Consider the following 144179-nt stretch of genomic DNA (forward strand, 5'->3'; position numbering starts at 1 on the left):
CTAGAGAAGCTGAGAGGAGATCGAGTGGAGGCATCCATTCATCCAGAGATCTCCAGTAGGGGGAAATTTCGAGCCAAGTGGACAAAGGGATCACATGCAGCCATACCTCAAGGTGGGAGGTGGGGCGATGTAGAGTGATCGTCCCACGAAGGCTGAAATAGGGGCTGGATCCTTGAGGTACCCAACCTTTTGGATTCGACTTTGCTACAGGAGCCCCAATGAGGAGTAGCAGGACTAGCTGAGTGGGTAGAGACAGATGCGGATGGAGCGGAAAAGAGAGCTACAGTGTAGGAGTCCCAAGACTGTGTAGAGCTAGCAAGCTGCAGCAATGCGAGAGGCACAGGAGTGTTGCACCAGTGGAGGATGGCATAGAGAGGTGTGAAACGGTGCCAGATGCATGGAGTGTTGCAGCAGCTCAGAGGTCAAAGAGGGAGCACTTGTCAGCGGCAGAGAGAGCTTCAGCATCAGAGTATGTTTCTAGCCCAACAGAGAGGTCAGTTGGGAGTTTTTGGTTTCTAGAGTTGCTGGAGCAACCACACTTGGGAGAAGTGTTGCATGCAAAACATTCCAAAGGTTTATGATCGGGTTCGAGTTGAATGCCTTTCTTGTTGAGAGGGAGTGTTGAAAATGGCAACAAGAAATGCTATAAATAGAATTTCAGGTACCAGTGTTAGAAATAGCAACAAGGAATGAAAAATGGAAATGCTAAAAATAGCATTGCTATAAATAGTATTTCGGGATAGATTCCTATTTTAGTTAGTCCCTGAACTAAAATAGTGAAGAAAAATTCGAATTTTATCTTAGCAGTTGTTTGTAAAATAATTAATTAATTCACCATGAGTTAATTATTTGTAGAAAATCAAACATGAAGTCTATGTGGGGACATGCAACAGTTTCTCCATTGATTGAGGAATTTATCCATCAGTTAAAGAGATAAGGATGAGTTGTAATATTGAGTTGTAATTAGTTGGCTCAGTTAACTGATTCAAGTCCAATTAGATTAATTCAAATAGTTTGTTGAATTAATTGTGAGTTCAGCTAGTTAATGCTTGCATGCATGTAACTGCTACTCTCTAGATAATTGAATATTCTCTCATAAATAACTCATGCATGTCAGTTCAGACAGAGACCCAGTTGAGATCAGAGGAAGGGACAACGTACTATCAATTGGAGGATTTTTCCTATAAAGGAAACGCATCCATGCAAAAGGAATTATCTCCTTTAGGTTTGTGTAGTTATTTCTGAGCCAAGCGAGCAGTGTCAGGTGGGAATTCACACAAGTGGAAGCACTGGACCCCAAGAAAACCAGCGCAAGGAAATAGGAGGCTTGGAGGGTAGAGGAGAAGGTTTGTGAGAAGCCTTTGACTGTCTACGAGCAGCAGTTTGATTGCAGAGAGAGCAGGATAGCTTGTGAGCTAATTCTTTTTGTAATCTGAACATATTTTCACTTGTATGATAATATAGAGATTTGGGTTTTAGGTTGAGGCTTTCCCCGGGTTATTTCTTCTATGTTATGTGTGATTGATTTCTCATTCTCAGTTATATGTGTTCTCATTGATCTTGCTCATATTCGATTAAGCTTCCTCTGAACAAAGGAAGAGGATCTATCCCGAAATACTACTTATAGCAATGTTATTTTTAGTATTTCCATTTTTCATTCCTTGTTGCTATATCCAACACTGGTACCTGAGATGCTATTTATAGAAATGTTATTTATAGAATTTCTATTTTTAGTATTTCTTCTTGCCATTTTCAACATTTCTTAGCAAATTATTTAATCTACTTCTACAATCAAACTTGCGGAAGCTTAATTGATTTTAAGCAAGATCAAATAGAACACATATAAAGAGAATGAGAAATCAATCACACATGAACACAGAAGAATACTCTAGGGAAAGCCTCAGCTAAAAACCCTGATCTTTCTATTATCATACAAGTGGAAATATGTCTAGATTACACAAAGTTTTAGCTCACAAGCTATCCAGCTCTCAGTATGATAATACAGAGATCGGGGTTTTTAGCTGAGGCTTTCCCCAAAGTATTCTTATGTGTTCATGTGTGATTGATTTCTCATTCTCTGTTATATGTGTTCTATTTGATCTTGCTCAAAATCAATTAAGCTTCCACAAGTTTGATTGTAGAAGTAGATTAAGTAATTTGCTAATAAATGTTGAAAATGGCAATAAGAAATGCTATAAATAGCATCTCAGGTACCAGTGTTGGATATAGCAACAAGGAATGAAAAAATGGAAATGCTAAAAATAGCATTGCTATAAATAGTATTTCGGGATAGATTCCAATTTTAGTTAGTCCCTGAACTAAAATTGAGAAGTAAAATTTGAATTTGATCTTAGCAGTTGTTTGTAAAATAATTAATTAATTCACCATGAGTTAATAAGTTGTAGAAAATCAAACATGAAGTCTATGTAGGGACATGCAACAGTTTCTCCATTAATTAGGGAATTTATCCATCAATTAAAGAGATAAGGATGAGTTGTAATTAGTTAGCTCAATTAACTGAATTAAGTCCAGTTAGATTAGTTCAAATAGTTTGTTGGGCTAGTTGTGAATTCAGTTAGTTAATGCATGCATGCATGTAACTGCTGCACTTCAGATAACTGAATATTCTCTCATAAATAACTCATGCATGTCAGTTCAATCAACATCCAAAAGACCAAGAAGATTTTACTAAGAAATCTCCCAGAAAGATATAAAGACTCTGATGAAAGTCTGAAAAAGATGAAGATCCTTGGAAATGGATATCTTTGGGAGATATGTCAATCAAATTGCAAGATGTTGATACCTACAAGATTTCATAATGAAGAGCCAGCTCACAAAAAGATAGAAAAGATAGATCAGCGACTTCAAAATCATCCTCTTCAAGGGGGAAACCTCTTTTACATTACACAAATGAACAATTCTTGCATCATACAAATAACTAAACCTCATTTCTATATATAGGAGTCTAAGGGGTCACAATATAATCAAAGTCGACATAACAATAATAATATAAGGGCACAACAGTAACAATAGTGGGCTTCTATGGGGCACACAAATAACAATATGGGTACAATAGGAGCACAATAATAACAATAAGGGTTACAATAACAATAGTAATGGGGGAATCACTGGTTTTATAAGGACCTAACATGCCCCTCTCCTACAAAAAATTGTTTTCCTCAACACTTGAGTAGTTCTGGATGCTTTTGTATAAAATTCTCATCCTACCATGTGGAATCTTCAGCGAGTAAGTTCTTCTACTTGATGAGATACTCTGAAATTGATCGATTTTGTAGTTATCGAGTTCTTGTTTCTATGACTGCTTCAGGTTCCAATATGATTTTTTCTTCCTCGTTAAGTTCTGACAATATTGTTTGAACTAGGAGCTTGTCACCTATAACCTTCTTTAAACATGAAACATGGAAAATTGGGTGCACTCGGGAAGCTGCAGGAATCTCCAATTTGTATCCCATAGTACCAATCTTTTGCAACACCTTGTATGGACCATAATACTTTGGTGATAATTTATTATCCCTCTTAGCTTTCTTGAGGGACATTTGTTTATATGGTTGTAGTCGTAGGAATATCCAATCACCAACATTAGAACTTATTTCGCTTCAATGTTGATATGCATGTTGTTTCATTCTATTCTGCGCCAAAGTGAGGTTATCCTTTAAGAGTTGGAGAACTTGTCATCGATGCTCGATGTGATCTTCCACTACTTGAACCTTAGAATTTTCTCTTAAATATGATGTGATGGATGGTGGATGATATCCATAAAGTGCCATAAATGGGGTCATTTTTGTTGCAGTATGGAAGGAAGTGTTATACCACCATTCAGTGAGAGGTAACCATCTGACCCATTGTGTTTGTTTATCAAAGACAAATCAACAAACATATCCTTCCAAACATTTGTTTACTATCTCAGTTTGCTCATTGGATTGAGTATGATAAGATGAGCTATGAGCTAACTAAGTACTGAGACAAGAAAATAATTTTGTCCAAAAATTTCCAGTGAAAATGGGATCTTTGTCGCTTACAATAATCTTTGGGTTTCCATGTAGCTTTTGAATTGTTTCCATAAATGTAGTAGAAACTGTACTAGATTTAAATGGATGAGATAATGCACAAAAGTGTGCATACTTGGTAAGTCTGTCAACTACCACCATCATGACAGTCTTTCCTTCAGACTTGGGTAAACATGTGATAAAATACATTGAAACCTCCTCCCAATGTTGGCTTGGAATGGATAATGGTTGTAATAGACCTGGGGTCTTTAATTGTTTCAACTTTATTTTGTTGGAAAACCAAACATTCTGCCACAAACTTTTGAATATCCGATGTAAGGCCATCCCAAAAAAAATTCTTCTTAACCCTGTGGTAAGTTTTTAAAAATCTTGAGTTCCCTCCTAAGGGAGAAGTGTGCAATTACATAAGAATCTTTTGTTTTAGTTGGGAACTCTTACATATATATAAGCGATCTTTGTACCATAACGAATCATTTTTCCAACTAAATGTATCAGATGTACTAGGATCTTGTTGTATCTTTTGAAGGAGTGCCCACACTTCTTCTTCATTCTTCCATTCATCCCTTGCTTCGTTTATCCGATCTGGTTGGATAATATAAATGGCGCAAAGAAATGCTTCCACATCCTCATCCTTTCTTGAGATTGCATCTACCACAACATTTTGCTTCCCTTTTTTGTATATGATTTCAAAGTCATAACCCAACATCTTTGTGACCCATTTTTGCTACTCTTTTGAAGATAATCTTTGTTCTAAAAAGTATTTAAAACTATCATGATCCATTTTTACCTTGAAATGTCTTCCCATTAGGTAGGGTCGTCATTTCTTAAGTGCATGTAGTATTGCCAACATTTCCTTCTCATAAATAGCTTTGTGTAAATACTTTCCTTTGATTGGTGACTTCGAAAGAAATGGGTCTTTCTTCTTGCATTAAAACAACACCAATTCCATTTCCTGAGGCATCAAATTCCACAATAAAGGTTTTCGTGAAGTCCAGCATAGTTAAGACCGGTGTTTGGCATATTGCCTCTTTAAGATGTTCAAAGGTCTTTGTTGCTTCTGGAGTCCATGAAAATATATCTTTTCTTCAATAATGTTGTTAGAGGTGTTGATATTCTCCAATAATTCTTAACAAACTTGCGATAATACCCTGTCAACCAGAGAAATCATCGCAGATACTTTATGGATGTGGGGATTTTCCATTCCTTAATGGCTTTAATTTTGTTAGAGTCTACCTTAACACCTTCATGAAATAAAATATGACCCAGATATTCCACCTCTTGTACTCCAAAGAAACATTTGGAACTTTTTGCATATAATTGTTTCTCCTCCAATAGTTTGAGCACCCTGTCAACATGTTGAACATGATCTTTCCAAGACTTGTTGTAGATTAGTATATCATCAAAAGACACTAACACAAATTTTCTAAGGGTTTGAAAATGAAATTCATCAAACCTTGAAATTTAGAAGGTGCATTGGTAAGGCCAAAAGGCATGACCAAAAATTCATAATGATCCTCATGAGTTCTAAATGTCATTTTCGAAATGTCTTCAGGCTTCATTATGATTTGATGATATCTTGAACGAAGATCTAACTTGGTGAAGTAAATTGATACATGCAATTCATCCAATAATTCATCAATGACAAGAATGGGAAATTTATCTTTCATAGTAAGCTTGTTGAGCTCCCTATAATCCGGACACATGTGCCATGATTCATCCTTCTTGTGCACCAATACTACTGGAGTAGAGAAAGAACTTTGACTAGGTTGAATTATATCAACCTCTAACATTTTTGCAACCATACGTTCAATTTCACTCTTTTGGGCATAGGGACATCTGTAAGGTCTGATGTTTGGAGAAACACTTCCTGGAATCAAATGAATAGCATGATTATGTTCACGAATAGGTGGGAGGCCTTTGGGAGTCTCAAATACTTTGGAATGATTGTCCAAGGCTATTTGGAGATCTAGAGAAATAGATGATTTTGATGTGGGAACCTCTAGTGAACATAATTGTGCAATTGCGCCTCATTGTTCTTTTTTTAGAAGCTTTGTCATTCAGTTAAAGTTGATTATCTTTCCCGGTTTCCCTAAGATACCCCTTAATTCAACTTCCTTTCTTTCCGAACAAAATTTCATGAAAATTCTTGAAAATTAAAAGCTATTGTACCCAAGGATTGTAGCCATTGGACTCCTAGTACAACATCAGCACCACCCATTGAAATGGAAGGCATGGAGCTATTCAATACATATTATCCCAATGATAGCTTGATATTATGGCACTTTCCAGAGCAATTTATGGTTCCTCCACTTGCAACCATCACTTGACACTATGGTGCTAGATATAAGAATCAATTCAATTCCTTGGTTATCTTGTAATGAATAGTTTTATGGGTACTGCCCGAATCAATCAACACTATTACATTTTTCTTCTTGATATGTCATTTTATCTTGATAGTTTGAGGAGTCATAATTCCATCCAATGCATTACAAGATATGATCGGATTCATTTCTTCTTTCTCTAGGGTTTGTTCCTGGTGGATATCCTCTTCTTTTGACGGTTCTTGTTCCTTTTCTTCCTTCTCTTCACAATCTGTGTTATGAAACTAGCTCACAAAAAGATAGAAAAGACAGATAAACGCCTTAAAAATAAGCCTCTTCGAGGGGGCAACATCATTTACATTACACAAATGAACAATTATTGGATGATACAAATGACAAGATCTCCTTTCTATAGATAGGAGTCTAAGGGGTCATAATATAATCAGAGTCGACATAACAATAATAATGCAAGGGCACAATAATAACAATAGTGGGCTTCTATGGGGCACAATAATAACAATATGGAGACTACATGGTCACAACAATATAATAAGGGGGTTGTACTAATAACAATAAGGGGTTACACAAGTAGTGTAAGGACCTAACATGCCCCTCTTTCAAAAATTGTTGTCCTCAACGCTTGAGTAGTTCTTGATGCTTCTGTATAAATTCTTTTCCTCCCGTGTGGAATCTTCAGCGGGTAAGTTCTTCCACTTGATGAGATACTTTGAAACTGATCTATTTCTTAGTTGTCGATTTCTCGGTTTTGTGACTGCTTCAGGTTCCAATATGATTTTTCCTTCCTTGTCAAGTTTTCGCAATATTGTTTGAACTGGGATCTTCTGCAACTTTTGAATGAGTTCCCACTCCTTTGGGCATATGGATATCTATAAGGCTTGTTGTTTGGAGGAACACTTCCTGGAATCAAATGAATAGCATGATCATGATCACGAATAAGTGGGAGGCCTTTGGGAGTCTCAAATACCTTGGAATGATTGTCCAAAATGTTTTGGAGATCTGGAGAAATACATGATTTCAATGTGGGATCCTCTAGTGAACACAATTGTGAAATTGCGCCCCGTTGTTCTTTATTTAGAAGCTTTGTCATGCTGTTAGAGTTGATTATCTTTCATGGTTTCCCTTCGATACCCCTCAATTCAACTTCATTTCCTTCCCAAAAAAATTCAAGAAAAGTTCTTGAAAATTAAAAGCTATTGTACCCAAAGATTGTAGCCATTAGACTCCTAGTAAAATATCAGCACCACCCATTGGAATGGAAAGCATTGGGCTATTCATACATATTCTCCCATGGATAGCTTGATATTATGACACTTTCCAGAGCAACTTTTATGGTTCCTCCACTTGCAACCATCACTTGATACTCTGGTGTTGGATATAGGAAGCAATTCAATTCCTTGGCTATCTTACAATGAATAAAACTATGGGTACTGCCTGAATCAATCAACACTATTACATTTTTCCTCTTGATATGTCCTTCTATTGTGACAGTATATGTGGTAGTTTCTTCCAATGCATTACAAGATATGGTCGCATTAGCTCGAAGTGATCTTTCACTTCTTGAACATTTTTCTTCTTGATATGTCCTTCTATATTGATAGTTTGAGCACTGGTAATTCCGGCGAATGCATTACAAGATATGGTCGGATTCATTTCTTCTTTCTCGATGTGATCTTTCACTTCTTGAACATTTTTCTTCTTGATATGTCCATCTATCTTGAAAGTTTGAGGACTGGTAATTCTTTCCAATGCTTTATAAGATATGGTCGGATTCATTTCTTATTTCTCTGTGGTGGATTCTTGGTGTATATCCTCTTCTTTTGATGTTTCTTGATCCTTTTCTTCCTCCTCTTCATAATCTATGTAAAATAATTTCTTTTCAACACACTTATGGCCTTTAGTGTATTAGCTATCACAATTGTAACAAAGCCCTTTTTCTTTTTTTTCTTCCAATTGTTGTGGTGTAAACATGATAGGTTATGGAAGGCTAGGATAAAAAACAATTCCATAATTATAGTCGTGAGTGGTGGGATTTCTTGTTTCCATAATTTTGCTTTTCATTTTTCTTGTCAACTTGAATGTCTTTTCCAATGAATCAAGTTCCCAAAGACGAACCTCGTGTTGAATGTTATCCTTTAAAGTCCCTATGAAGACATCAACCATTTTCTTCTCTGGAATATCATTTACTCTTATCTTCAATTTTTGGAAGTCCTCAATGTGCTCTGCCATTGAACCCTTTTGTTTGAGATTTATCAATTGGCTAAAGAAGGTGTTTCTCTTTATATCCTCATAATGTGCTATCATTTCCTCCGTGAAAATTGACCATGTGACAAGTGGTTTACGAGAACAAATCCCTTTATACCATAAAAATTGATTCGGTTCTAAATAATTAGATGCAATACGTACTTTTTGTAACAGTGGTACACCATGTAGATCAAAATATTTCTCTATCTGTAGTATCCAATTTATCGAATCCTTGCCATCGAACTTCCTCATTTCGCTTTTTCTTGATTTTAGGAGCTCGATCTTGAAATGACTGTAACTCTGTAATTTCAGATCTTTAAGTTCTGAAATTTTGGTCTGTAATAGCCCTCTGAGTCCTCTTTCTAACTTCGAAAGTCTGATCGCAATTGGATTCCTGAAGAAAGATTTATTCCCAATCTCCCGCGATGACCTAATTATAGACTAGTTTAGTAGAATGAACTTCTACGATGTGCCACGTGTCACTGTTTCAACCTTAGGTTCCAAAAATTATACCCAAACAAAATACAAGTCGTCCTCTTTCTGTAACTTCTTACAAAATTTCAATCTAATGCTCAGAGAAAACGTTATGACAATTTTCCCAAGGTCACCTATTTAGGATGTAATTCGGGAGTCTGCAAAACCCTAAATTCCTCAGATCGTATATCCGAAAATATAGCGAGATAAGATTTGAAATTTGGACCCGAGGTTCAAACAGATTTCTTCTCAAATGGTTTTTTTTTAGGTTCTGAAACTTCATAGCGAAAACGTTATAGCAAAAATTCCACGATGACCTATTTTAGATGAAATTTTGGAGCTTGCAAAAACCCTAACTTCCTCAGATCATATATCCTAAAGTATAGAGATACAAGATCTGAAATTCAGAGCCAAGGTTCAGCAAGCTTTCGTCTCAAATGGGGTTTTTTTTATCTTTTGAAACGGCGCAAAACAAAAGTTATAGCGAAAATTCCACAATGACCTATTTAGAGCAACGAAACCTTAAAATCCAAAGTTCTGATACCAAATGTTATGAAACCAGTTTACAAAAAGATAGATAAACACCTTAAAAACAAGCCTCTTCGAGGGAGAAACCTCTTTTACATTACACAAATAAACAATTCTTGGATTATACAAATGACAAGACCTCATTTCTATATATAGGAGTCTAAGGGGTCAAAATATAATCAAAGCCAACATAACAATAATAATGTAAGGGCACAATAATAACAATAGTGGGTTTCTATGGGGCACAATAATAACAATATGGAGACTACATGGACACAACAATATAATAAAGCGGTTGTACTAATAACAATAAGGGGTTACCCTAGTAGTATAGGGACCTAACACTATGTAAAATAATTTCTTCTCAGCACACTTACAACCTTTACTGTATTTGCTATCACAATTGTAACAAAGCCCTTCTGCCTTTTTTTCTTCCAATTGTTGTGGTGTCAATCTTGTAGGTTGTGGAGGGCTAGTGGCAACAACACTTCCATCTTTATAGTTGTGAGTGGTAGGCTTCCTCGTTGCCATAATTTTTCTTTCCATTTTTCTTGCCAACCTGAATGGCTTCTCCAATGAATCAGGGTCTCAAAGGCGAACCTCATGTTGGATGTTATCATTTAAAGTTCCTATGAACACATCAATCATATGCTCCCTTCAAATATCTTTTACCCTTATATTCAATTTTTGGAATTCCTCAATGTACTCCATCATTGAACCCTTTTGTTTGAGATTTATCAATTCGCTAAAAAAAGTGTTGTTTTTTGTAACCTCATAATATATTATCATTTCTTCTATAAATATTGCCCAAGTGACAGTTTGTTTACGAGAGCAAAACCATTGATACCATACACACTGATTTGGTTCCAAATATAAAGTTGCAATGCATACCTTTTATGTGTTTTGCACATTATGGAGATCGAAATATTGCTCCATCTGTAGTATCCATGTTACGGGATCCTTGCCATCAAACTTCCTCATATCAATCTTTGGAACATGGCAGGTCTTAAATCCAACATTAGAGTCTATGAAATCATGATTAACATTTCTTTTGTTCTCATCATGAGTTTCATTTACTACCCTTTCACCATTAGTAAACATTTTTTATAGCAACTTTGTCAAATATGTCTTCAAATCTTCCATTTTCCTTCCATTTTAGCTTCTACATCATTCATCTTAGCTTCCATGTCTTTCTTTAAACCATCCATCTTAGCTTCCACGTCATTTATCTTAGTTTCCATGTCTTTCTTTAAACCATCCATCTTAGCTTCTGTTACTTTTTGTGAGTGAATTTTGTTGCACTTAGTCTCGTAATTTTCATATATCATGTTGCATTTCATCTTCTTCATGAGTCGTGTTAGAGCTCTTAGGTTGCTTACGAAGTGTTTCCATTTTCTTTCTTTGAGGCCTCAATTAATGATAATTATGCTTCACTACCCTTTGAATTCTTTCAAACTAATTTTCCAAACAAAACTTATGCAAAATTTAAAAAAAACTATGCACCTTTTTTCACTTTGGAGGAGCTCGATATTGAATCTGATGTATCTTTGAAATTTCGGATTTCCAAGGTCTGAAATTGTGAACTATGGTAGCCCTCTCAGTCATCTTTCCAACGCCACCAGTCTGATCGAAATTGGATTCTCCAATAAAGACTTAAGTCCAATCTCCCAAGATGACCTGATTATACACTTTTTCAGTAGAGCGAACTTGTACGAAGTTCCACGTGTCACTGTTTCAATTTCGGACCTGAAAACGATGCACAAAAAACTACGGTCTGTCATCTTTTTGTAACTTCTGACGAAATTTCAATCTGATACTTAGAGAGAGTTATGACGATTTTCCCAAGGGCACCCGTTTGGGATGTGATTCGGGACCCTACAAAAACCCTAACTTTCTTAAATCATATCTCTGAAAATATAGCGAAACAAAATCTGAAATTCGGACCCGAGGATAATCAAGATTTCCGCTGAAAGGGGTTTTTGTTTTAGGTTCTGAAACGTCGCAGAAAAAAATTTATAGCGAAAATGCCACAATTCCCTGTTTGGAGCGGCGAAACACTAGAATCCAAAGCTTTGATACCAAATGTTATGAACCAGCTCACAAAAAGATAGAAAAGATAAATCAACGACTTCAAAATGAGCCTCTTCAAGGGGAAACCTCCTTTACATTACACAAATGAACAATTCTTGGATGATACAAATGACTAAACCTCCTTTCTATATATAGGAGTCTAAGGGGTCACAATATAATCAAACTCAACATAACAATAATAATATAAGGGCACAACAATAGCAATAGTGGGCTTCTATGGAGTGCACTAATAACAATATGGTGACAATAGGAGCACAATAGTAATAATAAGGGCTATAATGACAATAGTAATGGGGGAATCACTAGTATTATAGGGACTTAACAAACTCTGATTAAAAGCTCTGGGAAATGGAATGTCTGAGGAAGGAAGAGATCATGAGATATGAAACCATGATAAAGGCAATCAACATCCAAAAGACCAAAAAGATTTGACTAGGAAATCTCCCAGAAAGATATAAAGACTGATGAAAGTATGAAAAGATGAAGACCCTTGACAATGGATATCTTTGGGAGATATGTCAGTAAGTGTGCAGGACGCTGATACCTACAAGAAGATGTCATAATGAAGAGCCATCGAATAAGGTATGACTTAATTTGATATTATGCTTTGATTTCTTGAATAACATCTGGATGAGTTCATGTAAGGCTACTAGAACAAGACTTGTAAGTACAAGTACAACCAGCATTCATGCAATGGCTGGAAACTCCTGAAAGAAGCATGAAGAGAAAAAAAGTAGCCATATGAAGAAAGTTCCAAATGTATGCCAAGAAGGCCACTTTCCATGAAGAAAGGAATGACATGATGGAATAATAAGGAATGTGATCGATGGTTGTTTCCCTACAAGGAAGAAGTTCAACTAAATTTCACGACATCAAACAGAGAAGTTGATCAAGCAACGAAAGAACCCATGAAGAAGAAGTTGTTGATGTATAAAAGTGTCCCTAACTAAGAGGGAGCTCTGACAAGTCCGTGATCAAGAAGGAGTTTGAATTAGATGATCCCTGATTACAAAGGAGTGACACTTGTGTTTTTCCATTTCATGTGTCATGCACTAAACCAAGACTAACAACCGTAAGCCTAGATGACTGCCATAAATGGAAATGTAGACACGTGATAGACACAACATTCTTGTCTTCACTTGGAAAGAAAGAATGGGAGGATCAGGAAATCATCTAGCATCCGATACTCTTTGAGGATGTGTAGGGCATCCAAGATAAGAGTAGGCAAGAGGACCGATATTCTTTGAGGGCTAGGAACCGAAGATAAGAATATTCCTAGAAGGTCATACTCATTGAACACCTGGGTGGGTATGTACCTTGAGAGAGAATGATGGTGTCTATAAATCACTAGTCTCACCAGCATTGTAACTCATGGTCTCATGGAGAGATGGATTTGTTAGTCAAAGCCTTGCACTATGACAATGTTGATTGATATGATGCCATCCATATGGGATTACCAATCCAATTCTTACGAGAAATTCTTTAGATTGAGAATAACGAAGTACCATTGTAAATATCTCCCTTTTAAGAGGGAATGTTGAAGAAAAGGGTAACTAGGTTCGATATTTGTCAATGTAATTTTGCTTTGTACTTATCAAGAAAAATAATTATTATTTTTATAAATTATATGAGTTTCTTGCTCGTTTTATAGGTCTAGGAAAATCAAAGAGTCAAAATTATATTGAAGAGCTCTTCTTGAGCATTTACGTAATGAACATGAGTCAACCTAGTGTCAAGCAGCCATCCAAGACAAGCACCATCCTTCAAAGAAGTAGGCTACAAACAAAGCGATGAAAACACATCATGTTGACCTGCAAAAATATATTAAATAACTAAAGGATGACATGTCGGTTCACCTAGATAAGTCGGCTCAAACTGGAGACATAACCACTATATATACTCAGATGGGGAATCCACAAAAGACACAAGAAAAATCTTGGATAATTCGGAGGTATAGTTCAAGACTTCAAATGGATCTCAATGAAGACTTAGTCATAAAAACTATAATCTTAGTTAAGGGTGCAACCATGAGACAATCATGATCTCGGTGAAGTTAAGGACAGACATCAGTCATATATGTGGAAACCTCGTTGAAGATTTCGATAAAGGAGCAGTCCTGAAGTAGCTATGATGATGATCTCAGTAGTAACAAAGGAAGAGGATTGGTGTCTTGGTCTTGGAGTGGCATAGAGGGTCAAGTATAATGGTCTTGGTGTTCGTCAATTAGAATCTCTATAAGAAGAATTATGTGCGGGTTTTCCTCTCCAAGAGGGAGAGGTTTTGGCCCTAGCAGAATGCCAACTTCTTGTGTTCTTGTCTCTTTGTTTTGGTAGCAATTTGATGAAGTAAACACACACACTCAATAAAAAGAAGATCAAGATAAGCTAAATAGTAAAAGCTTTCACAAATTGTTATCAAGTATAGAAGAATCTATCTAATGCTAACTGCCCTAGATTCTTCAACATCTTGTACTTCGATGATAACCTTTTATGGGTCATTGTTACTCTTATCATGAGCTTGTATTTCAATATCTATAAGTTTATTAAGTATATAAATCTTATATCAATGGGCTTATGCGTACTCTCACTGCTGAGGACATTAGCTACCAATATATATATATATATATATATATATATAATAGCCCATTCAAATTATGGGTGATTCCAAGTTGATTGGGCAAACAAAAAACTATATGCAAACATTACTTTTAGTCCCAATCATGGAAAGAATTAGAGTTACAAATATCAGTAGGAAAATAATTATTTTCAGCACATTTATAGAAAATTAAAACATTAAGGCAGATAAATTATCAAAGCAACTATTCCATTGGACAAACAAAAAAAACTATGTGGAACTTAATTTTAGTCCCAATCATGTAAAGAATTAGAGAGTAACAAATATCTTTCGGAAAATAATTATTTTCAGCACATTAATAGAGAATATAAACATTAAGGCAGATGAATGATCAGAAAAAGTTTCAACTATAAAATCTGGGATTTTCAAAACAGAGAATGCAGAGGACCACAATAGATAATATCTCTACTTTATTTTATACTGTTGATGCTTGCAGATCCAGAAGAGCACTTCCTTTGTCTATGTCTGAAAATGCCTAAATGGTGAGATAGTAGAGGACTATAATTATCGATCTGTGAAAACATATATCCCCATTTTTGTTTTTTGGAATCCCTCAGTGGAAAAGAGGCTTAGTCCCTCAGAGTGCTAAGTAGGCACATATCAATGTATATTTTTATTTCTGGTTGAAATGATAAATATATGATTTTTTTCATGGAAAATGAAAGTGCAAACTCAGAATGGTTCCTTGGAACCTAGATTTATGTTCAGTAAGTGACTAGCCTTACCAAATTCAAGAAACATGCTATCTAGAAAGATGCAGTTGTATGGGAAGTTCATCTTAATTAACTGATACTAGATAGGACTGCATCGTAGGAAGATGCAGTTGTATGGGAAGTTCATCTTAATTAACTGATACTAGATAGGACTGCCTCGTAGGAAGATGCAGTTGTATGGGAAGTTCATCTTAATTAACTGATACTAGATAGGATATAGCAGTTATTGATCGCCTTGGTTTCCATTATTTCCCACAAGCATAAAACTCGTAGAAAATGTGAAGATCTGCAAGCAACAGTGTACACTGGGACATGCCAAATGCCAGTAACTACAAATCCATATATGAAAGTTTTAATACAACGCTTCTAGTTCTCCCTCTGACCAAAACCATGATATTATGATTTCATCTGTCAGTCCATATAAGTTTCATAAAATAATTTGTATAATTATAAGTATCATGATGTTTGTCCATAATGGATCAGATCTTTCATCCATATTGACAATGATTCTCCATTGTTCAGATAGGCTACAAAGTTACACCATTAGCATTCTTCATTCAGGACCACCCCCAGGGACAAGCTGCATACAGAACATAACATGATTAGTACATTATCCCCCTACACAATATTGCAATAAAAAATTATTCTATGGTAAAAGCTTTAACACAACAAGAAAATGTAGCATCTATTAAATCTGACTTACAATAGCAATATTGTTCCCGTTGAGCAATATCTGATCAAGCTTTGTTATCCTCCGTCCTTCAGATGTTATCTCACTACAAAACTGAAACATCGAAGTTAGGTAATCTTGCAAGCAATGGAAGAATCAAATCAAATGGTTTTAAAAAATTTACTCAACAAAATTTCCTTAAGACCAGAAACTCATCACTTAGTACCAAAGACTAAGAAAGTACAGGGCATGAAAATGGCAAAAATAAGTTTCTATAGCTAACTTCAGAAACTTGCTGGTAGGTGTTGAATAAAACTATAAAAGAGGACCCATGCATTTCTGATCCTATTAAGCCTCCATTAAGCCATTCTTCAGATCCCTTTGAAACTATCATTGACCTGATCTTCCTAGTGAAATTTCATCTCAATGGGCTCATTAGGCCACTACTGCATTCACTGATCGTTGTATGGATGCTTGCAGCAAACGCTTTACATGAAGTCAATAGTATAACATCAAAGACAACCACACAAACATGCTTACATGAATGGCATGCTTTTTCTCATATAAATTCAAAGAAAAGTGAGAGAATATAGGAATGTTGCTTATTATTTAAAAGGCAGTTGTCAGTGTTGCTCAAATTGGGGCATCTGTCTCCCCTTCACATCCTTTGGTCCTTGTATCATTGTTCCATTTTTGTTTTTTAGAATAAAGGTGCTCTGCAAAGGTATTTAACTAAATGTAGTTGAAGTCAAAGAGTTGTAGCAGTGGCAATTTCCAAGTTGTAATGTCAACAAGGGGAAGTCAATGGACGTATCTGAATCGATGTTTCAATAAGCAGCAATGTCAACATAAACATGTGATGAGGATGTCGACAAAGTTGGAAGCTCAAAAAAAAGCCGATGCTAAATGGAAGGAACGCTACGCTTCCATTACTTATGTTAGTGTTTGATGATAAATCACCATCCGGAGTCTTATGCTATTGTAAGCAGCAATCCTGCCATTGAACTTGTTGCACAAGCAGCATGCAGCTATAGAGCTTACATAAGTACATGATAGAATAATTCAAGAAAGAGGTAGTCTTGAGTATCATACAGTGTGGTTTAATAGAGACTATATTGAGTCGTCTAATAACTGTTGACTGTAGTGTACATGGGCACAAAAATCCTTTGTTCCCCTGATGCATCGTAATCCATTGTAGTAATATAAAGAATATTAAATGGATGTACTCCTATACCTGGAAATATCCATGTCCCATCGCTGAATGTCATGTGCACTTAACGATGAACTAACATTTTGTATCTGTTGTGATGCCTAAAGGGAAAAAGAACTAAAATCCAGCTAAGAAGATACTTCCATTAATACATGCTCGAGCATGAACTTTAGCTTTGATAAGCCTTATCAGCTCTAACTCATGATTCTTAAAAACCATCTCTTATCTTCACTTAAGATAGTATTCCTAAGGTACAGAAAAGCCAAAACGAGCTTGAAATGCATTTCAAAAGGGGTGAAACGCATTTCACATTTGTGAAATGCGTTTCACCCCTCTCAAAACACATTTTAGGCATCGTAGAGCATGTTTCACTAGTCGTACAACGCATATAAGTGGCGCATTTGGGCTGAATGCAAATTATTTTAAAAAAACAATAATCTATGAGTGGGGCAACCTAATAATCAACCTTGGGGCTGTTGAAAAATGTAACTAGTGTCGGTCTTCATAATTGTATTTGAGTCATTGATGTAATGTACTTGTCAAAAGAAAGAAAAAGAAATTTTATTATAAAAGAAAAAATCTTATTAAAGCATGGGTTTCATGCTTGGGTCAATGTTTAATAGGTCAAAGCCTCCATTGTAGGCTTCTAGGGTTTATGTCAAGTGTCCTTGTCCATGTCATAATGTAAAGGCCCTTCTTGGGCTTCATCTATCAAGAAAGAAATTTACTTTAATGTAAAATAGGTCATTTAAGCCTCCTTCACCAAGTCGGCCTCAAAAAGGACAAGTCCGCCTCATCAAGGAAATTCGACCTCACAGATTCAGATTCACTATATAAAGGCAGCAACTCAACTCATTTGGGCACGCTCACTCATCAAGTTCGATCTACTAGAAAGACAAGCACAAAAAGATTGTGAAGTTGTTGGAGAAGGATTAAAGACGTTGGAAGACCTAAATCGAATTCTTGGGCAATCTATCTCTCACACATGCGAGTTGTTGGGTTGTTGGAAGGGCCGAAATTCTGAAGTTGCTGGGAGTCGAAATTCTGGATTGTAGCTGGGCCGAAATTCTGAAGTTGTTGGGGGTCGAAATTCTAGATTGTCGCTGGGTTGTAGGTGTTAGACAAGAAGAGACTACTGAAGTTTAATGAATCATCTTGGAACGCTGACTTGGTGGAGGAGGAAGGTCTTTTGGGTCTAAGGTCTTGGACAATCTCAATTTGATTTACTAGTGGAAGAATTTGACTAGGTTTTCCCCTATAGAGGGGTTTTAGCCTTGGTTGAGTGCCTACATCTGGTGTCGTTGATCTTCATGTTTTGATTTGATGATTTCTTGATGAAAAGAAGATAATAAGAATACAAGAATAACACAAGTAATTATCAACATAAGAAAGTTTTTATGTCTTTCTGATTTTCTAAGATGGTATCAAAGCTAAGGTGAAAAAGGAAGAAAAAGGCAGCTTGAAGATCTACTGAAAAAGTCAAAAGAAAGGATCATATAAGAGGAAGGTCTACTATAGAAGACATGACAATGAAGTCTGAAAACAAGCTAGAAGGTGCCACCAACTACAAGGCATAGAAGAAGAGGATATATCTTATTCTTGCCGAGCATAAAGTTTTGGATCTTGTTCAAGGAAAAGTCAAGAAACCTACAGATGATGCAAGACAGGACAAATTCAGAGAAACAAAAATCTTGGCCATGAATCTGATAGTAGATGGAGTAAAAGACAATCTAATCTCATACATTCAAACATAGGCATTGCTCAAGAAATGTATGAAGCCCTCTCCAAGCTATTCACCATCAAGAACATTGGTCAAATAGCTAGCCTCAAGAATGAACTAAGGGCAATTAAAATGACAAAAGACGATATTGTTTCATCATAATTTGTAAGGATCTCTAGAATAAGAGATGAATTCCAAGCTATAGATGAAGTTGTACCAGAAAAGGAACTCGTGATTGTTGCACTTCTAAGTCTATCGAAATCATGGAGCTCATTTGCATCAGGAATTAACAGTTGGAAAGACACATCTACCTTTGAACAAATGTGGAATGCATGCAATCAAGAAGAAGCCTGCATATCATTAATAAACAACGAGAAGGATGATGAAGAAGTGTTAAAATTGGCAACTAGGGCCAAATTCCACCTTAGGACAGCTCATATGATGGAGATGATTATTGCATTGGATTCCTCTTTTCGAGAGGTCAAATTTTGATATAAAGATCTCATTCTAACAAGCAGAAGTGGAATTTTGAATTTATTCTCTCTCGTGCACAAATTGTCAAGGTTTGCCTCAGTCAATTGAAGGCTCAAGAAGCCCAATCGATGTGTTTCCTCACCCTCAACGAATTGTATAAATAGGAGTGACCTCTCTCCTCATTTGGACATCACTCATCTCTCTCTCCTCTCTTGATTGGTTCATACAGCTTGGGCAGCCTCTCTCTCTTCTTCGCACATGTGGCAGGAGGCCAAAAATTTCAGGGTTATGTGCAGGCTGAAATTTCAAAGAATCAAACAAGCAATGACCAGAACTCATTTGACCATCTTTGACTTCGGTTTTCACGACAGATTTTTGAATTTCCTAGGCCGAGTTTTTGGGCACAGAAACTGAGGTATTTTGGGTAGTTTGACCAACATTGACCTCTGCATTGACTTCATATTTGACTGCAAAAATTACAATAGTATTTCTCTCTCCTTTGACCGCGTTTGACCAAACTATTTTGGGTTAACATTGACTCTCCTTGAAGGCTGAATTGGACTGTTGTTGACCAAGCTGCTTGGAGGATGTTTTGGTGTTGATTTGACCAGCGTTGACTTTCTAGTTAGGGTCGCAGTTGACTATTGTTGATTGCTGATTTTGACAAGGTTGTTTTGACTATGTATTGAGCAAGTAAATTTGATCTATGTACTCTCTCTATTGAACTATTGAATAATAATAAGAAGATTTGATCAAAGGGTTTTCCCCACATTAGGGTTTTTCCCTAGCATTCGCCAAATCTTGTGTCCTCTTGTCTTGGCTTGTTTTCTGCACATGACTTTATGTTCTGTATGCATTTATTGTCAATGTGATTAAGTTAATGTGATTGCTACTGGATATAATTGGAAATTGTCATTGGGTTGTTAATGGAACATTGAAGTAAATTGTGCTAAAGCAAGGAACATACCATTGTTATCTAAAATTAACATGGTATCGGAGCTCACGTGAAGACAAAGCCCAAACAAGAGTGAGGAAAAGCAATCACTAAGGGAAATTGTTGGACAAGAACTTGGAACTAGTCCCAATGACAACTACATCTTACTTCAAATCTGAGGAAAAGAGGATTATGTCAAAGGAAGAGTAGTGGATCCTCCTTCAAATGCATCCGCAACTGCACAAACAAAGTAAAAAGGTGAGGTTAAAGCAAAAAAAAAAAAAAATTATCTTCTTTCTGCCCTCACCACCGCCTCTCCTCCAGATATATTAGATCATTGGTTGATTGATAGTGGTGCCTCAAGGCAATTCACTTGGTACAAAGAAGCTCTCTCAAACTTGATTGAAAAGAAGACAAATATGGAGATTATACTTGGGGATAATGCCACTTATCCTGTGACAAGAAGTGTTGTATGTACCTGATCTGAAAAAGAACCTGGTCTCTATCTCTGCGATGGAAGATAAAAGTTTCAAGGTGACATTCATTGTTGGGAAGGTTCGTGTTTGGCAAAGGAACCCGAAAGATGCATTCACTCTTGGATGTCGGGTTGAAGTTCTTTATCAGGTTGGAGGAAGTCCATTGGGAGCAATGACTTGCGATACTTCTCTTCAATTCGAATTATGGCACCGAAGATTTGCTCACCTTCATTACAAAGCCTTACCTGATGTAAGGAAGAAGGTCATAGGTATGCGCGAATTCAACTTAGATCATGAAGGAGTTTGTCAGGGTTGTGCAACTGGAAAACATACAAGGGGACCATTCCCTCAAGTCAAAGCCAAACTATCGATATCCTTCAATTGGTCCATTCTGATTTATCAAGTATGTTGCCAGTGACATCTTTCGGTGGATATTTGTACTTATGCAATTTTTGTGGATAACTTCTCTCACAGAATATGGATCTATTTCTTAAAGAAGAAGGACGAAATGTTCAAATGGTTCTGCTCTTTGAAAGTCTTGGTCGAGAATCAAACAGGGAAGAAGATCAAAATATTGAGGACCGATAATGGGACCGAATATGAGTCAAATGAATTCATTAACTATTGTAGAGAAGTTGGGATTAAGAGGGAGAACACTACTACATATACTCCTGAGCAAAATGGAGTTGTCGAAATGAAGAATCTAACTATCATAGAAGCCACCCGTGCCATGCTTCATGACCAAGGTCTACCAAAGTTCTTATGAGAAGAAGTTGCCAACACCGTTGTGTATGTTCAAAATAGATGCCCACATCAAGCATTAGACTTCAAGACACCCGAAGAAGTTTTCACCGGTAAGAAACCTGATGTTTCTCATTTTAGAATTTTTGGTTGTCCCGTATATTTTCATGTGCCGAAAGAGAAAAAAAAACAAGCTAGATGCATTTGGGAAGAAAGGAACGTTTGTGGGCTACAATGAAACTTCGAAAGCATATAGAATCTATGTGCCTGGTCAAAGGGAAGTGGAAATAAGTCATGATGTCACTTTCGATGAAGATTCTACCCTTAGAAATGTCTGAGATCTTCCTATCCCTAGGAAGGACAGTAATGATGATCATGCAGGAAAGCAAAATGAACCTCCTTCTGATGACCCAATGTTGGATGTGGAAGGTTTGATGGATCCCATTGATCCACCTCCAAGTGAGCCCTCTACTTCAAGAAAAAGACCTTTGTGGCTCAAAGATACTCCTGAAGATGTTAAGAAACACATTGCACCAAGGGGGACATTTTGTGAAAGCAAGAAGCCGAACAAGTACCAAGGATACTTAGTTGCCATGAGTACCATTGTACAATCTAAGCCTTGTATATTCAAAGAAGTCGTGAAACAACCAGTTTGGAAGGATGTGCTGAACAAGGAGTATGAGTCGATCATGAAGAATGATGTCTGGGATGTGGTTCCTAGACACAAGGACAAGTCAGTGGTCACTTCAAAATGGCTCTACAAGATCAAAAATGGAGCTAATGGGAGTGTTGAAAAGTTCAAGGCTAGATTCGTTGCTCGAGGCTTCTCTCAAAAGGAAGAAGTAGACTACGATGAGGTATTTGCACTAGTTGCCTGAAATATCACCATCTGTTTGATCATAGCCCTTGCAGCCTCACAAGGATGGAGCCTACACCAAATGGATGTCAAATTGCCTTCTTGCATGGCTCACCTAAAAAGGAATTCTATGTAGAACAACCTGAGGGGTTCGATGTTCAAAATCGTAAGACACATGTATGCAGGTTGAAGAAAGCCCTCTATGGATTGAAGCAAGCCCCTAGGGCTTGGTATGAGAGGATTGATAGTTATCTTATGAAGCTGGGATTTACAAGGAGCGAAGTTGACCGAACCTATACTTCAAGATTGAAAAGGACAAGCCTCTCATTCCGGTCCTTTATGTGGATGATCTTTTTCTGACAGGTGATGACTCTCTCATTCATCAATGCAAGAGGGATTTGGCTTCCGAGTTTGAGCTGAAGGACCTAGGACTAATGCACTACTTCCTAGGACTGGAGATCTGGCAAAACCCAGGTGAGATTTTCCTTTCTCAAGGAAAATACATTGTGAAGCTACTTGAGAGATATGGGATGGTGGACTGCAAGTCCGTATCTACTCCGATGGAACTCAACTTCAAGAAGCTTTGTAGAAGTGTTGTTAGGCCCGGATTAGCTAACCCTTTTGAGTATTGTCAACTTGTGGGGGGCCTGATGTTCTTGGTCAACTCCCGTCCTGCCATATGATTCGTTGTGAACACATTGAGTCAATTTATGGTCGAGCCTCATCACATTCAATGGATTGTTGCTAAGAATCTCTTGAGATATCTCTGGGGCACAATCCACTATGGACTGAGATACATTGTCAGGAACTTGGGGCTACATGGATATTCAAATGCTGATTGGGTTGGCAGTGCGGTGGATCGTAAGAGCATGTCTAGGTGTTGCTTCTCTTTGGGGTCTGCTTCAATATCTTGGATGAGCAGGAAGCAGAAATCGGTTGCTTTAAGCGTCGCCGAGGACGAATACACTACTGTGAGTATGGTCTGTTGTGAAGTTGTTTGGTTGAGGAAGCTCTTCAGTGGGCTATTTGAGCACGTGCTAGATACCACTACGATCTTCTGTGACAACTAGAGTGGGATTCGCCTATCAGAGAATCTCGTGTTCCATGATCACTCCAAGCACATTGAGATCAAGTACCACTTTATCCGAGATATGGTACAACAGGAAGCAATAAGGCTCCAACACATCAAGACAGATGGGCAGGTCGCAGACATTCTCACGAAGCCTTTGGGGAAGGTCAAATCCTTAACCTTCCGAGAGAGAATTGGAGTCGTGGAAAGACCCTCCTATGAGGGTCCCGTATGAGTTGGACACTGAGCTCTTGGGGGCTTGGGGTACTTCTTGGAGCTATGAGCGACCATAGGGTGAGTGGTTCACCTTCCACTAGTGGTGCGCTATGTACAAGTTGAGTGGTTCACCTTCCCCTGTGATACCCCATGATGGTTGACATGTGTGTAGGGTGAGTGGTTCACCTTCCCCTATGATTGACATATGCATAGGATGAGTGGTTCACCTTCTCCTATGGCATATGAGCAGGATGAGTGGTTCACCGTCTCCTGCCAATGCCCTAGCACACATCCTACCCATGAAATTCGGGACTCATGGGAAGTACCTCTCATTTGGCCAATGAGATCGGAAAAGATGGTTAGAGACCATAGCACTATAGATGGACGCATCGTGTACTGCCATACTCCCTATGACTAGGATGCATGGTGTTCAACAACTTGATCTGGGATCAAGGACTGACTTTTGTCAGTGTAGAGTGGTACGGTCTTGTGACTCACTCTCAATCACTTCTTCTTCATTATTACTTCATGCTTCAGCAGTGCAAAGCAGAGCAGAGAAGACAGAGATGGTACATGATGACAGGATGGCATAATGATGACAGGTGGAGTTCTCCCTAGTTGAGAGGGAGTGTTAAAATTGGCAACTAGGGCCAAATTCCACCTTAAGACAACTCATATGATGAAGATGATTATTGCATTGGGTTCCTCTTTTTGAGAGTTCCAATTTTGGTATAAAGATCATCTCATTCTGACAAGCAGAAGTGGAATTTTGAATTTATTCTCGTGCACAAATTGTCAAGGTCGGCCTCAGTCAAATGTAGGCTCAAGAGGCCCAATGGATGTCTCCTCACCTTCAACGAATTATATAAATAGGAGTGACCTCTCTCCCCATTTGGACATCACTCATCTCTCTCTCCTCTCTTGATTGGTTCGTACAACTTGGGCAACCTCTCTCTCTTCTTCACACATGTGGCAAGAGGCTGAAAATTTCAGGGTTAAGTGCAGGCCAAAATTTCAGAGAATTAGACCAGCATTGACCAAGGCTCATTTGACCATCTTTGACTTTGGTTTTCAGGGCAGATTTTCGATTTTCCTAGGCTGAGTTGTTGGGCATAGAAACTAAGGTGTTTTGGGCAGTTTAACCATCATTGACCTCTGCATTTACTTCATATTTGACCACAGAAATTACAATAGTATTTCTCTCTCCTTTGACCGAGTTTGACCGAAATGTTTTGGGTTGACTTTGACTCTCCTTGAAGGCTGAATTGGACTGTTGTTGACCGAGCTACTTGGAGGATGTTTTGGTGTTGATTTGACCAGCGTTGACTTTCTGGTTAGGGCTACAGTTGACTTTTGTTGACTACTAATTTTGACAGGGTTGTTTTGACTGTATTTGGAAAGTGAATTTGATCTATGTACTCTCTCTCTGTTGAACTATTGAATAATAAGAATAAGATTTGATCAAAGGGTTTTCCCCACATTGGGGTTTTTCCCTGGCATCTGCCAAATCTTGTGTCCTCTTGTCTTCGGTTGTTTTCTGCACATGATTTTATGTTCTATCTGCATTTACTGTCAATGTGATTAAGTTGATGTGATTGCTACTAGATATAACTGGAAATTGTCATTGGGTTGTTAATGGAACATTGAAGTAAATCGTGCTAAAGCAGGGAATATACCAGTGTTATCTAAAATTAGCATGGTATTAGAGCTCAGGTGAAGACAAAACCCAAGCAAGAGTGAGGAAAAGCAATCACTAAGGGAAGTTGTTGGAAAGGAACTTGGAACTAGTCCCAATGACGACTACATCTTACTTCAAATCCAACTATCATGCATGGAAGATGTCTCTAGATTTGACTTTGGAAGAAAATGATGCCATGGATTATGTCAAAGGAAGAGTAGTGGATCCTCCTTCAAATGCATTCGCAGCTGCACAAATAAAGTACAAGAAAGGTGAGGCTAAAGCAAAAAAAAAATTATCTTATTTCTGCCCTCACCACCGCCTCTCCTCCAAATACATTGGATCATTGGTTGATTGATAGTGGTGCCTCAAGGCACTTCACTTGGTACAAAGAAGCTCTCTCAAACTTGATTGAAAAAAAGACAAATATGGAGATTATACTTAAGGATAATACCACTTATCCCGTGAAAGGAATTGGGGTTGTTACTCTTCACTTAAATCAAGGTCAAACCCTTCATTTACAAGAAGTGTTGTATGTACCTGATCTGAAAAAGAACCTGGTCTTTATCTCTACGATGGAAGATAAAGGTTTCAAGGTGACATTCATTGTTGGGAAGGTTCATGTTTGGCAAAGGAACCCAAAAGATGCATTCACTCTTGGATTCAGGGTTGAAAGTCTTTATCAGGTTAGAGGAAGTTCGTTGGGAGCAATGACTTGCGATACTTCTCTTCACTCCGAATTATGGCACCGATGATATGCTCATCTTCATTACAAAGCCTTACCTAATGTAAGAAAGATGGTCACAGGTATGCCTGAATTCAAACTTAAATCATGAAGGGGTGTATCAGGGTTGTGCAGCTGGAAAACATACAAGGGGACCATTCCCTCAAGTCAAAGTCAAACTACCGATATTCTTCAATTGGTCCATTATGATCTATCAAGTATGTTGTCTGTGACATCCTTCGGTGGATATTTGTACTATGCAATTTTTTTGGATGACTTCTCTTGCAGAACATGGATCTATTTCTTAAAGAAGAAGGATGAAGTGTTCAAATGGTTCCACTCTTTCCAAGCCTTGGTCAAGAATCAAACAGGGAAGATCAAAATATTGAGGATCGATAATGGGACCGAATATGAGTCAAATGAATTCATTAGCTATTGTAGAGAAGTTGGGATTAAGATGGAGACCACTACTACATATACCCCTGAGCAAAATGGAGTTGTCGAAAGGAAGAATTGAACTATCATATAAGCCACCCGTGCCATGCTTCATAAGATGGGTCATTACAAAAGTCAATGTCCTGAGAATCCAAGGAATAAAAAGAGATATAGAGAAAAAGCAAATGTTACCCATTACCGCTCAAACTCGCAGGGGACCTAAAGGGCAAATACTAGGCCAAGGGCAACAAATGGAAACTTAGCCCATTGTCACTTCAGCTAAGGCTCCCTTCTATTTACGGACTTTCACCGATGGGAGGAGACCAAGTATATTATGCAGTCACTGATGAAGGATAAATCAACGAATGGATGTGAAGTGACCCAAATACTCCCCTTCCTAGAAGAGTTTGAAAGATAGAGCTTGCTTGCTTTCTAAGCAAGGGACAATGTCTTCTAGTAAGAGGAAGGGAGGATTTGAGGGTTAGGTTTATGGGATATGACTTGTGAAAAAGTTTCCCAATCCCTAAAATCTTTGTTGAAATTGGTATCCTCCCTGGTTCTTGAAGAATTCTCTAAAAGAAATGAGACCACACGGGACCAAGTGGACCCAATCTAGGTCGGGAGGAAAGAGTTTAGCAACCAATGATGTCCTTAGCCTAGACAAGCTAGGGGAAGGATCAAAGAAAGAATATTCACTTAAAGGTGTTGAATTGATCCAATAAGGTACTAGCCTTTGGGGATGCTAGGGCAAAGTTTGATCTCGGAGCTAGGGCTTGGCTTTTCTCACAACTCAACTGTCGGAATGGCCTCAAATTTGGAAGAGGTCTTGAGGAAACACTATCGCAGAAGGCGCTAAGAGATCAAACTTTTTGGAGGGCCAGTTCACCGAGAAAATGATGCCCTAGGTGACCCAATTTGGCTAGACCCAGGAAAAGGTGAAATAAGTTGGTTTAAAGTGACCACCTTTTGGTAGATCAGTGCCTTAGTCTTGGGAGAATGGAATCTATGATGAATATGAGTAAGAACCTTTGGCTCTTGGTCAACGAGGCCTCAAGACTACTTCGCTAGCCTTCAAGGTTAAAGAGAAGCAATCTTGCAGCTTTTATACTTCGATGTGCAAGGGAGATGGCTTATCAAGTTCAATCCGTTGATAGAATTACCCCTAGGAGATTTCGTTCACATTACATGGCCCATACATTGAGAGACGCTATAATAGCGACAAAATTCCACAATGTAAGCAGTAAATGCATGCAGCAGTTAGCCCTAAGAATAGCAAAAATCCTAGTGCAATGTATATGACAAATTAAAACAAGAATAACATTAAAAAGCGTGTACTTACATGTAATAGAATATATCCAACCATCCACAATTGACAAAAGAGAAGCTCCAAAATAAGATAGACCAATATCCATACATCAAAATTCATCCATAAAGCTCCAACCCATCCTCCAGGAAAAATGTGAAATTCTCAAGAGAGAGAAAAGATCCAATCCAAAGTGACGATGAGAAAATGAACTCATCTCACTTGTATTTATACACTAATGAGGAGTTCGAATTAGCCTCCTTTGCCTACATAAGCCCCAAAAATAAAATAATGTGCTAATATAGTAAACATGTCTTCCGAATTAATCACATTAGTATTATTTGGTCCACGTTTCGAACCAGCTAATGTGGTTCATCCTCGGGACAAAGGTGAAAAAATCTATAGATCCTAAAGAATAAATAGCAAGGATGCATCAGAGTCCAGAATTAGCCATTAGAAACTAGCCTTTAGGAAATTAGTTTTTAATTAACGATTTTTTTTTAAACTAACTGTTATAAAGTATCTATTTTAATTATTAATATTATTAAATTTATTATATATAAATTAATTATTAAATAAGAAATTATTAATAATACTAAATTATTATATATAACCAATTTAGAAAAATTAAAATATAAAATATAAATAGCCCTACTTCTATTTCATAAATAGATTAATAGAAATGGGATTATTTATTATAATAATCATATAAGAAATTATTTAGTATTTATTAACAATATTAAATTATTTATTAATAATTTTATATGAAATATTGATTTTAATAACCATTTTTATTTATAAATTGACCAAAGTCAAATAAAATTAAGTTAATAATATTGACTAACCCTATTTCCATTCCATACATAACCAATAATTAGAATAAAAAATGTAATATAATATTAACACATGAAAAAAAAAGGATTAATCAAGATAAAAGAGTTGGAATCCAACTCTTACTCAATTTCCACCCATCATCCCTATTGAGATTGATAGCATGTTTCTCAATCTCAATAGCCTCTCTAAGCTTCCTTTGGTGGAAATGATCAACCCTAGCAATGACCTTCGCATCCTCAATGCAAACATGGTGCTTATATTTCTCTGCATGCTCTGCAAGAGTTGAAAAGCGAGATCGATTGTGCCTTATGTCTGCAGCATGTTCTTGGATTCTCTGTTTAATAGAGTGACCGGTCTCCCCAATGTAGGGAACCCCGCAGGAACATGGGATCGAGTAGACAAGCCCAACAAACTAGCTCACAAATGAAAGAATATGCCTCTTACGAGGTCAAATGATGAATAATGCATGTTGTAGAGCCCTCTAAGAGGCCTAATGAGGTCCATGGGTGCCATAATGAAGAATAGGACCCTCAAAAGTGATGGACAAGGGGTTGCCCCTTGTTCTCCAAACAATAAACCAGTGGTGCTCCCAGTAGGTGTGGGGGCACAATAATAACCTCATGGGTCTCCAAATGAGTCAAAGATGCATGTAGATCGTCTGCAAGGGCTTTGATGATGGTGTAGGTGATGCCACATCATCCTACAAGTCCTGAGTCAACTACTAAGTGTATGTGACATCTGTGGCGCTGGCTGGGCAAAGGTGGACCACGTGCATCTTCCTCGTCCAATAGGTGAATCTTGAACAATTTCTGAACATCCTCGGGGATCCATGGAGTATTGTTTACTGTTGTGGAGTCCAATGGCTCTCAACACACACCCTACATGTGCGAATGTATCCCTCTAAAGGATTAAGACCCCATATAGGGAGACCAAACCCAAGATGGAGACCATCTGCAATCTTGCATAAGATCCATTGTGTCCCCTAGCCTTGCAATACAACAAGTCATTAAAGGAATCGAGTAAATGAGCTTACCAACCATGGACCATAGATGGGGACTTCATAAGAGCCTGCCCTTCCATAATGGGCTTCGGGATGTGCCAATGTCTCCTAAACTCCAAGTAGGGTTAACCAAGTATCCAATTAAGTGGTTTCTACTTTTAAAGGGGATGATATGTTCAAAGTACATCTTTCAAAAGGTGGTGGCATGTGACAGATACGTGAATCAAGTAGGAGATGAAGAGGAGCAGCCCTGGGCCACATGCTGGGGTACAAGAGTAGCTAATAAAAGGGGAGCCAACACTTGGGTTTATAATGTATAGGAGGGAGCAATCGTGGTACATGAGGTGTCCTGGCCTTGATTTTTCCAACCTTCTTTATATGCCTTTTGTATTTTTCTGATTTTCTTTGATTAACTGCTCAGGGCTCAAGGGGTAAGAGCATGATGCATAAGATATAGCAGTGAATACCCCCTTTTATGGTAGGGCGGTTCATTGCCCACTAGGGGTTGGGAAAATCATGTATTCCTATACGATAGAACCTGTAGGAACTAGGGTGATGGCCATGATGATGGGGTAGAGCTCATGTATTGGATTTTTCCCACGTGTTAAATGTGTTTGTCCCGACCATCTTTTACATTTTGTGGTACATTTTCCTGTTAGGTGTGGCCAAATATGCTTTTATTTTTTCTTTTTAGCTACATCATTCCAGGCCTGACCCAAGGTGTGGGCAAGAGGAATGGGCGAGCCAACCCTATGTGAACCAAGTGGAAGAATGTGGACCCAAGTGGGAGAAATGATGAATGGGGTGATAATGAGTGGAAAGGGAATAATATAAGCGGATAAGGAAGCGGGTCCACGCAACCAAAATCGGGGTTTCCGAGAAATACCATCCCTAAAGCCAAATGGTTAGTAAAGAGATCCCACAAGACTAGAATCCAAGGTTAATATCCAAAAGGGGTCTAGGGGACAAGAGCACAGACCTAACCCATTCTTTCTGTCGAATCCCCCCATTAATCTGTGCCCATAAGTGTCCATGATAAGCAAACTACAATACTCAATTACCAAATGGCAAGGCATACCTTTAGGTTCGGGAAGCCCACCTTCAAACATACGATCATGGCAAATGGGCGAGGGACCACATGGTTGGCTCAGATCGCGGAGAAATGGCACAATGAGCTAGCTGGTGACTGCAAAGAGCTGTCAACTGAGGACCATCTTGGAGAAAAAATTTCTCCTAGGGATATGACCCACAAAATGGTGGGTAGCATTAGCGATGAAGCTCCACTGAAGAAGAACAACACTGAAGAATCGAAGGTCAAAGACTTATACTATTAAGTCTTCTCCTACATATCCTTCTTAGTTTAATATTTTAAGATTTGTAATATGTTTTGACTTCTAGAGTTTGTAGATCTAATATATTTTGTTAGAACTTTTTAAATTATTTAAGTTGCAGGTATCCCTCAAAAAGATTGGATTAAGAGGGAGCCTTCACCACTCTATCAAAAGATAAGTATATTGTTTTTTGCTTCATCTTTCATGTTTAGTTTCCTCCTCTGTTAATTTTAGGTATGTTCTATGCTAGAGCAATTTATTTCAATTTTCATAGTTAGCTCAATATCTTTTCCAGATTAGCAATCACATCAGCATTAAAGTAAACTACAGATAGAACATAAATATAAATCGCAGAAGACAAGCCAAGACAAGAGGACACAAGATGTGGTGCTAGCCAGGGACAAACTCCAATGTCGAGAAACCCTTGATCAATTCTTCTTATATGTTCTTCAATACTTCAGCAGAGAGAGAGAGAGAGAGTACATTTACAACATAAGTCAACACTTTGACTTATCTAGATAAGAGCATAGATCATCTCTAGGAAGATGATACATGAGATCAGTTGAAGACATGTTGCTTCAACTGATTCTCTAAGGTGACTCCTTCACCTATCATTGTGCTACATCTCGTCATCATGCTGCACCTCACCGTGCTGCACCGTGCTGCACCATGCTGCACCCATCATCACAATGTTGGACCTCATGCTGTTGTTGTCCCAGTGTTTAGCACTATTGTACCTAGTACCACGGCTGCACCATGTTGTCACCCATGTGCTTGTTGCACCATTGCTACTTTGTGTCTTTGTTGCACCAAGTATTATATTGTTGTCCAATGTACTTGCAGCATTGTGCTTGTTGTTGTCCATGCTTTACCATGTTGCTGTTGTCCATGCTTCTTGCTGCTGTCCATGCATCACCATGCTTGCAGTTGTCTCATGTGTCACCATCCCTGCAGTCGTCCCATGTATTAGCTTGTTATCCCTTGCATCGCTTGTTGTTGTCCAACTGTTGCATCTAAACATGTTGTTCCATGCACCTTACTGCACCATGCTGCTGCAATATACCATATTGTTGCATCCATCACATCATGCTACACTCCTTTGGGGTATTCAACACTCCATGTTAACCCAACACGTGGCTCCCACAAGCTGCTCTGAATCTGATCCAAATCTGGTCAATATCCTTGACCCAACGCACCTCTAACACTGCTCCAAATCTGCTTGTCACTTTGTTGTTCCTAACTATTCTGGTTAGGGCACTTGGGCAGCCCTAAACTCCTCTCAACAGTCCTCGAACAACCCTCCAAATATGCTTGTCACTTTGTTGTTCCTAATTGTTCTGGTTAGGGCACTTGGGTAGCCCTAAACTCCTCTCAATAGTCCTCGAACAGTCCTCCAAATATGCTTGTCACTTTGTTGTTCCTAATTGTTCTGGTTAGGGCACTTGGGTAGCCCTAAACTCCTCTCAACAGTCCTCGAACAACCCTCCAAATATGCTTGTCACTTGGGCAGCTTCAACATGACTTTGTCTTAGGTAGCTTCACCATGAAAACGTCCTAGATCTAGGGCACATAGAGCTAGGGCATCATCTTCTAGGAGCTACGTAGATCCTTCTTCCCCATGGCAGCATCTAGGGCAACTCTTCTTAGGGCAGCATATCTCTTAGGATCTATCCTCCCACCAAAACCCAAAGACAAGTGGAGAGGAAGAGATCACAAGAAGAGTGTGTACAAATGACTAGCAAGCCACCTCTTTTTATACTAAAACGTTGAGCACATGTGGGTGTTATTTAGTTGTTGGCCGACCTTGACGAATTGTCTTATAACACAAATAAATTCATAACTCCATGAATACTTATCGAAATTGGATGATCTTTAGATCAATCCTACACCTCTCGATGAGAGGGATCCAAGAAAAATATCAGTTGCCATAAATAAGATGACCCACATGGAGTGTGGCCCTAGTTGCCAATTTTAACACTCCCTCTCAACCAGTGTTTTTAAAACCGGAACCGGTGACCGGACCGGTCCACCTAATGAACCGGTTTACCGACCGGAACCGGTCTAACCAGGACTGATTTGGTCTAAACGAACCGGTTTTAAAAAAATACATTAAATAATTAATTTTTAATGAAACAAAACTATTTTTAAGATGTAAAACCATGATTCCAAGCCAATAGAGACAAAATATGCAAAGTTTGCTCATTTATATACCATGCAAAGGTGATTATATCAAAATGGCACCGAGTGCAATACATATCATCGACAAAATAGCAAAATACATAAGAAATGAGGCTCTAAATGGCCTATAAAGTCCAAAAACAATGCTGCAAGCTATGAGGCCATTGGCCTACTACAAGTCTACAGTGTACACATGATCAATCATCAAGTCCATCAGCACTACTAGACACAGGATCATCATCAGGAGCTACATAGACATCATCTGGTTCAGAGTCTGAGGATGCCTCAGCGGCTCAGCCTGATCTGCAACCTCAGTATCAATGCCACCAATGACATCAAGGAGAGTACACAAGAATTTGCTCAACAATAAGCTCAGTTATGTATGATGTACATTACTACATCCAACATTTAGCAGGTAAACCTGGAAGGTAGTACAAGACTCCCCAAGTCTAAAGATATGCAGACTAAGTCTGCAGGGGTCTTCAGTTTCCTTTACAATCAATCAATTCACACATTCATTGCTGCTCTATGACTGCTGCCTACTGCTATTCTCACTGCATCTTCCTTTTGCACTTCCTGCTCCCTCTATGCAACTGTTCACTGCTCCCACTGATCCAACTGTCCACTAACACTGCTGTCACTTGCTTACTCGTAATACCAGGTTACTGCCATCAAGAGGATTACTGTGTCATTGCCACTTTCACTGTCCATACTACAGATCTGAAACACTGTAATATCATAGGCAGATAATCCTTCGAATTTGAGAGCAGAAACTAGCATTTCACAATCCAATTTTAACATTTGCTGAGGAACCAAGCTAAGGCCAAGAGGTAAAAACTAACCAGCATAACAGCTGACCAGGTATTCAAAAATGTTAACTATGGTAAAACCTGCTTTGCATGCACCTAGATCCCCAAGCATTTAGCTGTCCAACCATAGCAGCTGTTATCAACAATGCGGAGTATAAATACTCTCAAGTAACAAGAAAAGAATATTGGGAACAATATTTACCTGTGACAATGTGAAAATAATATTTATGCTTGCTGCGAAGACGACATAGTTATCAGAGTAAAACACTACTTAACATATATACTATAGGACAGGTGGCACTGAACTAATTTTATGCATTACATAATTTCAATGGATCGACGGAATTTATCTTGCTTCCCTTGAGCACACCTCATCAATCTCAGCTTCATGAAGAAAGATGGTTTCTACAGTAAGCACAGAATTCACAGAGCTGAGTTCCAATATTCATCCATCTCAACCAGGTGTCAGGTACTGACCCCTACTTTAAGAATGCCACAACACAATCCTCAAAAATGTTGCTTCACAGAACAACTTAACTACTAACAAGAAGATAAACAGAATAAGGAAAAATAGTAAGGCACAAACTAAGATCAATGTTCATTCGCCTAATAAGAAGGGCATCAATACAGCTTTCTTGTGTGGCGGTAAGTAACACCATATAAAGGTAAATAGGCAATATCGAAGTCAAGACATGCAATATATTCACTGCTGCAATTATGTGGTTTGAAGACTAGCACATAGCTAAAAGTATTCCCACCAACTAGCAATGATCCTGTTGGGCACATTTAATAGAAACATGTAATATAAGACAATAATGAATGGAACTTTATTCCAGAATCCAAATTTCATGTGGAACTGAGAGGAATTTGTGTGTAATACAATGACTGTATCTTCAGAACAACCCACCCTACACAACATTATTTCTGGGTGTCCAAACAAAAGCATGCATAAACTAAATCACATAGGTGTATGCATCAAAGTTTTAAAAACCGTTTAGATAAGTCACAGGTCACAAGTTGTGCCTAAAACCGGCCGGTTTAGGACAAAACCGGCCGGTTTGTTACAAACCGGCCGGTTTTGTCCTAAACCGGCCGGTTTTTACCGGTTAGGTCAAAAAATCGGGCAAGTGATGGGTTAAACCGGGTTTTTAGGCCGGTTCCGACCGGCCAGCTAGCTAACCGGCCGGTTTGACCGGTTACCGGTTTTTCAAAACGGTTTTTAAAACTATGCTCTCAAGTAGGGAGAACTCCATCCGTTGATCCATATGTCTGACTGTACTATCTCTCCCTTTAGTGCCCCGCACTGCTCTGCTTTGCTTTGATCTGTTGAGCTCTGCTCTGCTAAGCTCTCCTCAGTTCTGCTATGCTGAGCTCTGCTCTGCTCTGTTCTACTGAACCATGAAGAAGAAGAATTGATCGAGAATGTCTCATACCATTCTCTACTGACCCGGAGTCAGTTCCATATGAAGAGAGTGTGTCATATCACTTTTACTAACCCGAAGTCAATTCTATTGATCCCAGATCAATATCATAAGAGAGTGTCTCAAACCACTCATACTGATCCCAGATCAGTTGGAGGTCATCCTAGCATAGGGAGTACGGTAGATACAACAATGCGTCCATCGATAGTACTACTATGGTCCCTAACCCCATTTCCCTGCTCATTGATCAGATGAGAGGTACTTCCCATGAGTCCCAAACTGCATGGGTAGGATGCCTCGACAAGAGAACTAATCATCCTATCCCACAGGAGAACTAATCATCCTGGCTCACAGGAGAACGAATCATCTTGGCTCATAGGAGAACGAATCATCTTGTCTCAAAGTCGCCTCAGGGTATCACAGGGGAAGGCTGAGCTATTCACCCTTTACACAGTGCACCATTAGGGAGGGTGAGTCACCCTATGGTCGTGTGTTGCTCCAGTAAGTACCCCAAGCCCCCAGAGCTCCCAGAGCTCAATGTATGCAACATGTAGGACCCTTATACAAAGGTCTCTCAACGACTCCAAGTCGTTCAGCAAAGTCACAGATTTGACCTTTCCCCCGAGCTTTGACAAAATGTCTGCGACCTTACATCAGTCTCAATGTGATGGAGCCTCCTCGCTCATCGACTTACCATATCCCAGATAAGGTAATATTTGATGTCTATTTGTTGGAGCAATCATTGAATACGGGATTCCTCAACAATCAAATCCCCCCCTGGTTGTCACAGAGGATATGGTGGTATTCATCATGTGTACAAACAACTCATTGAAGAGCTTCCACAACTAGGCAGCTTCATACGAGATCATACTCATGGCTATGTATTCGGTCTTAGCGGTGCTTATATCAATCGACTTCTGCTTCCTGCTCATCCATGATACCGAAGCAGAACCCAAAAAGAACCAGCACTGAGAAGTGCTCTAGTGATCCTCCACACTGCTTGCCCAGTCAACATAATCATGCCGCTTCATTTTTCAGCAGTGTATCTCAATCCATGAGAGATTGTGCCCTAAAAATATCTTAGAAGATTCTTGGCACCAACCCAGTGAGGCTCAACCAAATATGAGCTCACCATGCTAACTGCAAAACATATATCCAAAGGGAAGTTCACCGAGAACATCAATGCAAATGAGTTTGTGAAACTTAGAGGCATTTCCCAAATCTGGTCCAGCATCACCACCATATAACTTCTGAAAGTTAAGATCCTCGAGGTAGTCACGGGCTTGCAATTTACCATTCCACATCCGGAATCCAACTCCCTCTTACTTCTGCAAGTGAGAGGGTCTGCATCTGTCAAAAATAGGTCGTTCTTAGAAGGTGGCGGTATGGCGGTATGAGAGGTCCATCATCCACAACCTTCAAACAATGGTTTGGATCGGCTTCATTTGACAGCTATCAATCCTCTCATATCAAACCCGGGGTGATTTGCTTCAAGCCATAGAGGGCTTTCTTCCACCTGCACACATGAGATTCCCGATCATGAATCTCAAACCTTCTCGGGTTGTTCCAAACTTGTGGACCTGCTACATGAGGGGAATGGTCCCCTTGTAAGATTTTCCTTCGGTACATCTCAGACATGTACCTTCATGCTCCTTTTGAATTCAGGCATCCCTGTCATCATCTGACTCACAGACCTCCAGTGTTATGTGTCAACTGACATGGTCCCCAATGGACTTCCTGCAACTTGATACAAATTGCCAACCCTTAACCCATGAGTAAAAGCATCTTTGAAAATTCTATTTTCAAACACGTACCTTTCCATCGATGAATTCCACCCTGCAACCTTTGACTTCCATTGCCGAAATGGACACTAGGTTCTTCTTGCGATCAGGTACATAAAAGAGATTCTGTAAATGAATCGAGTTACCCTCATTCAATTGAGGGGTAACACCCTTTCCGGGATAGGTGGCATCGGCTCCAAGTATAATCCCACGAATGTTTTGATCTCTACCAAATTAGAGAGAGAGCACCCTTCTATCCGATGGAGTGCCTTGAAGCACTAAAATCAATAAGCCATATTCCCAAAGAATTTGAAGGAGAGGGCCAATACAAGATAACACTTCTTTATCTTATCAGAAACAACATTTGATTCTTCATACCTAGGGTTCCTTGCTTTCTTGAAGAGTCATCCATTTCCTTGATGACCTGCACTGTCATTCTTCTGATCATTGAAGATGTCCCTGGAGTGATTGTTATCATCATCAAGTAATGTGTCCCTGCTATTCGGACACTCCTTCGCATAATGGCATCTACCTTTCCTTAGATCTGGACTTCCCATTGAAGTGATCTTTAGGTAGGCCATCAGTAACTGCCGCTGCACCATTCTGATAATATTCTCTGCTTCGACTTCACCCTTGGTGAATTAGAAGAGGGATAAGGAATCCATTGATCCTTTTGTCCTTTCCCAACTGTCTTCGATGATTGCTCTTTCACTCTTGCTTGGGCTTTGTCTTCACCTCAGCGTCGATACCATGTTAATTTTAGGTATGTTCTATGCTAGAGCAATTTATTTCAATTTTCACAGTGAGCTCAATATCTTTTCCAGATTGGCAATCACATCAGCAAGTAAACTGCAGATAGAACATGAATATAAATCGCAGAAGGCAAACCAAGACAAGAGGACACAAGATGTGGCGCTAGCCTGGGACAAACCCCAATGTGGGGAAACCCTTGATCAATTCTTCTTATATGTTCTTCAATAGTTCAGCAGGGAGAGAGAGAGAGATAGTACATTTACAACAGAAGTCAACACTTTGACTTATCTAGATAAGAGCATAGATCATCTCTAGGAAGATGATACGTGAGATCAGTTGAAGACATGCTGCTTCAACTGATTCTCTAAGGTGACTCCTTCACCTATCATTGTGCTACATCTCATCATCATGTTGCACCTCACCGTGCTGCACCATGCTGCACCCATCATCACAATGTTGGACCTCATGTTGCTATTGTCCCAGTGTTTAGCATTGTTGTACCTAGTGCCACGATTGCACCATGTTGTCACCCATGTGCTTGCTACACCATTGCTGCTTTGTTTCCTTGCTGCACCAAGTACTATATTGTTGTCCCAATGTACTTGCAGCATTGTGCTTGTTGTTGTCCATGCTTTACCATGTTGTTGTTGTCCATGCTTGACCATGCTTGCAGTTGTCTCATGTGTCACCATGCTTGCGATTGTCCCATGTATTAGCTTGTTGTCCCTTGCATTGCTTGTTGTTGTCCAACTGTTGCATCTAAACATGTTGTTCCATGCACCTTATTGCACCATGTTGTTGCAATATACCATACGGTTGCATCCATCACATCATGCTACACTCCTTTGGGGTATTCAACACTCCATGTTAACCCAACACGTGGGTCCCATAGGCTACTATGAATCTGATCCAAATCTAGTCAATATCCTTGACCCAACGCACCTCTAACACTGCTCCAAATCTGCTTGTCACTTTGTTGTTCCTAACTATTCTGGTTAGGGCACTTGGGCAGCCCTAAACTCCTCTCAACAGTCCTCGAACAGCCCTTCAAATCTGCTTGTCATTTTGTTGTTCCTAACTGTTCTAGTTAGGGCACTTGGGCAGCCCTAAACTCCTCTCACCAATCCTCGAACAGTCCTCCAAATATGCTTGTCACTTTGTTGTTCCTAATTGTTCTGGTTAGGACACTTGGGCAGCCCTAAACTCCTCTCAACAGTCCTCGAACAATCCTCCAAATATGCTTGTCACTTTGTTGTTCCTAATTGTTCTGGTTAGGGCACTTGGGTAGCCCTAAACTCCTCTCAACAGTCCTTGAATAGCCCTCCAAATATGCTTGTCACTTGGACAGCTTCAACATGACTTTGTCTTAGGCAGCTTCAAATATGCTTGTCACTTGGGCAGCTTCAACATGACTTTGTCTTAGGCAGCTTCACCATGAAAATGTCCTAGATCTAGGGCACATAGAGCTAGGGCATCATCTTCTAGGCGCTGCATAGATCCTTCTTCCCCATGGCAGCAACTAGGGCAGCTCTTCTTAGGGCAGCATATCTCTTAGGACCTATCCTCCCACCAAAACCCAAAGACATGTGGAGAGGAAGAGATCACAAGAAGAGTAGCCAGCCACCTCTTTTTATACTAAAACGTTGAGCACATGTGGGTGTTATTTAGTTGTTGGCCGACCTTGACGAATTGTCTTGTAGCACAAATAAATTCATAACTCCATGAATACTTATTGGAATTGGATGATCTTTAAATCAATCCTACACCTCTCGATGAGAGGGATCCAAGAAAAATATCAGCTGCCATAAATAAGATGACCCACATGGAGTTTGGCCCTAGTTGCCAATTTTAACATCCTCATATCAAAATTTGATTATATTGTATACTAATAACCTTGTCTTTGTATTTCCTTGGTAGGAAAAGCTTGCAGTGTACACAATGGTTGAGGAGAAGACTTCAAAGGATAGACTTGAAGCATGGAAGAAGTTTTGTTACAAAGGAAGCCCTTCAAGAATTGATGTCCTACAAGGTTTGTTAAAGAACAACTCAAGGTATGTCACGAATTACAAGATTTGTTAGAAGGCTTTCTTTATACAAAAGGTATGATAATTTTTCTTTATTTGTGTTATATTACGAACTCTCTTATGACTAGGTTTTGAATAATAGAGATTCTTGTTAGGGTGAGTAATCATTAGAATGAATCTACCCTTGTTATACTATATCTTGTCATTTGATCATTCTTGTGAAACCCTAACCCTTAGGGTTCACTGTAAAACCCTAGCCTCCTAATGCTAAGGGTATGTCAATGTTGATAATGAACCCCTAGTCTACTTTAGAGTTATTGATAAAGTCTAGAAATCCTACTATTTTGAAGTCTAGGATTTTGATAATGTTATGACAAAAACCCTAGTCCTTCGAAACTTGTTAATCTCTAAATGAAACCCTATATTTTTAGGGTTTGGTGAATTACGGTTCATAAACAAAACACTTGTATTAGTTATAGTAAAATCCTAGGAAAGAAACCCTAGGTGTATATTATTTTGTATAATTGAAACCCTAGTCTAGTCAAAATTGTTGCATATCCAACTTTGATATATTGATGTTTGTATCTTAGGTTTACCTAATACGTATGAATATTGATATGAGATGCTAACCCTAGATATGTATATGCAAGTATGCTATCTTGATAGTTGATGAAATCTAGGGTATATAACAAAACCCTGGTAGAGATTGATATTCTAGGGCATGATGATATTGTTTTCGATTATTGATATGATTTAGCATTGATAATAAAATCTAGGGTTTGCAACAAGCCCTAGTAGAATCTAACATGAAAATTCAAAAAGCATAGTATTGAAACCTTAGACATGTAGTACTATGATTGGATTGTTATTTGATGGAATCTAAGGCGTTGTGTCTCGAAGATGGAATCTAGGGTTTATGACAAAACCCTAGCAAGAAGTTAAAGTCTAGCATGTAAAAAGATGTGACCCTTGCTAATTATGAACCTATCTAGGTTTAGGTATTTGATGTCTAAAGAGTGTTTTGATGCTTCCATTGTAATGACATGATTTTGACATAGTTAACTTCATGCTTCTATATACTTATTACACTTTTGCAGGTACATAATCGTCAATATGTTGAAGATGTTCGAAGATGACAATAATGATGTTCATGATGAAGGAAGTTGATCAAGATAAAGAATGAAGCCTTGAAAGGATAAAGGTACTCCGATATTAAAGAAGGAAGTTGTTGATCTCCCTAAGTTGATAGGGAGCTTGGATAGAAGAAAAGGTATATCTCCCTAGTTGAGAGGAAGGGCATATTATGACAGTCATAATGAGTACCTTGAAGAAAGAATGAAACCGAAGAATAAATGAAAGATTTGAGAAGTACTAAAGTTGTATTTGGTACTACTAAAGAAATAAAAGAATAAAGCTCTTGACAAGTTGTATTTGATAACTTGATGATGATATGAGTAGCATCAGAATGACTGAGGACCCCTACAGTTTGTGTTTACATGGATATATATTTGAAGGTTTATCAATGATTAGAGTTGATTCTGTGCAGGATCTCTCCATAAAAAGGTTGAACATTTGAAGCATGCTTGGACTAGTGGATATATCTAATTTAGTTTATAAGGAGAGATGTAAGCATATGGGGTTGAGTGAATGATGCTTGGGAGGACATTTGGTCAGAGTATGTGTTGATGTCTAGATCCCGAAGTAGGGAGGGTGGCGTTGGTCATAGAGCTCTGTCATTGGATACGCACCTAGATCTCGAGGTTGGTGTTAGAGTGGAAGCCTGATGGTACCTATAGAGGCTGAAGCTTGGAAACAACTTGGTCCCACCTGATTAGAGTACCCTGGTCAAGCATCTAATTTGTAGCATTGTGTGTGGTGTGGCTCTTCATAGAGTATATCACTTTGATATCTTCCATGTACCTCTGTATATATGTAATTGTTAATACTTCCCTAATTAAGAGGGAGTGTTGAAGAATGTAACTAGTGTCGGTCTTCATAATTGTATTTGAGTCATGATGTAATGTACTTGCCAAAAGAAAGAAAAAGAATTTTTATTATAAAAGAAACTGAGTTATTAAAGCATGGGTTTCATGCTTGGGTCAATGGTTAATAGGTCAAAGCCTCCATTATAGGCTTCTAGGGTTTATGTCAAGTGTCCTTGTCCATGTCATAATGTAACAGACCCTTCTTGGGCTTCATCTATCAAGAAAAAAATTTATTTTAATGTAAATTAGGTCATTTAGGCCTCCTCCACCAAGTCGGCCTTAAAAAGGACAAGTTCAATTAAAAAGGCCCTGCTTATATACCTAGGCAGGTGTCCTTTCATGATTGGGCATGTCTTTTAGACATGCCTTTTCATTTAACTAATGACTACTAAGATAATCATTATTTTGATTATTTATTATTTATATTCATTTTATTTTATATAATTTATATTCGTAACATTGCCCCTTCCTTCAGAAGCTTTGTCCTCAAAGCTATATTTGCTATAAAAAAATCAATTGCCCACGTCATTTCGACATGTGTAAGCCATCAGTAGTACTATCTTGGAATCGTGATTTATCCATTTTCCCTTCGATTTTTTTATTATTATTATTATTATTGTTGTTATTAATTTTGTAAATAATTTATTATATTTATATTATATTTATATATATATAGATATTTAAGTGACTATAAAATTTAATTATAAGTTAACTTTATAATTAATAAAGTTGCCTTATATTTACTTTATAAAATGACTAGAATAATTAACGGTTGTTTTATTTTTATTTCATTTTTTAGATATACCCAATGGTTATCATACGAATTCGTACGGTTACGACCGACCGGAGCTTGTTTGACCGATGCAAGTTTCCTGATCAAGATATATAACTGGTATTTACCGCGACACCTTGAACGTGAACCTTTGGTTATGCCTAGTCAATCTTTAACACGATGTCTATTTGGAGCATCTCGAGCGAGTTTGTAACACTCGCATCTTCTGCAATCTAATTGTTGATTTACACAATAAGCCACTTGAATTTCATATTCTTGGGCTGCATTCTCAACAAATTCAGAGATCCTTCTCTCCTCCTCCTCTCTGGTGTGGACTCTGCAGGCTTCTTAACCCAGACAAAGCGTGGGGGAAGTTGTAGCAACAAAAACCCTAGCTGTGGTGGGAACCTTGGACTTTTAAGGAACCACAGACTTGGAAGAATGAGAAGACGTTGAAATCGAGCTTTCTCCAGAGCTGACGCTTACAACAAGATAATTTTCATCTCTTCCTAATGATGGAAAAGTCACGGTCTCGTCAATTTCAATAAATTCTTCCTCAAGCACCAACTCTACCACAACTTTTGTAGACGCTTTTATCTTGTCTCCCTCCTGATACTCTTTGTTGGTTTCGAAATCAATGATCTTGACTTGCAAAATTTCATCTTCTGCTCTCCTGGGACTTGGAGTGGATTCCCCACTGTGTTTTTCAAAAGAGAGTGAATTTGGTCCTCCATTCAAGTAATGATGACGCCCTCAAGCCCTACATTTTGGAGTAATTGCACGTGATAGGTGAACCTCTTCAAGCTTAGATATTCGTCCCAAAAAAAATGTATATTCATGAAACGGAACACCTGGAAGTTCTTGTAACTCAAAAAAGTCAATAATATCAAGTCGTCGGAGCTTGGTCAGTTGGGCCAACTCTCTATCCTCTTCGGCTTCCCACATTCAGATACATCAAACACTTCCAAAGGTTCCAATGTTTCGAGATTGGATAGCTCTTCTAATTGTCTGCACAGCTTAATGTTCAACATTTGAGGTTTGCAAGACCAGAAAGTCCCTCTATTTTCTTCAATTTATTACACCTAGTCAATTCCAGTTTTATGAATGCATTTGGGAATGTTCCAAGCTTCACCAGTTGAACACAAGACATGATGAGGAGACGTTGAAGGTTGGGGCAAAAACCAACGGCAAGTGGTACCTCTAATATTTTGGTTTTGTACGGTTCGATGTGTTGGAGCTTCACAATCTTGGACATATCAATGGAAGACCTAACATTACTTGATGTCCCTTCCCCACTCAACTGTATTGCCCCTTCATTATTTTCAAAAGGTCATTCGTGGAATTCACACTCATTGACTGTCAACTTAGCCAATTGAGGCAACACTTCAACGGGAATTGGCAAGCATTCCAATTCCTTGCAATAATTGCCATTACAAAGCTTTAATTCCTTAAAAGTTTCATATAGAGGAGACAGCACCATTTCCACGAAAGGGCAATATAGATTTTTCAGAGACCATTGATGGGCGATTTGGAGAGGCAATAACCTGAGTTTCTCGCAATCGGACAAATTTATGTATTCAAGCGTCCTGATATTTCCAAGTGTATTGCTCTCGATGATTAAATTCTTGCAACAGCTTAAATCCATATATTTAAGCCTGATTAAATCTCCGAAGGAATTTGGAAGCCCTACCATCATTTTTATGTCTTTATTCCCTGTGTGACAGGTATCTAACTCGGTATTGTCAACAATATTTGCCTGTTGTTTGGATGTCAAAAGACCTACATCAGAAGATTCATTGCAAGTTTGTGAAGCTGTGAAATCCTCATTTCTGACCACCATCTTTGTATCCTTTTTGCAATGATATCAATCCAAGTTCTGAAGCTCTGTTTTGACTTTAATAGGATTGCACATGTTTGAGACAGAATTCTCCAATGATTCTCGCATATTCCCTATGTCCCCTGATTCAAAATGAGATACAGTATTACCTTTCAGCATTGTCTCAGAAACAAATAAAGATAATGGTACAAAGGAGACATCCTTCATAGAGCTTGTCTTAAGCAAATCTACATCTTGTACCTTCTTTAACCTTCTGAATACAGTCGTGGAAAATTTTGTTCTTCCCCTACCAATTCTCTTAATCTTAGACGGTTCAGGAACATCATAATCTAAAAATGTCATATCATCATACGCACTTGTATATTCAACTGAAAATCGTGTTTATGTCTCTTGAAGTTCAGTTTTAGAAATATCTGGAACAGTTTCCAGGGGAGTTATGTCATCTGAGTCCGAAGTTACAACTGCATGCCTCTTGCGCCTCCTATTCTGACCTAGAGACAAAGTTGATGACTCAGTCATATTTGATGTTTCATTCACTTCACCAGCTAAAGCAGTGAATATTTCCATGCCATCTGAACACTCTTTCTCAAGTTTTGATTGCAACATTTCACTTTGCGAACTAGTATAGCTTGTCGAAGCAATTGCATTATTTGATGAGGAAGATAAGTCACGTTCCTTCATATTGACCTCAATTGAACTTGAAGTTGGTCCCACATCAATTGTATTTTCGGGCAATGCAACTTCTCTTTTGTCAATGATTTCTTCCTTTAGACATGTTGCTAATTATGCACATGATTTTTTTAATTGCTGAAACGTTTCTTGAATTTCACTTAACTACTCAATAATTTCAGCACGTAAACGTAATGGCATATTGTGCAGCGGATAACGTCCAAAGGCTTGCATGGCTCTGATACCACTAAAACAACAAAACTGCAGCTTGTTGAATTTTAATGTAAGATATACAAAGGTATTTATAAATAATATTTTATTAAAATATGAAGTGTACAAGAGATGTTGAATATTACAATGAGGCCATGCTTATATACCTAGGCAGGTGTCCTTTCATGAAACGACATGCCTTTTCACTTAACTAGTGACTATTTAAGATAATCATTATTTTGATTATTTATTATTTATATTCATTTTATTTTATATAATTTATATTTGTAACAACAGATTCACTATATAAAGGCAACAACTCAACTCATTTGGACACATTCACTCATCAAGTTCGATCTACTAGAAAAAGAAGTAGAAAAAGATAGTGAAGTTGCTGGAGAAGGATTGAAGAAGTTGGAAGACCTAAATCGAGTTCTTAGGAAACCTATCTCTCACACGTGCGAAGTGGTGTTGTTGGAAGGGCTGGAATTCTGAAGTCGCTGAGAGTCGAAATTCTGGATTGTAGCTGGACCAAAATTTTGAAGTTGCTGGGAGTCGAAATTCTGGATTGTAGTTGGGCCGAAATTCTGAAGTTGCTGGGAGTCGAAATTCTGGATTGTAGCTAGGCCGAAATCCTAAAGTTGTTGGGGTCGAAATATTGGATTGTTGTTGGGTTGTAGTTGCTAGACAAGAAGAGACTACTGAAGTTTGTTGAATCATCTTGGAAAGCTGACTTGGTGGAGGATGAAGGTCTTTTGGGTCTAAGGTCTTGGTGTATCTCAATTTGATTTACTAGTGGAAGAGTTTGACTAGGTTTTCCCCTATAAAGGGGATTTAGCCCTGGCTGAGTGCCTACATCTGGTGTCATTGATCTTCATGTTTTGATTTTATCATTGCTTGATGAAAAGAAGATAAAAGAACATAAAGAAAATAATAAAAACACAAGAATAACACAAGTAATTATCAACATAAGAAAATCTGTCTGTCTTTCTGATTTTCTAACAAGGGCCCTACTAATGCTATGTAGTTAACGGTAATGTTAAGAATTGTTAATTTTCTAACACCAGTAAATGACAAATTGTTTTCTATCAAATTTGCCTTGTTCTAATTTAATTTTTTGGCTTGCTAAACAAAATGTACTACTGGGATTTTAACTAGTATATAAAAAAAAAAAAAATTCAGCAGAAGCAAAAATTCAATTAGCCAATTTCATTGACAAACACAGATGAAAATTTGCCTCTCAAATGTATTGTTTAATTTATAAAAATCTTCAGCATACAAAGGCCTTCCCAACAGCGGAAATAAATGGCCACTGAATAAAAATCACACACAGCAAAACCAGGAAACTTCCAGCTGAGAAATGTGTTTTCAACCCTCAATATTACAGCTACACAGTCTGCTGCCTGAGCCTGTTTTTCACCTGCCCATGCACTACTAAAGCCTACCCACATTGTACAGCTGCCTGGAATCGATCTACATCTTACACATGTGCCTTCTCTGCTGCAAAATCACCTGCTGAATATTTCTGTCTTGATGCTCCTTATTTTCTCCCTCTGGCTGCTGCACACTTGAGTGAATGTCCTTCTCCACTCAATCACTGATATCCTCACTTGTCTCACTGTGTCTTGTGCTCAGTAATGTGTCTTCTCCCTTAGCCCAGCCTTATTTTTATAAGTTTGAGTTATGACTAAATCAGCAACCCTAATCTCCAAAGTGATTAATGGTTGAAATTAAATCTCAACTTCACTTGAGATCAATGGTTGTGATTTATCTAATTCACTAATGCAAATAACCTTTGCATTTCATTAGATTAAACTCACTTTTCTTATAAAAGAAATTACTTTAATAAATAAAGTAATTACTAAGGTTAATAGGTAAATAGGAGACCTCCACACGCCTTGACACTTAGGCCTATGCAGTAGAAACTGCCTGAGCTACAAACATCAACAAGAATATGCTATGTAATTAATGGTAATGTTAAATTCCTAAAATAAAAATTGCATTCACTTAAATTTTTAACATTATGAGTACTTGTTTCAGCATGTTTGAGAGTGGTTCCAACCTCACTGGATTTCATATGGAGAAAGTAGAATTTTAGATCTCACTCAAAATCCAGCAAACTTAGCAGTTTTTAGAATTTTATGATTGGGGGCAATGAAAAGTTTCCAGTGGATTGTATCATGTACAAGGGTGTGGAACTTGCATTTATTCAAGAGCACCATCTATATACCTTGATGTTAGTGCCATTGATTGTTGAATTCCTTTATCATAACCCTAGTAAAAATGTACCCATCACTCAAACAAACTCCGGATTTTACATGTTAAGCTTTTTCTATCTTATTTTAATGCTTAGGCAATGATCTTGATGATATGTAGATATTTGTTGTAGCGTGATTTTCTCAGGTCTTGGGCCTTCACACTTCATTTATTCATGAATCTGTATCTGTATTCTAAATTGTAATGTTAAATGCTTTCTTTCAAATTTTTAGCAAAATTTTCTGAAGCATATATATATATATATATATATATCAGAAAATTATGCTAAAACTTTTAAAGAAAGCATTTAACATATCACATTTCCCCGTTTCCTGATCTTTGTGGGGGTCACGTTTCCAGCATGTTTCCATTTACTCATACGATGCAACTTGGTAGAATTTTCATCTTCTCTAAGCTAGCATCGTTATATTTTCCAAAATAGAATATTACCCCATCTTATATAAATTATGATTCTTATCTTTTTTCTAAATTAGCAGTCTTATCTCTTGCCTCATCTCATCCCCTCTAGGGCTATTTTTAGAATTGATCTTATCTTATCCTATTGTTATCTTGCCTAATTTGGAGAGAAAAATATGTTTAAACACACTTGCACTAGAGTTTAGGTTAGTTTTTTGAAAATCTGTTCTAGACGTAGTCTATGAGAGACTAATTAACTAACCATGTGCAGTGCCCATACTGCCTTGGAGATTTAGACCTGAGTTGGCACCAGTGTTTTAAGAAACGGCCGTTTCGAAACGGAAATGGCCTGGTTGATCCGTTTCAATAGCAAAAGTAGTGACCCGGCCATGGAAATGGTCCGGTTGGCCGAGTCACCCATGACTCGGCCGAGTCATGGGTGACTCGGCCAACCCGACCATTTCCGTTATGACTCGGCCGAGTCACAAAGGAACGGCCCAGGCACACATAAACAGCAAAAAATATAATTTTTAATGGATTTTTTAATTGTTTTTTGTTTGGTTTGGACCCCAAACAGTTATATGAATATGCTAAATGATTTTTGGGGTCCATTTCCCCCTCCCAAACCCTATTTAACGCACCCAAGTGCTCTCATTCACTCACAGCAGTCTTATGCATTTGAGTGAGAGTCTTCTTTGAGAGTTAGTGAGCAGTTCTTGAGCTTGTTTTGGAGCAGCAGTGAGGAGTCTTGGAGGAGCATTGTAGCTGGAGTGAGGAGCTTCTTAGGCAGCCATTTGGAGCAGCATTGAGGAGCTGATTCTTGGAGCAAGCTTGAGGAGGCAGTTTGTGCCTGGAGGTATTTTTTTCCACCTCTATAAATCTGTTTTTGCTTAGTAAATTTTAGGTGCATATCTAGAAAGCTTAGAGAGTGTTTTTTGTCAAATAAATGAACATTGAATCAATGTTTTTTTTTTTCATTTTCAGATTGTTTGCTTTCATTTCCTAGTCAAAAAATGGCACCTAGAGCAAGAGATCATGCTTGGGCATATGTTGAAATGGTTGATAGTCAAATGCAATGCAAATTTTGCCATAGGAAAATTAAGGAAGGTCCTGGGGGCATTCATACGCTGAAACAACACTTGGCAGGGATTAGAGGCCAAATTACCCCATGTACCTCACCAGAAATTGGGGAGATTAGAAAGAATTTGTTGGCCAGCTTTGAGAAATTTAAAGAAGATAAGGCTAGGCAAAAAGACATACAGGCTGAAATTGGGAGGAAGAGGGAGATACAAAAAATGATGGCTACCAACCCCCACTATGATTTTGAGGGTTCTTCCTCTATCCCTCAAACTGAGGCATCCAACCCTTTCCGATATGTTCCTCCCTATTTTGGTTCTGTTCAAGATAAGGGAAAGGGTAGAATGTCAATGAAAAAGGGTGATGTGACTATCAAAAGTTATTTCACTCCCTCCTCTCCATCAGATGCACATGGTCCTGAAGTTAGTAAAAATCAAATGCAGCCCACTTTAGATGACCATTGGAAGAAAGAATTGAGGGAGACTGCTTGTGATTACATAGCTAGATGGTGGTATGATGCTGATATCCCCTTTAATGCTGCTCGTTCACCATATTATGAGCCTATGTTTGATGCCATACATGCTGCTGGAAAAGGCTTCAAAGGCCCTACTATGCATGAGCTAAGGGGGGTTCGTTTGCAGAAAGAAATTCAATCCATTAATGAGTATTTGCAAGAGTTCAAGGACTCATGGGCAAGAACAGGGTGTACCATCATGTCAGATGAATGGACTGATCAAAGAAACCGTACCATCATAAACGTTCTTGTCTTCTGCCCACAGGGAACCATGTTTTTAAAATCAGTTGATGCATCTAATAAGATAAAAGATGGCCACTTGTTGTTTCAGCTATTGGATCAGGTTGTTGAGGAGGTGGGGGTGGCTAATGTTGTTCAAATCATCACAGATAATGCCTCTAACTATGTTCTTGCTGGTAAACTGTTAGAGGAAAAACACAAGACCATCTTTTGGACCCCATGCGCTGCACATTGCATAGACCTCATGCTTGAGGATATTGGAAAATTAGATTGGGTCAAAAACACTATAGATCATGCCAAAAGCATAACAAAATTTATCTACAATCATACATTGGTTTTGAGCCTCATGAGGAAACACACTGGGGGCAAGGATATTATTAGGCCTGCCATCACTAGATTTGCTACACATTTTTTGACATTGCAATCTATGCTTTCCCAACATAGAAACTTGCAAAAGATGTTTTCCAGTGATGAATGGAATCAAAACAATTGGTCTAACAAACCAGAAGGCAAAGAATTGAAAAGGAAAGTCCATGAAGAAACTTTTTGGAGAAAGGCAGCAGAGATTGTGAAGCTTGTTGAGCCACTAGTTAAGGTGTTGCAGTTGGTGGATGGGGAAAGGTTGGCTATGGGCTTCATTTATGAGACTATGGATCAAGCAAAGGAGCAAATAAAGACGGTACACAAGGATAGAGTGGCAAAGTATGGGCCCATTTGGGCAATCATTGATGAAAGATGGAACAAACAACTCCATCGCCCTATACATGCAGTTGGGTATTTTTTGAACCCACGGTATCATTATAAAGCTAAGGAGCCAGGAGCTTTGAGGGGGGAGGTCAGAGATGGACTGGTTGATTGCATTGAACACATGATCCCATTGGAGTCTGATCAGCTGGAGATACACCGACAGGCCAATATCTTCAGCAATGCAGCAGGTACCTTTGGGAAGAACCTAGCAAAGATTGCAAGAGAAGCAGATGAGCCAGGTAAACAAAAATTTCAATTTTCAAATTCTTAATAGTTTTACTTTTTTTTTTAAGTTTGTTAAATCGTTTATAATTTGAAAGTTAGCTATAATTTGTAATTTTGTTGAGCTAACTCATTACACTCCTATTTTTTTTGCAGCACAATGGTGGGAGGCCTTTGGTGGCCATTGTCCTGAATTGCAAAGGTTTGCAATTCGTATTTTGAGTCAAACTTGCAGTGCATCTGGGTGTGAGCGCAATTGGGCTGTCTTTGAGAGGATTCACACAAAGAAGAGAAACCGTTTGGATCAAAAACGGTTAAATGATCTAGTTTATGTCCAATACAACCTTCGGCTCAGACGAAACCATTTGCTGAACAAAAGACCTGATTCAGATCCCATTGTGTTGGAAGACATTGATCCAACATCAGATTGGGTAGTGGAGAGTTGTCCAGTAGAGTTTGATCCTGATGAGGATCTTGATATAGATTTAGATCTGGAGACATCAGTTGAACTTGAACATGTTGTTCAACTTCAGCCTGTTCAGTTGAATGCAGATCCCAATCCACCAGCCTCAGTCTCACAGCCAGCAAGGACTCCAGTTGTAGGTGCTTCCTCTGCTCAGCCACGACAGAAGCGCAGCCGCATATCTACTCTATCTCAGCTTGCATCTGCTGCAGTTGCACAACCTGCTAGTGGTACCACTTCTACAGTTGCAGTTGGGGATGATGATGATGAGGAGGAGCCATGGGGCCCCCTGTCTGACTCTGATGATGATGATCCAGAGATTGATCGACATGATCTTGGCTCCTCTGACAGTAGCTACTAGCCAGTAGTACTGTAGTACTAGTACTGGAGTCTGGTCACCGTCACAGTTTACTTTTGTTGTAGAGGCCATTTCTAGCCTCCTTGGTTATGTGTTTTTTGTTTTGAGTCTTCGATCATGTATGACAGTTGACTATGTATTGTCATTGGGTACCATTTTGATATAATGGATTGGTTCATGAGCCTACTTCAATGTTTTAAGACTCCGACTCCGACTCCGACTAGGCCGAGGATCGACTCCGACTCCGACTCTGAAACGGTAATGACTCGGCCGGCTCGATTTCAATGACTCGGTCGTTGTAAAAAATACATTAAATATTTATTTTTTTTATAAGAAAACATACTTTTAAAGATTTTAAAAATAATTTTAAAGATTTTCATTCATGTTTCCAAACACACAGCATTATAATATAGATGGAAGACAACATATGATCAAAGTAGGCTCATGAACCAATCCATTATATCAAAATGGTACCCAATGGCAATACATAGTCAACTGTCATACATGATCAAAGACTCAAAACAAAAAACACATAACCAAGGAGGCTAGAAATGGCCTCTACAACAAAAGTAAACTGTGACGGTGACCAGACTCCAGTACTAGTACTACAGTACTACTGGCTAGTAGCTACTGTCATAGGAGCCAAGATCATGTCGATCAATCTCTGGATCATCAGAGTCAGAGTCAGACAGGGGGCCCCATGGCTCCTCCTCATCATCATCATCCCCAACTGCAACTGTAGAAGTGGTACCACTAGCAAGCTGTGCAACTGCAGCCGATGCAAGCTGAGATAGATTAGATATGCGGCTGCGCTTCTGTTGTGGCTTAGCAGAGGAAGCACCTACAACTGGAGTCCTTGCTGGCTGTGAGACTGAGGCTGGTGGATTGGGATCTGCATTCAACTGAACAGGCTGAAGTTGAACAACATGTTCAAGTTCAACTGATGTCTCCAGATCTAAATCTATATCAAGATCCTCATCAGGATCAAACTCTGCTGGACAACTCTCCACTACCCAATCTGATGTTGGATCAATGTCTTCCAACACAATGGGATCTGAATCAGGTCTTCTGTTCAGCAAATGGTTTCGTCTGAGCCGAAGGTTGTATTGGACATAAACTAGATCATTTAACCGTTTTTGATCCAAACGATTTCTCTTCTTTGTGTGAATCCTCTCAAAGACAGCCCAATTGCGCTAACACCCAGATGCACTCAAGTTTGACTCAAAATACGAATTGCAAACCTTTGCAATTCAGGACAATGGCCACCAAAGGCCTCCCACCATTGTGCTGCAAAAAACATAGGAGTGTAATGAGTTAGCTCAACAAAATTACAAATTATATCTAACTTTCAAATTATAAACGATTTAACAAACTTTAAAAAAAAAAGTAAAACTATTAACAATTTGAAAATTGAAATTTTTGTTTACCTGGCTCATCTGCTTCTCTTGCAATCTTTGCTAGGTTCTTCCCAAAGGTACCTGTTGCATTGCTGAAGATATTGGCCTGTCGGTGTATCTCCAACTGATCAGACTCCAATGGGATCATGCATTCAATGCAATCAACCAGTCCATCTCTGACCTCCCCCCTCAAAGCTCCTGACTCCTTAGCTTTATAATGATACCGTGGGTTCAAAAAATACCCAGCTGCATGTATAGGGCGATGGAGTTGTTTGTTCCATCTTTCATCAATGATTGCCCAAATGGGCCCATACTTTGCCACTCTATCCTTGTATACCGTCTTTATTTGCTCCTTTGCTTGATCCATAGCCTCATAAATGAAGCCCATAGCCAACCTTTCCCCATCCACCAACCGCAACACCTTAACTAGTGGCTCAGCAAGCTTCACAATCTCTGTTGCCTTTCTCCAAAAAGTTTCTTCATGGACTTTCCTTTTCAATTCTTTGCCTTCTGGTTTGTTAGACCAATTGCTTTGATTCCATTCATCACTGGAAAACATCTTTTGCAAGTTTCTATGTTGGGAAAGCATAGATTACAATGTCAAAAAATGTGTAGCAAATCTAGTGATGGCAGGCCTAATAATATCCTTGCCCCCAGTGTGTTTCCTCATGAGGCTCAAAACCAATGTATGATTGTAGATAAATTTTGTTATGCTTTTGGCATGATCTATAGTGTTTTTGACACAATGTAATTTTCCAATATCCTCAAGCATGAGGTCTATGCAATGTGCAGCGCATGGGGTCCAAAAGATGGTCTTGTGTTTTTCCTCTAACAGTTTACCAGCAAGAACATAGTTAGAGGCATTATCTGTGATGATTTGAACAACATTAGCCACCCCCACCTACTCAACACCCTGATCCAATAGCTGAAACAACAAGTGGCCATCTTTTATCTTATTAGATGCATCAACTGATTTTAAAAACATGGTTCCCTGTGGGCAGAAGACAAGAAAGTTTATGATGGTACGGTTTCTTTGATCAGTCCATCCATCTGACATGATGGTACACCCTGTTCTTGCCCATGAGTCCTTGAACTTTTGCAAATACTCATTAATGGATTGAATTTCTTTCTGCAAACGAACCCCCCTTAGCTCATGCATAGTAGGGCCTTTGAAGCCTTTTCCAACAGCATGTATGGCATCAAACATAGGCTCATAATATGGTGAACGAGCAGCATTAAAGGGGATATCAGCATCATACCACCATCTAGCTATGTAATCACAAGCAGTCTCCCTCAATTCTTTCTTCCAATGGTCATCTAAAGTGGGTTGCATTTGAGTTTTACTAACTTCAGGACCATGTGCATCTGATGGAGAGGAGGGAGTGAAATAACTTTTGATAGTCACATCACCCTTTTTCATTGACATTCTACCCTTTCCCTTATCTTGAACAGAACCAAAATAGGGAGGAACATATCGGAAAGGGTTGGATGCCTCAGTTTGAGGGATAGAGGAAGAACCCTCAAAATCATAGTGGGGGTTGGTAGCCATCATTTTTTGTATCTCCCTCTTCCTCCCAATTTCAGCCTGTATGTCTTTTTGCCTAGCCTTATCTTCTTTAAATTTCTCAAAGCTGGCCAACAAATTCTTTCTAATCTCCCCAATTTCTGGTGAGGTACATGGGGTAATTTGGCCTCTAATCCCTGCCAAGTGTTGTTTCAGCGTATGAATGCCCCCAGGACCTTCCTTAATTTTCCTATGGCAAAATTTGCATTGCATTTGACTATCAACCATTTCAACATATGCCCAAGCAGGATCTCTTGCTCTAGGTGCCATTTTTTGACTAGGAAATGAAAGCAAACAATCTGAAAATGAAAAAAAAAAACATTGATTCAATGTTCATTTATTTGACAAAAAACACTCTCTAAGCTTTCTAGATATGCACCTAAAATTTACTAAGCAAAAACAGATTTATAGAGGTGGAAAAAAATACCTCCAGGCACAAACTGCCTCCTCAAGCTTGCTCCAAGAATCAGCTCCTCAATGCTGCTCCAAATGGCTGCCTAAGAAGCTCCTCACTCCAGCTACAATGCTCCTCCAAGACTCCTCACTGCTGCTCCAAAACAAGCTCAAGAACTGCTCACTAACTCTCAAAGAAGACTCTCACTCAAATGCATAAGACTGCTGTGAGTGAATGAGAGCACTGGGTGCGTTAAATAGGGTTTGGGAGGGGGAAATGGACCCCAAAAATCATTTAGCATATTCATATAACTGTTTGGGGTCCAAACCAAACAAAAAACAATTAAAAAATCCATTAAAAATTATATTTTTTGCTGTTTATGTGTGCCTGGGCCATTCCTTTGTGACTCGGCCGAGTCATAACGGAAACGGTCGGGTTGGCCGAGTCACCCATGACTCGGCCGAGTCATGGGTGACTCGGCCAACCGGACCATTTCCATGGCCGGGTCACTACTTTTGCTATTGAAACGGATCAACCAGGCCATTTCCGTTTCGAAACGGCCGTTTCTTAAAACACTGGTGCCAACTCAGGTCTAAATCTCCAAGGCAGTATGGGCACTGCACATGGTTAGTTAATTAGTCTCTCATAGACTACGTCTAGAACAGATTTTCAAAAAACTAACCTAAACTCTAGTGCAAGTGTGTTTAAACATATTTTTCTCTCCAAATTAGGCAAGATAACAATAGGATAAGATAAGATCAATTCTAAAAATAGCCCTAGAGGGGATGAGATGAGGCAAGAGATAAGACTGCTAATTTAGAAAAAAGATAAGAATCATAATTTATATAAGATGGGGTAATATTCTATTTTGGAAAATATAACGATGCTAGCTTAGAGAAGATGAAAATTCTACCAAGTTGCATCGTATGAGTAAATGGAAACATGCTGGAAACGTGACCCCCACAAAGATCAGGAAACGGGGAAATGTGATATGTTAAATGCTTTCTTTAAAAGTTTTAGCATAATTTTCTGATATATATATATATATATATATATGCTTCAGAAAATTTTGCTAAAAATTTGAAAGAAAGCATTTAACATTACAATTTAGAATACAGATACAGATTCATGAATAAATGAAGTGTGAAGGCCCCAGACCTGAGAAAATCACGCTACAACAAATATCTACATATCATCAAGATCATTGCCTATATTGGGATCTTCATGGACCAATCCATTATATCAAAATGGTACCCAATGACAATACATAGTCAAAACCAAACCAAAAAACAATTAAAAAATCCATTAAAAATTATATTTTTTGCTGTTTATGTGTGCCTGGGCCGTTCCTTTGTGACTCGGCCGAGTCATAACGGAAACGGTCGGGTTGGCCGAGTCACAACCGGACCGTTTCCATGGCCGGGTCACTAATTTTGCTATTGAAACGGATCAACCAGGCCGTTTTGGTTTCGAAACGGCCGTTTCTTAAAACACTGGCCTACTTTGATCATATGTTGTCTTCCATCTATATTATAATGCTGTGTGTTTGGAAACATGAATGAAAATCTTTAAAATTATGTTTAAAATCTTTAAAATTATGTTTTTTTATAAAAAAAAAAAATATTTAATGTATTTTTTACAACGACCGAGTCATTGAAATCGAGCCGGCCGAGTCATTACCGTTTCGGAGTCGGAGTCGGAGTCGATCCTCGGCCGAGTCAGAGTTAGAGTCGGAGTCTTAAAACATTGGTTGGCACACATACCTCTCCGGAAAGTTGCTTTTATCTTGTGTAATTATTTCCCTGCATTTTAGTATTGTTCCCTTGGCTGGCTTTTTCAGACTTCTGTTTAGAAATTCAGTTCTTCAATTTCAGTCACCAAATTCATGTTTTCAGTTTCAGCTCTAAGTTCTACGATATTCAGCTCAGATTTGACTTACAGGTTTATTTTTCAATTATAAGAGTTACTATTCCAGTCAATTTATTTGCAATTGTATGGTTGGGTCCACAAAAGTATCAGAGCTAATTCTACAGCAATGATTCGAGGCAACAATTGGGCACAATGATTGACACTGGATCAATATTCACTCTTTGAGATTATGACAATTGGTATCAGAGCCCACTGGGCAGTTCCTTGATCTGGGTGGCCAGATCAGAATCCAGATAATCAGAATTTAGTGAGAACCACGAAATACAGTGGGAGCAATACAATTGAGCTGGTGATGTTAACAGTGAAGATAGTGATGGTTGAACAGTTTGATGGAGGTAATTAAAACATCTGGAAGATCAGAATGGATTTGTCTCTTTCTCTAAGAAGGAACTGTAGCCTGACTATAGAGAAGAAAGATCCCAATATGAAAGCATTTGATTAGAAGAGAAAGGATGAATGAACCTCACTGCTTCTCATCCTCATCTTGGTAAGTCTCTGTTACTTTGAGTGAATGTAATCAACTCTGCTATAGAACTGGTGTAGAAGTTCTTCCAAATGTACAACGGATATTTTCAAATAAGTACTACTTGGGCATCTCAAAAGTTGGATTGATGATACTACATTTATACCACATGAGGATATTGGTCAAGCAGTAGGCTTTGGTTGTTGTGAGGGTCTCATCGGGAGAGAATATTCACACTATACAGATAGATTTCCCAAATCATGGGAAACTATTGTCATAGCTCTCAAAAATATGGTTGAAACTTTGGGTGTCAACAAATTGACAAGAATACAGCCATTTGAAGAGAATAAACAGTAGGCCATGTTAGACTTGAGTGAATGGCCGGTGCTGTGTTTGCAGAAGTTTGTTGATCCAACCAGATCACCAAGTAGCAACAGGAAATACAGTATGCAATGGATGTCAAAGGAAAGGATATGTAATGAGCTAGTTCTCAGGAAAAAAGAAGTGAGTAGGAGGAAGGCTCAAGCAAACAAAGTGAATGATAGCAGCACACTAGGTAAGATTTTGTGGTGTGAACATGTGGTGCAAGTTGCACTGATTCAACTTGCCTGACTTTTCACCTTCCTTGACTAGTCAGACATTGTAATGTCCCCGTCCCCATAGGAAGCTTATGATGGAGTCCGCTAGCCTAAAGTGGTTCCCATAGTCTAACGCGGGGAAATATCTAATAAGGAGACTTAAATTGCCTAAGGAAACTTTATAAAGTACGAAAAGGAGAAAGAGTGATATTTACTAGGCAAGCTAGAAGTCACTTTAACTTCATAAAGTGAAATATCATAAAGTGACTTTATAAAGGTGAATTTAATAAAGAAAAGAAAAAGAAAAAATGGGGAAGGTGAAGGTGAAAAGACAATCCTAAACTCATTAAAGAAGGAAAATGAGGAGACTCACCTCATTTGTCCATTTGTGACTTTTGGAAAAAGAGCTCTTGGAGACAGTTGAAGGAGAAACTTACGGTCTTGGAACCCTAGCCGCCATATCAGACTTCGGTGTTGAAACTATACACCCTAGTATGGGTATGAGAGTGAAATCACCCAGATTTCACCACTAAGCTTCAAAGAAGAACCAAATTTCCGAGAAACATTGAGTTTATCAATTGGGTTTGTATCCTTACATAGTATTTTCTATTTTTATTATGACAGGCTGAAGATTTCATGGAGAATGAAGGACCAGATACAAATTTAAATCAATAAAGGGAACCTGAGTGCAGAACAGATAATATTTCATCTTCCTGGGGCTCACGAGTTGATGAAAAAGAGTTGCATATTTTATGGTGGGGCCAGACCAAATATTTCCCCAAAGAGACAGCGTAATACTTAACCTGAATCAGGTTGATCGCATCAAGGCAGCACACTTTCCAATGAAAATTTATTGAGCTGGGTCAAACCTTCCTCAAGGTGAAAAAAAAGGAGTTGGCTTAATTTTCCTTGGTGGGTGTGTTAGAAAATAAGATAAGCAGAAAGATTTTCTTAGATAGATAATTACTTGTGATTCTTTTATCTTTATGTTCTTCTTTTATCTTTTAGTTCATCAAGAAATTACCAAAACAATAACACAAGGACAACAGATGTAGGCAGACAACCAGGGCAAAACCCCTATCTAGGGGAAAACCCAATCAACAATTCTTCCTTCAATAGTTTCTCGAGATAATCCAAGACTCTAGACCCAGACAGAGATTCCCTCCACACCAAGTCAACCCTCAATCCTTCTTTCAAATGACAACCCTTCACAAGCAACTTCGACCTGGCAACGTCAGCAACAGCTTTGATCCAGTAGCAGCGTCGACCCAACAGCAGTAGCAGCGGCAGCATCTTCGACCAAACTTGGAGAACTTCGATCTCCCTTGATACACCTCAGAATTGAGTGAGATTTGTCCCAAAATTTTGATTTTGAGCCCTTCTATCTTCCTCCAAAAACTCGCACTTCTTTCCAGCTCCTTTTCTAGCCCTTAAACAATTTCGCACTTTTCCAGCTTCCAGCTTCAGAGATCGAACTATGTGAGAGAGAATGAGATGCTCCAAATGAATTCGAACTCCTTGTATTTATAGCCCTTCTGTGAGGTCGAATTACTTGTCTTGAGGCTAACTTGATCTTCTTGAGGCCGACTTGGTGTGGAGGAGAATAAATTCATTTTTGACTCAAAAATAATTCTTTTTACATGATCCGAAAGAAGGGTCTCTCTAAATGTACAATGACTCAAAATAAATCCTAGAAGTCCTTAATGGGGAATTCGACCTAAAACATGATGACCCAAGCATGAAACTCATGCTTTAATAAGTCATAATAACAATAATAAAAATATTTTCTTCATTCTTTTGATAAGTACATTAATGAAGACCGAACCTAGTTACAAATTTCAACAGTCCCTCTTAACTAGGGAGGTATTCATCAGTACAAGTAAAAGGAAGATCTCAGAACACATGAACCATGAAGAATTTTAGGCACCGCAATTCCATGGACTAGATTCCTAACGAAGGCAATCTATCCAGTGTCCTTCAACAGTTTAGGCACCACAATGCAATGGACTAGATTCTTGACCAGGGAAATCTATCCAAGTGGGACTAAGATGGACTAAAGCTTTCAGCCTCTCTAGGTACCATCAAGCTTACTAACCATCAACCCAGGAACCTAGGGATCTAGGTATGTATCCGAGGTCAGAGCTCCATGACCAACACCACCCTCCCTACTTCGAGAACTAGACATCAACACAAAGTGTCGGCCAGATGTCCTCCCAAGCAAAGTCTCACACAGAGCCTCAACTTTCTCAATTATTTCAATCCGTAACAAATTCTCCCAGATCAAGTAGAATCTCTCCAAACAAACTCGTTGACAATACTAAGCATGTAAAAACATGCTATCAAACTTCCCAGAGATTTACCTGTACAAACACAACCCCAATCAGTAACAAAATTCCAAATGTACATAAACAGATACAAACCTCCGGGGTCTTTGAGACAACTTGATGTTGCTTCTCATTTTTTCATAGTAGGACTCAGAGCTTTTCCAATGAATCTTGACAAAAGATTCCTCAACCATGCAGCTTCCTTTCCTACTTCTCATGCAGCAACATATTCCACAAATCAATTCGGCTTTTCTTATCTCAGCAGCCCTTCAAAATACATTCTCCAATTTCTTCTATCAAGGTGTCCATCATGACTATGATATGACCTCCCTCTCAACTAGGGAGATTCCTTTCATCCGTGCTCCCTCTCAATCTAGGGAGATTTCTTTCATTCAAGCTCCCTCTTAACCTAGGGAGATTTCATCCAGGCTCCCTCTTAATTTAGGGAGTTCTACTTATTTTCTACGACATCGGAGAATCTTTCATGGCTTCCATCCTTCTCATCAGAGTTATCATGATCATCATCATTCACATCATGCTTATCACATCAACTTTATTTTACGAACATCTTCACCATCTTTGAAGATTATGTACCTGCACAACTTAGATAGCAAGTACAACCAAATCTATAGAAGCATGAAGTTAGCCATATCAAAATCACGGAAGCATTCAACTTTATATAGCAAATACCCAAACTTAATTTCAAACAAGAGATACATACTCTTCAACTTCTTACTAGGGTTTTTGTGATAAACCCTAGACTACTTCATCAAGACCTGAAGCATTTAATTTCATTACATCTAGGGTTTCAAAGTTTCTTCCAAAGGTATGACATACCCTACTGCATCATATTGCAAACCCTAGAAACAATTCAAACAAATATAGATCTACAATGTATCTAACAACTTTCAGGATTCATATGTTAGACTTCCTACTATAGTTTCATACAAACCCTAGTTTTCATATATGAGTTTTAAGTTTTAACAATCAAAACCAATCATAGCTTAATCAACAACATGACTAGCATCCACTAGGTTTTGTTGCAAACCCTAGATTTTCTCAACCAATCAAACTATAAACCAAATTTCAACAATCTTATACAAATCTCAAATTATCACATAGTCATCATATATCAGAGATTTGGACATCTATTAAGGTTTAATTACAAAAACCTAGAATTCACAGATATTATCATCGTAGAGAATCAAACTTTGACTAGGGCTTAGTTCCAAACCCTAGGACTTGTGACCATCAACAATTAGGTCAACTCATATATCTAGGATTCCATCATCATGCACAAGCATATCACAACATGTATTAGTCAAACCCAACTACACAAATATCAATAAGACTTAGACATATAACAAAGTTGATCAGACTAGGGTTTGATCGGACAAACACACAACATCCCATGTAAGTCATTTCTAAGAAATTATAAGGGTCTTACTTATACATTCTACAAAACCCTAATGATTTAGGGTTTCAACACAAAATATAGCAAACCATAAATTCCTAATACTTCAAAGATTCGAGATTTCAGACATTATCATTCAACCCTAGCAAGTTAGGGTTTCCATAACCATACTAAAACCCCAAACAAGATATCATCAAAGCATCAGCAAGTTACTTTAGACTTCATCAAAACATGAGACATTTTCTTTCAACAATAACCCTAAGCAGATTAGGGTTTCATACATAATTATCGACATCCCCTTAAGTTAGGGTTTTCACAATGAACCTTTCTAGGGTTCCACAAGAGCAATCAAAAATATGAGGGTAGATTTATCTAATGATGAATCACCCAGTCAAGAATCTTTAAGATTCAGAAAAGCTAGACAAAAGATGTTAGTAATAGTTTATCGAGAATGAATATGGAGAGAGCAAGAACTTGTAATTCAAAACACCTCTTGTTCCTTTCCAAACCTTGTATTTCCAATGCTTTGTTTTTGTAAGGCCTTTTTCCTTGCGTCTTCAACAAGTTTTCCTAAACAAGGAAAATAAGAGGGGAACTATGATTAGTATTTAATGCAAACAAAACCAGATAAGTAAGGAAAACTAAAAATGAAAATGCTAATAGGATATTTATCTTTGGAGGTTGATGAGGGCTCCCTCCAAGCTTGAGGGATACCTATAACCTTAAGAACAAATAAAAATATTTTTCCAAAAATGTTAAAACTAAAAACGAGAAATAAAAGTGAAATAACAAAAGCTTAGATCAAAGGACTTTAGTAGTGTAAGTCCCTCAAATCTAATTCTTCAAGCTTAGTCTTCTTTGGAGATCCTTCTTCAGCTACATTGGCTTGATCCCTGCTTCTTTTCTTGTTCTTCGAATTGTCAGGGCAGTCACTTCTATAGTGACCCATCTTGTGGCATTGGTAGCATTCTATTTTGGACATATCAACCTTCTTTCTTGGCCCTCTTAACTTCTTGGAGTGTCCTTTCTTGTGAGAAGCGGAGTATGCATTTGACACATTTTCTTCTTCATTGTTGGATACTAATGAGATTCTCATCTCTTCTTGGGTGCAAGCATTCCAGAATTGTTCAAAGGTGGGAGCTTCTTTCCAACTATTGAGACCTGAAGCAAAAGAACATCAAGTAGGTGGTAGTCCCAATAGTACAGTCATTACTAGCTCCTTCTTCGGTACTATTTCATCTATGGCTTGAAGTTCATCTCTAATCCTTGATATCCTTACAAAGAAGGAAGCCACGATATCATCCTTCGTCATCTTTGCAATCCTTAACTCAATCTTCAAGATTATTAATGACCAATACTTTTGATAGTGAATAATTTTGTCAATGCTTCATATATTTCTTGAGCATGGTCTATATTGGAAATGTAAGGGACAAGATTGTCCTTAACTCTTTCTACCATCAAAGTCATGGCCAATATTTCCAGTTCCCTATACTTCACATTGTCTGCATCACTGGATTCTTTGATAGGTTTCTTCACTTTCCCACTGACCACATCCAAGACCTTGACCTTTTCAAGAATGAGGTCAATCCTCTTCTTCCAAGATTTGTAGTTCGATGCTCCTTCCAACCTGTTCTTGTTGAATTTCCACAACCTTGGGTCTAGGTTAGAGTCTTAAAATCATTGACGCTACCAAACCAAGAATCTCAACCATAATCTACTTTGCACAGCAGAAATATAAAGCAATAAATCACACACGCACAAGTATACACAGTTTTTAACAAATTGTACAATATGTACAATCCCCAAGCTTCATTATATTAAACCAAATCTAAATAATACAAGAGTCTATGGTATACAAGATACAATGACAAACATGTTGCACAGACTCGATGTCGTATCTTGTCCTATCGGTCCTTCGCTTTCGTACTACTCACTAGCTGCCCCTTAGTCCTTCAAAGGACAACACATCGAGACTCTAGGAGGGCTGCCACCTAACACTGTTGCACATCACTTCTGTAGCATGTACACAGGCTGATCCAATCTGCTCTCCGGGTAGGCCTAATCCCGAGCTCCAAACTGTTAGGCTAGCAATTACCTTAGTCCATCAAGGTAATGCACTTCGGCATGAAACTTCACCCAACCTTCAACTCCTCTTCGTCACTTCAAGATAGCTCGTCTAGGGCTACTTTGGGTTATCAACACGTTGCCCTCCACCAGACCAATGATGCCCAATCCTTCACTGCGAAATCTGCTCCTAATTGAAGTCTTCACGACACCCAAGTCAACTCCAATACATGGCTTCCACAGGCTGCAATACTCTGATCCAAATCTGGTCAATATCCTTGACCCAACACAAGTTCAACTGCTGCAACAAGTCTGCTTTGTTGTTGTCATCACAATGACTGGTTAGGGCACCAAACAATGTTGTAACAACCCTCAATCCTCTCATACCAAGGCTTTCTTCAACCTACACACGTGTGTCCTGCGATCAAGTACTTAGAACCCCTCAGGTTGTTCTACATAGACTTCCTCCTTAAGCGAGCCATGCAAGAAAGCAGTTTTAACGTCCATTTGGTGTAGGCTCCATCCTTGAGAGGCAACGAGAGCAATAATAGATCGGATAGTGGTATATCGGGCAACCGGTGCAAATATCTCATCATAGTCCACTCCTTCCTTTTGAGAGAAGCCTTGAGCAACAAACTTGGCCTTGTATTTTTCAGCACTCCCATCAGTGCCATGTTTGATTTTGTAAAGCCATTTAGAAGTGACCACAGACTTGTCCTTGGGTCTAGGAACCACATCCCAGACATCATTCTTCATGATTGATTCGTACTCCTCATTCATCGCATCCTTCCATACTTGGTGTTTCATGACTTCTTCAAATGTACATGGCTCAGATTGAACAATAGTACTCATAGCAGCTAAGTACCCTTGATACCTGTTCGACTTCTTACTTTCACGAAATGTCCCTCTTGGAGCAATATGCCTTTCAGCATCTTCGAGAGTGTCTTTGAGCCACAAAGGTATTTTCCTTGAGGTAGAGGGATCACTAGGAGGTGGATCAATGGGATCCATCAGGCCTTCAACATCGAGCATCGGTTCATCTGTAGGAGATTGATCTTGCTTTCCTGCAACATCATCCATGTCCTTCCTTGGGATGGGGAGATCTTTAGCTTTTCCAAGGGCATAATCTTCATCGAAAGTGACATCATGGCTTTATTTCCATGTCTCTTTGACCAGGCACATAGATTCTATATGCCTTCACTGTAGCCCACAAATGTTCCTTTCTTCCCAGATGCTTCTAATTTGTATCTTTTCTCTTTAGGCACATGAAAATACACGAGACATCCAAATATTCTAAAAAGAGAAACATCAGGTTTTTTACCAATGAAAACTTCTTCGAGTGTCTTGAAATCCAATGTTTAATGCAGGCTCCTATTTTGAACATATAAGGCATTGTTGGCAGCTTCTCCCCATAAGAACTTCGGTAGGCCTTGGTCATGAAGCATGGCACGGTTGGCTTCTATGATTGTTCGATTCATCCTTTCAGCAACTCCATTTTGCTCAGGAGTCTATGGAGTGATGGTCTCCCTCTTAATGTCAGCTTCTCTACAATAGTCATTGAACTCATTTAATTCATATTCGGTTCCATTATCAGTCCTCAATATTTTGATCTTCTTCCCTGTTTGATTTTCAACCAAGACTTTGAAAGAACGAAACCATTTCAACACTTCATCCTTCTTCTTCAAGAAATAGATCCATGTTTTGCAAGAGAAGTCATCCACAAATATTGCATAGTATAAGTATCCTCCTGGTGATGTTACAAGCAACATACCAGATAGATCAAAATGGACTAATTGAAGAATGTCGGTAGTTTGACTTTCACTTGAAGGGAATGGTCCCCTTGTAAGCTTTCCAATTGCACAACCCTAACAAACACCTTCATGATTTATGTTGAAATCGAGCATACATGTGACCATCTTCCTTACCCCAGGTAAGGCTTTGTAATGAAGGTGGGAAAATCTTCGGCACCATAATTCAGATTGAAGAGAAGTATCACAAGTCAAAGCTCCCAAAGGACTTCCTCCAACTTGATAGAGACCTTCAACCCTAAATCCAAGTGTAAATGCATTTTTCGGGTTTCTTTGCCAAATATGTATCTTTCCATCAATGAATGCTACCTTGAAGCCTTTATCTTCCATCGCAGAAATAAACACCAAGTTCTTCTTCAAATCGGGTACATACAATACTTCTTGTAGATGAAGAGTTTGACCTTGATTTAAGTGAAGAGTGACAGTTCCTATCCCTTTCACGGGGTAGGTGGCATTGTCTCCAAGTATGATCTCCAAATTAGTGTTCTTTTCAATCAAATTTGAGAGGGCCTCCTTATACTCAGTGAAGTGCCTTGAGGCTCCACTATCAATCAACCAATGATCCAAAGTATTCAGAGGAGAGGCAGCAGTGAGAGCAGAAATAAGATAAAATTCTTTTTGTTTTTCTACAACATTAGTTCCCTCATACCTGGAATTTCCCGCCTTTTGGGAGGTCAACCATTACCATATCGAGCAGCGTGAGCATTTTTATTGTTGAACTTGTTGTTCCTTTGATTGCCATTGCCTTTGAAATTGGTGTGATTATTGTTGTTGTCATCATCTCGCGGAGTATCCTTCTTGTGAGAATGCTCTCTAGCATAGCGGCCAAACCTGTTGCATTTGTAGCACTTTCCTTTTCTTCCTTCTTTGAATTTGTGTTTGAATCCTTGACCTTGTCTCTTTGGCACAGCATTGTTCTTCCTCTTTGCATGAACGAAGAAAGCAGTACGTTCATTTCCATTTGGAGGCTTGTCTCTCTCCATCATCCTTGTCTCTTCTTGTGTGCATGTAGCCAATAACTCATCGAAACTAGAAATCCTGTCATTGTTAAGAATAGTGGTGTTAAACACATCCCATGCTCTTGTGAGACCTCCAAGAGCAATGAGAGTGAGCTCCCTGTCAGCAACAACTTCTCCAATAGATAGAAGATCATTCTTGATTTCTGTAATCCTCATGAAGTAGGATTGGATAGACTCCCCTTTGTCCATCTTGATATCCTTCAACTTGTTTTTGAGAAAGAGGATTTGATTTGCATTGTTCACTTTGAACATCCCAACCAGCTTATCATACATCTCCTTAGATGTTTCTAAATCAGAAATATAAGCAACCAAATGCTTTTGAATAGAGTCTATAATGATTCTTTTAGCTTTGACCTCACCTTTCTTGTATTTCGTCTTTACAGCAGCAGGTGCATTTGAAAGAGGCACCACCACTCTTCGCTTTACATGGTCCATAGCATCATTTTCTTCCAAAGTCAAATCCAAAGTCATCTTCCATGCATGATAGTCGGATTTTTCCTTGAGCTTATCCTCGGATTTGATGTATGATGTAGTTGCCATTGAAGCTAGACCAACATTCTTGTCCAACAACTATTTTCTTAGTGATTGCTTTTCTCTCTCTTGCTTGGGCTTTGTCTTCACCATGACTCTGATACCATGTTAAATTTAGTTAAAAATGGTATGTCCTATGCTTAAGTTAGCACAATTACTTCAATATTCGTTAAGAAGCCCAATAGCAATTTCCAATTTAGATTTCCAGTAGCAATCACATTAACCATTAATCACATTTACAGTAAAAGTAGATAGAACATAAAACAATATGCAGAAGACAAGCCAAGACAAGAGGACACCAAATTTGGTGGATGCCAGGGAAAAACCCCAAGATGCGGAAAACCCTTTGATCAATTCTTCTTATTATTATATCAAAATGTTCAGCAGAGAGAGAGAGTACAAAAGTCAAATTGACTTGTCCAATTCAAAGTCAAAAGATCCTTGTCAATTTCTGTAGTCAATTGCATCAAACTTCAACCCTAACTAGAAAGTCAACATTGGTCGAAGCAGCAATAGAATGACCTCAAAACAACTCACTCTTCCCCTACGTTACCGGATCCGCTGAAGGCAAGAGGTGGAACCGCGGATCCCCGAATCCGAAACTGGTACGGATACGGATACGCTAGGATCCGTGTACGGTCAGTTAGCGGACTTAGTTAATGACTATCTGCCAGCGTATATATATAAAGATTTAAATAAGTCACTAATTATCTGCCAGCGTCTATCTGCCAGCGTATATATAGATTTAAATAAGTCACTAATTATCTGCCAGCGTCTATATATAAAGATTTAAATAAAATTACGCGTGGTTTTGTAATACCATCTGCCGGCTTTTATATATATATATATTTCACTAAAATTATGCGTCAACATTTTTTTAATAACCTTTTAATATAAAGATGTCTGATTTAATTAAAAAGTTTATTTATTTTAAATAAACTTTCAATCATAAAGTTTATATATATGAATAATAAAGTTATTTTAAATCAATTTGTTTTTTTAATAAGCTTTCAATATAAAGATTTCCGATTTAATTAAAAGGTTTATTTTGATGTTAATATATATATGATAAAGTTATTTTAATTTATTTACGGATCATAGTTTTTAATACCATCTGATTGATATATATATATATATGCTTTTTGGTTTATTTTGATGTTAATATATATAATAAAGTTATTTTAATTTATTTACGTATCATAGTTTTTAATACCATCTGCTTGATATATATATATATATATATATATAATAAAGTTATTTTAATTTATTTATTTTAAATCAATATGTTTTTTAAATAAGTTTATAATATAAAGATTTCTGATTTAATTAAAAAGTTTATTTGGATGTTAATATATATAATAAAGTTATTTTAATTTATTTATTTTAAATCAATATATTTATGTTTAATAAACCGTATGTTTTGTATTTTATTTTAAATTTTTTATTTTTATAAATCATAACTTATATAACTTTATGTTAGGTTGTTAAAAATCAGAATATTTTTTAATTTTTATAAATTAAAAAAATATATATTTTATGTAATAACTTTATTTTAACAATTATATCAATATGTTAGCATTAATATTTATATGTTCATTTGTTTGTTAGTTTTTAAATTTCATCATTTCAGTGTTCAAATTCATAAATTATCTAATAATTTTAGTTCTAATGTTCTGATTCATGAATGGTTTTGATTTTAAACATCAAATGTATTTTCTAAAATTTTAAAAAATATTATTATATATTTTTGTACTTGCCGTATCCCATCTGCTTGATATATATATATATATATAATAAAGTTATTTTAATTTATTTATTTTAAATCAATATGTTTTTTAAATAAGTTTATAATATAAAGATTTCTGATTTAATTAAAAAGTTTATTTGGATGTTAATATATATAATAAAGTTATTTTAATTTATTTATTTTAAATCAATATATTTATGTTTAATAAACCGTATGTTTTGTATTTTATTTTAAATTTTTTATTTTTATAAATCATAACTTATATAACTTTATGTTAGGTTGCTAAAAATCAGAATATTTTTTAATTTTTATAAATTAAAAAAATATATATTTTATGTAATAACTTTATTTTAACAATTATATCAATATGTTAGCATTAATATTTATATGTTCATTTGTTTGTTAGTTTTTAAATTTCATCATTTCAGTGTTCAAATTCATAAATTATCTAATAATTTTAGTTCTAATGTTCTGATTCATGAATGGTTTTGATTTTAAACATCAAATGTATTTTCTAAAATTTTAAAAAATATTATTATATATTTTTGTACTTGCCGTATCCTCCTCGTATCCGGATCCTGCCTTTTCAAAAATGCAACGGATCCGTATCCGGATCCGGATCCGGATCCGTATCTGTATCCGTATCCGAATCCTGGTAACTTAGCTCTTCCCCAATCAAACTCGGCCTGATCAAGAGGTCAAAGTCAACCCAAAATAGTGACGAAGTCAACAGTCAAACTTGGTCAAACTATTGACCTAAAATTTGCAATCAACCTGCAATTTGCTCTGCGGTCAAAGTGCTCAGAAAACCTTGGTTTTTGTGCCAAAAGTTGTGGCCTGCTGAGACAGAAATATCCCCAAAATATCGAAGTCAAATGATGACCAAAAGGTGTTGGTCAACGCAGGTCAACTTGCATTCAATTCTATAATTTCGGCCCTGTAATTCAACTTCTAAAATTTGTCCTTCTTGATCCACACGTGTGAGAGAGAAGAATGCCCAATGTAGTACGAACCAATGAGAGAAGGAGAGAGAATGTGTGAGTGAAGAAGATGCCAAATGAGGTGAAAGGTCACTTGTATTTATACAAGTTGTTGAGGGTGAAGTGACACATCCATTGGGCTTTCTGAGCCTACATGATGATGTGGTCGACCTTGACAATTTGCACATGTGTGGGCATAAATTCAAAATCACACTTCTGCTTGTCCAAATGAGATGATCTTTATATCAATTTTGGTCCTCTCGAAAAGAGGAATTTAATGCAATCATCATCTCCATCAAATGAGTTGTCCTAAGGTGGAATTTGGCCCTAGTTGCCAATTTTAACACTTCATGTAGGCCGACTTGATCTTTGTGCCATGACAAGGTCTTAGAGGGTCTTTTGACTCAATAATTTTTTCTTTACAATATGTAACATGCCCAAACAGGTTTTCAATACATGACAATGACTCAATTGACTTTATGACAAACCTAGAAGCACTCAATGGGTGCTTGACCTAAAAGTAGATTTCCCTCGACCATGAAACCCATGCCTCAAGAATACAAATAATAAATTTATTTTTCTCTTTTCATTAAATATATACACGATTACATATGTCATTATGATGAAGACCGGACCTAGTTACATATTTCAACACTCCCTCTTAACTAGGGAGGTATTCATAATCCATACAAGGTACTTGACATTCTCAATCTAAAGAATTCTCATAAGAAGGGTTGGATTGGTAACCCATCTATATAGCATCATATCATCCAGCATTGTCACATACAAGGCCTTGACAAACAACTCTATCTCTCCATAAGATCAAAGCACAATGCTGGCGAGACCAATGATTTATAGACACCCTCATCATTGTCTCTCTGGAAACATACCCGACCCGGGTTCTTTAAAAGTATGTTCCACTAGGACTATCCTTATCTTGGATTCCCAGTTCTCAAAGAATATCGGTCCTCTACAACTACTTTTATCTTGGATGCCCTACCACATCCCCAAAGAGTATCGAATGCCAGATGCTTACCTAATCCTCCATTCTATCTTCCCAGGTGAAGACAAGAATGATGGGCCTATCTCTCCCTCTCAATTAGGGAGGATATGCCCATTCCATTCAAGGAATGTACCCGAGCTCCCTCTTAATCAAGGACTTGACCAACTTCCCTCTTGACTAGGGACTTGCTTCCAGCAGCGCTTTAGGTGGAAATCATGGGACAACCAGCTGCTTGAAGAGATCCTCTTTTCCATGTCATGAACTTCTTTTTCTTTATTCAAGAGTCTTCATCTTTTTGGGACTTCTTCGTAGGGCATCGACCATCCATCACTTTCATTCATGAATCATGTCAGTCATGTCATCCTTTCTTTCATTGGAAAGTGATCCATTAGTCCATATCTGGCCTTTCCTTCATACCTTGCTACCTTCTTTGCATCATGTTTCCTTCGGGATCTTTCATCCTACCACATGAGTGTCAATTGTAGATGACATCTACAGCTCTTCCTTTGGTAGCCCTTGTTGGGAAAATATACTGAAAGGGAGGGGGGGAAGGGGGGGAAGGGGGGGTGTGTTGTGAATCAGTATTTTCAAAATCAAAAACTTTTCATTTCATATTCTGATTTTTGTACGCAACTTTACTAAAAGGAACCCACGTGTGTATGTGATTGTTCTTAAGACAACTAGCGTACATCCAGTAAACTTATGTTTCAGTTAATTCTTCATCCATTTATCTTCAACCAGTGCATCAGTACTTTATTAAACATTAGAGAGATAGTAACTATGTGCAGTAAGAACAAAATAAACCATCACACACATGAACACCAAAATTTAAAGTGGAAACCCAATGCGATAAAAAAACCACCTATTGTTGTTGTCTTTGTTTTCTTTTTAATAAAAAGAAAATATTTTACAATCTTGTACTGGTGCAAACTCATACCAGCATGCAGGCACCCACCTGCAGAAGGCTACAACCTTCGCTCGTTCTCCAGCGCCTACTGGAAGGGAGCTCCAACCCCCTGGCTTTTGTGTTGGCGTACACTCATACCAGTACACAGGCGTCGGCCTGTAGAAGGCTACAACCTTCACTTGTTCTCCAACTGCTACTGGAAGGAAGCTCCAACTCCCTCAAACTTCGGGAACCACATTTCATAAATTTTCATACTAGATCCACCTCCTACAACACATCATAACTTGTAGGCCACGTTTCATCAAATTTTCAGACTAGACCCATCAACAACATTTAAGCTCAACATCAATCATAAGCTGTAACTTCATCGCTGCAACTCAATCATCAATTTCTAACACAACTGAATCAACCAATCACTAAAACCCAATCAACTGAAACTCAATCAAAACTCAACCAATCAACTAGAACAGTCAGATCATTGTAACCAGAACATCAAACATCATACTGCATATCACAGAAACCAGATTCTATTACTGCAAACCCTGATCAACCATCTGTCAAAATGTATATGCTACTTTATAGTAACAAATTCGCGTTTGTACACGTCTTTCATGAAGCATACCCACGTATAGATCTTAAACTTCTGCAAACTGAAAACTAGATCACTACCATTCTGAAACAATCACTAAATCATACTCAAATCTACTACAACATTCAAAACCAATCACAGAATAGTCTCTGATCTTCAATCATAATCAGCAAGTTATCTCAACATTCTTCAATCAATAAAAAAACATCATTGTTTTAAACCCGGATCAATAAGAAAACTTCATAGACAGACAGCAGAAACACATCAGAACTGATAAAATTGATCAAACACCCTTTCATCAAAAAGCCCTACTTTCTGTACGCGCTTTCTTCAACGCATAGCCACGTGTGTACGCAATTTCCAGAAACCAAACCCACGTGTACGCAACTTACCAAAAACACATCCGCGTGTGCACGCGCCTTGCAGGCTATAAAACCCGCGTACAGATCTGCAAATTCAGAGTCAAATCTTCATTGCAACACAGAACTTCAGACATACTCAGATCTTGACATACATGGACAACTCATGCGTTAAGACACCGTCAACACAAATCAAATCATCCCATAATCATGATTGTCATCTCAGATCTATTAGATCCGATCTATCATCAAACTCTCGGGTGCATACTTAGTTTAGATCAAGCAAAGCATCAATAACCCATAACATGCATATTTGCTTCATATCTAACTATTCATAAGATTTATATCGCTTGCACACCATTTTCACACATTGATCTTCATCACCTTATATAGTTTAGCCTTTTTCAATACCACAGGTCAAAACCATACTCCAACTGATGGTTTTCTTAGACAAGATCAAAACATCTGTTACTGGGCTCAATACCACAGGGCAATACCATGGTAAGTACCCTTGGTATTTAGAATACCATGGTGCGGAAACTATACGTGCCTTTGCTTCTTTAAACTCGCGTGTGTAGGCGGCTTTGCTTAACAGCACCCGCGTATACTTCTTGAACTTCCAACTTTATCATTCCTTTGAACTGCCATGCCTTTGTCAAAACACTATGTCCCATCTATAAACACATCCTGTTTATATCCACAATACTCTGTCACATCTGTGAACACATCTAGTTTCCATAAAGAGACAACTCATCAAATAGGTTGTCATCAAGGACAACTCATCAGGTAGGTTGCCATCAAGGACAACACCTAATTCATAATGCCAACAATCTCCCCCTTTGGACTTGATGGCAACCACTTTGGTGTTTGGTCACTGCAACCTGTAAATACATCAAGCTAATCACTAAGCTTGTCAAACACCAATCGAAACACCAAACTGCTCTCCCCCTTTGGCATCAAGGGCAAAGGGCTGACCAATGTTGAATAAAGACTTCCATATCTGAACTGCTGAGTATGAACATTGATCATGCTCCCCTGAGCACATGCTAAAATCTTTGATCATGCTCCCCCTGGGCACATGCTGAAATCTCTGACAGATGTACATTGAAGTACATGACTCTATGACTCATAGGACTTGTCCTATCACCAAGGACTCAAACTTACATCAATCACCCAATCACAGTGGGTTTACATATTTGACATCATTATTACATCAACTTCCCAAACACAGTACGGTTACAAATTACATCATATGTCCAAAAGGACTTGACCACAATAGTCCATACATGACTAAATTTTACAATGAGTACATCATAGGTCTTCACATGACCTTCACAATAAATGACAAATAAGACATTCATAATCAAGACCAAAGACCCCAAAAAGACCATGATAGTCATCAGCAACTATCATACACCACATATGATCTGCACCATAGACATATGTCAACAGCAACTCATCATCAATTATAAGATAGAACAATGTAGCATCATTCTTCAATATGCCATGTTTCCAAGTATCATTCAACAGATGTAGCAGTAGCATATGACCATGTCTTCACAACATCATTTTCTTGGCCCAAATTCTTCATAAGAAGATTTATCACACCAACACCACTTCATCAATATGCAACATAATCAATTGTTCATCATAGCAAATTCATCATTCAAGAACTTCATCAACATAAGCAGCAACACCAAAGAATCATTATGTATGAAGCAAACATAATGCCAACAATGCATTATTAGAAGCATAGCAAATGCCCCCCCTGAACCTATGCCAACTGTTCACTGTCAGATCTAATATCATTTCATATATCAGTAAGAATCATCAAGGCATCATCATCAACCAGTCATCCATCAAAAACTTATACAAGCCAAAAGCACTTTCAAATAGCATCAACAGACTATAACCTTCAACCATCAGAACAGAAAAGGCAATTGATAATTGACTTGAAGCATATCAGACACTTTTCCTGATTCTGTTCCATTGTTTCTTAATTAAGCCAAAATATACACGATTGCGTAGCTTAGAACTCGTGTATACACGCGCCTTTTCTTCATAAGATCCGCGTACAGAAAGTGAAATACTGAAATTTCACATTTTCAGCTCCCCTTGAGTTTGTTATGTCTGTACCTGTTTACTGTTACTTCACCAGAGACACTGTCAGTAGTATAAGTAGCATGAAAATAAAAAACAACCATGGGAATTAATATGTATTACTCCCCCTAAGATTACACATCACTGATCCTGAGGACCTGATAACCATCTTCTGTTTTTCATGAGGTCAAGTACCTCTCACCACTTCTATAGTGAATGTTAGAAATATTCATTTAAGAATAAGAGACTGCAATAGGCAAAATCTTCTTTTACTCTAAGTCTGATCCTTTCTCATATCTATGAGAATTCCGATCTTCAAACACATACAATTTGTCTCGATTTTTGTATCCTCTTATTATGACTTTTCCAGTTACTTCATTCATAACCTTACACTTGGTTGATGTAAACACAATTATATTTCCCTTATCTGCCATTTGTCCTACACTTAGGATATTCTTCTTTAGCCCTTGAACTAACAAAGCATCAGTTGTTGCTCTAGTTTTATTAATTCTGGCTTTACCTTGTCCTAGAACTTTTGTTGAAACATCAGTTCCAAGAATAACATTACCATGATGGTTTTTCCTGAGAGACTCCATTTTACTCTTATCTCCAATCATGTGATGAGAACATCCACTATCTATGTACCATTCATCTTCGTCTTCGAATGAGCAGAGAGCAAGACCACACCTTATATGTTCTTCCTTTTCTTGCTTATTGGTGGATCCATCTTTTTCAGATTTTCTGATATCAATGTTCTTATTTGGTTGCTTACCATATTGTTTGCGGTGATCCATAGACTTGTTCCTGCATTCTTTTGCTACATGCCCAAACTTGTTACAAGCATAACATCTTATATGTTTCATATTCCTTCTATTGCAATCAATGGCTTTGTGACCAAACATATTGCAAGAAAAACAATATCCCTTAAAGTACCTGGAAGTTGATGATCTTTCTGTGAGACAGTTATTAGCTTGAAACATTCTACTTTTGCAACTGGCTACAACATGTCCAAAATTATGACATATAGAACATTCAACATTATTGATCAGAGGAGAAAATCGATTAACACTTCTATAGTTAGGAGTAAATGATTTCCTTTGAAGACTTTCTTTCCTTGGTTGTTGATGAGGTTGACTTCTTATCTCTTTGTTGAGCATTTCAGATTTTGCATTAGAATTCCTTGCTTCAGCTTGTGAGCTAGATTCACCTTTAACAGTTTCATGAAAACCAAGACCAGATTTGATGGCAGGAGACCTTTGACTACTAAGAATATTATCCAAAATCTTAGTACTATCTTGAAATCGCAAATGTTTATCCTTTTCTTCTAATTTACCTTTTAGGATATTTACCTCAACCTAATATTGCTTTTCCTGCTTCTTCAATATTTCCTCAATCTTTCTTCCTTCCTCCACTTGTTGTTTCAATTTGAGAATCTCTTCTTTCAGCCCATTCTCTTGTTCTTCAAAAACTTGAAGTAGATCTTCATTCTGCTTATTTGATTTTTCAAGATCTGCTCTTAGAGAGATGACCTCAGCTTCAAGACCTTCACAATATTGGTTAGATGCCATACCAACATGATCCTTGTTATCATAAGCCTGCAACTTATCATTCTTTTCAAAGTAAGATCAAGTTTTGTTCTAAGATCAACAATTTCTTCTAACATGTCTTCTTTTGAATCAGCAACTCCATTTGTCATTTTGGACACATTGTTAGATATAAGATTACCTGTGGGATCTTCCTTTGGGACTTCTTCATGTATTGCTTGTAACTTGTCCCATACTTGCTTTGCAATAGTATAAAGCATAACCTTATTCAATATTGAATCAAATATGCTACAAAAGATGTTACTCAAAGTTTTACTTTACCTAAAGTTTTGTTCTAAGATAAACAATTTCTTCTAACCTGTCTTCTTTTGAATCAGCAACTCCATTTGTCATTTTGAACACATTGTTAGATATAAGATTACCTGTGGGATCTTCCTTTGGGACTTCTTCATGTATTGCTTGTAACTTGTCCCATACTTGCTTTGCAATAGTATAAAGCATAACCTTATTCAATATTGAATCAAATATGCTACAAAAGATGTTACTCAAAGTTTCACTGTTCTTTTGCACTTCCTTGTCTAATAGAGGAAACTTGGTGTAACCATTGCACACTAGATGCCAAACATCGAGATTCATTAGATTTTGTTTCATCTCTCCTTTCTATTGTTGATAATTATGTTGCTTAGCATAGGCACATTTGCATTGTCTATTGATTCTAATTTGCCTTGATCTGGTACTTCAAGAGACTTACTTTCACTTTTACCCATGAGTGCAAACTCGGTAGTTTCACTATCATTGTTGCATAGACAGGAAAATGGATCACACCTTGAACAAGAATCCATACCTGATGATGCTTCGTCTTCTTCATTCTTGATCACTAGAAAGCGGTTTTCTCTTAGATTTGAATATTTGTTGACATCTGTAACTATTATTGCATCTGATTTGTCCCTGTGAAAGTTTTCAATAAAGGTATCCTTTTCTTCTAGGGCATCAATGAAATTATCATCAGACTCATCTTCAAATGCCATAACTAAATGAAAATCTTGATCAGACTCACCTTCTTCATCATTTGAAAGTGTTAATTTTAGATAACAATGGTATGTTCTATGCTTAAGAGCAATTTACTTCAATTTTCTTATTAGCCCAATATCAATTTCCAGATTAGCAATCACATTAACATGACAGTAAATGCAGATAGAACATAAATAAAACAGTAGAAGACAAGCCAAGACAAGAGGACACAAGATATGGCGCCAGCCAGGGACAAACCCCAATGTGGGGAAACCCTTTGATCAATTCTTCTTATTATTCTTCAAAAGTTCAGCAGAGAGAAAGAGTACAATATGTAATATTCACTTGCCCAATCAAAGTGAAATATGTCCAATCAAACAGCAGCCACAGGAAGCCCTAACCAGAAAGTCAATGTTGGTCAACAAGGCAAAATTTGACCTCCAAAATAGCTCGGTCAAACCCAATCAACTCGGCCTCCAACAGTCATCTCTCGAAAAACTCAGTCAAACTTGGTCAACACAGCAGTCAACCCCTTCTACAGTCAACGTTGGTAAAACAATATGGATTGCCTTGATTTTTGTGCCCATAAATGTGGCCCACCCAAACAGAAATTATCCCACCAAAATCACAGTCAAACAAGGTCAACATTGTTAGTCAACATTGTTGGTCAAACCCTTCCTGAAATTCAATCAACGCTGAAACAAAAAATCTATCTTCTTCTTCGCACGTGTGGAGAGAGAGAGGAGCCCAGAAATCCATACCCAAACAGATGAGGAGAGAGAGATGTATGAGAAGATGAGTGATGTCCAAATGAGGCAAAGGCACCTTCTATTCATATCAAACGTTGAGGATGAACATACGAGATTGTTGGGCTTCTAAGCCTACATTAGTTTGTTGGCCGACCTTGACAATTTGTCCATAAACAAAATAAATTCATAATTCCATTTGTACATGTCAGAATGAGATGATCCCTATGCTAGGATGATATTGATCTGGGATCAATTGGAACTAACTTCGGGTCAATAAGAGTGGTATGAGACACTCTTTATTTGGAACTGATTTCGGATCAGTAAGAGTGGTATGAGACACTCTCTTATTTGGAACTGATTTCGGATCAGGAAGAGTGTTACAAGACACTCTCTTTATATGGGACTGACTTCAAGTTAGTAGAGAATGATATGATACATTCTCGATCACTTCTTCTTCTTCATAGTTCAGCAAAGCAGTGCAAGGCATTGCATTGATGGTAGAGAGTACAGACTGGCAGATGGATTAGCAGATGGAGTTCTCCCTAGTTGAGAGGGAGTGTTAAAATTGGAAACTAGGGCCAAACTCCATATGGGTCTTCTTATTTATGGCAGCTGATATTTTTCTTGGATTCCTCTCGTCGAGAGGTGTAGGATTGATCTAAAGATCATCTGATTCCGACATGTATTCATGGAGATATGAATTTATTTGTGTTACTTGACAAATTGTCAAGGTCGACCAACAACCAAATTACCCCAACTTATCCTCAACGTTTTATTATAAAGAGAAGAGGTCTTCAATTCATTCTGCACGCACACTTCTCCTAAGATCTCTCTCCAGTTGTTTGGGTTTGGTGGCTAGAGAGATCTAGAGGGAGAAGCCCTAGACACAGTGAAGAAAGGGTCTTCTAAGAGAGCCCTAGACGCAGAACTAGAGATGCCCTAGACGCAGATTAAAGGAGGCCCTAATTCTTTGTCCTAAAGGGGATAAAACCACAGTGAAGAGAGGCTCCTACACTGTCCAAAGGAGCCCTAATCCGCAGCTTAAGAAGGCCTATATCCGAAGTCTATTGAGCCCTAATTCACAACTAAAGAGTGACCCTAACTCCGCAGCAATTATACCCTAATACGCAGTTACAGGAGGAGACATAATCCGCTGGTCAAAAGTTGTTCTAAACGCAGTCAAAAGAAGGCTTAGTCACAGCAAGAGGGAGGCCTAGTTGCAGCCTAGAAGGAGACCTCATACGCAGCTCAAAAGAGACCTAGTTGCAATCACCTAAGCCGCTATCATGATGAATGATAAATCCATATTGTTGTAGGTGACAGCGTGGACTGTTTTGGGCATGATCAAGCTGTTCTTGAACTCGGTATGTTGGGCAAGAGAATCCGCTCAAAGGAGGAGCTAGGGGCTGCTGTGTAAGGGTTGTTTGGATCACTGTTTGAAGGAACCTAAGTTGCAGTCCACTGCTGGGCTAGGCCGCAAGCCATAGCCAGCAATTGGAGGCCTTTTAGTCGCTGCGTTCAGAAGGTAAGCAGCCCTATAAGGCAGCATATCATTGGAGGATTGTATGAAGGCTATCCGCAGTAAATAGGTGGACTGTGGGGTGTGTTTAGGGTGTTGTAGCACACTGAGTTTGTGCCCTAACCAGTGATCAGGTTTTCCAAGATATGCACCAGTCCTTGCAGCATATGAAAGGTGCCAGATTAGCAGCCTTGTCATGATCAATGAAGCAGCGAAGGAAGGAGAATCTCATTGAAGGAAAGCCTCAGTATTTTGGGTAATTGGTTGAGCTATTCTAAGCCTATCATCTGCTGCATATCTTCAGTCCTTGGTATCAGATATGCAACCTCATTATGTCAACGTTACGGAGAAGATCTTTGATCTCCTGTTTAGCAAGTCAAGTATTGACTTCAAATCATTGTACTCTATCTCTCTCTCTCTGTGCTGAACTATTGAAAAATATAAGAAGAATTGATCAAGGGTTTCCCCACATTGGGGTTTGTCCCTGGCTGGTGCCACATCTTGTGTCCTCTTGTCTTGGCTTATCTTCTGTTGTTTATGTTTATGTTCTATCTACACTTTACTATCATGCTGATGTGATTGCTAATCTAAATATTGTCATTGGGCTAATATGAAAAATTGAAGTAAATTGCTCTAAGCATAGAACATACCTAAAATTAACATGTTTGTATCCACAATACTCTGTCACATCAGTGAACACCTCGGGTTTCCATCAAGAGACAACTCATCAAATAGGTTGCCATTCATCAAATAGGTTGTCATCAAAGACAACTCATCAGGTAGGTTGCCATCAAGGACAACACCTAATTCATAATGCCAACAGCCTTGCATTAGCCCATCCAGATATTGTTCAAAAATAGAAAATGAACATTAAATCAAAAATACCTTTGTGATGGTCTTTCATCATAACATCTCCTTGCTTGCGTCATCATCCTGCATATATATTGACACATCTCCAAAAGAAATACGACGTCAAGGGTCTCTTTCTTTTTCAGACCTTATCAGGATCTTCATATCTTTCCCATTGAGAAATCATAGTCAAATCTTCTAGTCCTTAGATGTCTATTGTCTTCTCCATAGTTGCATTTTTCATGATCTCTTCCTTTCTTTATTCACACATTTCCTCCCAGGAACTTTCAATCATAGTTCCTTCGACTTTGTCAACCACCTCATATTTCATATAAGGACATATTATGTTGATTTCATCTAGTCAATGTGTGAACCATGCCTTCATGCATCCTTTCACAGGAGGAGATCCTTTCTTTTGGTCATGCTCTTGAGGTAGAGCACTCATTCATGATATCTACAACCATATGACATGACTCTATTTTATCAAGTACAAGCATACATACCTCATCTCTTTCTTTTGGTCATCTAGACTTCTTTCGGCAACTTCCTTCATTGAAAGAACTTCAATCCCTTGACCTGCTTCACGTCTTTTGGCATCATACCATCATCCCATGAATCCCATACAAGATGGAATTCCTGGCGAGACACTTGCTTCTTCCAGAAGGTGAACCTTCCAATGACGATTCCAACAAAGGATCTTGATCATCCTCATCCTGCAAATGCTCCTTCTGAATGACGTATAATGAGCTCTATACTAGATGACTTTCTTTTTCCCATAAGTACTACTTATGCTTCTAATGAGGTTAACATGAGCAACATCTTTCTAGAGGTGACAGCCATAGACTTTTATTTCAGCCATCTTTCATGCCTCTTTATGATGATGTCACGAGCTCTTGCTTTCAATCGTATGCTCTTATGATGCCATCTCCTAACATGATGCATCCTATCATGCTTCTAATGATTCCTACCATGATAGTTATACTTTACAACAGAAAACTTGAAAAGAACTAGGTGAGGAAGACTATCTCAATCATAATAGAGATCTTTTACTTTCTCCTTCTTGAATTTCTTCATTTCAGCTTCTTCCACTTCTTTAATGATATGGGCTTCTTCCCTTCCTTTTTTGTTGTTGTCCTTCTTGAGCTTTGGACAATCTCTCTTGTAGTGCCCATATTCATGACAGCGATAGCATTGAACCTTCGACATGTTCTTCTTCTCTTTCTGAGGACCAAGCTTCCCAAACTTCCCTTTTTTTCTAGCCATGGCAACAAATGCTTGAGCTCGCTCACTTGATCCTACATCGATTTTTGCCCTCCTCCTTGTTTCTTTGATTTTGCACAATGACCATAGTTGATTGAATGGAGTAGCTTCCATCTTCACATAGATGCTTCATGCAAAGTTGGCCCATTCCTCTGGTAGTGCAATGAGATCTATGGTAGTCATTTCCTTGTTAGACATTATTTTTCCCAACTCTTGGAGTTGGTTTCTTATTTATGACACCTTCATAAAATATGAGACTATTCCTTCTTCTTTTGATATCTTCATCTTGTAGAGCTTAAGCTTCTTCTTTCTATGGTTCTACAATTAAACCCTTAACGTGACCAACGACTTCATTTTCTATGAGGATCAAATCTATCTTCTTCTTCCATGCAAGAGGGTTTGACGACCCAACCAATTTGTTGCTCTCCTTGCAATATGAAGTCATTTTGACATATATAGATATAAAAATACTTACTTGTCAAGTGAAGATACTCCTAGATGGTAAAATCTTCAACTTGGTGCCTTCTTGATTTTGATGATTATGTAGATAATAGAAGATGTCTTCTTGGTGAAGATGTCTTTCCTCAAAAGTGATCCTTGGCTCAAAGGGAGATCACATTGATTCCTTGATGATGATGACAACGTTTTTTCCTGCTTTTCTTCCTTCAAGGCAACGTTAGTTAAACTTGTTTCACAACCTCAAATTTTGGCCTTTCTTCATAATTTTTCAATAACCCTAGTTCACACGTGTGGCTAGAAGATGAACAAATTTGCCTCCTTTCTACTTCGCTTGACTTGACTTCTTTTTCTTGTTATTTTGGCTTGCAAAGGAGACCTTTCTTGGCACAAAACTTGATCCTTGATGGTGGTTGCAATTCGATACTTACTGCTATAGAAGGATGTCTTAATACTTCGCACATGTGGAGAATATAGCCCAAAAAAACAGACCCAAAAGAGCTTCGCTCTTCCTTCCTCGTGATAATGATTGTGGAATGTGTGAGTTTCTCTAGAATGCTTCAAGTGTGGAACCCTTCGTTGGATGAACTAGGGTTTTGAGGTCTTCTTTGATGCTCTTAATTATTCCCTTTCAATATGATGAGAGGGTTAGTCCTTCTTGATGATTGATGCTCTTGATGTTTCCAAGATGATCTCTTTATACTTCGGCCCTAGAGTATCCTTCTTCGTGTTGCCCTTCCTTGATGTAGTCACATTTGCTCTGATACCATGTTGAGAAATCTAGGGGGCAACAAGTGTAGGTGATTTCTCTTACTTTGATAATTGTTTGTGATGTATTTTTACTTTACTTAATTAACTTCTTCTTTCATTTATTATTATTAGTGTTCTCTATCATCAAACAACTACCAAATCATAAAGAACAATGAGACAATAGGACATAAGATATAGGCGATCAGCCAAGGCCAAAACCTCTCTAATTGAGAGGAAAACCCACTAGAATTCTTCTCTTCTTATAGAACTTCATTTGACAAATTCCAAGGCATATGACCCTTGACCAAGACCAAGTCATCCTTCTTGATGAGCTTTCCTTCCACAGCTTCCAGCAACAAACTTCGACCTTCCAGCAACTTTGACCCCAACAACAATTTCTGCAACTTCGACCTTCCAGCGACTTTGACCCCAACAACAATTTCTGCAACTTCGACCTAGCAGCTTCAGCAACTTCAACCTAGCAGCTTCACAGCTTCAACCTTGATGCAGTGTCAGCAACTTCAACCTAGCAACTTCATAGCTTCAACCTTGATGCAACTTCAACATCTTTGACCTAGCAGTTTCACAACTTCGACCTTGCATCTTCACAGCTTTGATGCATCTTCATAATTTCGTCTAGCCCAGAAACAATAGAAACCCTAACGAAAAAGAGAGAGGCCCAAAAACTTCGATCTTGATCTTCTTCTTCTTCTTCATCCTTTTTCAACATCTATCTTGAGGAGATTGAACTTTCTTGAGTGAGTGTGTAAATGAAGTTGAATTCCTTCTTATTTATAGGCTTGTGAGGGGTACGAATTGCTATCTTGAGGCCGACTTGTCCTTTCATGTAGGCCGACTTGATCTTTGTGCCATGACAAGGTCTTGGAGGGTCTTTTGACTCTATTTTGACTCAATATATTTTTCTTTACAATATGTAACATGCCCAAATAAGTTTCAATACATGACAATGACTCAATTGACTTTATGACAAACCTAAAAGCACTCAATGAGTGTTTCACCTAAAAATAAATTTCCCTTCAGCATGAAACCCATGCCTCAAGAATACAAATAATAAAATTATTTTTCTCTTTTCATTAAATACATAAAATCACGATTACATATGTCATTATGAAGACCGAACCTAGTTACATATTTCAACAATCCATCTCCACATTTCATGCAACTTAGGTTCCACCCTATTTTGACTAACCTAGACCATTAACCACCACCACCACCACAACAACAACCACCCTCTAACTCTCCCTAGTAACAACATAAAATGAACCCTTACCATATTAGGACCTCATCCTAACGTACCTTGTTTCCCTGTCCTGATCGTTGGTGTAGCATAGAAAACCCCACAAAAGTGACATGGTGAGTTTAAAGGAGGAAACCTTATGACTTTTCATTGTGGATTTTAATTCCCAGATGACAGACTAGACAACACTGCATACAAACTCCAGATTGAAGAGGAAGAATAAATAGTAAAAATACTAAGAGTTTAGAAGAATAACTTGAGGAATAATTGATAATGCAGCAGCTTGTAGGTGTCACTGGAATTGTTGCTCAACAAAAAGTTTAGATGCTTGAAATTCTCCAACAATCCCTCTATGTCTGGACAAAATGGAATGCCAGTGAGTTGTGGTGTGAAAAATCAAATAATAAGCCCACCTAGTCTGTATGACCTCTCACCAAAAACCTGTAGGTTGAGGGATGAACTCAACATGGCGAAGGACGCGTCGTGCTGTGAAAAATCAAATAACAAGCCCCCCTAATCCAAATGTTTAATGACCTCTCACCAAAAACTTGTAGGTTGAGGCATGAATTCAACATTGCAAATGACAACTTGCAACAAAAGCACCTCAAAGAGGGCCTGTTTCAGTTTCTGCGAGCATATTTGATGATGAGGATGAAATCCGAGGCATCCTTGTTTAAGAATTGACTGTCATGCTCTATGCATTGAAATGTATAAATTCCATTTTGGATTTCTTATGGTCGTTTTAAGCATGTAATAACGAATTGTTGATATGACTAAACCCACACTTAGGCGGGTTTATCGAGGCTATGTACGGCGTTCCTTATGATAGTACAGTAGCACGTGGCATAGTTGAAGTGTGTTTTGAGTCTTGACAGATATCGCTGGCATGAGTATTCAGACAACCTCTTGTATTCATATGCATGCTTGTAAAAGTAAATATTAAGAAAAAAATCATAATCAAAATTAAAATTAAAAAATAAATTAAACTTCAAAAAGGATCTTGAAAAAGAAAAATCAGCAAAACCCTCTAATCAAGAAGTTAAACTGCAAAATGTGTATTATCTGGTTTCAAGTACGAGATTAAGGTTAAATGTCATTAGAAGTGCATGACCTCACTGGAGGTGGCATTGTATTATCTGGTTTCAAGTACGAGATCAAGGTTAAATGTTATTAGAAAGTGCATGACCTCACTGGAGGTGGCATTCTGTGATGATTAAAAGGGTACTGATTTACTTGTGGATATTATTTAGGCTGAAACTGTTTTTTAGTGTTGGAGTCACATTTATAACTAATTTTGTTTAGCTAAGAGCTTATTTTTTTCATATGTGACATAATGAAATTGGTTAAGAGCCCAAAACCCAGAGGCATCCATCAAGAGTGTAAGCCACCAACCAGGAAGTCATTTCAGATGGAGTGATTGTTAGTGATTTTCTTTGAATAACAATGATGAATCAGTCTCCATACATTCATCCATAGCTGTCCTCTTTACCACATTAAAATAAAAATCAAAAAAACACACTATGTAGGTGGAGAGCAATCCGAGGCTTTGCATCTCTATATCAAACAACTTAGCCATTTCGTCTTATCAAACTGCCATTTCGTCTTATCAAACTGCCATAGGCATCTCTTTTATATATATATATATATATACCCCATTGAGATGGAAAACATCACACTATTTTTTACAACACCGAAAACGCGTATTCGATGCTAAAAGTCCAAAAACCCTTTTATCACAGTGTTTGCTTCTATAAGAATAACAGAACTCCACAATATACATTAAACAAACCCCAACCAAAAAAACCAAAAAATCAAAACAAAAGATGATTGTTTTCGGCATATTGAATGTGTTGGAACTTACTACTCCGTAACGTCTTCAAGCACCATGTTCACATAAACATCGAAGCCCCTCAGAGTGCCCACAAGCTCCTTGTCGCCTTTCATGATGACCCATATCTTCGAACCTATGCATCTGTCTATCAGCTCTGCACCCATTACCCGTACTCATCAACATCATGTAATACAGAAACCCCAGAGAAGTCTGAAATTTGAAAAGACCTCTAGATGTTACAGGAGGGGAAAACAAAACATCACCTGAGGGAAGCAGGTGCGAAGGATTGTGAGACATCTTCGGCCTCTGCAATGAATTAAGTGCTTCTGATTAAGTGCTTCCGATCGGAAGTAATTTGTATTTCCCAATTTCAGTGAGTATATACTTAACTTTTGTTTTCCTTTAATCAGCAGCGAGAATGATCAACACAGAGTACACGGCGGAGGTTAAATCTTGATAATCGAGTTCAAGACGCCGTTTTAGGTTTGTTGGGGTTATGTAGGGACTTAAGCGGCCTGCGCGAATGGGGTTATATTTCTGCTTAGTTACACACCATGATGTTAGGAATAGAGTCAAGCGGTATGATTACGTTCATGTTACGGTGCTCATATATGGCTGCCATATTACATGGATTAATCTGTATCTTATATATTCTCCTCGTTTATGAATTAATTTTATCTTTATATATTCTCCTCAAAATAGTTTATTTTTGGGAGAGTTAACGAATTAATCTTTATCATTATATATTCTTTTCAAAATAGTTTATTTCTAGGAGAGTTTTTTTTAATGATGTTATATAGTAGGAGAGTTTTTTTTAATGATGTTATATAGTATATCTTGTCTAATGTTCTCGTTCTAAGGGATTTAGAATTTGAGTAATCATAAATTAGTATTATATATTCATTTATAGAAGAAAGATTTTAGAACATGAGTAAGATTACTGCAAATTAATTTCAAACACCTACAAATTAATTTTTATTATTGTATATTCTTTTCAAAATAGTTTATTTTTGGAAGAGTTAACGAATTAATCTTTACCATTATATATTATTTTCAAAATAGTTTATTTTTAGGAGAGTTTTTTAGTTTATTTTTAGGAGAGTGTTTTTAATGATACTATATAGAGGATTTTATATCCTGTGTAATGTATGTTTCAGGTGGACTCTCCACTCATCATGTGTAATGTTTCAGGTGGACTCTCCACTCATCATCAGGGACTTAGAATTTGAGTAATCACAAACAAGCATTGTATATTCATTTATAGAAGAAAGATTTAGAACACAGATGGGACTATTGCAAATTGATTCCAAACACCTACGAATTAATCTTTATCATTATATATTCTTTTCAAAATAGTTTATTTTTAGGAGAGTTTTTTTATGATACTGTATAGAGGATTTTATATCATGTCTAACATTCCGAGGGGGCTCTCCACTCATCATCAGGGACTTAGAATTTGAGTAATCACAAACAAGCATTGTATATTCATTTATAGAAGAAAGATTTAGAACATGGATGGGACTACTGCAAATTGATTCCAAACACCAAAACTCTAGAGGCCAAAGTTGGTGATGGGACTTGCTTTCATATTGCTTGTATCCTCCTACACCACGGCCATATGGGTGATGCCTCCAGAGATTTAAACACGAGTGGGACTACTGCAAATCGATTACAAACATCAAAACTCTAGAGGCCGGAGTCAGTGATGGGACTTGCTTTCATATTACTTGTATCCTCCTACACTGTGGGCGAATTTGTGATGCCTCTAGAGATTTGAACACAGGTGGGACTACTGCAAATCGATTCCAAACACCAAGATGTTAAATAATAATAATATTAAAATATAGACTAGTCTTGGAAGATGAAGAACCAAAATTCAATGAGATAATGAGCCCCATGAGACCAGTTAAGCCGAGATATGGTCTAGGTTATCTGGAGCAAGCAAAAGGCCTTATACCACCATGTAGATTTGGTCCAGTACCTGATGATTGTAAGAAGCCTGCTGTTATGGAAATGCATAAATTCTTTTCTCTGATGGATGGATGTTTTAAGTCTGAAATTAGTGCCAAATGGATGAAAGCAATGCTTAATTGGGATTTATTCACCAATCCCCAAGCAGAAGAATTTGATCAGACTTATTCTCCTCAAGAGAAACAGAAATTAGCTGAAGATTGGAAAAGATATATGGAAGTAAATAATACATGGATATCTTTTTATTCTTGGAAGGATAATGTTGCTCCCATAAATGTCTTAATTGGTTCATCATCATCCTCTTCAGTTAATAAACATGCTTGGACTGCTTTGGATGGAAGCAAAATAGAAACTCCATCGACATTTCCTCCATTCAAAGGAATTGTTATTGGAGAAAACCAAAATGCAGCAAAGCCATTCCTATGGTTCAGAAAGATGACAATGCCTTAGGCATTGATGGCAGAATACAGAAGGCTAGTGAGCAGATAAACTGGACAAACACAACAATCAAAGGCTTAGAAATAAACATAACCAAAGCAGTAGAAGTCAGAGACCAGATTGATACTATTCAAGTGTCAATCAATGATGTAAATAAATGTTTGAATAATGTACAGTTTGATTCTTCTATTATTAGAACATATACAAGAGAATCCTTGTCCAAGATAGAAGGAGTAGAAGAAAAATTAGTTGGTCATTTGGATTCAACTAAAAGTCTTATAACTAGTTTGTCAAACAAAGTAGAAAAGATGAATCTGTCAAAAGTTGAAAAACCAGTTCCTAACTCCTTTCTTTTCAAAAGAAATATAAAGATGCAGGATCCTGTCAAGCCTGTCAACAGGTTTCCAGCACTCTTTCCAAAAGAAGTAGCCAGCTCTTCAGAAACTGAAGCTACTGAGAAAATAACAATTGCATCCTTATTTAAGGGTGAGGAAGAAGAGAAGAAGGAAGAGAAAGATTCTGACACACAGATCTTTCCTATTTATGAACCTTTGGAACATAGGTTCAGCAAATATCCAGCACCTGATATTGAAGGTAAAGGCAAACTCCCCGAAGCTCATACATTTTTCCCAGATTCCCACAAAGAGTGGAATATAGACGGCATGAGTGTCGGCCAAATCAAACAGTTTCTAGACATGATGTTTACAGAATACAAACTTATGTGTCTAAGGGAAAAAGCGAGATTGATGCCTGCAGGACCATCATACAGTGCTTTACAGGCACACTTCTCAGGTGGTGGGAGACAGAGTCATCTCTAGACCTCATTTCAAAAATGGAAGCAAAAGTTTTAAAAGATGAGAATGGAGATGTCATCCACAATTCAGATGGCACCACTACTAGTAATATGATAGGAGCATTGACATCAATGATCCTTGAACACTGGTGTGGTAGTGAGACAGAAATCGCAAATAAGAATGAAGTCATTCTTATGAATCTAAAATGTTACAAGATGTCTTAGTTTGAAGACTTTCACAGAGATTGGATGCAGAGAATTTATGAAGTCAAAGATTCAAAGAACTTGTTATGGAAACAAGTTTATCTTGCAGCCCTGCCATCCATGTTCGTTGACTATATCCAATTACAAGAAGTCTTCCAATTGCCATTTGAGTCCTACACATGGAGAGAGATATATGCTCATATCACAAAGACCCTGGTCACTCTTTGCACCAATTCAAAAGTGAACAAATCTCTGGAAAAACTTTCCAGATTTCCAGACCAAAAGTCCATCTGTAGCAAATATGGACTTACAGCAGATGATCCTTTAGTAAAAAGGAGAAAAGCAAAGAAGAGGACAAAAAGAGAATTCAAAGAAAGGTACTACAAGGATCGCAGAAAATATCCCAAGGATATAAGAAGAAATTCTAAACAAGCTCAAGGCCAGACCTCTAGAGCTAAAAAGGGATATTACAAATATATTCCTCGTACTCATTATTATCGTCCCTCTGATATTCATCTGCACGCCACAAAACAAGAAAAATGGAATAGCCTTATATGTTGGCTATGTGGTCAGAATGGACATACTGCCTCTAGATGCCCAGTAGGAGAAGAGTCGAAGAAAAATAGAGGCAAGAAAACACAAGCCTTTGCTCAAAAAGCAAAGCAAGTTAAACAAGAAAGAAGGGGACCAATGCAATGTATGAAATGCGGTTCCCATACTCATCAGACAGAACACTGCCCCAATGTTGTGATCAGAGAAATAGCTCAGCAGCATCAGATTGAAGAATCATCCTATGATTCTTTCAGTTCTTCTTCCGCAGAAGAATTACACGCCCATATGCAGCAATGTTCAGAGTCTGATTCTTCAAAATGTCTTTGTTCTGATTATGAAGAATGTGCCTGCCAAGTTCACTATGATTCTGATTCAGAATTTTTTAGTGAATCAATTGAAGAAGAAAAAACTCCCAAGCCACAAAAAGAGAAAGTCCTAATGGTTGCTACCGAGGAAGATGAGCTAAAAATTTTAGCTCAAATCCACAACATGGAAGAAGGAGAGATGAAGAACTGCCTGACTGAAGCATTCATGGACCAGCTCGAGTCCAGAACTGCAAAAGATTCAAGTAAGAAATCTTTATTTATTGATGCCTCATTTGAAAAGAACACTAAATCATATCAAAGGCATCAACAAAAACCTAGCAGAGTGAGATATCTCACTTTGGGAGAGTGAGTCAAGAGATTTTAAAATCAGAAATTTCTGCAATGAAGTCCCAAATTATAGAATTGAAGAAATGAAAACAAGTGGCTAGTAAAGAAAAAGAAGAAGAAGATCAGCCTTGGAATACTGCTCAATACAGCAGTAATAATCAGATTGAAGTTGTTGAAGGATTTAAAGATCCAAATTTTGGCTTCAAAGAAATGAGACTCATGACCATCTCATATCAGCAACACCATGTTAAAGTAAATATCTGCATTAAAGGTGAAATGTTTGAATTAATTGCACTAATTGATTCAGGAGCAGATATTAATATTCTTAACATCAAGACCATTCCTGCAAAATATTGGATTGCAGCAAAAAGAAAAGTGGTGGGATTAGGCAACAAAAAGCTTAATTATGAAGTACCCAAAGCATCCTTATGCTTTGAACACCACTGTATCAATTTAAAATTTGCAGTTGCTGACATTCCTGTTGATTGCATTCTTGGCAATGTTTTCTTAGCAGCAGTTGAACCTCATGGGTCAGTAAGGTTAAGGAATGGGAAAGCTGGATATTTTATATCAGTTCCTACATCAAAAGGAACTAGAAGAAAGATTGAATTGCCATACGTATCTAACCAGAGAATATCCACAATGGTTCAGACCGTGCAGAATCTGGAAAAAGCTGAAGAAAGACTGTCAGATCTGAAAGATCTGAAATCTACTCTTAGAATTGAAGAACAGCTCAAACAACCTCAGGTCAAAAGAAGAATTGAGGAATTGAGAAAGGAAATTGAAGAAGAATGCTGCTCTGAAGAACCTAATGCATTTTGGCATAGGAAGCAGCATACAGTTGAGCTCCCTTACAAAGAAGGCTATGCTGGTAAGCCTTGTAAGAGTCGAGCCATACCAATGAATAAAGAGTACAAAGATCTATGCGAGAAAGAGATCCAACAACTCCTTGATAGAAAACTTATCATAAAATCTGACAGCCCCTGGAACTGTTATGGTTTCTATGTGAATAAAAGAGTTGAACAAATGAGAGGAATCCCAAGATTGGTCATAAATTATAAGCCTCTGAATTCAGTATTGGCTAATGACACCTATCCTATACCTCACAAAGGTGATTTGATCAAAAGGATAGCAGGAGCCAAGATTTTTTCCAAATTTGACTTGAAGGCAGGATTTTGGCAAGTTGCCATATCAGAGAAAGATAAATTCAAAACTGCCTTCAGTATACCAGCCGGCCACTATGAGTGGAACGTGATGCCTTTTGGACTGAAGAATGCGCCATCAAAATTCCAAAAGGTAATGGACAATATTTTTAAGCCTTATTTTGATTGGCTTATTGTGTACATAGATGATGTGTTAATATTTTCTAAAAATCTTCAAGATCACTTCAAGCATGTAAATATTTTCAAGAATTTGGTTAAGCATAATGGTCTTGTGCTTAGCAAGAAAAAGATAGAGGTCTTTCAGACCACTGTCAAATTTTTGGGGCATACAATTTCCAATGGACAGATTTCGTTACAGAAGCATGCACTGGAGTTTGCAGATAAGTTTCCAGATGTCATAACAGACAAAAACCAGTTGCAAAGGTTTTTGGGATGCCTCAATTATGTCAGTAACTTCTATCAAGATTGTGCAAGTGATAGAAGAATATTGAATAGAAGATTGAAGAAAAATCCTCCAGAATGGACAGATGTCCATACTAAGGCAATTCAAAACATCAAAGCCAAGGTAAAAACACTACCAATTCTATATGTTGCTGATGACCTTGCTTTTAAGATTGTAGAAACAGATGCTAGCAACATAGGATGGGGAGGAATATTAAAACAGAAGAATGGAAAGGATGAACAAATCGTCGAGTTTGCTTCAGGAGTGTGGAATCCAGTTGAACAAAATTATTCCACAATAGAAAAAGAGGTAAAAGCAGCCTGGAATTGTATCAGCAAATTTGAAGTTTGTCTTATCAATAAACCATTCTTGTTAAGGACTGATGCATCAGCTCTACAAAAGGTCCTGACAAAACATATTAAGAAGGCAGAAGAAGCAAAGTTTGTCAGATGGCAAGCACTTTTTTCCAACTTTGATTTTCAAGTAGAGCATATAAAAGGGGAAGAAAATAATCTTCCAGATTTTCTTAGTCAGGAATATCTTGAGTCCCGAGATCATGTGATGATGATAGTCACTGAGTGGGACCAAAGTCAAAAGCAAGAGGTCCTACGCACTATCCTGGACAATCAAGACTGGGAAGAATACAAAAGAAATTGGCAACCCACATGGCAGCTCAGAAATACAAAGGTGCTTGACACCAACTTGCAACCACATACAGACATCCAGCATTTTGTGCCAGAGCGTAAAGTATACCCTAAAGGAAGTAAGTGGATCCACGACAGGATCTACGAAAAAGCAAGAAGAGATGTCGGGATTGCACAACAAGCCCTGGAATAGAATTTTCATGATATTGCTACCATATGGTACCATGGTGGACCCAGTACTGGCATACATGAAAGATATATCTGTATCTACAGAACAAGAGATCTCTGGAATGAACAAGGACATTGGCCAGTCCAACCTGCTGCTCGTTGGCCAAGAAATGACCCAAAGATTATTTTTCCTGACACTGTGTATGATTTTGCAGGATATAAACAGCTTTGGTGGGATTTCCTCAACGTAGATGACAAAGTAGGAACTCATTATACAAAGCTGAAATTCAGCACAGTTGGCCTTTACCAAGGATACCAGCAATGTAAATGGCTCAGAGATTGGTGGAACGATTATGGTGTTAGCAGAACTGCAATGGACCCAGTATGGCATGAACAATATTGCAAAAACCATTGTGATTTATGTATTGAACAAGCTCTTGAAGAATGCTTTCACCCTACCTACAAAACTGTCAAGGAAATGACAGAAAAAGAATGGTCACCATCTTAAAATGTAAACTATTCACTCAAAGAATACATGAGAGAACATTTAGAGTGGCTAGTATTAACCAATGTAAAATATCAAATTTTTTTGGGGAAACCTATGATTGTTCGCAAGATATACACAAAAGCCTGGGATGAAATGTTGTATAAAAGAAATAGATTCCCTAATCTGACAATTTTCTGACGGTTCACATGGGCTTTCTGTAAAAGCATCCATTGTGTACTTATGATGTCCAGTCACAAGGACTTAATTGTGGCCAGATTTCCCATGGGCTTTGTTGTACTAAAGCCTCCACTATGTAAATAATGAAGCATCTTTTCTCGTGGGCTTTAAAAAGCATCCACTTTGTTTTATCGGAATCTTTTCCGTAGTTTTGAATTTTCCGGACTGGAATATTGTGCGGATGTTGCCCTGGCGTTACCTGAAAGCAATTATTCCATCCACCTTTCAGTCAGTCGACTAATGGCCTACAGTGATGTTTGTCCCCTCTCATTTGCTATATAATGAGGGTAAGGCTCATTTTTAGGCATCCGAAGTTAGAGTTATTGTGTCTAAGATTCGAAAGACTCTCCTGCTCTGCAACTGCGGACATCTAGTCTGATCTGCTTGCATCACAAGAAGAAATCGAGTCTTAGAGAGTCTATGTGATTTGGGAGCCTGCGCATCAGTGTGCTCGGCACTGGTGAGAACCTAAAGTGGCCGAATCATTTTAGAGAGTCTTTGAGTTTGTATATGTCCAGTCATATTCTGAGGCAGAGCCTATCTTTCGCCAAGTAGCCTTCGGTATTTCTTGTTCCTTGCGAACGACATAAAGTCCGATAAATGCGAAGATAGTCAATCTCTGATAAAGAATCTCTCTGTAATCCTTCACTGTAATTCTGAAATCCATTTATGCAATAATATGAGTATACCAGTTTTCGCATAAGAATACCTTGCACATTTTATTGTCTGATGTGGTAGTAGTTATTTTTGAGCTTTCATCCGAAGTTCACAGGAAATTCATCAGAAGTTCGCCAAAGGGACGAAAGGACGCCAAGGCCGTTGTTAGGCGACGAAGTCGTTGTTGAGGCCGTGAGTGCATGAAAGTTTTGAGTAGGTTCACGCTGAGTTTACCACTGGTTTACCAAGAGTTGGCTATCAAAGATAAACGAAGAGACACAGCAAGTAGCAAGCTTGTCACTGAAGCCCCAGCTCAAAATCCTACTTTGCTTTTTGAGCAAAGGCTTGTGTTTTCTTGCCTCTATTTTTCTTCGACTCTTCTCCTATTGGGCATCTAGAGGCAGTATGTCCATTCTGACCACATAGCCAACATATAAGGCTATTCCATTTTTCTTGTTTTGTGGCGTGCAGATGAACATCAGAGGGATGATAATAATGAGTACGAGGAATATATTTGTAATATCCCTTTTTAGCTCTAGAGGTCTGGCCTCGAGCTTGTTTAGAATTTCTTCTTATATCCTTGGGATATTTTCTGCGATCCTTGTAGTACCTTTCTTTGAATTCTCTTTTTGTCCTCTTCTTTGCTTTTCTCCTTTTTACTAAAGGATCATCTGCTATAAGTCCATATTTGCTATAGATGGACTTTTGGTCTGGAAATCTGGAAAGTTTTTCCAGAGATTTGTTCACTTTTGAACTGGTACAAAGACTGACCAGGGTCTTTCTGATATGAGCATATATCTCTCCCCATGTGTAGGACTCAAATGGCAATTGGAAGACTTATTGTAATCGGATATAGTCAACGAACATGGATGGCAGGCCTGCAAGATAAACTTGTTTCCATAACAAGTTCTTTGAATCTTTGACTTCATAAATTCTCTGCATCCAATCTCTGTGAAAGTCTTCAAACTGAGACATCTTGTAACATTTTAGATTCATAAGAATAACTTCATTCTTATTTGTGATTTCTGTCTCACTACCACACCAGTGTTCAAGGATCATTGATGTCAATGCTCCTATCATATTACTAGTAGTGGTGCCATCTGAATTGTGGATGACATCTCCATTCTCATATTTTAAAACTTCTGCTTCCATTTTTGAAATGAGGTCTAGAGATGACTCTGTCTCCCACCACTTGAGAAGTGTGCCTGTAAAGCACTGTATGATGGTCCCGCAGGCATCAATCTCGCTTTTTCCCCTTAGACACATAAGTTTTTATTCTGTAAACATCATGTCTAGAAGCTGTCTGATTTGGCCGACACTCATGCCGTCTATATTCCACTCTCTGTGGGAACCTGGGAAAAATGTATGAGCTTCGGGGAGTTTCCCTTTGCCTTCAATATCAGGTGCTGGATATTTGTTGAGCCTGTGTTCCAAAGGTTCATAAATGGGAAAGATCTGAGTATCCGAATCTTTCTCTTCCTTCTTTTCTTCTTCTTCACCCTTGAACAAGGATGCAATTGTTATTTTCTCAGTAGCTTCAGTTTCTGAAGAGCTGGCTACTTCTTTTGGAAAGAGTGCTGGAAACTTGTTGACAGGCTTGATAGGATCCTGCATCTTTATATTTCTTTTGAAAAGAAAGGAGTTAGGAACTGGTTTTTCAACTTTTGATAGATTCATCTTTTCTACTTTGTTTGACAAACCAGTTATAAGACTTTTAGTTGAATCCAAATGACCAACTAATTTTTCTTCTACTCCTATCTTGGACAAGGATTCTCTTGTATATGTTCTAATAATAGAAGAATCAAACTGTACATTATTCAAACATTTATTTACATCATTGATTGACACTTGAATAGTATCAATCTGGTCTCTGACTTCTGCTGCTTTGGCTATGTTCATTTCTAAGCCTTTGATTGCTGTGTTTGTCCAGTTTATCTGCTCACTAGCCTTCTGTATTCTGCCATCAATGCCTAAGGCATTGTCATCTTTCTGAACCATGGGAATGGCTTTGGCTGCATTTTGGTTTTCTCCAATAACAATTCCTTTAAATGGAGGAAATGTCGATGGAGTTTCTATTTTGCTTCCATCCAAAGCAGTCCAAGCATGTTTATTAACTGAAGAGGATGATGATGAACCAGTTAAGACATTTATGGGAGCAACATTATCCTTCCAAGAATAAAAAGATATCCATGTATTATTTACTTCCATATATATTTTCCAATCTTCAGCTAATTTTTGTTTCTCTTGAGGAGAATAAGTCTGATTAAATTCTTCCGCTTGGGGATTGGTGAATAAATCCCAATTAAGCATTGCTTTCATCCATTTGGCACTAATTTCATATTTAAAACATCCATCCATCAGAGAAAAGAATTTATGCATTTCCATAACAGCAGGCTTCTTACAATCATCACGTACTGGACCAAATCTACATGGTGGTATAAGGCCTTTTGCTTGCTCCAGATAACCTAGACCATATCTAGGCTTAGCTGGTCTCATGGGACTCATTATCTCAATGAATCTTGGATCTTCATCTTCCAAAGTAGTGATCTCATGCATCATGAGCACATGATCAGACTCTTGTTCATGGGGAAAAGGGATGTCTGAGCATTTAGGATTTGGGCATGGATTTACAGAGGTTGATGGAGGAGCTATGCCAGATCTGGGATTATGATTTTCATGGATTACAATTTCAGCAAGCATCAACAGATTTACAATATTTTGACATTCTGGACATTTAACTTCCAGAGAAGAAAAGTTAACAAGCTGGGCTAACTCAAAAAGGGAAATATGTTTACAGGAAGAAGAACTAGAACATGTTGTATCTACAGTAGAAGGATCCCTGTAATATTTAGAACTTTTACAGGCTTGTTCAATACCTCGGCGGTCTATAGTGGATCTTCTGGGAAAGGATAAGACTGCAGAAGATTGATTTTCTTTGATATCGGCTGAGGTAATTCTTTTGGGAATCAGAGGCTTGGGATTTTGTACAACCCAGTGTTCAGGAAAAGTCAAGTCTTCCCATTTGATTGTTTGATGCTCAATCTTTTGATTTTTGGCATCGGTCATAACAACGACACTTGACTTGGAGTCACGACTGGGAGTATGGCAGATGGCTGGCCATAAGGTGTTTGTATGGAGAAAACAACCTTTAGTATGAATGGCTATATTATTTCTCTTTTGGTGCATATTGAAACCAGTGGTTTGGATTTGAAGCTGGAGGATCTGGTCAATGGTTTCATCAAAGACATAGATAGAGAAATTTGGAAAACAGTCAAAATAGACTGGGCCATTTGACAGTGGAGCAACAATCCCGCCAATCAAAGAATCAGTATACTTATTGTGTGTTAGATCACGAACAGCAGCTAACACAAAAGTATTTAGTCCTTGGTGGACTAGAGGACTGATTCCTACTCTTATGCATCCCAAATGTAGATATTTAGTATTCAGTCTCTTGGCCTCTGCTTGTAAAGCCTTAGGATTTAACAGGGGAATAGTCTGGATTACATCAGAATTTTCTTGGATTTGGCTCACAGACTCTTTTATGCTGATTCTAGTAACAGCTTTTAAATGAAACATAGATATATCATTATATACTTCTGAGGGAGCTATAACAGGTAATTCCCAATGGGCAGATGGCTGACTTTCATTATATTCAAGTTCGGCTTGGTTTAAGACACGACTTGAACTAGATGCAAACATATCTCTTAAAGGATTTTCTTCAGCCATAGATTCTCTCTCTTCTAATTCACGGAAAGAAACAGATTTCCGGAATGAATCCATTCTATATGAGTTTTAAGAATAGAATACCGACCTTAAGAACCAGACGTTACTGGCTCTGATACCAATTTTAAGCAGGGGCTTCTGTCACAAGCTTGCTACTTGCTGTGTCTCTTTGTTTATCTTTGATAGCCAACTCCTGGTGAACCAGTGGTAAACTCAGTTTGAACCTACTCAGACTTTCATGCACTCACGCCCTCAACAACGGCTTTGGCGTCCCTTTGGCGAACTTCTGATGAATTTCCTGTGAACTTCGGACGAAAGCTCAAAAATAACTACTACCATAGCAGACAATAAAATGCACAAGGTATTCTTATGCGGAAATTGGTATACTCATTTTATTGCAGAAATGGATTTCAGAATTACAGTGAAGGATTATAGAGAGATTCTTTATCAGAGATTGATTATCTTCACATTTATCGGACTTTATGCCGTTCGCAAGGAACAAGCAATACCGAAGGGTACCTGGCGAAAGATAGGTTCTGCCTTAGAATATGACTGGACATATACAGACTCAAAGACTCTCTAAAATGATTCGGCCACTTTAGGTTCTCACCAGTGCCGAGCACACTGATGCGCAGGCTCCCAAATCACACTGACTCTCTAAGACTCTTTAAGACTTGATTTCTTCTTGTGATGCAAGCAGATCAGGCTAGATGTCCGCAGTTGCAGAGCAGGAGAGTCTTTCAAATCTCAGACACAATAACTCTGACTTCTGATGCCTAACAATGAGCCTTACCCTCATTATATAGCAAATGAGAGGGGACAAACATTACTGTAGGCCATCAGTCGACTGACCGAAAGGTGGATGGAATAATTGCTTTTGGGTAATGCCAGGGCGACATCCGCACAATATTCCAGTCCGGAAAATTCAAAACTACGGAAAAGATTCTGACAAAACAAAGTGGATGCTTTAGTACAACAAAGCCCACAGGAAATCTGGCCACAATTAAGTCCTTGTGACTGGACATCATAAGTACACAATGGATGCTTTTACAAAAAGCCCATGTGAACCGTCCGAAAATTGTCAGATTAGGGAATCTATTTCTTTTATACAACATTTCATCCCAGGCTTTTGTGTATATCCCGCGGACAATCATAGGTTTCCCCAAAACAATATGATATTTTACTTTGGTTAATACTAGCCACTCTAAATGTTTTCTCATGTATTCTTCGAGTGAATAGTTTACATTTTGAGAGGGTGACCATTCTTTTTCTGTCATTTCCTTGACAGTTTTGTAGGTAGGGTGAAAGCATTCTTCAATAGCTTATTCAATATGTAAATCACAATGGTTTTTGCAATATTGTTCATGCCAGACTGGGTCCATTGCAGTTCTGCTAACACCATAATCGCTCCACCAATCTCTGAGCCATTTACATTGCTGGTATCCTTGGTAATGGCCAATTGTGCTGAATTTCAGCTTTGTATAATGAGTTCCTACTTTGTCATCTACGTTGAGGAAATCCCACCAAAGTTGTTTATATCCTGCAAAATTATACACAGTGTTAGGAAAAATAATCTTTGGGTCATTTCTTGGCCAACGAGCAGCAGGCTGGACTGGCCAATGTCCTTGTTCATTCCAGAGATCTCTTGTTCTGTAGATATAGACGTATCTTTCATGTATGCCAGTACTGGGTCCACCATGGTACCATATGGTAGCAATATCATGAAAATTCTGTTCCAGGGCTTGTTGTGCAATCCCGACATCTCTTCTTGCTTTTTTGTAGATCATGTCGTGGATCCACTTACTTCCTTTAGGGTATACTTTACGCTCTGGCACAAAATGTTGGATGTCTATATGTGGTTGCAAGTTGGCATCAAGCACCTTTGTATTTCTGAGCTACCATGTGGGTTGCCAATTTCTTTTGTATTCTTCCCAGTCTTGATTATCTGGGATAGTGCGTAGGACCTCTTGCTTTTGACTTTGGTCCCACTCAGTGACTATCATCATGACATGATCTCGGGACTCAAGATATTCCCGACTAAGAAAATCTGGAAGATTATTTTCTTCCCCTTTTATATGCTCTACTTGAAAATCAAAGTTGGCAAAAAGTGCTTGCCATCTGGCAAACTTTGCTTCTCCTGCCTTCTTAATATCTTTTGTCAGGACCTTTTGTAGAGCTGATGCATCAGTCCTTAACAAGAATGGTTTATTGATAAGATAAACTTCAAATTTGCTGATACAATTCCAGGTTGCTTTTACCTCTTTTTCTATTGTGGAATAATTTTGTTCAGCTGGATTCCACACTCCTGAAGCAAACTGGACGATTTGTTCATCCTTTCCATTCTTCTTCTTTAATATTCCTCCCATCCTATGTTGCTAGCATATGTTTCTACAATTTTAAAAGCAAGGTCATCAGCAACATATAGAATTGGCAGTGTTTTTACCTTGGCTTTGATGTTTTGAACTGCCTTAGTATGGACATCTGTCCATTCTGGAGGATTTTTCTTCAATCTTCTATTCAGTATTCTTCTATCACTTGCACAATCTTGATAGAAGTTACTTACATAATTGAAAGATTAATATTATTAGAAATAATATTATTAAGATAATAAATAGTCCTTAAAAATAAACAAATCAAATAAAAATAGAGGAACAAGGGAGAAGAGAATCATAAGGGGATTTTAAGGACTATATTAGGATTAATTAATTAGATGTTGAGAGTCAAATCATGATAATTGAAAAATTAAAGGGAATGTCAATTAAAATTTTACTATTGAAAGAAATTGGTTAAGCCTCGTATTTGTATAATTAATTAATTAAGTAGAGGGTTGAGAACTAAGAGGAAAATGACGATAATAATAAGATTAAATTAATAGCTAAGAGTCAAGACAAGAGATTTAAAAGGAAATTGGAGTTAATATTAAAAAAGAACAAGGGAAATTTAGATATCATTAATTAACAAGAGAGAAAATATAAAAATAGCCAAATCACCAAAGCTTAAAAATTTTAAAGGTTGATAAGCGGAGAAAAGGAAATAATAATAATAATTATTATTATCCAATCTTAGGGTCATGGTCAAGCCAGACACCAATTTGATGTATGAGACCCCCTCGTTTTTGGGATAAGGGACCCACCTCTACGTAGCGATTTGACTATTAAGTCTACGAAGGCATACATACTCTACCCCCGTCTGGTTTTAAACATGTGACCTCTTAGGAGGAAACACATGCTCTTAACCATTAGGCCCACTCAAGCTATATAAAAATGAAAATGAAATATTAAAATCATTATTATTGGATTAAAAATAAAATGAATAACTAGTTAGATAATAAAATGAATAATTGGTTAAATACTTTTAACTAATGATTGAGGGAAAGGGAAGCAAGGAAGGAGGGTAAGGAAAGATAAAGAAAGGAGAAGAGAAGAAAAAGGTAAAGATAAGGAAAAAAAGGGGGGGAGAAGCAGTAACTATGAGTCAGATGATGGATAATAGGATGTCAAGAATGGCTTAATCTATAGTCATCTTCTCAATTAAAGTTTCCATAGTGCTTCTCTATTTCAAGTGCCTCCCTAATGATTCTCGAGTTGTAAAAAGGAGTAGAGGCAAGAATTTTGGTTTGATTAAAACAGATTGTGAATACTCCTTAAACTGGATCCTATTGCAGCAACTGATATTATTTCTCCTAATTGTTAATTAATTAACAATTAGGAGCAGCAAATATCAAAATAAATACACTACAACCTTCACAAATAAAATAATGCCGAAAAAATAATGTGCTGGAAACTAAGAAATGCTAGCACACACACATAAAAATAACACAAATATTTTTGGACAAAAGTCCCCAGAAAAACCCAACTTGGGAAAACTGGTGCAACAGCTAAGGGTTTTATTATTATGCAGCAATGAGAAATTATGAGTACAACTAGATGCCAAAATTTGGCAATCCTACAGAGAAAAATACTAGCAAAAATCTAGTGAGGAATTTTCCTCACCCCACAGGAAAACTCCCGGCACAACTTACCTTCAGAAACTCAGCCTTCTGACCCTTTACATCAGCCTCTATGTAGTCTACTTTACGTCAAGCCTCTGACTGGTCTCTGATGAAGTCGTTATTCCTTCTACTGGCTGGAAAGATGCTTCTTCGGCACTTTGGAACTCCTTCCTGGCCTCTTGAACTTAAAACGTCTCTCCCTTTCAACAAATCAATCTTGCCTCTAGAGGTCGTTGCTCTGCCCCAACGTCAACCTCTCTGTGGCTCTTCTGCCTCTCTAAAAATGCACTCGCTGGATCTAGAATGCCTCCTCCACCCTCACTGTCTCTGCCCCTCTCTCACTGCTTCGATCTTTGGCTCTCTCTTCGGAAACTAACTGTTACTACTCAGGAAATCGAATTGCTCAAGTGTCATCTCCATCACCACATCGACCTCCTCTTATAAGCCTCTGTTGGAGCACCAACGACCAAGATTAAAACATAATTGATGGCTAGGATCATCTCTGGATCGATTCGTGTGAATTTCTAGAAGATTTTCGCTTTGACTTAATTAATACTAATTAATTAACCATATTCCCTAAGTTTAGACTTAAGAAATATTTAAAAATTGGTTAATAATCTAATTAAGTAATTTCTAGGCGGAATTTCCAAAAACAATTTATGGGTTTTGGAGATCTCATGTATTATATCCTCTCCACAAAATTTCTAGGCTATAACACATCTGATGCTACAAAAACTAACACCCCCTCTTAGCGAGGAATGTGTTCTAATGTTTCACACCCTGCCACAACACCCTGTCTCTGCATCATCTCCTATCATGTTGTTGATGTCTGGCCATCTTGCCCACCAACCACTGTGCAACTCTGATCTACGTTGCATCTGTGTTGTTGTGGACACTACCATATTGTTGCCAACATTGCATTTGCACTGCAACTCCCTCTCATATGTTGTCGTTGCAACTGCAACATCTAAATCAACTGTGATCAGTATGATGCATCTGTCACCCGAGTCTCTCACTGCTACTAGTATTTGCATTGTCACTGAAGAATTTGCGTTGATGCTGACTCTACTCTATGCCAACTGCATTGTTGGCAACTCTGCACTACGCTCCCCAACGTTTGACTACTACTAGTCTCTACAATTGTCACTCTGGCATCTGATTGCATCAACTGTCACTGATCCATCCTGCTACTGAATATTATGGGCCCCCGTAGCAAGGCATTGATCCATGAGGTGGACTCCTCAAGGATCCTACCCAACTGTAGCGATCTAGGACTACAACACCAAGTCACCCCACCTCACTCCTGGACATATATCAACAAACATCACAAAGTCTTCGTCCAACCTTAAGGAAAGCTTGTCGATCTCTACAGAAGTTGTTTGTTGGTCCTCCTTCTCCTCCTTGTCCTTCTTCCTGAGAGGACATTGGGTACTATAGTGACCGAGCTCACCACACTTGAAGCACTTGACCTTTGACAGGTCCTTCTTCTTCTTCCTCTGCTCCCCCTATCCCTGACTAGGACCCTTTGATGTGAGGGTCACATTCTCCTCCTCCTTCACTTGCTTCTGTCCATTGTTGTTGCCACTGATGGAGCTCTTTAGAAGAGCTTGCCTCAATTCCTCTTGCTGCAAGTCAGCCCACATCCTGTCCCACTCTGGTAACTTGTCTCTGCTCAATGTGCTTTGGACAAAGACATGTCAATCCTCGGAGACACTGTTGAGTGCCAATCTCACTAACTCTATGGGTTGAGGCGTTGCTCCAACAATTGACAGTTGGTCTTGGACCTCTGAATCTTGGTGAGGAAGGGGTTTATGCCTTCCCCTTTTTGCATATGGATGAGCCTCAGCTTCTCCTCGAGTTACATCTTTCGATGCTCGAAAGTACCGTGATATAACGTGGCAAGAGCATCCCACATTTGTTTGGCAGTATCTTTGCTAGTTATATGCGAGACTATATGATCCCAGACTCTGCCTAGGATCAACCGCTTCGCCCACGCCATCTCCTTCCTGTACTATTTTAGCTAATTTGGATCCTGGGGAACTTCCACCACTGCATCAATATAGGCTTTCAGGCCATATTCATCTAGAAGGAAGGACATCCTTACCTTCCAGATGATGTAGTTGGAAGCTCCATCCAACATGTCCTGATAACGAAGTCCAATAGTGGCCATCTCAACAAATTGTTAGAAACTTCCTCTTTCCTTATGCTCGATTGTTGCTCTATTATTCACGCTCCCTTCTAGAGTGAGAATATTTGCTCACAACGACTGTCGATTTACAAAGAAAAATTGAACTTATTAAGACTAGAAGTTCCCGGAGGAAAATTTTCCATATGTGTGTGCTCTTCACTCTTCCACCCCGACGTTGGCTCTGCTCTAGCAAACTGCTGCATAAACCACTGTGTCTAGCTAGAGATCTGCCCAACAAAAACTTTGAGTTGCTCCCTCTGCTTCTGGAATCACTTGATCTGGAAAGATCAAATTTTTTCTACCCCTCACTCAGAAAAAATCAAACCTCCACAAGTAACTCGGCCTCCTAGTAGAATGATTGCGCTGCCCTTGGGAATTTTGCCCTACTACCCACACTAAGCAACAAAATTCCTTCTTTTCACCTCTAAGCTCTTTGACTGATCAACTGCGCTTTATACCATGTGAAAATTCCTTAAACTGGAATCTTATTGCGGCAGTTGATATCATTTCTCCTAATTGTTAATTAATTAACAATTTATCTACTATGGCAAATATCGAAATAAATAAACTGCAACCTTCATAAATAAAATATTGTGGAAAAAATATTGTGTTGGAAACTGAGAAATGCTAACGCACACACATAAAAATAACACAATTATTTTTGGACAAAAGTCCCCGAAAAAACCCAACTTGGGAAAATTGTTGCAAAAGTTGAGAATTTTATTATTATGCAGCAGTGAGAAATTATGAGTACAACTAGATGTCGAAATTTGGCAATCCTACAGAGAAAAATACTGGCAAAAATCTAGTGAGGAATTTTCCTCACCCCACAAGCAAAATCTCGACACAATTTGCCTTCAGAAACTCAGCCTTCTAACCCTCTACATAGCCTGCTTGACTTCAAGCCTCTAACTGGTCTCTGATGAAGTCGTTTTTCCTTCTGTAGGCTGGAAAGATGCTTCTCCGTCACTCTGGGACTCCTTCTCGACCTCTGGAATTGAAGACGTCTCTCCCTCTCAGCAAATCGAACTTGCCTCTAGAGGTTGTTGTGCTACCCCAACGTCGGCCTCTTTGTGGCTCTTCTACCTCTCTGCAAATTCACTCATTGAATCTGGAATGCCTCCTCCAACCTCACTGTCTTTTCCCCTGTCTCACTACTTCGATCTCTAGCAACTGACTGTTGTTACTTAGGAAATCAATCTGCCAAGGAAATTGAATTGCTCAAGTGTCATCTCCATCACCACATCGACCTCCTCTTATGATCCTCTATTGGAGCACCAACGACTAAGATTAAAACATAATCAATGGCTAGGATAATCTTTGGATCGATCCGTGTGAGTTTCTAGAAGATTCTCGCCTTAACTTAATTAATACTAATTAATTAACCATATTTCTTAAGTGTAGACACAGGAAATATTTAAAAATTGGTTAATAATCTAATTAAGTCATTTTTAGGTGGAATTTCCATAAACAATTTTTGGGTTTTGGAGATTTCATGTATTTTAGCCTCTCCACAAAATTTCAAGGTGAGAACACATTTGGTGCTACAAAAGCTATGTTATGAACATAAATTATGTAAAAATAAATAAAAATAGATAATAAATAATAATCATAATAATATAAATATAATAATAAATAAAAGTAAATTAACTAATGGTTAGTTAGTTAATAATGAAAAGACATGTCTTAGAGACATGCCTATTTGTGAAAGGGTACTTACCTGGCTATGTATACAGGACCCTCATTCTCATTTTTACTCATCCTACATCAATTCTTTTATTCAATATACAATTACAATTGTTGTGCTATGATGCATGTCTTTGTTTACGAAGTATTTTAAATATTTCCGCTGCGTATACGACTTTTGGTCGTTACATTAGTATCAAAGGTAGCATTAGACTGGTGATACCCACAAGTTCTGCTGGCCATCAGGCCCTATGGGTTCTCCATAAACAATAGCTGTGTTCGTGGTTGTGCGTGTTCTAGCCAGTGTGTGTGGTTGTGTGTGTTCTGGTCAGTGCTCATGGCTGTGCATGTTCTGACTAGTGTTCGTGGCTGGAGTGTTTGGTTACGGTGCTTTGCGGTTAAACAACAACCAGTTGTAGGTTTTCAGGACATGGCTACGCCGAGTCATAGCACAATCCCACGGACAACCTCACACCACAACTAACCACGCTACGATTGTCGCAGGTTGGTATGCTGAACCGTTGGCAGAAGTCTACGTCGTGGTGATCTCTGCGGTGACCTGCGGTTGTCGTTGTAGTGATATCCGCACTAAGGGTTAACCGTCAGACCAAGTGACGTGACTGTTCAGTCAACAGGGGTGAAGTACGTGACCATTCAATCAGTAATGTGACCGTTCAGTCAGCGGGTGAAGTGATTAAAAGGGTACGTTATGGTATGATATAACATACGTATAGATTAAGCATATAAAAACTATATACGTATATAACTTTAATTTAAATAATTAATATATTTTAATTAATTTAAAATATATATATATATATATATATATATATATATGTGTCTTCAAAAAAAAATCGGAACAAAATGACGAGCGACAACAATGACGTTATGAAGAAGATCCAAGAGGACATCAGTAAGCTATGTAAATGCATGGATAACATCGAAAAGTCAGTTACTAAGGAGGACTAGATGGTCGACGAGATCTCCTTCTTAAAAATCTTGATGAGCCGGCACTCTAGAGAGACCAATCCACCTTCAGCTACACAAAGTCCCAAGACTCCAGAAGGGGAGACTTCCCTAGAGCGGGACTTCATGAGGTGTGAGAAGCAACAAATACCCCAAATTCAATTTTTATCAAATATATATATATATATATATATATATATATATATATATATATATATATATAGATATTACATTCAGAATCTTATCTGAAATCTTATTATCAGTTACAACAAATTAAATATTGCTAACAATGGTATCAGAGCTAGGTGAGGTCAAGCCCAAGCAAGAGTTAGATTGATCACTAATTCTGTGTGTGCTCCTTTCTCGTCAAGATCAGTTTACGTGGTTATAGAAGCCCGTTGTTTTAGAAACCCGTGGTAATTGCCCATGGTATTTTAAAAGTAAAAGAAAAACAAAAGGAATACAAAATCTTTTTACGTGAATGGTAAGTTATACTTTTTATGTGAAGAGTAGATAATATTATTTTGATTCTTCATTAAGTGGTTTACAAGCCCATGGTTTTAGAAACCAATGGTAATTGCCCGTGGTATTTTAAAAGTAAAAGAAAAACAAAAATAATACAAAATCTCTTTATGTGAATGGTAAGTTTTACTTTTTACGTGGAGAACATTAACCGAGTCAAAAGTACATAAGTGAACATATATTTTATAATATACGCCAAAGGTGAATAACCACGTTTCACTAGGGTTGTAACTTTTCAAAAAGAAAAAGAAAAAATATTATAAACAAAATATATATAAAGAGAAGTATTATATTATAAAGGGGTATTTAAAGAAAAGTTCGCGTCATAAAATTATTGAAAATATATATAAGTACAAAGCGGGTATTATTATAAAAGGTTTCATAAGGAGAAAATATGAGTTAAGAGCTAAGAGTTTACGTTAAAGTGAAATTGAATTAAATTTTAAAGAGTTATATGAAATTTAAAAGACAATAAGGTATTTAAAGAAGCCAATTGAAACAATATTTAAATATTCTTTTTAAAGTACAAAAGAAAACAAAAAAAAGAGTAAGTAAAATTATATAAAAAGAATACAAAAGAGTTTTGAAATATTAAGGATAATAGGAAATTGGATTAAAAGAGTTTTGAAAAATTATATATATATATATATATATATATATATATATATATATATATATATATATATATATATATATAAAAAAGGCACTTTTAAAGGAGGCTTGAAGTACAAATTCCAAAGGAACTTTAAATATAATACCTTAAGTCATCACGACAAAACAAAGGGGATCAATTATTGAAAAAAAATGATGGAGCTCAATTCTAAAATGATGAAGGAAGAAAGGTTTTCCTATAATGGTCTTTCAGTTACAGATCATAGAGTAATTACATTAAAAGGAAATATCCAAGGAAGAGAAGTTAATGTCGCCATCAACCCAAGCAATGATAAAAATTATATCAACATCAACTTGGCAAATCAACTATTAATTTGAGAGCTAAGCATTGGTGTAAAGAAAAATATTTTTAACAAAAACGAGTATAAAATTAGTGATCTACAAGTGACAATAGGTCATTGTGACTACATATCTCAATTTCATGTTGTAAGGACGGATAGAAACACTGACATCATACTCGGTCAACCCTGGTTTAAGGATTTGGGTACATTCATGTTAAACATAAAGAAACAAGTTTTGACGTTTCCTTATAAAGGGAAGATGGTCATGTTTCGAGACATAACAAGTAAATCAAAATTAATAAAATCTTCATTGGAAGACCTTAAGGATATCTCATATTTGATGTTTCAAGATAACGAAAAAACTATATCAAAGAAGCAAAAAGAACTTGAAGAAGTCATTTGCGGCAAAGACAAATAAATCACCAAGAAAAGCTACTCGAACAAGTCAAGAAGGCTAAAGCATCAAAGAAGGAACTCAAGGAGTGTTTATTAGAACAAGAAGAAGAAAAATTATGTTTAAAGAGCCTTAACCAAACATTAGTAGAACAAATCAAGTGTTTAAAAGACGAGAAGCGTGAAGGCCAAAATAAAGTTGACTCAGAGAATGAGGAATGCTTACATCTCAAAAATCATAATCAAAATCTGCTCAAACAGATTAAAAAACTTAAGGACGATAAGAAGTCATTGACGAATAGGTTCAAAGAACTTGTCGCAAAGGAAGGATCAAAATCTCCAAATGTAGCAGTCCAAACTGAAGAAACAAAGATCAAGACCACTAATCTCGCAGTTCAGGCAAATCCAAACCTTATTGAAGTAAAAACGTACTCAGATGTTGTCGTTCAAACAGAGGACACCCCAAATAAAGATTCAATAGTTAAGTCAACAACAACAATGCCTGGTGGCAATCAAGAAACTGTCATAAAAACATTAAAGGAAGTTCAAACAAGAAAAACTCCTTATCTACATCTGAATCACAAGAGTAGACACCTTAATCAATCTACAAATATGCATCACTCAGAACATAAACAACAAACTTATGTTACAAAGAATATTGAAGTGACTCAATACGGTCATACGATAACTATTCACCACACATCTCCAAGGATCAAAAGATTCCCCAGAAGATTAATCTAGGATGGTCCGATCATTTTCAGTACGACAATTCTGTCTATCGCTCAAAACATCATATCGTCTTGTATCAACAAAGATAAAAGCTTAGAACAAGAAGATATTCTGAATAACAGAAGAGATTTGATTCTTCATTAGTAAGCTTTGAGGACAAAGCTTTTTGAAGGAGAAGGCAATGTTATGAACATAAATGATGTAAAAATAAATAAAAATAGATAATAAATAATAATAATAATAATATAAATATAATAATAAATAAAATTAAATTAACTAATGGTTAGTTAGTTAATGATGAAAAGGCATGTCTTAGAGACATGCCTATTTGTGAAAGGGTACTTACCTGGCTATATATATGGGGTCCTCATTCTCCTTCGTACTCATCCTACATCAATTCTTTTATTCAATATACAATTACAATTACTACCCTATGATGCATGCCTTTGTTTACGAAGTATTTTAAATATTTCCGCTGTGTATACAACTTTTGGTCGTTACAAGCTAACAAAGACAAGATGCTTTGAATTAAAAGAGTGCTTGACTATGGCAGACTTCGAAAATCAGAGATGATTGGTGTCAACAATATGCTCTTTAATTCGAACTTTGAACAAACTTCTAGTTTGGTTTGTAGATGAATGAACAGGGGATTTGGTGAACCCCTAAGTTCAACATGGGTTCAGACTTATCCTTTGTTAAAATTGGCAACTAGGGCCAAACTGCATGTGGGTCATCTTATTTATGGCAGCTGATATTTTTATTGGATCCCTCTCATCGAGAGGTGTAGGATTGATCTAAATATCATCCGATTCCGATAAGTATTTATGAATTTATGAATTTATTTATGTTATAAAACAAATTGTCAAGTTGGTCAGCAACTTGGGTAGGCTCAGAAGCCCAATAGTCATGTCTATTCATCATCTACGTTTTAGTATAAATAGGAGAAAATTTGAAGTCATTAGAGACACACTCTTCATGTGATCTCCTCCTCTCCACGTCTTGGGTTTTTGGTGAAGGAGAGACACACAAGAAGATACGTTGGGCCAAGTGTATGATGCCCTAGCTTATACGCAGATGATGCCCTAGCTTATACATAGATGATGCCCTAGCTTATACGTTGTAATGGAGACACCTAGCCGCAGTAAGGGAAGGAATTCTTACGCTGTAATGAAGACACCTAGCCGCAGTCATGGAAGACATTCATACGCTGTAATGGGAGACAATCATACGCTGTAATAAAGACTCTTTATACGCAGTTATGAAGACATCTAAACACAGCATGGAGACTCTATACGTTCATGGAAACACTTGTACATACGCAACAATATATACGCACCACAGTTAGCCGCAGGTATAAAGAGAAACCACTGTCAAGACATATAGCCGCAGAGAACTGCTGTCATGAAAAGGAGCCGCAGTCATCTCTGCATGAAGTTGAGCCGCAGTAAAGGGTTTGACTGCACCTCGCTTTAGGAACCACCATCAACTCAGGTGCTTGAGGAACAACAACCTCAACATATAAATATGTATCTCGGTGCTCTCATTCCTTACGCAGTCACAGTGAGGAGAACTCGGATTAATGAATTACTAGAAGTCTGGGTACAAGGAGAAGCAGTGACGAGGGTTTCAAGCAATGTTATATTGTATTGAAACCTCGGTGGCATACCTGTAGCAGCCATATCACAATAAACAACAGTGATAAAACTATTCTCTCTACTGAATGAAGATTATGCTAGAAGTCAGTCCTGGCATAACGAAATAGATTTTGATGATGGTCAAGAGATCCTTGGTATACCTGTAAAAGGACTCAGTCTCGACATCATGAAAATGATAAGGATGAACAGTTATGGTGTATAATCCTCTCATCAAAGCAGTGATGTATGATGATGAATGAAACAGTGGGCATGATAAATAATGAGCAGCATGATGATGAGAGCAGGAGCAGCTCAGTCATCAAGGTTCAACACATGTGACAGTACAGCATGGTGTCACACGGTTATGTGCAGCAAATGGACGAAAGGCAACACTATGATAGGTGAAGGAGTCACCTTAGAGAATCAGTTGAAGCAATATGTCTTCAACTGATCTCATGCGATATCAAAAGTCAAAATATTGACTTCTATTGTAAATGTACTATCTCTCTCACTTTCTTTGCTGAACTTTGAAGAACATAAAAGAAGAATTGATCAAGGGTTTCCCCACATTGGGGTTTGTCCCTAGCTGGCGCCACATCTTGTGTCCTCTTGTCTTGGCTTGTCTTCTGCGATTTATATTTATGTTCTATCTGCAGTTTACTTTAATGCTGATGTGATTGCTAACTGTGAAAATTTAAATAAATTGCTCTAGCATAGAACATACCTAAAATTAACATCCTTGGATTACGGGAACAACTGCTTCAAAATTTAATGAGGAATAAAAACAATCTTCACGTTCTTTTTTAGCAAGAATTCTGTTATAACATCAATTGTCCCTTTTATGTAAGGGAGAGAAACTTGACACTGAGGAGGAGTGGAAGGAGAGATAATAGATTTGGGTTTGGAGACAACCGTGAAATCTTTATTAATCTGAGAAGAGGAATAGCCATTAGATTTGAAGGCTTGGAATAGGTGAGCTTTCTCAAAAGGAAGGAATTGGGGAGCATAAATTTTAAGGGCATGGGAGATAAGGGTTTTAAGAACACCATATTTTTGGGATGGGTGGTGATGAGAATGAGCATGAAGATAACAATTAGTGTGGGTCTTTTTGTATAAACCGGATGGGTTAGGGAACCATCAGGAAGACGGGTGCCAAGGACATCTAAGAAGGGTAGAGAATTATTAGATTCAATTTCCATAGTGAATTGAATACGAGAGGAAATGTTGTTGAGATGGGCGAAAAAGGCATCTAGAACAACTCTACCATGTTGCCAAATAACGAAAGTATCATCTACAAGCCTAAAGCAACATTTAGGCTTTAGATTCCAAGAGTTAAGAGCTTTAGCCTCAAAGTATTCCATAAAGATGTTAGCAACAATAGGGGAAAGAGATGAACCCATTGTTGTACCTTCAATTTGCTCATAAATTGATCCTTTGTAAGAGAAGAAAGTGGATGAGAGGCATAGCTTAATTAGGTGAAGGGTTTCAGAATCAACAAGATTGGAAATCATATCAATGGCTTCAAAAATAGGGATTTTAGTAAAAGGAGAAACGACATTGAAGCTAACAAGAATGTCATGATCATCAACATTAATATCTTTAGTCTTACTAATGAAATCAAAGGAATCTAGCCCCAAGGGTTAGCTCAGTTGGTTGAGTTCTCATTGCTAAGTACCTTCCCAATTGGGAGGTCACAGGGTCAAATCTCCTCGACGCCCTTGGGGTTAGGCCCTGCATGTTTGGCTGGCAGGTAGATCCCTTTGGATTGATCTACCTGAATTTTCCCGTGGATGTAGCAGGCACCCAATTTCCTTGAACCCCCTTAGAAAAATAAATCAAAGGAATCTTTAATGAAACTAGGGGTGGAACCAACAAATTGTTGAAGCTTAGAGACAATATATCGTCTAAGAGCGTGGATGGGGGCTCCTATGGCAATGACTATGGGTCTAAGAGGGACATCAGGCTTGTGAATTTTCGGTTAGTCATAAATTCTAGGGGTTTGGGGGATATGGGGAATAAGATGTTGCTAGATGGAGGCATCAATAGAAGAGGATTGTATAGATTTAGTAGCAGTTTGAGATATGGCATCAATGGGGTTTTTTGGAAGGATCTTGTAGGATGAAGAAGAGAGAAGATCAAGCATCTTAGATTCATAGTCTTTGAAGTTCATAACTATCGATGCATTTCCTTTATCTGCTTTAAGGATGAGAATGTCAAGATTATCATTGAGACGTTTAAGGGCTTGGATTTCATCTTTAGATAAATTAGGCTTACGGGGTTTAGCCTGGTGGAGAACCTTGCCACACTCTTGTTGAATTTCCTCTGCAATATGGGAAGGAAGGTTTTGACACACTAGCTCTATGGAACAAAGATTTTCTTCAACTGGGATCTTTGTAGGTGCAAGGGAAAAATTGAAACCTTTTTCTAAGAAAAGAAGGGACAAGGAATCAAGTTCAAAGGAGGAAAGATTCACAACAGAGGATGGTTTGGAGTTTGCATTGGATGGGGGTGAGGGGGGCTTACTCTTGCCAAAGGGAGGGGAGGAAGAAGAAATCAAGGGCAAACTAGAATGAGTTTTAACAGTAGGGGTATTGATATGACCTAAATCACTTTGGCTATTAATTAAAGATTTCTCTAACTGACCATTAGATTGGAAATTATTAATCTTGTTAATAGATTGGTTATAATTATTATATAAAGGATAATAAGATTTGTTAAATGAGGAGAGATTATTATAATGAAAGGAAGAAGAATTGGAAATAACATTATTGAGATTATACATAAAATGAGAATATTCATTAACTAATCGGTTATTAATATGATTATCATCTTGTTGAGAATTAACAATTAGATTTTGTTAAATTGAGAACATATCATATTAACACTAATTTGGGCTTTATTTAAAGATTTATTAGAATTAGAATATTCATTATCTAATCGGTTATTAATATGATCAACATCTTGTTTTTAATTAACAATTAGATTTTTGTTAAATTGAAAATTTGTCATATTAACTGTAGATTGGTCTTTATTTAAAGATTTACCTATATTGTAGACGGATTTATCGGGTATAGGTAGATTGTTATTAGAGCAAAAGGATTTATATCGAATGGGTAAGTTATTATTAAATGAAAGTAAAGAATTACAAATATTATCATCGTAATTATAATGAGGATTAAGGTCAAATAAATTGATTTCTTCTTCCTCCCCTCCATTTGGGAGGAGTAAGCCCCCCTCACCCCCATCCAATGCAAACTCCAAACCCTCCTCTGTTGTGAATCTTTCCTCCTTTGAACTTGATTCCTTGTCCCTTCTTCTCTTAGAAAAAGGTTTCAATTTTTCCCTTGCACCTAAAAAGATCATGGTTGAAGAAATTATTTGTTCCATAGAGCTAGTGTGTCAAAACCTTCCTTCCCATACTGTAGAGGAAATTCGGTAAGAGTGTGGCAAGGTTCTCCATCAAGCTAAAACCCCTAAGCCTAATTTATCCAAAGATGAAATCCAAGCCCTTAAATGCCTCAATGACAATCTTGACATTCTTATCCTTAAAGAAGATAAAGGAAATGCATCAATAGTTATGAACTCCAAATACTATGAAGCCAATATACTTGATCTTATCTCTTCTTCGTCCTACAAGATCCTTCCAAAAAGACCATTAATTCCATATCTCAAACTATTACTAGAGCTATAAAAGCCTCTTCTATCGATGCCTCCATCCAACAACGTCTTATTCCCCATACCCCCCAAACCCCTAGAATTTATGGCCAACCAAAAATTCACAAGCCTGATGTCCCTCTTAGACCCATAGTTAGTGCCATAGGAGCCCCCACCCACGCTCTTAGCCAATATCTTGCCTCTAAGCTTCAACAATTTGTTGGTTCCACCCTATTTTCATTAAAGATTCCTTTGATTTCATTCATAAGACTACAGATATTCATGTTGATGATCATGACATTCTTATTAGCTTCGACGTCATTTCTCTTTTTACTAAAATCCCTATTTCTAAAACCATTGATTTGATTTCTGATTTTGTTGATTCTGAAACCCTTCACCTAATTAAGCTATGCCTCTCATCCACTTTCTTCTCTTACAAAGGAACAATTTAAGAGCAAAATGAAGGCACAACAATGGGTTCATCTCTTTCTCTTGTCGTGGCTAACATATTTATGGAATACTTTGAGGCTAAAGCTCTTAACTCTTGGCATCTAAAGCCTAAATGTTGGTTTAGATTTGTAGATGACACTTTCGTTATTTGGAAACATGATAGAGCTGCTCTAGATGCCTTTCTCGCCCATCTTAACAACATTTCCCCTCATATTCAATTCACTATGGAAATTGAATCTAATAATTATCTTCCCTTCTTAGATGTACTTGTCACCTGTTTTCCTAATGGTTCCTTAACCCATCAGGTTTACAGAAGAAGAAAAAACCCACATTAATCGTTATCTTCATGTGCATTCTGATCACCACCCATCCCAAAAATATGGTGTTCTTAAAACCCTTATCTCTTGTGCCCTTAAATTTTCTACTCCCCAATTCCTTCCTTTTGAGAAAGCCCACTTATTCCAAGCCTTCAAATCTAATGGCTATTCCTCTTCTCATATTAATAAAGCTTTCAAGGTTGTCTCTAAACCCAAATCTATTAGCTCTCCTTCCTCTCCTCCTCAGGGTCAAGTTTCTCTCCCTTACATAAAAGGGACAACTAATGTTATAGCAAAATTCTTGCTAAAAAAGAACGTGAAGATTGTTTTTAAACCTCATAAAACTTTGAAGTAGTTGTTCTGGTCAGCCAAGGATAAGTCTGACCCCATGTTGAACTCAGGGGTTTACCAAATCCCTTGTTCATGTGGAAAATCATACATTGGCCAGATTGGGTGTTCCTTCAAAGCTCGAATTAAAGAGCATATTGCTGACACCAATCATCTCTGTCTTTCGAAGTCTATCATAATCGAGCGCTCTTTTAATTCAAAGCATCTTGTATGTTTTAATCAAACCAAAATTCTTGCCTCTGTTCCTTTTTACAACTCAAAAATTATTAGGGAGGCTCTTGAAATAGAGAATCACCCTGGAAACTTTAATCGAGAAGATGGCTATAAATGAAGTCTTTCTTGGCATCCTGTTATCCACCATCTGACTCATTAGTTATCACTTCCCTATCCTTATCTTTACCTTTTTCTTATCTTCTCCTTTTTTATCTCTCCTTACCCTCCCTGCTTACTTCCCTTTCCTTCCATCATTACTTAAAAGTATTTAACCAATTATTCATTTTATTTTTAATCCAATAATAAGGATTTTAATGTTTCATTTTCATTTTTATAATTATTTCCTTTTCTCTACTTATCAACCTTTAAAAATTTTAAGCTTTGGTGATTTGGCTATTTTTATATTTTTCTCTCGTTAATTAATGTTATCTAAATTTCCCTTGTTCTCTTTTAATATTAACTCCAATTTCTTTTTAATTTGCATCCCTTTAATCAATCAATTTGTTTAAATATCTTGACTTGACTCTTAACTATTAAAAAAAATCCACAAAGAAAAAATTGCTTTCTATTAAGTGAGAAAGTACATATATTTGAGAAAGTATTTCTGCATCGCCAACTTTACCCGAGAAAAAAAAATGCATACAATCAATCCATACATCATGGATCTATAGTGACATAAACTTAATAATCTGCTCTTAGAAGTCACAATTCAACTTTGACAGCGACTAAAAGGATATGAAAATAGACATAACATCCAAAAAATACAACAAAGGGTCAATCCAAGAGATAAAACGGGGGAGGGAGAGTACCCCTACATGAAATTGGACCTTATTGTATTCAGATGAAGCCTTCCCCTGTCTGTGTACCAAAGTCGAACTAATGGAAGATAATCTAATCCAGGACAAACCTGTAGCCCATTTTTGAGAGGCGATCAACTTCATTGTTTTGAATTCTATAGATATGTTGGATGGATAAATGATGGAATTCAGCAGACAAAGCTTTGATGTAGAGCTTCCAAGTTTCAAGAGCTAAAGAATTTAAGGAGCCTTGTTGTTAGCCCAATCAATAACTCATTTGGAGTCACCAAAAATAGAGAGGGACCTGAGATCAAGCCAAAATGCATAGTGTAGGACCCCCCAAAGAGCAAGAAGTTTGGCCTAAGTGTTGGGTCCCAAGCCACATTGCTAGTAGAATCTATAATAGCGCTCAAGGCTAATGTGAATGGTCATACCACATCCACAAGAGTCAAAGGAGGAAGCACCATCGAAGAAACCTACAGGATAGGTTGACCAAAGGTCTCTAGGAGGAGGAGGAAAAAATTCATTGGAGGACAATGGGACCAAGAATTATGAATAGTATGAAAGGATACTACAACCAGCCCTCCAAATATTTGAAAAAACTTGATTGAAGATATAGACATTTCTAGACTTCCAGATACCCCAAATAATAAAGAAGGCCAAAGTACGATGAGGTTTATGGTCTAGTGTCCATTGACCAAGGAAAGAGTTAATGTCTGAAACTTCCTAAGCAGCAGGATAGTTTATCATATGGAGCACCCCATTCCAGACTGAACAAACAAAGGGGTAGAGGATAAAGAGGTGAAAAGTGTCTTCTCCATAAGTTAGGCAGTGACTACATCGTCCTAGGCCTTGAAAACCCTTCTTACATAATATTTCCCAGGTGAGAATGCAATTATGAGAAACAAGCCATAAGAAACATTTAAGTTTCAGGGGGAGATTCCATTTCCATGCCTAAACCATCCAAGAGTAAACCATAATCTATCTAGAGGGTAGAGTGATTAGATTATATGTTTCCTTTACAATGACTCTCCCCCTCCAAACCATATAAAATTCTCATCTTTGGGAGAAAGGACTATCCCAGAAAGTTTGAGATTGGTGATATAAATCTTCCATTCCAGAATTAGTGCCTCGGGAATCTCAAGTTGAATCTCATCTTTCCAGTGAGTGTGAAAGTAGATGAAAGAGCAACATTTGCTAAATCTTTGATCACAAATAAGCCCTTGTTATTTAAGAAGGTGATGAGATCAGGATATAGTAGATGAGAGCCATTCATACTCGAGAGTGAGTGTAGATCATATTCTGGAGTAGAGCTGGAGCCAACTTCCCATCTAAGATTTCCAAAAAACCAGTGCTTTGTCGAAAGAAGGCTACTCGAGGAATAGGAGATATTAGGAGGATTTGGAGCGCCATCACGCAACCAATGAATGAACTCCCGATTCTGGAGGTATTTAGCACAAATTAATTATTGCCAGAGGCCCTCACTGGTGACTTCTCTCTAATATTTTTTAGTAAAAGATCCATGTTGAAAGAAGAAATATCTTTTTTCCCCCCATCCACACAAGGCGATGGGAAGATTAATCATATCCATACTAACAAGGTGAATTTTCCATTCTCTTTGTGTACCCGCCCATAAAAAACGTGATGTGATGGAATTTAATTTGTTGATCACACCCTTTGGGAGCTTGAAGATATGCATCCAATATATGGGGATGCTATGGAGGACAAATTTAATCAGAACAAGACGACCCCCAAGAGATATCCAGTTGTGTGCCCAGTGATTTAGTCGCTTCTCGATTTTCTTTGTGAGCCAATCCTGGTCCCAGTCTTTGTAATCGTTCGGTTTCAAAATGAAGCCCAAGTATTGAAAGTTGTGATCCATGTGAACAATTTTAACCCCAAAAATGTTGGAAATCTGTAGAGTTGATGCATCATCTGGGTCGTTTGATATCAGAGTGGACTTGGATTTATTCATATACAAGCCTAATGCATGACCAAAGTCTTGTAGGAGACCATAAAAGGCAATCCATTCTTTGGGGTCTGGTTTTCCAATAGCCATCAAATCGTCCACAAAGATTAGGTGAGATAGGATGACTGAAGTCGCTAATCTGCATCCTAATATGATACCATGTGATCAAGCATCCTTGATTTTTCTGCTTAGTCCATCAATGATGATAAGAAATAAAAGTGGAGACATCGCACAACCCTGTCTAAGTCCTTTGGAAGCTATATATATATATATATAGATATATGCACACGAAGGTTGTTGATCAAGATGGAAAAGGAGGCAGATTTTATACATGCTTTAATCCAGTTAATCATTGTTTTGCCCAAACCAATCTTCTCCAAAATCATCCACAGAAGTTCCCAATCAACACAGTCAAAGGCCTTTGTTAAGTCTATCTTCATGAGACAAGCATCCATATGGTTTTTCTTAACTGAATGTATGGCTTCTTGGGCAATTTCAACCACATCATGGATCTTCTTGTGCTTAAGAAAACCAAATTGCTCCACAGAAATATATTTGGACAAGAAAGGTTTGAGTCGATTTGCAATTGTTTTTTATATCAATTTATAAATATTATTACAAAGATAAATCAAGCGATAGTCAGAAAATGATACCCATTTTCTGATCTTAGGAATGAGGTAGATGAAGTTATAATTTGTGGTGCTAGACACCCAACCAAGTCCCCTGGATTCTTCAACCATCTCAGTAAGCTCTTTGATCATTATATCCTGAAAATGCAAGAAAAGTTCCATGGTCCATCTGTTAGGGCCCAGACTTTTACCTCTGGCCAGATCTTTTAGTACTTGGAGAACTTCTTCTTGTGTTACAGGGCATTCCATTTGATTGTTTTCCTCCAAATTGGACCAAGAAGGGAACAACTCACACACTTCTAGTTGTTTACAAAATGGAACATGAGCCTTGGAGCAATATAAATTGTTAAAATAGTTTCTAGCCTCTACTTCAATATCCGATTGATAGGTCAAGATTTCACCTGATTATGAGAGAGTCAAGATCCAATCGAATATTATTATCAACACAATTCCATAAGTCCTTTTTGTTTGTGTATGGGGCATAAACGTTAATAATACAGAGGTGATTCTTTATGCCTCTGTGACCACTCGAGATAATTATTCCCACCGCAGTACTATATGCTTTGAAGTAATATAATTTAGGGTTCCACATGATACCCAATCCACCATAGGGGCCTTTGGCGTTGATGACACATACATACCATTTTGGATAGATCTGAAGCAAGTGTCCCCATGCCTTATCCCTGCTTGTCATAGTTTCCTGTAAAAGTACTATCCCAGAATTATAGATTTCAATTATGCTTTTCAAGGATCTTTTTTTTGTGGGCTGATCCTAGACCTCAGACATTTAGTGACAAGATTGACATTAGGGAATATCAAATTCAGGAGGCTCTGCTCTAAGGACCCGAGGTTGTGGGAAATTTACATCAAGGTGACCCACCCTAAATGATACAGGATCTACTTGGGGACGTGGAGTGTCTTTGGAAGCATGGAAATGTTCCATTAGGTTTGATGGGAACAGGGTACAAGTTGAGATATTTTTATATTTTGTCCCTTTCTTTCTTCTGGTAGTAACATTCTTGCGGGAGGCCACGGTGTTAATTTTTGCAACAATGGTCAAATTTCACTTTGGACAGCTCATATGATGAAGACAATAATTGCAATATATTCCTCTTTTTGATAGGACCAAAATTGACCTAAAGATCACCTTATTTGGACAAGCAAAAGTTGGTTTTTGATTTTATTTATTTACTCATGTATATTGGATTGGGTCGGCCCTAAGCACATGTACAACTGGACAGGTTAGCCTCAACCCCAAGTGGACCCTCTTGAAATCCTATAAATAGAAGATACCTTAAGCTCATTTGGACACATTGATCAAGCCATATTCTCTTCTCTTATTGTCTTGGTTTGCACAAGTCTGACAGAGGAAAGTTCGTGCAAAGGGTCTGAAACTACAGGGTGGAAGCTCACATGCATTTAAGGTTTCTGGGTCTCAAACGCTAACTCATTACTATGGATTTTCACTCCTAGATGTTGGCATAGTATGGTCAAGACAACGTCCCGGAAGTATTGGATGCTCGCACATAGTATCTAAGGAAGCGTCTGGGAGGTTAGGGTTTTCGCGGTTCAGTTTAGATCTAGGACGCATGCACAAAATGGTCTAGGGAGCATCCAAGATGTCATAGACGTTGGCACAATAGCCTCAAGGGAGTGTCTGGGCTACCATATAGGGTGCACAAAATCCTAATGCGAGCGTCCAAGGTTTGAGGCAGATCTGGGTATGTTAGGTCCCTAGACGCCCTCATCCAGTTCTCTAGAGAGCGTCTAGATCTGTCCCAAACACACTCATCTAGTTTTGTAGACAGCGTCTAGATATTTCTTAGACGCTCGCACACAAGATGTCTGCATGTGTCCAAGACCTAAAGATCAATTATCATTATTCAACAGTGTTCAACACTGTGACAACAATATCCATCAATTAACTACAGTTAGTGACAATACATTACAATCCTCAGATTTAGGGTTTTGATTATAAGCATGATTAGATTCATTTCATGGATATCATAGTTGTTTTGTTGCATAGATAAAGTTATGGATCATTGTACTCTCTTTTACTGAATCATTTGATGACGATCTACGAAGACGAAAAATTTACAAGGGTTTTCCCCATGGTGGTTTTTACCTTGGTCTCCAACCAATCTTGGTGTCTCTATGTGTGCATGATTTTCTTCTATTGTTCCTTTACGTCCTGCTGCATTGATGATGATGATGTTGTTCTTTCTACATAATGGCATATGCTGATGAATAATGGTGTAGATCTGAATAATGTTATAATGTTATGGGGTGAACTTAATATGTTAATGAAGAAATGCAATTATCAAAGCAAAGAACAATGTAGCCCTATGAAAAATTAACATGGTATCAGAGATGGGCTAAAGAAAAGCCATGGAGATCACCCTGATGATAACACCATTGATGGAAGCAAGAAGAGGATGGTGGAGACCTAAAATAATTCTAGTGTTTGAAGTAAACCCTAGGAAACTTGACTATTAGAGTTTGTTGGATTCTGTAAGGTTAGGGTTGGAAAGAAAACCCTGGTTTATGGAAAAGACATGAGATATAGCATGGTCAATGTGAGGAGGCTCAAGCACTTGTGAAATATTTGATGAAGCCCTAGATGGGATAATCCCTAGTAGGCCTGGTTGGTTGATTAAAGGCAACAATGTTATGTGGACAATGGATGGTGATGGATGGTTCTAGAGGGAGAGGATCACTTCTCTTTGAAGATAAGTATTTCTTAACTTATGACACATCTTAATTTTGTTTAGACTTATAGATCTGATTATTATGGTTATTTTTTATACTTCCTGCATATGTATTTGAGTATATGGATGTTTCTAACCTCCTTGATGAGATGTGATGAGTGGATCCTTCGTAAGGATCATTTGAAATGAAGGAAGGATGATTAGAGTTGGAAAGGTTAAGAGGCACTATATGAAAAGATGACAAAGTGCTTCAAGCTGTCTATGTCTAATGAAAAGGTGCACAGGTATTTGAATACCACAAAGTATGCATGGTATGTTGTATTTCAGTAGTAACATTGATGGTTAGGTAAGCCCTAAGGTATGATAAGAATGTCTCTTTCTTTAATTGCTCATACATGCATATGAAAGTGACTTGGATATATGTTTCCTATGATTAAATGATGCACCTGGTGTTGAACATTTTGATCTTCTTGAATTCTATGAGGCTATCTAATGTTGATACATTGATATAATTGATCTTTGGCTAACATCTATCTGTTGGATATCTTGATCCAATAAATAAGGCTAGCACCTTGACTCTAGTAGATGATACTCTTGATACTTGTCATGCATAAGACATGATGGATTTCACATACAATGTTAGCTCATTAATTCTTATACATGATACTATTGTTAACGATTGTGATGAGCATGGCAAAAGTATGGAAAGAGAGATTGAAACTCTCGTTGTTTTGATAAAGCTTTATTGAATGGCCTAACTTGATCCTTTTGATCATCACAAGCATGGTAATATTGATGCTAGAGGTATAACTATGAGATTCATGTGGTCATGTCTTGATGGCATATGGTTAAACTAAATGCCCTAACTTGATGGATTGTCTTGATAGAAAGTGTCATTGTGTTCATAATCTTTGAGATACGATGATGCATCTATCTCCTTCTTTGAGTCTAATCTTTGATGAAAGATTGATGACATGATGTTGATGACCATGATATATATATGTCTATGATCTAACATATTTGTTGTTGCCTAACTCTAGTAGAGATAGGTTGGTGACATGAATGAAGATGAATGAAGTAGATTCCCAATCAGAGGGAGAATCTCTTCTCAAGATTATTACTCACATTACTATTTGCATTATGTGTTGTTGAAGTATGATTTATGTGCATTTGACATTATTAAACTACAACAATGTCTCAGATCTGAAGCCCGTACAAAAATTAGGGTTTATGTTTCGGACACACGCACAAAACTGGGAGATTTCGTCCCTGGACAGACTCATTCTAAGGGTTAGGTAGCATGCAGGAAGCTAAAGACACTCCCATTCTAAGATGAAGGGAGCGTCAAAGGGTTTGAATTCAGTTGACCATCATCTGAAGTTTTCTGAAGCTGTCTGAACTCTGAATTAAGGTGTCTCTGACATATTCTACCGCTATAAACTGATTTCTAAAGTTATTGGGTTAAATTGTTGATCACAGAAAAAATTTAGTATCGTGCATGAAATTAGAGGGTCGCCTGGAAGATATTAGTACCACATATTTGTTGCATATAAAAGTAAGATCTGAAAGAAGGAAAAGTTTGAATGTTTGCCATAATATGAACATAAAGACTGAACTTGTGTTTGCAGGTGACTGGGACATACATATAAATATCTCATTGTGTTTGAGGCTTGTGCTACAAGAGTTTGACATGATTTGGCTGATTGATATAAATGAGTTGTGTTTGGAGCTTTGACATGATGCTTGACAATGACTTATGAGAGTATTTGGAAAAAAGGTTTTGTATTGGCCTCCTTGTTCCTAGCACAATGGTTGAAGTATTGATAGTTGTGATTCAGTATGAATATGGAACCTGCATGACTTATCCTTGGTGTATGCATTTGCATCTAGTGACATAAATGACTTGTATTATGATTATAAGAATGACTTGATGAAGTTTTGGATTGATATTGCATGATATATGTGAGACTTATTGGCATGATAAATGAAGTAATGACTTGGTATGAGCTCTAGCTATCACCTGGTTGAAAGAATTGATACTATGATATTGATGACTTTGATAATAGTTTGATCTGGCTTCTAAACGCTGATAAGCTGACTTTGTTGTTGTCATGGTACAACATTGATTTATGTAAGGCTGATTATGTTGGCTTAGCAAGGTATTATGCTTGGATCATTGCATGAAACAAGCTCCCCGATCCAAATATGTCCATATTTGACAATTATATGGTGAAGCCAAGATGATGAGTTCCAAGGTATGGCTTTGATTTTTATTATGGTTTTGGTTTTAGATACTTATAGCCTACTCTTGACAGGTGATGAGCCTATGATGATCTAAGTAATAGGGAGATGGCCTCTGAAACTTGAAATGTTGTATCATGGCATGATGAATCAATTTCTAGAATTTGGGAAAGAAATTCTATATTGCAAAGTTATTGAAAAATGTTTTTGAATAATGAAAATGCAAATCCTTGGATACTCCGATTGAAGTTCAAGATGTTGTTTAACTTGACATGACATCCGATAGTTGATTGAAGCATTGATTTTATGCTTTGAACATCCATTTGTATAGATATGATGTGCATAAAACCTAAATAAATTCATGAGTGAGCCGCTTCATTCACATAGAGTTGCCACTGAGCATCCTTTGAAATATTTGCATGAAATGTTCTATTTTTAGGCTGAGATATTTTCCCTATGATATGTGACTGCATGGATGTATTGTTGATATTTGAAATTATTGTTGATGAGCACATTTCGATGTTGCTTTAGTATGAGATATGCCATGATATATTGGATGAGAGGTCCATAGCATGACCAAGATTGAGTATGATGTTATTAGCATGGCTAATTGTGAGGTAGGATGAAGAATATCCTTAGAGAGTTGTTTGAGCATGATCTGGATATGACATGGACACATTGCGATCTGATTGGCAGGAAAATCCCATATATATAGTTGGGACCAAGATACCCTCATATATTGAGACAGTGCAGTTGTTCGAGACAAGCTTAGGCTTGTGATTGACACCTCCTTGAGAGGGAGGATGATTATGGTATCCTTTTATGATTTATATGATTATTTATGATCTAACATGATATTTGATTTGATGTCATGTATGAACATGAAACAACTACTATTGAAACAAGTAGATACCAAATTTGAGTATGACGAGAGAGCAACACTTATCGAGGACATTGAGCCAACTCTTCCTCCTTGTTTGAGCTCCCAGGGTGAGGAATTGAGATAGAGGGCTCCTAGGGTTGAGGGAACTATGGACAATAGGTTATGACCCCTATCTGTTACCCATAGGGTTGGAGATGTTGCTCCCCTATCTTCACAGGGTCGGAGAAGTTTCTCCCCTCTTTGGTCGTTGCATAGTATACCCCAGTTGGCATCATACCCACAAGCAGGCTTGTCGAGAATACCGCTCCTCATTTGGCCAATGAGTTGAGAGTGTACTTGAGGTGTATAACCCAAGTTGATTATGATGCAGGTGTTCTACCACATGAATATTCAAGGTCATCGATGGGAAGATCAGTAGGCAATAGGATGGGTTGAGATAACCCTATACAGTTCCGAGTTGATATTGAGCTCCTTGATGTGATCCCAAGGTCAAGATGTGATACCCTGTGTGTTTGGATATCCTATTGCTCGATGTGGGGTTGTAGATGTATAGCTCCCCCATGAGATTATGGGTCGAGATGTCGTTACAAGTTGAGATGTGTTCCCCAATGTGGTTACAGGTTGAGATGTGCTCCTTGATGATAGCTCTTTGATGATTAATGATGATGATATTCTCGGTAGTATCCTGTTGGTTGATATTCTGGGTTGTATCCTGATGGAGAGAGGGTGATAGCTTAAGCTCCCCTCCGGTAACAAATTCTTCTTCTTCTAGATTCAACAATGTTCAACATATGAGCAGGAACAATCAAGAGATGAGCAATAATAAGCAAGGGATAGATCGAGACATACATTGATGATTTGTGATGATGAGATACTTGATATGGTCATGGAATAACGACTACATGACATATATGATCAATGACGATACGTGATGACACTTGAAGATACCTGAATGGCATGGACAAATATTGGTAGGTGGAATTCTCCCTAGTTGAGAGGGAGTGTTAATTTTTTCAACTATGGTCAAATTCCACTTTGGACAGCTCATATGATGAAGATAATAATTGTAATATATTCCTCTTTTTTAGAGGACCAAAATCAACTTAAATATCACCTTATTTGGACAAGTAAAAGTTGGTTTTTGAATTTATTTATTTACTCATGTATATTGGATTGCCCTATGCACATGTACAATTGGACGGCTAGCCTCAACCCTAAGTGGACCCTCATGAAAGCCTATAAATAGAAGATACCTCAAGTTCATTTGGACACATTGATCAATCCATCTTCTCTTCTCTTATTGTCTTGGTTCGCACAGGTCTAACGGAGGAAAACTCGCGCAAAGGGTCTGAAACTACAAGGTTGAAGCTGCACGCGTTCAGGGTTTCTGGGTCTTAGACACTAGCTCGTAACTATGGATTTTTGTCCCTGGACACTAGCACAGTATGGTTAAGACAATGTCCGGGAAGTCTTGGACACTCGCACATAGTATCCAAGGGAGTGTCTGGGAGGTTAGGGTTTTTGCAGTTCAGTTTGGATCCCGGGCACACACATAGGAGCATTTGGGCTGTCATAGACACTCACATAGAATCCTCATGGGAGCATTCATGGTTTGAGGTAGATTTGGGTATGTTAGGACCCTAGACGCCCTCATCTAGTTCTCCAGAGAGCATCTAGATCTGTCTTAGACGCACTCATCCAGTTCTCTAGAGAGCGTCCAGATCTGTCCCAGACACACTCATCCAATTCTGTAGAGAGCGTCTAGATTTGTCTTAGACACTTGCACACATTATGCCTACATGTCTCTAGGATCTAAAGATGAGTTATTAGTATGCAACAGTGTTCAGCACAATGACAACAATATCCATCAGTTAACTACAGTTAGTGACAATACATTACAGTCCTAAGATTCAGGGTTTTGATTATAAGCATGAGCATATTCATTTCATGGATATCATAGATGTTTTGTAGCATAGATAAAGTTATGAATCATTGTACTCTCTTTTGTTGAACCATTTGATGACGATCTAAGAAGAAAATAATTTATAAGGGTTTCCCCCATAGTGGGTTTTGCCGATTATTCTGTTATGTTCCATTGCATTGATGATGATGATGTTGTTCTTTCTACATAATTGCATATGCTGATGAATAATGGTGTAGATCTGAATAATGTTATAATGCTATGGGGTGAGCTTAATATGTTAAATGAATAAATGAAATTATCAAAGCAAAGAACAATGTAGCCCTATGAAAAAGTAACATAGGGGCGAGAAATTTTCATGGTCATCAAAGAAATATCTTTTGATAGACAGGGGTTCCATGGTATTTTGTGATTCTATAGCCAGGGTCTCAAGCTCCAAGTCTTCCTAGAAAGGAGAGAAGGTTCTATCAGATGGGACCCCAAATTTGATAGGGGAAGAAAATTAGGGATAAAAAGTAGATGGTTCATAAATGGGATGTAATGTTGACTGAGGAGCAAGACGCATCAAAGAATGATTTAAAAGTGTTAACAGGGGATTTGTGATTGCAAGGGTTGAAGATTTGACGACAGGATTATAATGAGTATGAGTCACAATAAGGGGTTGGAAATTTGGTGGATAGGGATTGGATAGATGTGGGTCATTTGAATTTTTTTATGGATGATAGAGAGGAGGATTACATGTCTTGGCATGCAGTTTGGTAGAGTGTTTCTGACCAAATTATCCTCCCCCTTCATCAGCTGAGAAGTTTTATTTTCGAGAGAACCAATTGAGTCTTTTTGGACATTTAAACATAACATATCTCATTCCATGGCAGCAGAGACATCAGAATGGAGTTTCCCAGTAATCAATAATTTGTTTGCATGAACAGGGACCCCAATATAAGTCAATTTCTGTAGGAAGTCCCCTTGTCATCGACCTTTCAACCAAGATCCATGCAGTATGTTTTTCCAGTCCACCCAGGCTGATCTCATCTAAGAAATAGAATTTGCTAATTACATTGGCTATATCTGTAATAACTTTTCTGGTCCATAGTTCAAGTGGGAGTCCTAGGAGTTTTACTGAGAGGATGTTCTTCCTTGGCATGTCGATGGCAGGATCGAAACCAAAGGACCATCATCGTAGTGATAAATAGCCACGACCCTGTACCCAGGGTCGAGTAGCAATCAAATCCGCGTCCATTGGAGTCAAAAAATGAAATGCATACCAGCCATTTTGAAAGGAGCTAACACACATATGGTATTTAAGGAGAGGCAACCACTAGGTTTCAATCTATCTTTTCATATGTACTCCATTGTAGTAGCCGAAGACGCATCAGCCCGCCAGTGCTTGGGATTTTAATTTAATGGATTCGTCCCAATAATCGACGACCTCAAGAAATAAACCATAAGACAATGTCTCAACTTTGATGGCCTTCTATTTACAGTGGAAAGAGCCAGGATTCACATCGCATCTTATGTCTTACTTGGACATCTTATCATAGCCCATAACCTGATCCAGAGAGAGAGATAGAGTGTATTGGTCCTCTCCCTAGACTGTAACAAGTATCAGTTTTGCAACATCAAGAGAGGATGGTGAGATCATAATGTCATCCATTTGAACCAACCAATCAATAAAGAGTCACTGGAGAAAAGGCTTGTCAAATTTGTCAAAGGCCTACTAGACTAATGAAGATCGGTTAAAAGCATAGGTAGATAAGTCACCCATTCGAGTTGGCCATGCTGATTTAGAGTGGGGACCCGCCCGAAGACACCACATCATCTCCAGTGTAGTTTTGAGGTGGGGACCCACCCAATGAAACCTCAACATCTAGTCACGATCCAATGACCTATCATGATTGTGTTTGCTTGAATAATGGTCCAACGAGCAAGGACTTTATTGATGTCTAGTCACATTCAAAAAAGTACATCGGAGGAGTAACTCTGCATGTGATTGGTTGGTCCAACATATTTAAAATTTAATGCCCTTCTAGATGCTTAATTGGATAGCAATCCATCGCCTAAAATTCCCCCAATATAAAGGTTGACAGGTGTCTAGGAATAGTAGGCCAATGAAAGACCAACACCATTATATGATAATGGAGCTATCAGAGTTCTTTAGCACTTTCTACTAACATAAATTCGCCTAACTTCAAAAATTCCTCAGAATTTTTCAGGAGCAGAAGACCATATGGCTTCCATAACCACAAAACAAGCATAAGACAAGGAGTGCTCCACACCACATCATTACAGGTTTATCCCATCACCGACGACATTACTGCAAGATGAGTGAAATACACGGCTGTTGGACTACCTCTCGCATCAACCTAACTTGAAAATGCTATGCTTGTCAAATGTTATAGGAAGTGATTTCCACGACAATCATTGGGAAGGTGTATCCCCACCATGCCACATAAAATCTAGATCCCACAAGGAATCCAAATATTCTTACTTCATAACGTCGTTGTAGAATAAGGATTTGAGTGCATAAGCGAAGGATACAATTATGAGTGCTACAAGGGAAAAAACCTAGACTTCCATAGTGACTATAATCCTATTATTATCCTCATTTTCCTATTAATTCTCTACCCCCTACTTAATTAATTAATTATGTAAATACGGGGGCTTAACCGTTTTCTTTTAACAATACATTTTTAATTGGCATTTCCTTTAATTTTTCAATTATCTTGATTTGACTGTCAACATCTAATTAATTAATCCTAATATAGTCCTTAAAAATCCCATGTGATTCTCTTCCCCCTTGTTCCTCTATTTTATTTGATTTGTTTATTTTTAATGATTATTTATTATCTTAATAATATTATTCTTTAACGACTAGTTTATTATTTTAATATTATTATTTAATGGCTAATTCTAAATATTTCTTCTATAAATGAATACACAGTGTTTGTTTGTGATCACTCAAATTCTGGTCCTTAATGATGGGTGGAGAGTCCGCCCAAAACGTTGGACAAGATATAAAATCCTCTACACAGTTTCATTCAAAAATCTCTCCCAATATGAATAACTGTGAAAGCATACACTCTCTCATAGTTTAATTTTGATATTTATGACCAATATAGATCCATCTTAATCACAGATCTAGCAAGAGCTAAGAGGGATCAAATCTCTTGAGGTGAAAACTTCTTTTAGAGTGCAAAATTTGACACTAAGAGCGAGACTATTAACATTTTATTACACTTTTAATTAAAGATCCCAAACACATATCTTCATTTTTGTTTTTTTTTTTAATATATCTCACCTGAAATATTTTATTGATGGTTTAGAGTGAGTGAAATATTTTTACCACTTCTCCTTTGTATGGCTAGTGAGAGTGAGATTATTTATGTTTTATAATACTTTTAATTAAACAAACCAAACACATATATTATTTTATGTTTTTATTATATTTGACTTTTTTTTTTTTATTCATACATTTTTTTTAAAGGGACATTTTTCAACTCCAAGTTGAACATGGACATACTTACACATCTTTGTCATAGTGGCCTATAGAATAAGCCTCTCACCTCAATTAATATTTATCTTTATATATTCTCTTCAAAATTGTTTACTTGATATTTATATAAATAAATAAATAAAATATTTAGTTTTAAATAGATAATATAGTATAAGAACTAAATTATATATATATATATATATATATATATATATATATATAATATAATATTAAAAATAATAAAATTTTAAAATAAGATACAAATTTTCAGTATTATTCGAGTATATCTATAAAGATTCAAAATATATAGAGATGTGATATATAAAAGCTTTTTATTTGTAACAAGACATTTTCATCAAATAAGAATTTAATGAAAATATTTTTTTTTCTTTCCATTTTTTAAAACCACGAGAAATTAGTAATTTGTTAGAGTGATTTGGGCTAAATATACCAATAAGTTATAACTTTGTAAGGTTTAAGACATTGAGGAGACACACTTGTAAGGGGGGGTCTCAAATATTTTTTTCTTTCCATTTTTTAAAACCACGGGAAATTAGTAATTTGTTAGAGTGATCTGGGCTAAATATACCAATAACTTATAACTTTGTAAGGTTTAAGACATTGAGGAGATGCAGCTGTAAGGGGGGGTCTCATTCCTTGAGGCATCTACCATTATAGCCTTATCACAATGAGCTAAATATCTCATCAAGGTTTTGAACCCAGGTTGGGAAAGTGCAAAACTTACCTCCCAACAATTCGAGCTATTCCCCCTCAACTTCTTCTTTTTTTCTTTTTACTATCTAGGTAGACTTTGCGCTGAGGATAGGAGTAATTTTGAATGGAAGAACGATCTACCCATCAGTGGGATGTTATGACTAGGCTTGAGAAAGACTCAATAGAGCTTGGACACCCCTTGACTTATAAAAAATATATTCTCCCCTTTTGAGATTATGTTTTCAATGTGCAACGTAAAAACGTCAACTATGCTAGAGGAATAATTTTTTTATGTTGTTGTATAGGCCACTCCTATGAATATAATTGATTTTTTTAAAATACAATGGAAGGGGCAGCAAATGCCCATTAAATAATGTAATATTTAGGATTGTTTACCATTTAGGGCATCTTCTTTTTTGATAAGAATTGAGACTTTTGGTTGTAAAAAGGTGAGGAAAAATGGAGAATATATTCTAATTTAGTTTTGGAAATATCGAATATAAAGTTTTTTTCATGGAAAAGAAATAACACAGCAACACATAAATCACATATTTTAATGGCTCAAAATAAATTTATTTCATAAGATCCAAATTGTTTTCTTTGCTCAACCCATCTTAATTAGCAAAGTGAAAACAAGTTTATCACTATGAATATCCCAAGAATAGTAAGTTACTACTTTTACAACATTATTTTTGAGTAGGCTAATCTTGTAGGAGATGAAACTTATTGTTGGCCATAAATTAAAGAAGAATATGATAGAAATTTTAAGCATGAACAAGTTCCGCTACAATCCATGGCCTACACATGGTGCGATAATGCTCTTCAGGAGTTTCTAAATTTGCTTAGATCATCAAAAAGTTTATTAGAGTTATGGATCAATGGGAACTCTAACTTTATGTATTGTTAGATTCTAGCCACTAGAGGGAGGAGATTGATATTCACCCATCACACTACTAATCATTGGTAGTGCACCATCTTCACCTTATCCATTGGATGGTGGAAACTGTGGTATATTATGAATAGGGCAAGAGAGTACACTACCAATTATTGGTAGTGTATGAGGTGAATAATTTCCATAAGTGATATTCACCCATCACATCATCAATTATTGATAGTGTGGCCCCTTCACCTTATCTGTTGAATGGTGGATAATGTGGTATTTAATGGAAAAGGGAAGACAGTACAATACCAATGATTGGTAGTGTGTCTGGTGGATAATTTTCACCTTAGAGAGATGTTTGTTATGATATTAAGGATGGTGGTTAGTCATAATGCATAAGTCGGAAAAGTTTAGTGTATATATATATATATATATATATATATATATATATATATATGTTTGAAATAACAAAATCTAATCTGGAATGGATCACCACACAATTTGTCATCCCTTTGGGTACTTTTGGGTGGAAAAAATGGAGTTCTTGACTTGTAGTGCCCATTTTAGGGACCAATCTTATTTTCAGACTTGAGATCTAGAACCATATGAAGCTCGTTTAAGGTCCTAAATAACATTTTTGGGGTCAAAACTTTATGAGCATAGTTTCAACCTCTTGGCATCATTTTACACTTAGAGAACTTCCTAGTGGAATGAAAATCACATCAATTAGAGACAATGCATGAAAGTTATGTCTCTCACAAGTTTACCTATCTTCTTAACCACCAAGTATCTAGTGGATGCCACAACAACTTCCATTCTAGAGCTAGTCATGTATGGATTTTCAAGATTATTCTAAAGGGTCCAAAACTCTATCAGTAATTGGGGGTTGATGCATAAAAATCCTGACCCTTAGCCTAGATGACTATTAGACTATGTTAAACATTTAACCATTAAGAAAGGTAGGGGTTTCATTCTTGTTGTATTGAGTATTATTCCATAGGAAAGTAAAGAATTAAGAGCACAATATTAATGGAGATAAGATGAAGACGAAGATCTTGTAGCAGCCATATTGGCGATAATGTTCATGGCATCTCCATAGTAAATGTCCCTTCCTTTTTACTTACATTTCATAAATGACAATAAAAGAGTAGAGCATAGGCCTCACCATCTAGCTAAGTTTTTCCCATAATAAGTTTTACCATGGTATATCTTGTGCTCACTATGTGGATGGTGTGTCATTGCTTTCCACTTTCATTTAAGGTTTTTTTAACTTATTTCGATCATTTTCATGTTAACATTAGAATATTATACGATCTTATTATGTCAAACTATTATAGTGGAATATGCACAACAATTTACATCTAATTATATTGGTATTTATTTTCACCTGAAACTGCACCTCAAAAATGGTATAAATTCAAATCAAATAAGCAAATTCCAGCTACAAACTTTAGAAGAAATTTGTGTTATACAATTACTATAAATCCTCCTCTCCTTTTAGACTAGTGCATGTTAGTCCCACAAGGGTGTCCCTAGATTGTTGTACCTTGGCCTTCAAATCTAAAAATTTAAAACTAAAGAATAGTAAACATTAAACATGTTTTGATAGAGACAAAAACATTAAGAAATATGTTAGATATAGATGAAATTATTGGCAAATTTTCCTTTAAAGAACAATTGATAAGAATGTGAGTGGACAATGAGAAAGCAAACATTTGTAAGTGATTAAAGAATCCCTAGTCCTTCATTTCTTTTGTCCCATTGCAATACTAGATCACCAGCTTTGAATGCTTTCCCTTTATCTTTGCGATCAAATGTCTTTTTAGTATGTCCTTGATACATTGATAAATGGGCATATGTTGCATGCCTCTCTTCATCCAATTGTACTACAAAGTCGATATGTTGTAATTCCTCTCTATTACTGGTGAACTACTCCAACATCCTGTAGACTGGCAACCTCAAGTTTATCGCAAAGACTACATCCAAATAATAAACAAGCTCAAAGAAACCCTTACTAGTGACACACTTTTTAGTAATACGGTTGGCCTATAGTGCATTCTTCAAATATTTATCCCAAGCTCACTTGTTATCTCCAATGATCTTCCTTATTATTCTAATAAGGTTTTTACTACTAGAATTTGCTAGCCCATTCCCCTGCAGATGATAATTAATTGAATGGGACAACATAGTGTTATATTAAGAGCAGAATGGTACTAATTCAATTAACCTAAAGATGCTAACATTATCTAGTGTAATTTTCTATGGAAACTACAAACCTTGTGAGTATGTGATCTTCCAAAAGACCGACGATATGTGAAGTGGATGATGATCTCAATGGGACCACCACTACCCATCTTGTGAAGTGATCTCTAGCAACCAATACCCAACTATAACCATTACTAGAATTCTGCAAGAATTACCCAATAAAATCCACCCCCCACTACTAAAATGGGGCCTGTATAATAATTTTATTAAGAGGTAAAGTAGGTAACTTCTACATCCCCTCAAATTTCTAGAAAGCTTCGCAAAAACTCACAAAATTATGTGAGTCCCTAAAGAGTGTTGGCCAATAATAACCGCCTCACATGATTTTGTGTGCTATGGTATGAGTAGAGAAGTGACCACCACAAACCCTTGCATGTAGTACATTTAGCAGCTCATTAGACTCATCTAAGTCCACACACCTAGGAATTATACCTTTAGGATTCCTCCATCCATTAAACAATACTTAACAACTTTCAAATACAAAGATCACCTTTGTGTCTTGTTGAGGTTAGTCTAGCAAGCTAAATTCTTCAAATAAATATAATGTTTGCATACGACTGAATAAAGAATATAATGCATTTACCCTCTCTCTAACCTCTAGGCCCTACCAAGTGTTCAAGTTACTTTCAACCATTAACATTGCCAAACCTTGGCTTCTGATCAATTTATCGGGCCAGATCTCAATGTCGCATTCTTCGATTTTGGTAACTTGTCTACATCTAGTTCCAATACATTCCTTTTGAACCAATATGTCCTTAACAGTAAGATGTATAACATATGTCGTCACTTTTGAATTACAAAAACATTCTCGCAAATATGCTAAGGATTTAACTAACACATATGCCTAGTTCTCCTTATTCATAATTCAACTCAAAACCTTGAAAGGCTTTTCTCATAAAAGAAATAAGTTGCTCTTTTCCTTCACTATTTTTTTGTAAGAAAACAATCGCCATTATATGATTAAAGGCAAATGAAAAAACATGAAAATCCTTACTATAATTTGGGTTGATCAATATAGGTGCCTAACATAATGTATTTTTGATAGCCTCAAATGCCCATTTCTCTTCATCGTTACACTTCATTGCGTGCTACTTTTAAGCATGCCTAAGATGGGTCTTACTATTTTTTGCAAAATTAAAAAATAAACGTTGCACAAATCTAATTTTACCAAAAAATGATTGAATTGGCCTTTTGTTTCTAGGAAGCGAGGTCTCCAAAATGTCCTTTATATAATTTGAATATATTCGCACTCTGTCATTAGAGGCCACATGTCCTAACAATTTTCTCTCAAATAGCCCAAACACATATTTTCTAGGGTTGAGTGATATGCCTAATGAGCAACATCTGTGAAAAATATTTCTTAAGTGAGTAAGATGATCTTCTCGATTTCTTGAAAAGAAGTTTTGTCATCCTCATACACTATTATGAACTTAAATAAATAATCTATAAAATCACAATCCATAACATGATAGAATGTTGCTCCAGTGTTTATTAGACCAAATGGCATGCACCTAAATGAAAATGGACCCCAAGGAGTGGTAAAGGCAGTCTTACACATGTCCTCTTTAGCAACTAATATTTGATTGTAACTAGAAAAATAGTTTAGCATGAACATCATATGTGCATGTGTAATATCTTGGAGAACATGCTCCATGTTGGGTACAAGATATTATCTTTAATTGAAGCAAGATTCAAATTATGAAAAGCAATACATATGCGAATCTCATCATTCTTTTTTCTTATTGAAACTATGTTTGCCACCCAATTGAAATATTAAATGGTAATGATGATCTATGCCTCCACAAAATTTTATATTTTCTTTTGGATGACAAGAGCACCCTTTGGGTTCATGTATCTTTTTCTCTTTTTATAAGGTTTAGCATCCTATTTTAAGGGGATTGTGTGCTTTATGATTTTTGGGTCATATGTCCTTAGTTCATCGTAGGACCAAGCAAAAATGTCCTTGTACTTGCGAACCAATGTTTCAAGTTTCCTTTTCTCTTGTGATGTACACTCTTGGTTAATTTTAATCATGCATGGAGAATCATTCGAGCCAATGTTGATTTCTTCCACTTCCTCTTTTGCACAAGATTTATTAGTTCTCTTATGTGTATCCAATATATCAAACATTTTTTCTAAAGGAACCAATACCTTCATAATGTTATTTGCTCATAATTGAATGTAAGATACTCGTTCATCTTCATGTACTTCATCTATTACATGATGAGAAAATTCATTGAAACAACTTAAAAATTTGAAAATCTCACACTAATCTTCAAACTTGCCAAATCAAATATTATCTAGAATTATAAGTCGAAGAACTACCTCTACTACACACCTAGTGTGTGGTGGTCGTATCTATGGCCTAAAAGTTGCACCAAAGGAAATCATATGATATTCCATTGCATTCAATGTCCTTGGTATGACAATGATATTAAATGCATCAAAACATTTGATCTCATTCCACATTGTGTTCCTATATAGCTTTAATCTTGAATTATTAGCATCACATTGATCTCTCTCCTAGTTTACTATTAACTCAGGTTCCCTAAAAACTTTCAAAGGTATATTTCCCCTTTTCCTTGCTTCTTCCAGTCCCAATATCAAAGCCTCATATTTTGCAATGTTGTTTGTGCAATTAAATTTAAGACAAAATGAAAAATGATATTCAATACCTAAAGGGGAGATGAAATACACCCCTACTATTACACCTATATTAGTTCAGGCTCCATTAAAATACATGGTCCACATCCCTTCTATAAACTCTGCATTTGGTGAGATTGTTTGTTCTTAATCATTCATGATGACACAGGTACCCAAATCCAACTCTGAAATCCCTAGGTGTAATGGCTCACAATCTAATTGTTCGGGATCCTCACATGGTGTGGCATATTTGTCTCATGGAAAACTCTACTTGTGACTCTAGGACAAATGGGAATATTGAAATATGACTAGTCCATATGTATACTCTCTCTAACATCTGTAGCTCATTTTCTTAATAACAACATGCCCCACTTAACTAGGAAATTGATTATTACAACATCCATCATTATAATTCTTTCCGGGCATATTTGTAAGCACACTTTCAAACTTTTTATCACCTCACACACCTGCACTTCACACAAGTCCATTACATGCACATTCCTATAAGGTTTATTTATTTTGAAACCCAATTCATTCATAATTTATAACATCATGACATTAGTTGATGCCCCATAATAAAGCATACAGTTGTGAAAAATTAGGCCATTTACCATTAATGAAATATAAAAAGGTACGAGATCTTCATTTGCCTTACCAATACCCAAATATACCTAAGGATGTTCCTTAAGTTATTAAGGACTTCCCTTTGAACTGGCATGTAGATCATATCTCATATTTGGGCTAGGATTATTTTTTATCTTTGCGAACTCACCCTCTGATGTGAATCCCATGGGACCATGATAAATATGGGTATACATTTTCTAAGTCTCTCTTTTCGTAAATGGATTAGCTATAATGTGTCCTCTTATGTGATACATCTTTATGCAGCTTTAGCCTCGACTTCTTGTACTTTGCAACACTCATTTGATTTTTAAAAGCACCCTACTAGTTGGCTTCATGTTCAATCTGCATGCACCAAATTTATCAACATCTAATCAAAATACACCATTTGGGCTTACCCCTTTACTTTTTGCAATCTAGAAAAATTGTTAGCTTCCTTCCTCTGTCTCTGATATAATATTTGTAGAACCTTCTTGTTGTTATGGAGTTTCTACTTGTTTCGAGGAAAACATACATATTATTCTAGCAAAAATTACACACCCCTCATTATGAGGGAGATTACATGCTTTGCAATAATGGGTGGGTGTAGGGTAATCCATGAAATTGTTATTTTTTTCCAAAGTAAAGGTAGCATTTATATTAGCAAAACAATGGATTTTGAGCCGGTTCGCTTACAAATATCTTCATGTTCTAGTAAAACACTACTTTCAGAGATCCATAAAATTGAAAACCTTTTTTTATGACGACATTTACCTACTATTCTAAATAAGTTCCAACTATAACCATGACAGTAAACTCCCAATATCAATATAAACTTGCATAACATCAGAGAAATTCAAAATTTGCAAAATTATCCATCAAGAGAGATCCAGATTCATCCATCTCTCCATGCTACCTGATGCCCCATGTTTATTCGTTGTTCCTGTTATTATTGCCTTCCAGTCATGCCCCACCTTTTTCTTCTTCAGTTCATTGTTGGTCCCAACCTTTCTCACGTTGAACAAAGTGTCACCACTATATATTTCTTCTAAAGTTGCCACCCTGATGTCCAAGGTAATCAACTCCTTCCCGATTTTAGCTTGAAAATACTCCAATTTACCCTATAACAATTCATATTTATTTTTCATAAGCAGTTGGTACGTCCACCTCTCTTGATCCTCTACTAAATTATTATAATTAAGCATGTGCAACAACCCTTCTACTGACTCAGTAACCTCACATACAACCTGTTGGTTTTGGCTTGCTCCTCATGTATCTGATCACCTGATTTCTCCATTAGATAAGTGTGGTTCTCCACGCTTTAGGCTTCAAAGGATAATGGCCACCTTTGTTCACAACTATGATGCTTAGCAACAACACAGTGTGTGACCAAAGAACCACACAAATCCATATATAAACATACCTTCCTCTGGATCACCTCCTTGAAGCATTGAAATGCAGGGCTGCCAAATCCATACTTGAACCTCTTTGTGCTCCTTGGAATAGAAATCACATGATACAAAGTGAGAGGATACTTAATGCCAATATGTAGCAGATTGAATGCTCTACTAGGGCCGAGGTTTCCCTCGCTTGTGTAAATGATTCACCACCTCAAAGCATTAACACCTTTTTCCGCATGTTCTCATGATTCACCACCAGATTTTTCTAGATGTTAATATAATTTGGATAGGGGTTTCGTTCATGGATCTGCATGGAGAGGGAGTTAATGAATTCCAATGAACCTTCCATATATGTACCACCCTACAAGTTGTAATCAATATACTTAACGGGAAGAGTATGTTGACAGACTCCACCATTGGGATTCGTTCAAATATCTGGTTGTACAAGTCATTAAATTGAATTTTAATGCCTTAATTTAATTCAATATTCATGGAATAAGTGAGGTGTGGATCAACTTGTGATCCAATTCTAATTTCCCCTACTCCAGTGTGACTCCTTTGTTGGCCAATGAATCTGCCATTATGTTCAACTGCCTAAACACATGGAATAATTCAATTTTCTCAAATTGTTTTGTTTGCAAAATGATCCTCTACAGAACAGGAGGAGTATATGAGCTTTGTGATCCTTTGACTTTCCACAACTTTCTTATCACAATCATTAAGTCCTTAGATAATGTTAATTTAGAGAATTTTTTTGCTATTGCAATTTCTAGCCCTTGCCAAAGTGCTAGATATTCAACTTGTTTATTGGTTCCATACCCAATCCCCATGTCTATTGAGTATCTATTTGCTCATTGGGGTATACGATAACCTCGCCCACTCTTGCCACCCCTGGATTTTCCTTCAAAGCTCCATAAAAAAATAGTGAGAATTGTTTTTTGTTTAGGAGCCATTGCAGAAAATCCATTGGATCCTGTCTCATACAAAAGTTCCCTCGTAGTGTTGGTCTTAGTTTGAATTTGCTAGCCTTATCTGGCGGTTTACCCACTTTCATCCAATCCCTTCCCCTTTAGTCAAATATTCTAGGTCTGTATTTTTAAATCTACGGACCGTGATTGTCTCAAACAACAAACTAGTGGCTTTTTGGGCCATTGAAGGAGGATCTAAATGTTCATATTTGAATATTTATCTATTCCTAGTGATCCAAATTGACCATTTGAGAAATTTGGGAACAAATTCCCAACAATGAACTCGAAGAGAGGATATCTTCCTCGACCATGGGTAATTGTTTCTCCAATTTTCAAACATATCAACCCATGTCTCATAAATTATTTCGATGTTAATTAAGTGTGTGAATGTAGCTTGTCATACTACCAGGGAGAAAGAGCATCACCTGAACAAGTGTGAAATGTTCTCCTCTGGTTCCTTGCATAGAACACATCTCGATGGGCCTTGAATATTTCTTTTCTTGAGATTTTCTAGGGTCCAAAGAAAAGTAATGACTTTAGGAATTCCATCCCAATGCCATTATTTCCTCCACAAGGTGGGGAACCCTTTTGACTAGGAGACCATATCCTTCTTTAACTATGTATCCTTGGTTAGGACTCATTTTCCAGGTCTGTTGATCTCGAGATGAGATAGAGATAAGAGCCAATCCCTTCAAATTGTGAATTAACAATTCACATTGCTGATGTAGATGAATAGGTAAGTTTGGATGTGAGCATCCTTTCCAAACTCCTTGCTCATTCCATTTGGAGGTGTCTTTTAATTTTATGTATCCCTTTTGTTGCATTCAATTTTTAAAGTCCTATCATTGAGGGGTCCATCTGGAGAAAATTTATCTTTCCACATATTGATATGTGATTTTTTGCCTTGACACCAACTTAGATGTTCTATGATTAATGGGGCAACTTCCTTATAGAGCTTCCAAATCTTGGAGCATGTACCCATCCAATTAGTTGAATCCACTCTTATCAGTCGGGGTTTATGAAAGTATTTCCGCAAGAAGGCCACTTTCCACCACTCTTTGGAATTAGAAATGAGTCACCATATGATCTTTGCCCCAAGACCTAGATTAATTAGGTAGGGATATTTGATTGCCAATCCTCCCTACAACTTTGGGAGTCATACAATATTCCAATGCACCAAATGGAACTTTGTTTCATTATGTATACCCACTTTCCAAAGAAATAAAGCACTTATTTATTTGATCACGCTCTTAGGGGCCATAATACCAAAGCACATGTAAATTGGGAGCGTTGACAAAACTGATTTAACCAAAACTGTTCTTCCTATTGTATTGAGCCATTAAGTCCTCCAAGATTGATTTTTTTTTTAAATTTTTGAATAAGTTTGTTCCAATCATCCAATGTGTTTGAGGATCCCAATGATATGGGAATTCCTAAATACTTAAAGGGTCTCCATCCAATCTCAGATGGGAATTCAAGTGCATTGGAGATCTCCTACATTGTTAAATCATAACAGTTCCATCCAAACATGTGGCTCCTTTTCTTGCTCACTAGCCCCCCAAAAAGATCCAGATAGGATTCTAGAAAGCGTTTGAATTGAGATGTTATTATCTTCGAGGCTCCTCGAAGAAGAAGTGTATCGTCTGCAAACTGCGCATGATTCACCTCTTTGACATTCCTTGTAATGCTAAGACCCAACAATCTTCCTTCCACCCGAGCTAGCTCCAGATTTTTTCTTACGCTCTCAACTACCAAAATATACAATAAGGGGGGAATGAGGGCACGCTTTCCTAAGTCCCATTGAGGCAGAGAAGAAGGATGTTGGCCAACCATTTATCAGAGGAGTAATCCATGGGGCGGCAATACAAGCCTTTATCCATCTAACAAAGTCTTTACTAAATCCTATTTTTTCCATAACAAAGAACAGGAAAGAGTGCTTGACACAATCAAAGGCATTGTCCATGTATAATTTGATGACGATGTTAGGCTCCCCCTTTTCTTTGCTTCAGTGAATGGCCTCTTGCACTAATATAATATTGCCCAGGATTTGACGGTGTTGCATGAAGCTACCTTGATTTTTACATATTATTATCGAAAAAACCTTCCTTAGCTTGTTTTCTATTACCTTGGTTAACATTTGGTATGTAGAGTTGCACAAGGATATGGGCCTAAAGTGAAAAACATTTACAAGCTTTGATTCTTTGAGAATCATGGCAAGGAAGGAGGATTTTGTACTCCATCCTAGTTGATCTTTTTTCTTGGACAAATTAAGCATTCACATAAGATATTTTTTTATTAGATTCCAAAAGGTTTGGTAGAAGCTGATTGAAAATCCATTTGGAGCAGGAACTTTATCTAGGTCGAAGGACCATATTGCATCAGTGAATTCTTCCTCCTTTATAGTCTTGCTAAGTTGTTGATTTTCTATGTTTAATATTGTTGATGGGAGACAAGATAGAAAATTCCTCTCCTTTGTCACATCATTCTATTTTCCCTCTAACTATAGAGCCTAGAAGTGAAGAAAATCCTCTTGCTTTATTTTAGGAAAAGATTACATTTTTGGTTTTCCCTCAGGAGTGATTTCTTTGACTTGATTACATATTTCCCTAGCCTTGGCTTGCTTGTGAAAAAATGAATTGTTCTGATCCACTACCTTTAGCCATGTGCTACGTGATTTAAGCGTCTAATATTCCTCTTCCTATCTATTGATTTTGTGAATATGTTTGCTTAATTCCTTTTCCTTCTCGATATGCAACTCCTCCACTAGCCTGGAGTCCATCATGTGATGATGATTTTCCAATTGCTTAATGAACTCAGGTTTTTTTTTCCCCAAGATCTAAGGGTATGTTTGACGAATCTCAGTGTGGATTCCTGTGGAAAGGTGGGAGATCTGGATCTAGGCCTGGTTTATTAGATCTACTACCCCATATTCTTGGATCCAACCTAGGTAGTATCTAAAAGGAATCGATCCCAATTCTTCTAAGGGATCAATCTCCAATCTGATAGGCTAATGGTTCGAATTCCCTTGCTCTAGGCTAATGGCATCTACATATGGTATTCATTCACCCATGGTATTTATCCACCCATGGAATTCATCCACCCATGGTATTCATCCACCCATAGAATCTACCCATGGTATTGTAAGTGGCATCCACCCATGGTATTGTAAGTGGCATATACCCATGGTATTCATTTTTTCATGGTATTTACCCACCCATGGAATTTACCCGTGGTATTGTAACTAAAAAAGATTATAAGTAAAAGTCACATTTTGTAAAAGGACAGATGGTCCACCATAATGTAGCTTTTACAATTATTCTCTATTTTAATAAAAAAATTCTTTGTGGTTTTGTTTACTATGTGTTCTCCTTTTTTGTTCTGGCATTTTAACTTCTCTATTTTCATAAAAAGTTTCTTTGTGGTTTTGTTTATTATGCGTTTTTATTTTTTCTTTTGGCATTTTAAGTTTTCAGATATTGGTTAAAAGCTACATTGCCATGGACCATTTGTCCTTTTACAAAATGTGACCTGTTACTTATAGTCTTTTTTAGTTATAATACCACGGGTAAATTCCATGGGTGGGTAAATACTATGGGTAGATGCCATTTACAATACCATGGGTAGATGCCATTTACAATACCATGGGTGGATGCCACTTACAATACCATGGGTAGATTCCATTTACAATACCATGGGTGGATGCCACTTACAATACCATGGGTAGATTCCATGGGTGGATAAATACCATGGGTGGATGCCACTTACAATACCATGGGTAGATTCCATGGGTGGATAAATACCATGGGTGGATGCCACTTACAATACCATGGGTAGATGCCATTTTCCATTTGGATCATTCCTCCCTCCTTAAGAAGAAATGGTTCCCATTGCATGAAGTTCCCTCCCGAGAAGCCTTTGTTGAATATGAAGATCCACTGAAGAGAAGGGTTTTGTGTGGTTAACCCATAACCATGATGAACAAAGATTCGAGGATAGAGATACCCTATAATGCTTGTGACCATTTGTGATACTGACAATGT

General features: G+C 37.5%; 1 protein-coding gene across 1 annotated transcript; it reads right to left on the reverse strand.

Moving 5' to 3' along the window:
* Positions 1-15268: 15268 nt before the first annotated feature.
* On the reverse strand, positions 15269-86437 carry LOC149164733 (sm-like protein LSM5). The gene is made up of 4 exons (XM_089432175.1): positions 86116-86437; positions 85883-86006; positions 15755-15827; positions 15269-15631 (listed from the first exon to the last, which is right to left on the reverse strand). Exons 1-4 carry the CDS (start codon positions 86147-86149, stop codon positions 15605-15607), a joined length of 258 nt encoding a protein of 85 aa, XP_089288301.1. The 5' UTR covers positions 86150-86437; the 3' UTR covers positions 15269-15604.
* Between the last annotated feature and the right edge of the window lie 57742 nt (positions 86438-144179).

Source organism: Pinus tabuliformis, chromosome 5_1, assembly GCF_031772625.1.
Source record: "Pinus tabuliformis cultivar Carrire ecotype Pingquan chromosome 5_1, CPIR1, whole genome shotgun sequence".
NCBI lineage: Eukaryota > Viridiplantae > Streptophyta > Pinopsida > Pinales > Pinaceae > Pinus > Pinus tabuliformis.

What these genes read in the sequence shown, in the direction of transcription:
- LOC149164733 (XM_089432175.1), bottom strand. Translation starts at nt 86,149, where the DNA reads ATGTCTCACAATCCTTCGCACCTGCTTCCCTCAG. An exon ending in CTTGAAGACGTTACGGAGTA is followed by an intron (nt 15,828 to 85,882) that starts GTAAGTTCCAAC and finishes TCAGTTTTGTAG; the next exon opens with TGAGATAACATCTGAAGGAC. An exon ending in ACGGGAACAATATTGCTATT is followed by an intron (nt 15,632 to 15,754) that starts GTAAGTCAGATT and finishes TTCTGTATGCAG; the next exon opens with CTTGTCCCTGGGGGTGGTCC.